Here is a 114603-nt window from a genome sequence, read left to right as displayed (position 1 = left end):
GGGGCGATTAGTGAGCTATCTCACGACAGGTGGATTACACCAGGCAGCTTCCATTGTGGACAGGACAACTTTTTGTTCTATCAGAACAGACACTTGACTCTGGATGTGCATTTGCCTTCCCCTCATGCAGTGCGTTCACCCGAACTCCCATTTGTGAACTTACGGAATGCCTCACTCACCGGCAGTGGCATGCCAGGCAGCATTGCTTGCAATCCAGAAACTCACCACACAGCAAAACAAGTGCAGCCATGGGCCGTGCTCATGGAATTTACCAATTGTTTTCCCACCATCCTAAAGCAGCCGGCACAATAGAAGCATGGAGCCACCCTTTGAGAACTCACGAGAGAACAATACTTTGCCGAGCTGGGACAAGGTTCTCCACGAGGTTGTTCGTGCTCTGAATCAGCGGTGCTGTTTTCTGAAAGTCGGGCTTCACGGGTCCAGGAGTCAAGGGGTGGGGAAGGGAGTGGCACCATTCACTCTAACCTGGGGTGACTCACTTGCAAAATTTGCCCCTTCTGTCTGTGGCCTTTGCTCTGCTGGCCAAGAAATCATGATGCCAAAAGGGAAAATGTTTCTACCGGGAGGCAGAACAATGGTGGCATTGAGCTGGAAGTTCAGACTGCTGCTGGCCATTTTGGAACTCTCATACCTGTGAATTGACAAAAGGGATTACAGGTGGTTAGGGTCACCGGTCCTGTCAAGGAGAAACTGCACTCATCTCTTCTCAATGGTGGGAACACATTCAGCAAATTCAATGAGCAGGGCCCCTGGCTTGGCCCACTTATTTTGCTGTGAGGTGAGTTTCTTGATTGCAAGCAATGCTGTGCATGTGCCGTGGCTGGTGAGTGAGGCGTTCTGTAAGTACACAAAGAAAAACTCCACAGCAGAGGCAAGGAAAGTCTATCTAGAAGACAGGGGATCCTTTAGGCATTCTGTCTCATGAGAAAGGATCCGGGGCTGTAGCTCGCTTGGAAGAGCCCTCGCCTAGAATGCACAAAGTTCAGTCCCCAGCACAACATACATTGGGCACGATGGTGCACACCTCTAACGGCAGCACTTGAGAACTGGAGGCAGCAGAAGGGTCACAAGTTCAAAGCCCTCTTCTGCCACACAGTGAGTTTGAGGCCCAAGGTAGGCTACATGAGACCCTGCCTCAAAATAAAATAAATAAAAACTTTAAAAAGGAAGAAAGAAGAAAACTATGATAGCCCAATCCAGGAAAGCCTATTAATGCAGAAATGCTTCTGGGATGGAGGTCTGGACCACTCCACCAGGTCAGTAACTATGACCAGCAGACATGCTTGCTGAAGGCAAAGGGAATGCAGAAGGGGTACCAGGAAGAGGGAGATATCCACGTCAGGCGTGATCACATGGTCAGTTATGGGCATGAGGGCTGTAATTGTCGCGAGCACTTCCTCCTGCCCGTCACAAATGTGTGCATACATGCCAGTCTTATCAATGAAGGCTTCTATAGCAAAGAACAACAGAGCGGGTGACTTATAAGCAATAAAATGCTGTGGTGGTATTGTGTTCCCCAAAATATTGTGTACCTTAATAAACTTATCTGGGGTCAGAGAACAGAAAAGCCACAAGATACTTAGGCTAGAAAATGTTAGCACACGCCTTTAATCCTAGCATTCCAGAGACAGAAATCCCTCTGGATCTCTGTGAGTTCAAGGCCGCATTGGAAACAGCCAGGCATGGTGACTCATGCCTTTAATCCCAGAAAGCAGCCTTTAATCCCAGGGAGTGGTTGTAGAAAGCAGAAAGGTTTATAAGGCGTGAGGACCAGAAACTGGAAGCATTTGCCTGGTTAAGCATTTGGCTGGTTAAGCATTCAGGCTTTTGAGCAGCAATTCAGCTGAGACCCATTCTGGATGAGGACTCAGAGGCCTCCAGTCTGAGGAGACAAGACCAACTGAGGATCTGGCAAGGTGAGGTAGCTGTGGCTTGTTCTGTCTCTCTAATCTACCAGCATTGACCCCAATAACTGGCCTCAGGTTTGATTTTATTATAAGAACGTTTAAGACTCATGCTACAAAATGCCCTTCTCACCGCTCTGGAGACTGCAAATCCAAGGTCAGAGCACCAATATGGTCAGATTCTGTGGAGTGCCCTTTTCCAGACTGCACTCTGCCAACTTCTCCTTGGTCTCTCCGATGGCAGAAAGAAAACTCTTCGGAGTTTTTCTTATAAAGATGCTAATCCTTTCACGACCCACTTACCTCCTAATGCCTTCATACTCAGGAGTTCGGATTCCATTCAAATTTGGGGGCAGCCACTAAATTAAACTCCTCTCTCTCTCTCTCTCTCTCTCTCTCTCTCTCTCTCTCTCTCTCTCTCTCTCTCTCTCTCTCTCCTCCTCTCCCTCCTCCCCTCTTCCCATTTCTCCCTTTTCTTAGTCCCTTACCTTGTAACAAACACAAAGTTTACACCACAGCCCATACTAATTTTATATCTAGTATTTAAGTCATGGTATGCACCAAGGAGAGTTGATACTACAGGATTCCATTTATATGGCATTCTGGAAAATTCAGGGATAGAAGGAAGAGTGGATAAGAAAGGCTTGACAGAAGAAAGTGGGGACTCCTGTAAACGGCATGTGAGATCCTTAAATGAACCAAGCAGCCCAGAGATTACTCACCCCAACCCTCCTGACAATGTCTGTGGTTTCTTTAATTTACCCACCAAACAGGAAGGGAGAGAAATCTCAGCTTCCCAATGGTTCAGACAAAGGGCTTAACTTTAAAATTAAGTTAAGGTTAGATTCTGTGTTGGAAGAGGAGTCATTTTTTTTTCTAACATATCCTTACAGCACAGATGACTGCTGGCAGCAACCACCAGCTAGATGTCTTGTAGTTCCGTTTGACACCATTTCCTAGAGACAGCATGAGATCCCGCAGCTGAGACTCAGTCCCCAGGATTCTCTCCTTGACTCCCAAATGTCAGTCCTGGGCTCCGGCTGTTTTACCGGTGCTTTTCATTGGCTGGCTGTTGAATGGGTTTCCACACCTGCCCTGTGAGTTAATTTGTGTAAGTTCACAGAACTCGGGGACACATTATTTACCAGTGTAGTATAAAGGACGCCACAAAGGACATAAATGAAATGCCACAGGTATGGGGCTCCCAGACCTCTCTGGGGCCACCACACCCCCGCACCTGCCATGTGTTCAGGTGGCACGAAGCTCCTGTCCTTAGGATTTGCTGGGCATACACGAGGCAGAGGGAACCGCACTGAAATGTGACCGGGGAAGAAGTGTATGGCCTAGCATTAGTGGGTTAGGTTGAAACACAGCAAGGCCTGTCCAGATTCTTTTTGGTCTCTGGGACAGCATTCTTCTCTCCAGGTTGTGGGGAAGCACTGCTCTAAAAAGAATAAGTCTATGACTATCAGACCAAGAGAGTTAGGCGAAATAACATGGCTAACCCAAGACAGAGCGTGTGCTTCCATAACTTAACTTGAGTAAGAGATGTTCTAGCTTGTAGGGCCTGCCTTGGGGAGGGTTAACTCAGAAACCATGTATTAAAACCAAAAACTAAATATATTACCCTCTTAACATAATTTTCTCTCTATACTTCCTAAAACGTTACAGGATAGTAAGAGACCAGTGAAGGAGTATTTATTGTCTGCCTGACCGCATTCTCTTCTAAAGCCAGCCATCGAGTCAAGAGGCCACCAACTAGATTCAACTACGTCCGTGAACTCACAGCTTGCAGACTCTCAGGCTGCAGACTAACTGGCAAAGCTAGACCCACACCTGTTCGTATGACCTCCGAGGGGACTCTGTGTGCACTCTCCACTTACCCCTCTACCTAACAGCAGGATGTCTCAGCTGAGCTGAGTCAGCGTCCTTCTGGTCTACTGTGGGGCTAGTGGCTGGTGCCCACTGAGGTCTACTGTGGGGCTAGTGGCTGGTGCCCACTGAGGTCTACTGTGGGGCTAGTGGCTGGTGCCCACTGAGGTCTACTGTGGGGCTAGTGGCTGGTGCCCACTGAGGTCTACTGTGGGGCTAGTGGCTGGTGCCCACTGAGGTCTACTGTGGGGCTAGTGGCTGGTGCCCACTGAGGTCTACTGTGGGGCTAGTGGCTGGTGCCCACTGAGGTCTACTGTGGGGCTAGTGGCTGGTGCCCACTGAGGTGATCTGAATGAGAAATGTCCCCCAGTCTCAGACATTTGAATACTTGTTTCCAGTTGAGGTACTGTTGGGGGAGGTTTAGATGGTGTGACCTTGCTTGAGTAAGTACGTCACCCGGGGTGGGGGGAGAAGATTTGAGATCATATAACCTCACCCTACTTCCAGTTCTGGTTCATTCTCGTAGTTAGAAATAGGACCTTTTGGCTTCCTGCTTGGGTCACCGTGACTGCCCACCGCCATGACTCCCTGCCATGATGGACTCTTATTCCTCTGGAACCATAAACCCAAATAAACTCTTTTGTCCATGAGTTATTTTTGGTCATCATATTTTATCTCAGTAACAGAAAATAACTAATAACACCTGATTTAAGATTTCACACTCAGAGGTCCCCACATTCCTCAATCTGTAACTTTCTACTTTTTGGACCCTTCTACACCCTCTTAGCAATTTCTCATGGAGATCCTGCCTAATACACATTGAAGTTTGGTGGTTCCACCGAGAACCTGAAAAGCAGCCTTGAGGTGGAAGAGTAGACGCGAAGGCCTGGTGAGCACTGAGACACCGGCATAGGCTGCCGGGAGAGGTGTGTTGTTTCCGTCATGATTTCAAACTATCAAAGGATTACAGCCTCACCCAGCCCTCGCTCTCAGGACGGAATACAAGAGCCACCGCAAGTCAAGGGACACAAATGGATGACTAAGTGGAGGGAAAGAAAACAGGCAGTGTGGCTTGGGAAGCTGGCCCACTCTTCAGGGACGCAGGTCAGTGGTAATGGGGACAGCTGCAGCTTCCTCCTCACATAACGCATTCTAACTTCTGAAGGACACAAGTTTGTAATCCTAGAACTTGACATTGGGGCAATCCCAAGATGTCACCGTTACAAAGTTTAATGAAAGGAGAGACACCCAGAGCCTGGAGAACTCACTTCCCAGACTCAACACTTTTTTTTTTTTTTTTTTCAGAATGCCTTCAAAGGAATTTCTTTGAGCACCAAACACATTTCTTTCGGAGATGGGACTTTTACGTGCTCTTTACAATTTCCCAATGATTTTCAGTTTTTGTATTTCAGTTTCCATCCCTCAGCACGGCCTACATAGCCCGACTTCTAAAAACGTACTTCTTCGCTGCTAAAGTGATTGGAGAGTAAATGCCAGAAATAAATTCAAGCCAGGAAGAAATGAAACTTTTCTGCCAGAAGCAGTGTGCATGCCCTTGTTTGGGTGGTCCTCTGCCTCACAGGCTTTGGATGGGGTCCTTTCCACATGGGTCATCCGTTGTCTTTCTGGCTGACAAAACTAACTGCAAAGACAAGTGATTTCTAACAGAACTGGAACACTTTGCTCTGAATTCCTGTTTAGAAGTTACTTCTCATACAAAGATTTGGAGACACCAGAGAGTTTAGTATGAAGTAACACACGCGCGCGCGCATGCGCATACACACACACACACACACACACACACACACACACACACACACACGCATGCACGTTACAGCATCCATGAAAAGTGCACCATGCCTCTGTTAGGCACAAACAGATCACACACAGTGCCAACTCTCCTCATTTCTGTAAATCTGGGTTTGACCCAGTGTTCTTCATCTGTTTCCTTAAAAAAAATCATTAACAAATTATTTTCTGTGTATGAGTGTTTGTGCATCACGTGCATGCTTGATCTGGTGCCTGCGGAGGCCAGAACACATCAGATCCCCTATAACTGGTGTTAAAGACGATGGGGAGCCACCATGTGGGTGCTGGGAATTGAACCCATTCTCTGGAAGAGCAACCAGTGCTCTTAACCACTGAGCCATCTCTCCAGTCCTGTTTTTCTTTTTTAGCTTTCTCAACAGGGTCTCAAATTGTATCTCAGGCTGGCCTAAAACTCAGGACAATCCTGCCTCAGCCTCCCAAGTGCTTACAGGCATGCCTATCACCATGCCCAGTCATAAAAACTCTATAGAGCAGTGATTCTCAACCTTCCTAATGCTGCTACCCTTTCAGTTCATGTTGTGATGACCCCCAACCATACAATTATTTTTGTTGCTACTTCACAACTGCAATTTTACTACCATTATGAATCATAATGCAGATATTTTTGAAGACAGGTTTGCCAAAGGGGTTGTGACCCAGTGGTGAGAACCATTGCTCTAGAATGAATTTTGTGCATGGTGCTGTAAACCAAGGCCTTGTGCACGCTGCACAAGTACCCTACCTCCAAGCTCTATCTCCAGCCTCAATTTTTACCTTGTGTCCCATCCCCAGCTCTTCCGGCCTAAAAAAGTCCTTGACAACCACCTTGCAACTGTCTCCTCCGTCTGTCTGTCTACAATGCACCTCAGTGGGTCTGACTAGGCCTTGGTGATTTTTTTTCCCACTTACCATGGTCCAAATACACTGCTGGAAGACTTTATGTACTTCAGCTCTCCACGTGGATGCACACCGTGCAAGGGTCTAATGCTACATACACTTCTCTGCTGCCCTACCAGAAGCCGGTCCCAACCCATGCTCCTTCTCGTTAACTTGAGATTAAACTCCTTTGTATGCCCACTTGCCATCTTCTCTCCTGGGTGTCTGGAAAAGTAGACTTTCTTGGCTTTATCTTTAGTTTAGGGGCTAAAGGAGAGCTGAAAGAACCATGCACATCACCAATTTGAAGAGTGTGCGGCTGGACTTGCTTCCCAGCCACTTCGCTATTCTCTCTCCCCTTGAAGCTTACGAGACTCCAAAAGCTATCACTTCTTTACATCCAGCTCTTCCTGGATTATTTCCCGTGCAGATAGTGCTTTGCCAGACTACAAACTCTGACTTGCTTCCTTCCACATACACTTTCTAGTCCTCCAGGCTGTATCAAGGGCCTGTCCTCAGCTCACATTCTAGTCTAGGACAGAATGGAAAGGAGGCTGGTAACAAACAGCTTACTCGGATGTACCCTTGGGGGTAGTAAAAGGGCCATCACTGCCTAGCTCTTGCCCCATACCCATTAATATTAGCATTCAACGTTTAGAAACACACCAATAGACTGTAGCCAATTGATCTACCATCATAGTTTGGGAGAGTATTTCCACTGCTCTTGCCAAGACATTGAAGATGGTCTATGTGGAAACATTCTCATTGAAAGAAACTAATGAGACAGGATAAATACTTTTTTTTTTTTTTTTTTTTTTTTTTTTTTTTTTTTTTTTTTTTTTTTTTAGACAGTTTCTCCCTATATATCCCTGGCTGGTCTGGAACTTACTATGCCTTTTCAGGCTGGCCTCATACTCAGATATACCCCTGCTTCTGACTCTGGAACATGGAACAAAAGGTCAAATATGATTCTTATCCTTGGATGGAAAATAAAGTACCTATAAAGACCACTATCGATACAATTTAGGGAAATTTTAACTCTGCGTATCAGGTAACATGACCATTGTTAAAATCCTTGAGTGTGATTACTGTATAATGTCACCACTGTATAGACTAACCACCCCACACACACCCCGTATAATCCCTCCTCCCTCTCTTCATATTGACTCCAGGGGCTTGGCCCGGTGCTTGGCTGTGACTCTCTGCATCTGCTTCCATCAGTCACGGGATGAAGGCTCTCCATAATAATTAGGATAGTCACCAATCTGATTACAGGAGGCGGCCAGCTCAGGCACCCTCTCCACTATTGCTAGGATTCTTACCTGGGGTCATCCTTGTGGGTTCCTGGGAGTTTGCCTAGCACCCATAATGGCCCCCTCTATCAAGATATCTCTTTCATCACTCTCCCTCTCTGTCCCCAAGATCATGATGGAGAAAGCCACAGAGACAGCTGACCCAAGCTCATGGGAGCTCACGGAGTCTGCATGGGACCGACCTAAGCCCTCTGCATGTGGGTGATAGTTGTGTAGCTTGGTCTGTTGGTGGCCCCTAGCAGTGGGACCAAGATCTGTCCCTGGTGCATGAGCTGGCTTTGTGGAACCTATTCCTCTGGTGGGTTGCCTTGCTCAGCTTGCTCAGCCTGGAAGCAGGGGGGGGAGGAGCTTGGTCCTGCCTCAACTTGGTGTGCCATGCTTTGTTGACTTCCATGGGAGTCCTTCAACTTTCTGAGGAATGGATGGGGGGGGGGGACAGAAAGGAGGTGGGGGGAGGGAATGGAAGGAAAGGAGGGAGAGGAAACTGTGGTTGGTATGTAAAATAAATTTAAGAACTTAAAAATTGCCCCCCATCTCTCTCTCCTCTCTCTCTCTCTCTCTCCTCTCTCTCTCTCTCTCTCTCTCTCTCTCTCTCTCTCTCTCTCTCTCACACACACACACACACAGTGGGACAGGATATGCCATAAGATATGTCTCAGGAACAGGAATATACATGTTTGTTGTATCACACTTGCATTTTTCCTCTGGACTTATAAATTTTTTTAATAGAAAAGGCTGAGAGAAAGCAAATGGATTAAACATTTTTTTTAAAAAAAGTACTTTAAAGCCCCCCTAAAATGGTTTGGGCAGAGAAACCAAGAGGACAAAGAACCCAAACTCAGTTCTGAAACCAAACACAAATATTTGTTTATTGATGGGATATCATTTTACACCAATTCCATTAGAACCTAAACCGGTTTGCTGTGCCCAAGTTAGGTGGCATAACAGTGTTTGAGTTAAGCTGGGGGGTCACAGGACTTGCACACTTTTATGAATGTAATGCAAATACTGACGACACAAGGCATTCACAGTTAGAGGCTGGCTACTGTTCGTGTCACAGCAACGCCCGATAGAAATTAGTTTTATGAAGAAAAAAAAAAAAAAAGCAACCCACATTTTGGTCTCATTTACAGATACCCAACCTATCAGTTGGTCAATGAATTCTATACAATTTTATACAGCATATGGAAGGATAAAGGATAAGGCTTACCAGAGGTATTTTAGCAGTTGTAAAAATAAAAACCATGGCACAAACTAAACTCTTAAAGCTTTCTGTATAGACTTCAAAAGTACGGTTAGGATGGAGACTCAGAGGCAACAGAAATCTGCTCGACCAGAATCTAGAGGTTTGTCTAGTTAGACTCATAAATACTGAACTCAGAGTTCATGCTTCAAAAGAGGCGCGCCTAAGGCTAACCATGGGTACCTGGGAAATCTAGCCAGGTGACTTCTCCTTAGTGCGGCGTAAACGTCGCGTTCCCTAGCGAGAGGGCACTGCAACACACCGGAACACAAGTGAAGGGAGGAAAGGCGGATGGAGCTCCGGTACCGGAGACCCGAGGGCCCCGACTTCTTCCAACGCTGGCCGTAAGTGCTCTTGGTGATCATTCAACTCGCGTAACTTGGCAAGACTTCAAGAAAAGGTGTCTTATGACTTGGTCTGACTCCCCAGAAAAACAGCTCCTCGAAGACGAGAAAACCAAGGGCGAGCAGCAGTCACAGCAGTTTAGTTCTCAAGGCAGTTGAGAGATCATTTGGAGTTCTAAATATTGATTATCCCTCCGGAATGCTGACTCCCATACCGTACGTACATCACGAGGGTTGTTACTTGGGTCTCTATCCTCAAAATGTTCACTGTGGATGGAACGTGATTTCTCACCCTGGTAACAACCCTTTACACCCAGCTTCGCTGTGCTTAGTGTTTAAAACATTCTCCAGATTCTCACACAACACTGAAAATAATTCCATCTAGGATCCATCTTTGCATTTTGAGGCAATCAACAGTTGATCCAAGTCAAGAATGATTCTTGAACCTTGGGTACACCTGAAAAGGAATCATCCTCCACAGGGCCGCGCCTGCCTTTGGCCAGTCCCCACCGTCACGCACCCCCACGCACTGGTACCCCCGTCACATGCAGTCTCAACCGCTGTGGTTTCCCAGGAGACTTACATTGTGTTCAGATATTAATTTGTAAGTGAGACTACAGACAAGGGATGGTTAAGTATGCTACAGCAATATTGAGTTGTTGTTGTTTTTTTTAAACTTCTGGTTTATTTCACAGCAAACCAAACCTCATCATTTGGTAGAATAAGGCAAGTAGTTGTATTCTACCACACCATGATTTTGTATATGCACGCACACGATATATACATACAACATTTCTGTCTTTGGTGGTTCAGTCGGGGAAAAAAAATAATATGAGAGCCGCAACACTTTGAACAGAAACTGTAGAACAGTGCGGTCAAGGGTAGCATGGTCTGTGTGCTTTGCCTATTTCACGCCATTGGAAGGTTCACATTTAATGCAGAAGACTTTTTTTTTTTTTTTGGCCAATCATCTTGACATCTTCCAGTCCTCACCTGCCTGGGCAGGCACAGATCTAACCCCACTACACCATTCACCCGGCAAACAAGCCATGAGCTCTTTACTGGGTTCAATCTTTAGATGTGTTTTCACAAACTTCAGGGACTGCGTGAATCATAGCACCAAATAATTGGGAAAAATCTGTTAACTATACACTTCCTCAAGAGGGGCAAGGCAAACAAATAAGAATTTAAAAAACAAGACATAACCTAGAAACACCAGTGGGTTTGCTCTGGTTTTCTTATCCACATAATGGCTATCACCCTTCTGAACACGTGACTCAGAATGACAAGTGGCCCCTCTGGGAAAGGTCCCCATGTGAACGGGGTTAGCTCAATGCTGGTGGTTTGGGTCCACTGCCTGCAATGGACATGATGCCAGGAAATGCCTAGCACAGAAGAAACAAAGACAGAAAACAAAACAATAAAAACAAAAAACAACCCTGGGAGATTACAGATACCGTGAAAGAGTAACTGAAAAACTCCAGACACAGCTAAAAGTGCTTTGCAGTTATAAACCGCCAGCACACCAGTAGGCTCATGGGCGTGGCAAAGGCCATTTCCCTTACAGCGGCACAGGGAGCTTCAGCAGACCGAACACTGCCAGAGGAACACAAAGGCGAGACAGGGAAAGGTTTATGGAAACTTAAGCTTCAGTTTCAAAGAAGGAGCAATCTTAATTGGTTCACTTGAAACTATGGTCAAGCTACCAACAGTATTAACATTGAGAAAAAAGTAATGAAAAAAACCATAAACCTATACCTTTGTGTTAGGAATGCTTGGTAGCATGTTATATGTCTGTGTGCTCAAAGAGTTATAACTTTTTATCACTTTAGAACACCAAAGTTGTCAAGGAAACCAAGTCATATTTGGCATATGCCACTGTAAGTCATGACTCCTACTTCTTCCAGAAGTTGGCCTCTCTAGCAATGAGGTTAATTCTGGCAATATTTGCTCATGGGGACAGTTATAACATTTTCTAAAATGCTACATTTGAAACCAAATAAAGTATAATTGGTTCATTTGGGGGAAAAAAAGGGACTAGAAATATGCCACAAAATTATTTTTACAATACATTTTTGCAGAAATAATCTCTAGGTGAAGCTTTTCATTTTATACACATATACAAAATTGAAACAGCAATGTACACGTAATCACAGTGAGGACGTTGGCTAATCCACCGAGGATCTGTAGTGTGAAAAGGGACTGCAGAGCAGCCTCCAAGAGAACAATGCTACACAGCAAGCAGAGCCCATTCAATAGCAAACACCAAAACACTCCCGCGGGAGGCAGACAGGGCAAGAAAAGCAGCATGCGCTTCATACAAACAGCAGTTTATGGCTAATGGGTGACGGAACCGTGGTAACAGTGACTCTCTTGCTGCTATGCATAAAGTCCTAGGACATCTGTTTGTCTTTATACCATTCCACAAACTCGTCCAACAAAACTGGCCCTGGAGAGACAGAGAGAACAATGTGAGGGCTGGAGATATTGTAGAGGGACAGCACTCACCGAGCATGCGTGGGGCGCTAGGGTCAATTGGAAGGGAGGGAGGGGAGAGGGAGGATGGGAGGGAGGTGGAGGGGAGAGGAGAGGGGTAAAAGGAAACACGTGACTTGGAGGCTCTTCCCAGGGAGGATGATGTGCAATGTACCAAGTCTGGGAGGGATCACCCAGCACCCAGTACTCACACGCTCCATCTTCATCATAGTTGCTGAGGTCCAGACTAATGGTTCTGCTGAACTCTAGCACATTGCACCATTGATCTTTGTTGATCACTTTATATTTTGATTGCTGACGGGGGAAAGTGATATGGTTAATGACACAAAATGAACATGGGATGGTTTCAGTTTCTCTATGAACCAACCTGAGAAAGCTCAGGTAGGGTTAATGCAGCTGAAGAACCAGGCTAGGAAATGGAGAGACAGAGCAGGAGGAGGACTTAAATGACCATTTTTCATTGCAGTATCATCGGGAGAACACACCTAAACTAGCAGTACCTCCTTCACATGAGACAGAGCAGGAGGAGGACTTAAATGACCATTTTTCATTGCAGTATCATCAGGAGAACACACCTAAACTAACAGTACCTCCTTCACAGCAGCGCTGCAAAGATAAAATGAATGAGAAGACTCCATAGTTTATATAAAGCACTTCCTCCAGTCCTTGGCACAAAGGAAGTGCTCGATGAGTAGGTACCATTAACAACCAACACAACAGCACTGCTCACTGCCAAGCTGCTTGCTTGAAGCGCACACATGCATCAGGCAGGCAGTCACTTGCTGGGAGCTACGTAAATGCTGCCAGTGGCTCAGAGCTGGGAGCTAGCTCCTCGTGACTCTCAGCGGAGGAGAAACTCGGAGTTGCGAAGCGATTGCTTGACCACTCTTGAACAAGAAATCTGCTACAGGGAGATTAACACAGTATCCTAGAGATTTAAATGCAAAACCTAGAGCTAACATTCTAAAAATCCTTATGGAAAAAAAAATAAATCAAAACTAGTAAAATAATATAAATCTTTTGAAAAGGGCAAAGCGTCAAGCCGATGGTATTGAGGATGCAGGCAAGAGACAGGCTGGGATGAAAGGGCTGCTACCGCCTTCTAAAAGGAAAAACACAAACTCAGGTAAGAGCAGAGCACAGACTTCAACTCCCAAAGCACGAAAGTGAAGACCAGTTTCACAACAGCCAGTCAGGTTCCTGGGACTGAGCAATGTCAGACTTACAGCCTCATCTTTTAACCAAAGGACCCTTCACCTGAAGGTCCAAATCCTGTGAGACCCACTGCATACAAGAACCCCTTTCTACTCCTGTCCCGACAGTGAGGGTTTATCTCACATCCCGGACAGAGAAGCTGGAGCAGATCACAGGTAGAGCAGACCATCGAGTCAATGTGTACTTCTGTTAACGAGCAGCTTTTTACTAGCTTTCTTAGAGGGTCCCAGTGAGTAGTTACAAGTGGTTTCTAGCAACAATCTTCACAAATTACATCAAGTGCTCAGATTTCTGGACCACTACTTAAAGCAAGTTGTAAAGAAGGATTATTTCAAGTGGGAGTTGGAATTGGGCAAGACACAGGATTTTCTCAAAGATCCTACACTCATCCTTGAAAGCAAAGAGCTTGAGGAGGAGGAGGAGGAGGAGGAGGAGGACGAAGGCAGATGCCACATGTGAGAGGCAGCCCAAGCAATTCAAACACTTCTTTGCTTCCTCCAGCTTCTGCCAAAGGACATGTCAACAAAACCCATAGCTAATCACTGGCAGCTCAGAATGTGGGAGCACTGTGAGAGCAAACAGCAGTCATGTAAGGAAATGCTGGCTGTTTCTGCCACCTGGCTAAGCACATTTAAAGGAGACACTGCCTGCTGGCCTAACCCAGTGCTCACGGCTATCCACGCACTCAGCAAGGTACTTGGAGATGAAAGTGGTTAAGAACAAATCATAAACTCATTTTAGTGAGAGGCAGGTGGCTGATATTTAATGTTGGCTTAAAACTGGAAATTCACCTGAAAGAGTAAATCTTGATTTCTACTGTTACCAAGAGCTGGGAATCTAACACCAGTGGAGTCTCTACATGGGGCAGAGAGGGCAGAGGGAGCTCTTGGCTGTTCAGACGCACACACCTTCATGCCTGTATGCACTCACACACGCACCCAGGGACGCACCCCAAGACATGCAGCTGCTGACTGACAGCAATCAGGGAACCATAATTCCTATGATCAGAAAGCTATGACAAAGAAAAAAAAAATCACATAAAATGGTTAGATGAAATATGTGGTAGTTCTAAGCAAGCAAACATACATTACATAAAGGAGTAATTTGGTACCTCTAAGAATTGGTGAAAGACTGGAAAAAGGGGCCAGATTTTTCCTAATAACAGTCCCAACATGCACTTGGCAGTGTTTATGTCTAGGCTGCGCTGGTCCTTTTCCTGTTTAACAAATAAAAACAAGGGTAAGCCAGATGCTTCTCAATCACAAACTCTAATAATCCAAACATGTATTTCACTTCAGCAATAAATTTGTAAACAAACAGCTTGTTTATTACACATCACAAAACCCTGAAGGGGACTAAGAAAGGGAGCCAAACACAAGGGAAAGCCTGACATTTGAGTGTCATATAGAAATTTATTTTGAGAAAGTCTGATGTGAATAAGTTTACCCTAATGCCAAATCCATTAATGTAGTAGCATCTACAATCATTTCCTAGGCAAATAAAATCCATAACCTGCTTGCTTTACATTATGATAATTACCAGAATTATAACAGCTGATCCAAAAGCCCTTAGATGAACTCAGCGGCGTTCAAGTGGTTTGCTTTCCAGTGCTTAGAAATGGGTTTCCTCAGAGACTCATTTTTCCAACAGCTTTATTTCATGTGGTAAATATTTTTCTTCTACCTAAATATATTGGAACTAAATTCAGCTCCTAGAAAGGGTTGGAGCCCTGGAGCATCTCTCCCAATCAGAAGACATGCTCATCCACCTGCCCTAGGGAAACAGGGTCTCTATGTCCGTAGACCTTACCTAGCATGTGTCGCAGGTGACTCCTAGCAGTGGCTAGTGACTATGGGGAACTAGAAAACAGAACGTACGCGCACACACAAAGTAAGCTTATTCCCCTTTTACTTGTAATTAAAGATTCTCCTTCTCATCATATTTTTCTTACACATTTCCATTCTAAAACTTAAGCAGTCAGTTCCAATCTCACACATCTACAGCGCTCCTTCATGTGGCCCATGAACTAGACTGGAAATCTGCAAGGGAACTTTTCTATAAAAGGGAGCTTGGCTATCCCGCTGCAGTAGAACCCCAGTGTTCACCTCACCACATTAAAAGAACCATGCTTCGACACCCCCCCCCCTTGGTCCCGTGCCCCTCCGACAGTGGAGGGCGGGTCAGTACGTGGTGAACTTTCTCCCCGTGCCACTGATCTTCAGAGGACGTAACGTGAAACAGCAATGTGAGGCCCACTCAACAAGCTATCAAGGGAAAAGAAGGCAGAGCAACTTGCCACCTAGGAAAGACACTGAAGAGGGCTCCTGGTCACTGTCGCTAAGGACAACAGCTGCTCGGGAACAAGCTGGGTCAGAGGGCGCGGCACCACCCTTCCCTGTTGACCGCTCTACAGCTCAAGCCTGGTGTGGAGGAAGGCAGCCCGGTTGCACAGTTCTCTGAACCTGGGGGTGGCTGCTCCTTTCCACAGTGTTCTCTGCCTACCCTTTGGCCAAGCAGATGACCCCATCACGTCTCGGCAGGCATTCACTCTGCCCGGAGAAGAAGACAGCAGAGGTGAGCTAACGATTGACAGTCTTTCATCAACCCTGGTAGGCGGGCTGTATTTCTGCTTTTGTGATGCATTGGGGAAAGTGCATATAAAGCATCACTTCACCTGAAAAGTGGGTGTGGCGGACGGCAACACCATGCCGTGAAGCAAGCCACAAGAAAAATAAGTTACTGAGAAACACAGTTGGGATCACAGGATCTAGCCAAAGTCCATTCAGCAAAAGCGTGTTCAGCACTGGCTGACCACACTGGCACTCTAAAACGTCCCCTGTTTATAACCATTCCTTAGCCCCTTATGTCTCATCTGGTCTTGAAATACCTTGTGCCTTCTCTCGTTATCAATAGCCTCGTCGTACTGGACATGTACCACCATGACAAAAACAAACAGGTACAGAAGACCTGGACAGATCCTGCAACACTGCAGCCGTCTGACAAACGGGCGCTCAGGAAAGGTTTCTTTCGCTGCATGTGTTGGGCGGTCATGCCAGAACACGGAGCGAAGGGAGGCGTGAGACTCCCCTGAGCACAGCTGAACAGCTCCTCCCCACCCCTGCTCGGCAGGTGCAGGCCAGCAGCTCCCAATCTCTAACACCAGCTTCTGCCTAGCAAATAAGAGAGAGATGATGGACGCGCTCCCTACTGACAACGTAACAGTGCGCAAGGCGGGCTTGTGGCCAAGGGCAATGACCAAAATGGTAAACACCCAAAAGTTCTGGGAGCACCATGGTGGAGAAGGCCACAGCCTTCTCATGCACTGAAACAAAGAGACATTCCTGGGTCCTCTGACAACAGCGACCCCTGCGGTCACGCTCTGTGAGGGAGCTCCTGATTCAAAGGAAGTGGTTCTGACAGGATGCCACCAGGCAGACAGCAGCATAAACCGGCCTTTTTTATTTTTCTTTTCCTTTTGTAAAATCACCTTTCAGCCGGGCGGTGGTGGCGCACGCCTTTAATCCCAGCACTCGGGAGGCAGAGCCAGGCAGATCTCTGTGAGTTTGAGGCCAGCCTGGTCTCCAAAGCGAGTTCCAGGAAAGGCGCAAAGCTACACAGAGAAACCCTGTCTCGAAAAACCAAAAAAAAAAAAAATAAAATAAAAAAATAAAAAAAAAAATCACCTTTCAGATTCTAGGTACATAGCAGAGACATCCAAGAACTCTTTGCAAGAAATTAAGGTAGTGCAGTACCCACGGGTCTGGGAGCTGCTGCTCCTGAACACAGAGAAGCAGAGGCAGCCCAATAGGTCAGAATAGAAGCTGACATACCCACCACCCCACCCCAGCCCACCCCATCCCCGCCCCGAGATGGCCCGCAATCACACCCCAGGAGGCACAATAGGAGGGCTGAAGAAGGAAACACACTCTTCTCTCTCCCCACCTGCCTCCAGACCCAAAGACTTTGTAAACACTAACTTCCTAATACAAAGAGAATAATTCGGTGTCATTTTTCAAGTAACAGAAAGGCAGCAGCAGGTCTGAATGCCCCTCCACACACCCCCATTCTGACAGGATCCTGTCTTCTTTAGACAATTAACGCAGCAGCAGCACAGCACCAGGCTCTCCAGTAGCCCTCAACCTCAGGACCTTGGTCCAAGATGGTCTGCTGCCTGGAAGGAGCGCCCTCCAGAGGCCAAAGACTGATGACCAATGCTGAGGAGTAATCGGGTTTTGTTGAGGTCAGATTGTTTCAGTGCCTTTGATTATGTTACAGCATCCCTGGGCAGACCCTGTTGTAAGGTGTAATAACTATTTTTTTCTCAAGTGGCACAAAGGATTTAGCAAAAATGGAAACGAACAATCTCAAGGAAGTAAAGTAACTCCAATGTTACAAAAACGAGCCTCGGAAGCTTTCCGGGTCCACACTGCATTGTCGGGGTCCCCTAACTGCTCCAGGCTGCCTTTTACCAGTTTCCATGATTTGATGGCTTGGGATTTACATGGAAAAGAACAACCTTGGGTTATTAAACTTACAATGAAAACATAAAATCTTCAACAACAACAACAAAATGAGTCCACAGTTTTTTAAGAGGCTCATTGGACTCAGAAAACCACAGAAGCAGCCATGACTCCTAAGGTGAGCGGTGGAAACCAGGTTACAAACTGGCATATGAAATCAAAGGCCTGAAGTAGACTAATCCAGTGTGTCCTGGCCTGGGGGGGAGGAGCAGCCCATCTTAGTTCAGCGAAAAAATAATGTAAGCTGAAAACAGGGCTCAGAAGATCTTAAATAAATCTGCAGTGCGGTGGCTCAGTTTATGAAACTTGAAGATATGATAACCCAGTTTTTTTTAAAAAAAAATGGTTTTTTAAGGCATACACACACACACACACACACACACATACACACACACACACACACACACGTCACAAAACCTGAGAAATAGCCTCTCATTGAAAAAAATAAACTAAGAAAAACTATGCTCTTAGAACTGAGCCAACAACATGAAGACTCAGACCAACGTTTGCAAGGTAAGGAAGCTCTACTTGCCTCCAGTAGGCACTGCCCACCTCTCTGCCACTGTGTCTGTCAAACAGATCCTGCCATCGTGAGCACTGCTCTCAGCAAACAAGGACGCTGTCCTGACACCTGTGTCAGAGAAGGGCCCACAGCCACTTCCATTCTGTGAATGAGAACGTGTTCCAACCTTGACATTCGAGCGCATTTAACTCAACAACCTTGATCAGGAGAGAGACCGTTCTCATCTCCGAGCCTCTCGCATAGGAAGCCGAGGGGTGGCTGGTGGCGGGAGAACCTGGAGATCCACACTCAGAGAGAGGTCCACTCCGATCCAGGCCTGAGCGTGTCACTGAGCCTGCACTACTTCCCTGGGCAGCACAAGCAGAGCTTGGAGTACAAAGACATTCACAAGCCAACTGGCTGGACAAGCAACCGCTGAGCAAACTGTGTCCACAGAAGAGTCCACAGCTAAACTAAACCATTCTCGGGGTTACGGATCTGAGAGTGGACCACAGTGTCCTGTTATTCCCCTCCTGTCTCTCATCCAGACCTGGCTTCTGTCTTCACTGCAATTTACAGTGACGTGCGAGGGAAAACTCGGGGGCGGGGGCAGCTGTCGCAGTCTGTGCTGGGGTTGTGCAGGAACTAGGAAAACGCACTGGTTAGTCAGAGTGTAGTGGAGACCAGAGAACAAAATCCCCATGTGCTCGGCTGATTCCGCGTAAGGTGCCGGAAGAATTCTGTCGAGCACAAGACCTGGTGTAGCCCACGGCATCTACAATCACTCCCAGTCTGTCATCCTTGGACAGAGAAGGTAATGCTGGCTGTGTGTAAACTCGTGAACTTCCCAAAGCACGTCCTCAGAGCTGCTGGGCGGCGGGAACTGACGGCTACTGTTGAACAGGAGCAGACACCACGGCCCAGAGGGGTATGATCCGGTATCCAACTAACTCGCTACAACTTTCTCAAACATCTGTGTATCTTCCGCCTCCATAAAAACCCTCCATTCAAATGCTAGGGCCTATTTCAAGGAGGAAAACAAACAAACAAACAAACTACAACTCCCCATGGCCACGTCATCCATCCTTCTGCCAGCTGGCTCCTTTTAGCCTCCCTCATCTTGAAGGCCTACTTCTCTTGGCATACCAGCTCTGCCTGACCACACTCCCTCCCAAGTGCCACCTAAGTTCATCCCCATTGCCCCCAGCAGGCCCCTCTTAACTCCTGGCCCCCATACTCCTCTCTCGAGGCCTTGGCTGGTCTGTGTCAGGGCAGAAGGCCCGGCTGGAGGAAGCCCTGCCTTGGTGGATGGTGGACGCTGGCCACACTGCCAACTCATGGCCTCTGCATGCAGGCAAAACACCAATGCACAAAACCAAAAATGAATGAATTATTAAGACCCCAGAAGATGGTGACAAAATTGAGCGAAGGAAGGCAGCGTGGCTCTATGGAAAGGCCCAGCAGAGTAAAGGTTCTCAGCTGCCCCTCCCGTCCGACACTATTTCATCACCTGGGACTGACAAGACGGGACCAGGTGACCTCTCAAGTGTCACAACTATATGACATCTACAGAACTACAGCAAAGTGAGAATCAGAGGGAAATAATACAGACTTGCAGCTGGATTAATTTCTAATTGGCTACAAATTTTTAATTTAATTTTTAAATATTTTATGTCTACTAGTGTTTGCATGTATCTATGTATGTATGTGCACCACACGTGTGCAAGCGCCCTCAGAGGACAGAAGAGGGCATGAGAACCCATAGAACTAGAGTCACAGGGAGTTGTGAGCTGCCACGTGGGTGCTGGGAACCAAACCCAGGTCCTGAGGAAGAACAAGCGCTCTTAACCCACGAGTCTCTCTTCAGCACCATCTGCTGCCAGTTTTAAGAAAGAGAGACGGTAATTCCCCAGGACTCCAATTTTGGTAAAGAGATGTCACAAGAGCCATTTTATCATTTTATAATATTGTATTATAGCAATGGTTTTTAACCTACAGCCCTTTAATACAGTTCTTCATGTTGTGGTGATCCCCAGCCATAAAATTATTTTGTTGCTACTTCATAACTGTAATTTTGCTACCGTTACGAATCATTATGTAAATACGTGTGTTTTCCAATGGCCTTAGGCGACCCTGTGAAAGGGTCGCTTGACAATCCCAAAGAGGTCGCCACCCACAGGTTGAGAACCACTGTATTATAGTCTCTTCCTAGAACATTAAAGTATCACTCAGAATATTTAACGTACAGTTGTTTTTAAATATTTAAGATATTAACACTGTCAAGTAGTTCAATTTTCATTGAAACTGTAATTTTAAAAAAGAGCTGCGCTGGGCAGTGGTAGCACACGCCTTTAATTCCAGCACTTGGGAGGCAGAGGCAGGCGGATCTCTGTGAGTTCGAGGCCAGCCTGGTCTACAAAGTGAGTTCCAGGAAAGGTGCAAAGCTACACAGAGAAACCCTGTCTCAAAAAACAAAACAAAACAAAACAAAACAACAACAACAAAAAAAAAAGAGCTGCTGTGTTAATTATAACTTATTACTCCTAGGAGCTATTTTTCTAATGGCAAAAGAAGACAGTAGAAGAAAAGTTTGTTGTTATGGGATAGATATTACTTTAACTAGGCAAAAATGTGTTATATTTGTTTATGATGCATTTGTTTAACGATGTAAAGATGTGTTAATTTGTTTATGCTTCATCTGTTTATATAAAGATGTGTTGCTAGTTCACCTTGCCTGCCTAAGGCACCTGATTCGTTTAATAAAAAGCTGAAGAGCCAATAGCTAGGCAATAGAGGAATGGGCGGGGCTGAATAGGTGGGGCTGGATAGGCTGGGCTGGTAGGCAGAGAGAATAAGTAGGAGGAAGAGAGAGAGAATGAGGGGAGAGAGAAAGAGAGGCCAGGCAGGCAGCCGCCAGCCAGCAGACACAGACTAGGACATACAGAGTCAAAGAAAGATTAAGGCAAAACACAGACGAAGAAAAACAGGTCAAAATAAGTTATAAGAGCCAGTGGAACAAGCATAAGCTAAGGCCGAGCACTCATAACTGATAATAAGTATCCGTGTCATGATTTGGGGGTCCAAAGAAAGCTTGGTGGTCCAAGAAAGCTTGCTGCAGTTTGTGTTCTGCTTTCAACCAAGACCAGGTTTTATTTTCACTTGGAAACAACCCTGGTTGTTTTCTGGAACTGGAAGAAGATAGGTAATGCCTGCTCTCCCACTCTGAAAACAGAGTGCAATCTCCCAGGAGGAAACAGGGAAGAAGCCCTACACACACCTTCACCGAGAGGTGGTTTCCAGGCCCCAGCAAAGGAAAGGGAAAGGCAATCAGAGCCCAAGGGGTTTCCGGAGTTGGAGAAAACAGTCTGGAGGCCAAACAGGAAAAAGGAGCTGAGAAGTCTCCAGAACCATCTCCTCCAGTCTATGGCCACATACTTCTCAGTGTGCACATCAGTCTCCAGAAGGATCTACAGGAACTACGAAGTGGAAACTGAGCTGGCAGAGGCCTGAAGATGGTGTGTGCGTGTTTCCACAGCCAGCGTGGGAAGAGCTCTCGCTAGGCACTGAGAAGGCCCAAGTCACTGCCAGGACAATGGCTGCTCTGGACCACCCTTTCAAAGCACACGCTGATTACGAGGAGAGAGGCAAGGAAAGGCACACCCAGCAACCAACACAGAACTCACATCATGCTCCGAGGCAAGTACTGGGGCAGTAGCTAACCTCCATAGCAAGAGCCACAACTAAGAGGACCTTGCCCAACACAGTACCCAGAAACCAAGACACTGGAAGGAACAGATAAAGTTGTCAAGCATTTCTAATAAACATACTCTAGATGTCTGAGAGGGTACTGTCCCAGAGAAGAGAAAAACGGAAGGCATTTTAAAAAAAAAAATGGTACTTCTGAAATTAAAGTCTCTGCAATGAAAGATGTTAACAGGAGATCAGACAATGTAAAAGAAAGGATTAATAATGGAAAACACAGCAATAAAACTTTAAAATGAGCAGAATGTGCTATCTGTGGCCTGTGAAACAGTATCAAGAAATATAACAAACATTTTGTAGTTGAAGAAAGAGACAGAACATAAAACATAAACATCTAAAAAATTTTACTGTTTAATATAAACTATGAACCCACAGATTCAAAAAGCCCAACAAATCCCAATCAGAATAATAACCAGGAGAGTCATGTCGGGAGCAGCATGGTCTACTTGCTAGAAAGCCAAGAAAAGAGAAAAACTATTCCAGTAAACAGACATTATGCTCAAAAAATAAAGATGGGAATGACATCAGATACTACAGAGCTGGAGATGACAGGAAGACATCACAGGGAGGGCAAAGTGTCAGCCCCAGTCTGTACCCAGAGAAGCATCATTGCAAAATTGAAGGCCAAGCCAAACTCTCAACGAAACCAGCAGCAGCAGCAGCAGCAGCAGCTCTATCCTGAAAGGACTGTTAAGGAAGTTTTGTTTGCCAAAAGGAAAATGGTACTAAAGATTGGTCTGCATAAGAGGAAAGAACTCGGAAGCAGCATCGACCTGGGTACCTTTTGAGCAGACATACTTGCCTGTTTAAACAAAATGACAGGAAGACTCGAAGCGTGAGTCAAACGTACAAAGTATGGCAGGTAGCATGAGAGTGCATCTTTGTCAAGGTTCTCACACGTTTACATATGTGTAACACTGAAGACCGCAAACCTTTAAAACACTAAGGCAAGACCTGGGGTGAGCAGCGGAAATAATACAATAGAGATATGGGTAACAAAGCATGGGAGAAGTGAGCCTCACAGCAAACAGAAAACCCCACCTCAGTCCTAAAGGGGGCATGGAAAGAGGACGAGGTAGAACAATGACAATCTTTTTCTTTTGAGGGACAAGTCAGACAGACAGGGGGGTTACTTTAGTAACATTCACATCAGATGCAGCATCAGCATCTTTAAAACATGCCCTGCCACACCACACGCACATCATCTTTCAGAAACCCACTCTCAATATAAAGAAGCCAGCAGGTTAAAGGAAGGGAAAGAACTGGCATTGCCATGTAGATCATAACCAAAGAACGCTGGATGGGCTGCATTCCTCACGAAGGAAGTCGAAACTAACGAACAGGCACACTTTATAAGCCAAGTGATCAGTTCCTGCAGGACGCAGGACATAACAATATGTCTAAACCTAACATCAGAGCTCCAAAATATATGGGTGAGGGAAGACGAGGTGACAGAGTGAGTTAGAAATGAGGAATTCAACATTCTAAACAGAGGGCAGTCAGTGAGGACCTGAACACCAATCAACCAAACTGACCCTGCGGTCACCAGGCAACAGTGACATGTGTGACAAACACTGTCAGAGCAGACCACATACTGGACCACATCCTAAACAGACAATACACTTCTCTACCCAACAGAATTAAACTCGGGATCCATAAGATGAAGATTAGCTGGGAACCCCAAATACTTGAAAAATTATCAACGTATTCAAAAAGAAATCCCAAAGGAGCGGGCTGAGACAGGAGGTTATGAGTTGCTGGGCTACGTAGCAAGAACCCACTAAACAGAACCCAGAAATATCCTAACTGAATGCAGGCGAGATGCAGCTTCCCAAAACTTGTAGGATACAGCTAAACAAAAATAAAGGCTTGTTAACAAGTTCAGCTTAGTGTCTATTCAGGCTGAACTGAACAGCTTTGGTAATTAACTGATAAAATATTTTCTTTTTATTAAAATAGAAAAGGGGAAATATGGTGGTACTTTATTTGTACTGAAATGTGATTTTAATTGTATGTTATAAATAAAGTTGCCCAGGGGTCAGAGCTATTAGAGCCATAGCAAGAGCGTGGCGGTGGTGGCGCACGCCTTTAATCCCAGCACTGGTAGACAGAGCTAGGTAGATCTCTGTGTGTTCAAGGATACAGCCAACATTGGAGACACATGCCTTTAATCTCAATACCATAGAGGACCTGCAGGGCTGTACATATAGGCAGTGACGAGGCAGTCACGTGTTTGGGTTTACAACCAATGAGAAGGCAGAACAGCTAGACTATATAAAGACACACACACAGGAAGTAGGTCCCTTTTGGAGAGCTCTCGGCTGAAAGCAGAAAGGGTAAAGCTCTTAGCTCTGACCTCTTGGCTTTTCTGAATCGGCTCTGTGTTTCTTATTTAATAAGACGGTTGGTTACATCTACAGTTGTTATTCATCATTATATAAAAAGGAAACATTCACCAGTATCTATTGAGATGTTCCTTAAAGGCAAAGAACTCTACTGAACGCACATAAAATTCAGTCCTCAATCTACCGGGAGCATGAAGAGCCTGTACCCAAACCCCAATGTCACACTGGGGCTGTGTAAGCGACTGTGGCACAAATCCTGCAGGACACACTGAGCCAGGAGGCTGCAAGTGGCTGGGTCCATGGCCTGGAGATGGACAGAAATATGGGCATGCAAACAGGGCTCCAGGGAACAGCTCACCATGAGCAGAAGCAGAAAGTGGACAGGTTGAAAGGTCAGGCATCAGGCCAGCAAGCCACAGAGACATCACGAGGTGATGGGGACATGATTATATGGACCTGGAGGAAGCCACAGATTCAAGTCCTCTGTTAAGTCCTCTGTTTCAGTGTGATCTACTGTCTGTTAGCAACATGACAGAGGACAATTTTCTCTACTTCCCTCTGACCCACCTCCTGTATAAGGAGGATAAAACATCTGGCTGCCATGGGGGCAACTGCATCATCCACATCAGGATGCACATGCTAATGTAAATGTGGTGAGAGGTGGACTGGAGGCACCAAGAAAGAGGAGACCCAGGGAGCTCCTGCAAGGTGGGCCACAGTGACGGATCCAGAATGGGTGAAGTCAGGAAAAGCAAATGAGATCTGACTCTACAACAGAGGGCAGCTAAGAGAATTCTGACACCTAAGCAGGAACCAGAAAGAGCTGATCTGGGGGCAGAAAGCTAGGATATGCCAGAAGAGACCTAGACATGTACGATAAAAATCCAGGGGAGTCGGGCAGTGGTGGCGCACACCTTTAATCCCAGCACTCCAGAAGCAGAGGCAGGCGGATCTTTGTGAGTTCAAGGCTAGCCTGGCAGAGCAAGTTCCAGGGCAGTCAAGGCTACATAGAGAAACCCTGTCTCAAAAACCCAAAAGAGCGGGGGAAATTATGTAATGAACTATTTAACCTAGAAACTAGTACCTATTCTGGAAGTACCTAGCCTCTACCTCCAAATAAATTACATGAATGCCATTCCATCAAACATTACATGTGCATCTCATCTCTTCATTTGTACCATCAGTTGATTCCATGCACACAGTGACTTCATTAGATTGCAATCATCAGTATGACATGAATTAAGGCTCCACATAGCACTACTAATGGACCACTGCCCATGAATTATAACTCACCGTGGAATACATTTTTGGTGCTAAACTTATAGAACCAAAGAGTAAAGACAGAGAAGGGAAGAACCATTCCTCCCTCTACATAAATAAATAAATAAATAAATAAATAAATAAATAAATAAATAAATAAGAAATATTAAAAAATGTACCAACCGAAGTCTAGCCACCTGAACCCAACAAACATACAAACACAGAGAAAACACTAATCTGGAATAAAACATAATTACAAGGGCTGTGGCCGGGTCTCCAGGAACACACCATCAACTAGTCCTTTGGAATTCCGCACCTAAGGTGAGCAGGCTTTCAATCACCCCCAGGGAATCCCTGTCACAAACTTGGACTTGAATCGCTAAAGCAACCAACAGGAAATCAGCCTTGGTTTGAGTTCACATTCTTTCCAAATACAGTAGCAGTTTCCAAGTGAGACTGGACTAGGTATGATCAGTACTCCAGTCCCTGGAGGGGTGAAGGTCTCTTGTGTGAGAATGGACATCACGTGGTGCTCCTCTACAACTTACTCCTAAGCCAGTCACAGAGCTGGGGAACGGCAGCCACTGCAGCTTCAGCTAACACACACCTTTGCCCAGAACCAGTTTTTCAAAGCATTAGAAACGCTAGCTCGTGCCCTGGGAGTAACTTTTCAAGGTCTCTGCTCTGGTGTAAAAAGCAAGTCTCCAAAGGCAATAAACGAAGGGTGGAGGGGGGCATCTGGACAGGCTCAGAGAACTCACCCGTGCAAAGTCAAAGGCGTATCTGTAAATGAGCTTAAAGTTTGTTGTGTCGTTTAATAATGATCTTAAGTAATCCAAAGTCGCTCTGAGTTTTTCTGTTGTGTCACATCTAGGAAACAGAATAAAGGTAAATTACAACCTGAGTGGGTGTTGGTTGGTTTGTTTAAACTGGAGCAGTATAAAACCAAAAGAATCAAAAGCCAGAAGCTGGACTGTGTCCATCATGACCAGCCGCTTTCTGCACTTTTTAATAAACGATAAAGGCATACAAAAGCAGATACACAGCAACCAAGCACACACTCACACACACACCCCTACACATCACATTTATGCTCCTCTCACATGCATGTGCCACCTGAAAGCTTCAATGACACTTCCCATCAATCCTCATGCCATCTCGGTGTCCTGCCAATGTTTCTCAGCTAGCAAGCACACAGACCTGTACCATCTCCAGCTGCTCGGCAAAGTGCCTTCGTGGTTGCTTTAGAGACCATTCCAGCTGTCTTGGCAGAGTGTCACTCTGTCAGGTAATTCCCACAGCTGCACATGTTGCTGATGGGAACATGGCATTGTGTCCTCATGTCCTTCAGGGAATAGCACGAGGAGGCTTGCCATATCAAGCTGTTCTCTATTGCTGAAATTTATCTGTATGGCAGGGGGGGTGGGGGGGTGGGGGGGTACACACCAGATTCTCCACTTACTGTTTATTTGTATGTTCATGTACGTGTGTGTGTGCACGTGCAGGCCAGAGGTCAGCTTCAGGCGCCATTTCTCAGTGCTGCCCAGCTTGTTTTTTTGAGACAGGGTCTCTCAATGGCAATCTACTGAGTAAGCTAGAATGGCTGGCCAGTGAGCCCCCAGGGTCTTCATGTCCCCCATGCTGGGATTTACAAGCGCATGTCACTATGCCTGGCTTTTTATATGGGGTCTGAGGATCAAACTCAGACCTTCCTAATGTTATGGGCAGCAAATCAACGGAGCCTTCCCCCAGCCCCAGGGTGTCCATTTAAAAGTACTTCCCTAGCTTTGAAATACAAATGGCCTGTGTGACGACACCTCAAGACTGTCACTACCCAGTTCATCGTCTTTTTCAACTCGCTGTTTCCTGATGCCTCAACATCCCCAGAAGTAGGCTGTAAATCAACCCCCAGATCAGCCGTACCACAGTAGTGACACAGTGACATTCAGGTCCGTCAGTGGCGGGAGCCCTCATGCCTTCCACTGGGGGGAGGGCAGCCACTCCAAGTGCCACCCCTGTGTTCTACCCAGCCTCCGTCATCTCACATGGCTCCCCCAGTGCAGCACATGCCACTCAACACCCCGACTCATCCACGCACAGCAGTTTTTGAGGCGCTCTGGACACCACCACCCTCTCTGTGGACGCAGCGGACTGTTTCTTTTAATTCAGCACGTTCCAGCTGCTGCTGTCTTTATTCTCTGCGACGCACAAACTGTCCCAGTTTGGGCACTGGGTCCTTGAACCTGTCAGCCTCCTTCTGACAGGTCCCCACCAATCTCTGAGCATTTCTTTCCTCGCTCTCCGGCACAGAATGTTCTGGCCCCCACTTTGTTCTTTCTCTGCTCCAGACTTGAAACCAGCTGTTTCTCCAGGGAGCCCTGACGATGACAATGTGGCTTTACCAGTAAGCGACAGTGTTTACTTTTGATAAGGAAGCACCCTAATGAGTTATTTTTACAAATTAACTTTCAGTTTACAACATGTAAGGCTTAACGAGAAGAACCAGGCCAACAAGATGACTGGCGGGGGTGGGGGTGGGGGTGGGGGAGTGGTGGACCACTTGTTGCACAAATCTGGTGACCCAAGTTCTAGCTCTAGAACTCACTTAACAGTACCAAGGATTGACTCCTCTGACCTTGTAACGTGTTACATTGGTGAACTGTCCTGTGCAGTTTGAACTCATTGAGAAGCTGACTCTGGAAGAGGGGCCGACTGTCCTCCAGTCCCAGCTCAGCCCCGACTCAAACACACATGTCAAGTGTCATGCCTGTCAGGGGATGGGCTGCCCACCCCCAAATGTGACAGGGATTAAGGAGAATAACAGAACATCCCAAGTATAAAAACCAAGGTGCCCTTAAAAGCTGCTTGAAGGCAAAGCATTTCCTTCTGACAGGGGTTACCCTATACCGTTTACCCTATAATATAAAGGTATCTAAAGCGAGTGAAAGGAGGTGGTGAGGGAGAGAAGCTAGAAGGGGGAGGGGTGACCCCAGCTGACTGCCTCAACTTCTCCAGTCTGTTTCCAGCAGATCTGATGATGTCTCTATTTGCTCTTTTACTTGGAAGGCCCCCGGAGGGGGACACTGTTCTGCCTGGACCATTAGCTGATGCCTTAGTGGAGCTTCCCAGCCAATCCTGCCAGATTGCTGCAAGACCCAGGGGACTCCTCTGCCTGGGAGTCTGTCTATCAGGAATTCCGCAGACTGCTTTAAAAGGGTTTCCCCAGTCAAGTCCAATGGATGGTTTGCACACTCAATTTGCTGGTGTTTGTTACTTAACTATAAATTTCTTCTTTTACTTTCATTTCCTATGATATACTTAATAAGCTCCCTCATTCTAAACCAAAGGAATGGCGACCACAGCTCATTCTCCTGACCATCCAGAATAGACCTCTGCATGCAGTTAGTTACCCATGTGCCTACACACTCCATCTCACTTTCTCCAGCAACATTAAAGCTGGTCGTGGCTGACTGTGGCTCCTTGTGCTTCTCTGCAGAGCTTTTATTTATTTGCTAGAATAGATAATATATAATCTATTATATCAAACAAGTGCTTATTGTATAAACTAAAATATGGTTCAAAATATAGCACACTACTTTGTTTTTAGTAAAATCTGCAAAAGCTCCTTTTTGGTGGCCAAGTACAAATACAAGCAAGTCCTGTATCTCTCTATTAAAATAAACTGTCTAGAATCCCCAAACTAGAGTATTTATTGTTCAAGAACAGAACCATCTAGAATGCCCTGTACTACTTCTTCTTGATGTTGAAAAATAAAAGATTAAAATTAGATTATTTTAGAAGTGAGAAAAAAGTTTCTTCAAGGGACTAACATGAAAGCTGAGAAATACTCAAGACCTAGACAAGTGTTTTGGAGAAGTAGGAAGGTCCTCCAGATGCCAGGAACAGCATGTGCAAAGGACCAGTGGCAAACAGAACGTGGCAAGTCCTAAAGCTAGAACACACTGTGGCTGAGAAGATAAACAGAGGGAACGTGGGCATGGAGAGAAAGGAGGAGGAGGAGGAGGAGGAGGAGGAGGAGGAGGAGGAGGAAGAGGAGGAGGAGGAGGAGGATCAGACCTTTAAGTCTCCCATGGTCCCCTGGGAAAGGTTTCATATTGCATCCTACAAACAACACAGGTACCTCCCACTAAGGGAGAGATCAGGCTTGCACCCTCGACAGCTCTTGGAATCTCTGAAAAGAGCGTGGGGAAGGAAGAGTCGAGATGCTGAGAGTCTAACTGTAGTCCTAGTGTCGGAACCAAATGAGGTTGGCAAAGACCAGGAAAACACCCAAGACAGCGTGGGGTAGGTATGGCTGGGATGCAGGAGTGGCAGCTGGCTTAGATGGCATTAGGTGTACTACTGCAGAACCAAGAGCCTATTAAAGAAAAAATTAATAGTGTTAATAATGGTGGCGGCTTACAGAGGAGGAAGCCAGCCCATTCAAACACGTGTAAGGCCAAGTTCCTGCTCTTCACTGGAAAGGAAAGCCAAGGGCCAGATTGAGATGAGCTATTTAGTTTAGTCCCAGCCGATTGATAGTTTTCACATATTCAGGCGCAGGAACCAGACAGCGAGAGCTGCTACAAGAAAACGAAGTGACCCTGGGTGCTAGGCAGAGAGCAGCATGTGAGACCCAAACACAGGATCTGTGCCCGGCCTGGCGTGACCTTTGCACCCCTAACGAAAGATGCCCCTGTGCTTGAAAGATACCTGGAACTTCTCCAATTGTGAGAAATGAGCAAATCTCGGATTTTAAATGAGGTCAACTATCAAATGCACATACAAGATTCCACCTCATGGATCCATTAGGGTACATCTGTCACAGGGGCTCTTCCCCACAAACTCAGAACGGGGCCACCAAGGAGACAGGGCTCGCCCGGCTGGGAACAACAGGTTGCCATCTAGTGGCCATTCAACAAGGACCCTTTCAGAGGACAAGGTTACGCAGCTAAGGGACAGTGAAGACACAGGTCTGGAATGCTCAACCCAGCGGGCTCTCTGGAAAGTGGCCGTATTCCCACCTCAACTGTATACACAGGATAAAAGTCACAACATTCAGTGAGTGAAACACACTCCTAAGTACAGATCGCTTTCTCCACAGCCCCTCAAAACCTGCATCCCTTCACTTAGTCCAAGCTATTTTTCCATCATAGTTTTACACAAAACGGCTACCGTTCTGACCCTTCCCTTCCCCAAGCTCAAGGAGCTTCTAGATCTAACACAGCTCCCACAAGGGGTAATAACCTACTCAAGAGCCCGCCCGCCATTTTTACCAAGGTACCCCCTACAGTCCTGGGTCTCCCCCCTCCCTTCCCACTCATACAGGCCACCAATCTGTACCCTGAAATCTTAACTCCCAAAGCAATGGTATTAAAATGTGGGATATCCTGCCTGGTGGATGGCCTCACACCCAGGCACACAGGGGAGAATTAATTAGATTCAGAGGTTATTAGTAACAAAAAAAAAAGTAAAAAGGGAGGATGTGAAGTTAGGAGGGAGGCAGGGTGAGAGGTACCAGGAGATATGATCAAACTATACTGTAAAATGGGTTCGTAAGATTTTGAACAAGCCGGGCGGTGGTGGCGCACGCCTTTAATCCCAGCACTCGGGAGGCAGAGCCAGGCGGATCTCTGTGAGTTCGAGGCCAGCCTGGGCTACCAAGTGAGTCCCAGGAAAGGCGCAAAGCTACACAGAGAAACCCTGTCTCGAAAAACCAAAAAAAAAAAAAAAAAAAAAAAAAAAGATTTTGAACAAGTAAATAAAAATATTATTGGAGGTGACTGAGTCATGAAGGCAAAGCCTTTATGAATGGGACTAATGTTCTTAACAAAGCAGCCTAAAGAAGCCTGTTTGTCCTAACCACCACGTGAGCACACAGCCATGAGGCACCCCCTGACTAGCCAAATCCAAGCTGTCGCCAGGTGCCAAAGCTGCTGGAGCCTCGGCTTCAGGCTTCCCTCCAGAACTGTAAGAAATAACATTCTGTTGTTTATAAGCAACTTGGTCTCCGGTACTTTGCTATAGCAATTTAAATGCAGTAAAATGGGTATCATTGCACATAAATACAGGTTTGTATTTTATATATACATATATATATGTGAGTTCCAACTTGAATCTAAAGCATTTCACGGGATAAATTTAATAAAATGAAAATGACCAGCTGGGCATTTAATCCCAAGTATTCAGGAGGCAGAGGCAGGTGGATTTCTGAGAGTTCGAGACCAGCCTGGTCTACAGAGCTAGTTCTTGGACAGTCAGGGCTGTACAAAGAAATCCTGTCTCAAAAAAACAAACGAAGGAAGGATGGATGAATGGAAGGGAGGAAGGGAAGAAGGGGAGGGAGGGAGGGAGGGAGGGAGGGAGGGAGGGAGGGAGGGAGGGTGGAAATGACCAAAACCAGGGGGAGAAATCTCAAACAGATCTCTAAACAGAACTCTAAAACAGAAGACAAGTAACAGATAAAAAGACAGACCACTTTCCACAAGTAAGTCCTCCTGAGTTTTCCTGGGGACTTGGTAACTGCATCTTCCAAACAGGTCTTAGTTGATTCAGCTAGCAGAGTGACTGTATTAGTTCTGAAGTGTTATTTCTAAGTCCTGCCCCTAATGGACTTTGTCTTGGTGACAGTTACCTTCGCTGTCAACCTGGTTGTATTCAGAATCAACCAGGAAGCATAACTTTCAGTGCCCGTGAAGGTTTCTCCACCAGACTGACTCAGAGACGAACCCCACCCAGCCCACGTGCTGGGGTCCGGAACTGAACCAGAAGGAAGAAGTGCCTGGCAGTGTGGGTCAACGCCTCTGGATGGGTTTATGGAGGAATGTGGAAGAGTTTAAAGCCACAGGTTAGCCAAGTCCTAGAATGTCATAAGCAGACCTTAATGGGCAATGCTGGCCCAAAGTGTAGGAGACCAGAGTGTCAACAGAACGGCATACAGGAAAGTCTGTGCTCGCCAGCTCTTGGGGAGAGGGGCACAGAAAGCTTTGGGAACTGGACTGGAGACAATCATCTTAGATTTGCCAAGGAAATATCCTAAAAACCAGAGTGAGGTTGAATTCAAAAGTGAGGGTCTATTTTGTCTAAGAGAGGAAAACTTCAAGACTAGTGTAATGCTCTGTTGTGGCATAGTTATTGTTCACTGCATTTACCCACATTTACAGTCAAAAGAGCAGGAAGAAAGAGTGTGAATTTGGCTAGAGCTGGAGACAAATGAGCCAGGATGGTCAGACAGGGGCTTGAACTCTGTTAACGCCGGGGTGAACCAGAAGCAAGGCAGGACTATACAATCTCGAAGCTCACCACCCCAGTGACATATTTCCTCCAGCAAGGCCATACCTCCTAAATGTCCCTTAACAGTGCCACCAGCTTGGGGACCAAGTATTCAAATACCCAGGCTGTGGGGTGCATTCTCATTCTCTCGTCAGTTGATAGCAATGACAGAGCCGTGGTCCTCACCCTTCCTGACGCTGTGACCCTTTAATATGGTCCCTCATGTGTGGTGACCCAACCACAGAATTATTTCCATTGCTACTTCATAACTGTAATTTTGCTGCTGTTATGAATCATAGTATAAACAGCTGTGTTTTCCAATGGTCTCAGATGACTCTTGTGAAAGGGGCATTTGACCTGTTCCCCTAAAGGGGCTGTGACCCACAGGTTGAAAACACTGAGACAGGATCTTGATCTTGTTCATGGGTTTTCTTTGCCCAGGATATGGTACTCAGCATATTGTGTCATTCAAATGTTTCCTAATATAGTTAGGCTGCATAGGAAGGTTCTTAAAAACTTGAAATTATAGTAATTCTGTCCTAAATGATTAACTCCATCTTGGATAAGGACACCAGTCTCCAAATTTTACAACACACACACACACACACACACACACACACACACACACACACACACACGAGAGAGAGAGAGAGAGAGAGAGAGAGAGAGAGAGAGAGAGAGAGAGAGAGAGAGAGAGAAGATTCCTCCACTTTTATAGTGGGTCATGCATATCACTGCACCCTGAATTTCTTAATTAGGTCATACCTGCCTTCAAGAACCCACCTGTCGCCACCAACTGCACCACATCACAGAACAGAACTTACAACTAAGACCTTCATGGGCTCTTTGATCCCTTAGAATGGAGACACAAGCCTCTTTCAGAAAGTATAGCATTCAAACACACGGGCAAGGCTTGGCATGAATGAGAAATGTTGTGAAGAGAAAAGTCTGAGAGGCCCCGAGACTACATACCAAAGGGCATCATGCCCTCTAAGTACAAATGAGACTGGACCTGGAGGACGGTGTCTGCCTCTGAAGCCTTGAGTCTTGACATGGCCATGCATTGGTGTCACAAGGACACTTCACTCTTTTCAGGAGGCAGTAAGGAGAAGCCGCAGAGAAAATGATGAGTCAGCAGGCTTCAGACGCCTAAGGCCATGCTCTCCACCACAACAGACACCATCACACAGGGGTTCGGGGCCACCACCCCAAAACTGTAGTGCACACAGACAAGGAAAGTGTGTTTGTAAAGGATGGCAACTTTGGCCTCACAGTTCTCTGCCCGCCACAGACGATGCTCTAGGGAAGAACGTGAGTTAAGAACCCAAGGGCGTGGCGTCTCTTCCCGGCTCTCCTTTCTCAGGTGGCATGCCCTTCTCCTCAGTTTCCCCATCTGTGCCGTGTTCAGAATAAAGCCAGACATGTTGAGATGGGAGAACAGCAGGGAGAGGGCACGAGCCATCACGGCACGGTGTGGAGGGCAGGTCGGTCTCGGCAGGGACAGCGGCAGTGAAAGCTAACAACTCGCCACAGTTTCAACGGAAGCACCAGACCTCTTCAATCACAATTTAATCCAGAAAAGTGAGGTCTATTCTTCCCAGCTAAGGGGAAAAGGAAAGACAAGCATTCCTGGTTCTTAGACCAAAGCCAACTAGTGCTTCATCTTGAAACCGCCTGACTTGTTCCCTCCCCAACCTTCTCCTTCCTTTTTAGTGGAATAACTTGTCTTTTTGAATGAAACTCTAAGCAAGTGTGCACCTGCACACACACATACACACATACACACACACACACACACACACACACACACACACACACACACACGCACACACAAGCATGCACACAAAACAAATACATAAAGCTACTGATTATTTTTTCTTAATCTGGACTAAGGGGTCCAACACAGTTAATAAAACTGACTTGATGGACTGAAAATGTAAAATATACACTAAATTTTGAAAATTTTAAGAGAAAGAAAATAGCTTAATTTTTTTTCAAGCACGGTATATGCTGGAATAATGTTTTGGGTATCTGTGATTAAATAAAACGGATTGAAACTGTCGATTTTTTTAAAATGTGGCTACCATAAAATCTTACGTTACATATGTGATTCATGTGCATGGGGAAGAGAGAACTATTTCTTCCCAGAGCTACTCAAGGAAAATACTAACGCTCTCTTCACCACACCCCCAATATACAAACACTTCAGTCACTAAAACACATCCATCATCATCCTCAGGATGGGTTGTGACTTCCATCTCTAGCCAAAGGGAGGCTTGCCACACTACTAGACTTCTCTTCTCTCCAACTCTACCACGTCCTGAGTCCCCAGGGACGAGATGACCACCAGAAGAGATCGAGAGAGCCCCGTCCTTCATTCTACCCATCTTCTGAACCCTCTACTGACCACCCATGACCCTTGCGGCCCCAGGACTTACTGTAGAGAAGTCATTCCTTTCAGCCATTCCTGCAGAGTAAAATAGCCCATGTTTTGTGCATCCAATTTCCAAGCGAGGACAAGCATGACTACCTGTTGAAATACAGAGATAGAGTGACAAAGTAGACCTCAGCCACTAACCACTCCAACATCCTGCAAGAGCTTCACTCACAGTGGTCCAGGCACCAAGGCATGAAGGGAGGCTTGAAAACTGAGTTAGTCTGGGTTTGACAAACACCCACAAAATGTCAGACAATATAATAAAAAACTAGTGATAAAATTGTTTTTATTTTAAAATATTAAATTAAAAAATAAATAGTGGTTTAAAAAACAAAAGTGATTTACAGATTAGTAGGCTACTAAAAAAACTTCCCCCCCAAAGGGCACTCTGTTCTTCAGATTACCCAAAGATTTTCTCCTCAGCGCAGGTGTCCTGTAATTCTGACATGTTAACATCAATTTCTTCAGGTGAACAAATCCACATTCTTATGTAACTATGCATATTATCAAGCTAGGTCTCCATTTTATTATTATATATTATATTATAAACTAAAGTAAACATGAGCAGAACATGGACAGACAGCACCAGTGGACATGCTAACATGGACAGCGAATGAGCAGAACATGGACGGCACCAATGGACACGCTAGCATGGACAGGAAAGGCCCAGGAGGCCTCAACCCTATACAAAGAACGTCCTGGGGTTGGGGATTTAGCTCAGTGGTAGAGCACTTGCCTAGCAAGTGCAAGGCCCTGGGTTCAGTCCTCATCTCTGAAAAAAAAGAAAAGAAAAGAAAAGAAAAGAAAAGAAAAGAAAAGAAAAGAAAAGAAAAGAAAAGAAAAGAAGAGAACGTCCAGCAACTAAGGAATACCAGTAAGGACCTCAAGAGTGGAAGAAATAGTCTTCTCTGTGGAAGGGTATCTCTGTCTCTGTCTCTCTGTCTCTCTGTCTCTCTCTCTCTCTCTCTCTCTCTCTCTCTCTCTCTCTCTCTCTCACACACACACACACACACACACACAACAGCAATTAATGAAAAAAAAAAAAAAGGCCATGAATTTGAAAGAGCAAGGAGGGGTATATGGACGGGTTTGGAGGAAGGAAAGGGAAGGGGGAAGTGATATAATAATTTGTTTCTAATGTTCTACATAAAAACATGTTTAATAAACAGACGAAGGTGAAGGAACATAAACTCACACTCACACACATGAACACACTCACACACATACACAGGTTTGGCTAAGCAGCCCCAGGGGACATTCACAGGGGGAAACAAACAACCTGGCAGACATCCTTGGTTTAAACCAGTAAGAAGGCTACGTGTTTTTAAAGACCCCCTCCCTCTTAGTAAATGAAGGGAGACTTGAACTTTGCAGGCCTGATAAAACTTCCTAGCTATGACTATTCGGAGGCAGAGTTAAAGGACCTTTAACGTGCTGGCTGGGGGAAGCAAACAGGCTTTACCAACACTGGCCTCAACGCTTGCTTTGTGGGCTGCATCGGACTGACTGACAGCTGTGGGGTTTATCAAACAACACGTCTTCTTCCTTAGGGATGTAAAACACCGCCTCTTCCACTCTGCCGTCTCAGGACCGAAGCACGGTGCACGAGCTTGGAGACAACCCATTCTGAATTTAGTCTTTCGGTCTTCACCAGCAGTTCAGGTATCAAGACTGTCCCTATTCCTGCAGAAACAGAGCTCTCAAGGGTTCCTAACTGCCACCAAGGATGGCAAGAGCTGCGATGACGGGCGAGGAACCTGGAGCACTTTCCTCTGCCAGTCTGAATCACAGACAGACAGGCTTCCTGCCTCAGGTTCCGTGTCCAGCCCATCCCTCAACTCCCGCAGCTTAACCCCGGTCTCCCACCCTCATCTGACCTACGGCCTGTCCCTCGAACCCTTAGCTAACCCCCAGAGAAAACGCCTCCGGAAAGCCCGTGACACCATTTCCCCTGCGCCCACGGACGCCACCAGCTGAAATACTAACGACCTGCTGGTCCCTAAACTTTTACACCAAGGTGAATAATCTATCAAAATATTGGAACTAAGACAACTTAAAACAATTTTTAAAAATTACAAGACCAAAACCCCCATAATGGAACGCATTCCAAAGGTGCTTTGGAACATTTAACTCTTTTCTTGGGGAGACTGTCGGGGGAGAGCAGCCAGGGAGGCACAGGAAAGGCGAAGGTATGAAAGGAAAACTAAGACCAAAGGTGTAAGATCTCAAATCCTAGTTTTCATTAAAAGCACAGCACACCCATGGGCTGCAGGTGTCTCAAGTCTAAACCAGGGAGAGGGAGGGTCCCTCCAGACCCTTTCCAGACCACAGACTCATGGGTCTGCCACCTTGGTTGTGTTGGCAGCTACCGTAAAACTAAGTTGCATCATTTATGAACCAAGGCACATGTGTGAACATAATTTTTCATTTTAGTGTGATGTATTATGTGAGAACAAGAAAGAATATTTAACACTATCATGATGCAAAGAACTAGGCAAAAATAGTTAAGCATATTAAAAAAAAAACCCAAATTCTAAGGGAAATATTTAGCACTTTTACACTAAAAATCAGTCAAGTTTCTGAACTAAGTTCAATTAGAAGTGAAAGACCTGGGGGAAATTTATGGTAATTACCACCTACTCAAACCTTTATGAAGAATTATTTCAAATCTGGAACTCTTTATTAAGTTGAAATAGTTACTGAGGGGGGTAAAGGTACACAGCACACAGGGACTGGTACCCACTGTTCATCTGCCACTGTGGACATGTGTGCCCACATCCTTCTGAAACAGCAAGATTAATCACTTAATGTACCTTTAGATACAAGAAATCCAACCAGCAAATGACCACAATTACACAACACTTAAAAGGGGAAACCGGGCTGGGCAGGGGTGGTGCACTGCTGTGCAGTATTTGTACACTGTGTGAAGACATGTCACAGGGATCGGGTTAATAAAGAGCTGAATGGCCAATAGCTAGGCAGGAAGAGGTTAAGTGGGACCTCCAGGGACAGAGAGGACTCTGGGAAAAAGAAAGGCAGAGTCGCCAGCCAGACACGGAGAGAAAACAGGAGGTATGAGATGGAAAAGAGGTAACGCCACGTGGCAGAATGTAGATTAATATAAATGGGTTCATTTAAGTTTTAACAGTTGAGACAAGCCTAAGCTAAAAGCCAAGCTTTCATAATTAATAAGAAGTCTCCGTGTTGTTGAGAGCTGGTGGTCCAAAAAGAAAAAAATCCAACTACAGTGCACACCTTTTTAATCCCAGTACTCAGGAGGCAGAGACAAGTGGATCTCTGAGTTTGAGGCCAGCCTAGCATTAAAGTACAAGTTCCAGGACAGCCAGGGCTACACAGAGAAACCCTATCTTCAAACAAAAAAAATCAAACAAAAACAGAAAGAAAAAAGAAAAAGAATCATTTACAAACGGAACTCAAACCAGAATGTCTTTCTTAGCTGTAGACAAGCCAACACAGAACTCCTTTTATTATTGCCTTACTAGGAAAAAGACAAAGGCAAGAAAGAGGGAGCATGTCACCACTTCACACGTCCTGGAAGGCAGACTTACATTTTCTGGTTCAACACCAATGTCTTCACAGAATTTCTCCATGCCCTCAGGGCCCACCACATCGTCGGTTCCTGTAGTGAAATGCAGTGTCACGTGAATAAATCTGGCACAGTATCATATACAGCTGATAAGACTCGAAGGCCGTAACTAACTCCTTCAGGAAGAAATCAAGTGCAAATGGGAAAATATTCAGTTAAACACATAAAGATTAATCCTTAAGGATTCTATTTTGTGCTTTCATTTGAATCATCATTGTATCCTTCAACCTTTGGATAAGGCAGTCAGTTCTATCTGAGGACAAGGCTAGCTCAACTTCTTTTTAGAAAACTCTACCTTCTTATTTGGTAATGATAACTATAATAAACACATGTAAAAATTTTTACATAGAAAAAAACAACCAAATATAGTCCCACATCTCTAAATTCAACCAATTCAAAGGTATTTGAAAAAAACATGCCTATACTAAATTCATACTGATTTTTTTCCTTGCCATTAAGTAGGACATAATACCTATTGACACAGTATATACAGTATATTGTATATTTAGTATTATAAATAAAATCTAGAAATGACTTAAAGTAGGCAGGAGATTTTTCACAGGTCATATGACCCAAGTACTAGCTCATTTGACATTAGAGGCTTGAATACTGTGGAAATTGGTCCCCTCCGGTCCTGGAACCAACGCCCAGCATGGATCATGGAACATCTGTCCTTTTGTTCTCTTTCGATGATTTTTTTTCTGTGTGTGTGTGTGTGTGTGTGTGTGTGTGTGTGTGTGTGTGTGTGTCTCCTCAGAGGCCCAAAGAGGAGGGCATAGGATCCCTTTGAGCTGGAGTTACAGGTAGTTAGTTATGAGTAGCACAAATGGACCAAGCTCGGTCCCCTAGAAACTCAGTCCATCTCTCCAGCCAGACTTTGTCCTTGATATATACTGTTGGGGGATATTCGATCACACTGTGAACCCCGAGTCTGCATTTGTGTTAATTAGATAAAATTAACCTTGGGTGAGGAAGCTGCATTAGCAACTAGTTGACAGAACAGAATCATAGAGCACCAGAGGGCATCCAGGAGAGATAGAGAGGCACGGGAAGTAGTAGGGTGGGTTGGGCGTGGCCCAGCCTTTTGTGGTTTGGTGAAGTGAAAGAACAGGTCTTCCCTGGACGCCAGCAAGGAGAGAGGGTGGTCAGCCAGTTGCTACTCAGCCTCTCTGAGCTCACGGGTTTTCACCCCAGCCTTTGAATCTCAAGTCTTTACAACAAGAGAGATTTAAGTAAGGCTACCTTTAGCAGCAGCGACAGGGCCAGTGCCTTCGGGGACAGAATTCTCGCCAGACTGCAGCCTGAGCAGCCAGGACGCTGCTAGAGAAGCAGGCCGGTAAGGTTGTGGTTGAGGGCTGAGTTAGCAGTAGATTATGTGCTGAAGTTAGAACAACACTCTACCACCTCCCCAACCCCCACAGCTAGTTCGGTTTCTTCCTGGGGACTGCCAGGCCTCCACTTCAGCTCATGTTTGGGCTTTAACTACTGAAATTTGCTCTTTCCTACTGAAATTCTTGCCAAGTCACCTCCCTAACTGTCCAATCCAATGGACACTTTCCATCTTTGTTTCATTTGATCTCTGGCAGTTTGAAGCTGTTCTTTTCAAGAAACTCTCCTCCCATGGCTTCCAGAAATAACTTCTCATCTGGTTTTCCTCCTTTTTCTCCTCTTTTGGCTTTTCTGTGGGTTCTTTTGCTCGTTAAAATGGATGTGTAGAGGTCAACCTCAACATCTAGTCTTTAGACCAGTGGTTCTCAACATGTGGGTTGTGACCCTTTGTCAAACCTCTATCTTCAAAAATATTTACATTATGATCTGTAACATTAGCAAAATTACAGCTATGAAGAGGCAATGAAATAATGCTATGGTTGGGGGTGACCACCACATGAGGAACTGTATAAAGGGTCTCAGCATTAGGGAGTTGAGACCCACTGCTGTAGATGCTCATCCAAAATTTCCAACCACTGAAAATTTTCAACCACTCCCCACCTCTCGTCCTGACCATGAGCAGCACCCACATAACCACCCACGCTGGTTCCACAGCTGTAACTAGATAAGTCTTCTCCCCCAAGTTCATCGCTGCTGCATTTTCCTCTCCAGCAACACCTCAGAGACACTTGGCCTACACACGTAGAAACAAGCCTGGTAGTCACCCTCCCTTCCCCCTGACTAGCCTACCTTCTCAGTGTTACTTAAGGGCATCCCTCCTGTACAGCCCTGGTTCAGGATCCATTCTCTGAGATCCCTGACCCCGCCTGCACACAGCCACTAAGAGACCCTCCCCAAGTTCAAATCCTGTGCTGGCTTAGAATTCTCCAGTGGCTCTTCCTTTCCTGGAGTTGAGTCTTTGGCACTTCAGCTAAGGTTCTCTGAGTTAGCAGTCCCCATACACTTTATTTTTCAGCCTTGTCTCTTCCAACTGCAAAGGACACGTCTCAGAAATACATCAAACACTAACTACTGCTGAATAAATGTAAGGGTGCCTGGGTATACAACTTAATGGCAGAATATTTGCCTAGCATGAAAAAGGCCCTGGATTCAATTCCTTGTAATTAACATGCATGCACATGCATGCATACACACAACACACACACACAAGGTCCCATGTATTAGGGCAACATGATGGTCCAAGCCAGTAATCCCAGCACTCAGGAAGTAGTCAGGAAAATTAGGAGCCCAAGGTCAGTTCTTCAGACAAGATGAGGCCAGCATAGGTTCCGTGAGACCTTTTCTCAAAAGCCAAAATGAATAGATGGATGAAATTAGGCTCCAGAAACACCTGCTGATCCGTATGTGGTTTCACTAAGCACTACCTGTGCCAGAAGCCATGATGCACTCTGTGTGCACTCCTCCCTTTCACTCCCTTTCTTCCCTGGGTAACTCATTCAACCATCGGGAGTGAAGCCAAACAATCTCCCCCACCTCCCCCCGCAGGCCACATTAACCATGGCCGTCTTGACTCCATGCGGTCCCATTGTCTCTGTGCGGCCATCTTCTCTTATCCACAAACGGTCTGTGTTTTAAGAACAACAACAGATGCTCTGTTCTCCACAGTAAACTGCCATCTCTTTCTGGGATCTTTTTTCATTCTTTAAATTAAATTTATTCATTTATTTTACATTCAGACCACAGTTTCCTGTCTGTGTATGGAATATATACATACTGACATCACATTTCTACCTTTGTTTAGGAAATTCTCTCCGGGTATCCAGGAATACCATAATGTACCATCATTTCACCTTTGATGAATAATCACTTGCCTTTCCTTTCCAATATTTATATTCATTTCTTTTTCTTATATAAAAGCACTGGTTAGTAACCAATTAATGGCAAATAAGAAGAGTGAGAACGAGCAAGCTTCTGTCACTTGGAACTCAAATGGGAAGACATTAGGAGTTGATGCTGATATACCGGCAGCTCAGGCTTGAGTGCACATGTCCACATGTGTGCACATTAATGCATTTACATGATAAAATATTCAGGTATGAAAAATACAAACTCAAAAAACTGGAAGCTGTGTTTCCCTCTCCTTACCAGTTAGGCCATCCCCCTCGGCTTTTTACTACGAAAGTGCAAATACACAAGGCAGGACGATCGTAAAGCTTTTTCTCCCTTCACCTGTTAACCCAGTTTTCATCCTCGTGACTCTGACATTATTCTTGCTGACAGACACAAGGGTTGGGAGACTGAGGAGGACCTAAGCAAACACCCTTTATCCCCCTTTTGCTACAAAGTTTTCCCTGAAGAACAGATGCCTTTATGGTGTTTACAGACACTCTTGCTAATTGTCCTGTCTGAATTCTTCTCTACTTCCTATTCTACCTGATTTTTAAAAACTCTTTTATCGAAGCCAACCACTGAACTGTGTGTTTCCAAGCTCGCTCTGGTCCGCTGGTACCTCCAATGTGACACTACCATCCACATTCATTACAGAACCTGCTAGCCACACTAGAAATGAACGCTACAGAAATCTATTAACAAGCAGCCAGGTGTGATAGCACATGCTAGGAGAATGGGGAGACAAAGGCAGGTGGATCTATGTGAGTTCAAGGTCACCCTGGGATAGACAGCAAGTTCCAGAACAGAGTCAACATAATAAAATCACCTCCCCCAAAAAAGTTTGCAGTGATGATGTAAATGACTCCCACTCTACATACTCTTTGCATACACTGTCATTGTATTAGTTACAAACACTTGTCTGTATATTATAAAAGAATACGATTTCACCATATAGTTTATAACTCTCTGCTCTCAATATATATATATATTCTAAATATAGTAAAATGCAGCTTCTTAATAAATATTATTTAAAATCTATTCATCACTCTGATATTTAATATTGTTTTCAATCTAATTGTGAGCCGATTGCTCACTGGGAGTGTGCTGGCTAATTCTTATGTCAACTTGACACAAGCTAGGGTCATTTGGGAAGAAGGAATCTTAACTGAGAAAAAAAAAGTCCCATGGGCAAGTCTACAGGACATCTTCTTTAATGAATGAGTAAAAATCTAGCCACTAGGGTAAAGATTAACAACTGAACTGTCATTGTACCTTCAGTGAGAGGGAAAAATCAGTTTTCTTCAATAGAGTGACCCTGGGTGTATCAAATCACTCCAGGAAAGGCCTCATGTTCAGGAGCAACTGACCAACATATAATGGATTCCACAGTTTTTTGCGTTTTGTGAGTTTTTTGGATGTTTTTATTAGGTTACAGTTTGGTGTTTTGTTTCTTTTTGGGTGGGGTTTTATTTTGCTTTCTGGTTTTGGAAGGCTTTATTGTTGTATTGGGCTTTTGTTTTTTGAGAAAGAACTTAAAGTTGGGTGGGCAGGAGGGGAGAGGATCTGGAAGGACATGGGGAGGGGAAGAATATGATCAAAATCTATTTAAATTTAAAAATTGTCTTAAATAAGAAAAATAATAAAATAATTAAACAAAAACTAATATATTGGAACTGTACAAAACAAACAGAAGGAAAAGAGCCCCCCAAAAAACCACATGAAACAGAGACCCAGTCATTTGCAGACTCGGGAATCCCATAAAAACACTCAACCGGAAGCCATAACATATACACAAAGGATGTGGTGCAGACTGTGCAGACCTGGGCATGCTGCTTCAGTCTCTGTGAGTTCACATGAGCTTTGATCCTGCTGATTTAGAGGGCCTGGTTTCTTTGATGTCCTCCATCCCCTCTGGCTCTTACACTCTTTCTGCCTCCTCTTCCTCAGGGTTCCCTGAGCCCCGAGGTGAAAGATTTGATAGAGACCTCCTGTTTAGGGCTGAATGTCCTAGGTTTCTCCCTTTCTGCATATTGTCTGGCTGTAAGTCCCATCTGCCTCAGGAGGAAGCTTCTCTGGTGATGACTGAGCAAGGCACTGATCCATGAGTATAGCAGAATGTCATTGGGAGTTACTTTATTGTTCTTGTTTGTTTTAAACAACAGTGGTACTTGGTTTTACCCTAGGAATCTCGTCTCAAGTTCTGGATCACACTAAGCAGTGTTGGGTATGCATTCCTCCTCACGGAGCGAGCCTTCAGTCAAATCAGATTCCAGCTGGTCACTCCCACAAGCTTTCTGCCACCACTGCCCTAGTTTATCTATTAGGCAGGACATCATGTCAAAGGGTGTGTGGCTGGGGTGGTGCTTACCTCTCTCTTTTGGTAGCGTGCAGAGTACCTTCCTATACCAAAGACGCTAGGATGTGGGGGTGAAGGCTCTATGTGGGCACCAGCTCGACCTCTCCATGTCCAGTGAGATCTGTGGGTGATGTCGTCAGCAGTGGGGTCTTGCTGTCAGTTTGTGGAAAGCATCTTCAAGTCTTGCAACAGCCTGGGTTGTTTGGGGATTTCCATGGGACCCCTTTGGCCAACAATTCAATTAGATGTAATCTAATTACTGGACTGGAAGCTTTATTTGGTGACAAGAGATGGCCAGTTGGGGCTTTGATCCCCCATTATTTGACAACTTCATCTAGAACCCCTTCATATATGAACATATTTTAGGAAGCTTCGACTGTGTTAGGTTTCCATACTACCCCTCAAAGGGCCCTTCACTTTAGTTGTCTCTCTCCGTGTTCCCTCCTAGCTCACTGTGGGAGGTGCCACCCCGGAGAGGTGGTTTTGGGTGCTATAAACAAAGCAAGCTCAGCAAGCTATAGTCCACGGGCTCTACATCAGTTCCTGCTTCCAGGTTCTTGCCTTGAGTGCCTGGCCTGACTTCCCTCCATGAGGGAATGGAAACTCAAAGTTTTAAGTTCCTCCCCAAGTTGCTTCCGTCATAGTGTGTATCAATGCAAGAGAAATCCTAAGAGAGGGATTTGGGACATATTTCAGTGTAAGTCTATGAGTTCATCTCTAGACTAACGTGGTAACTTTTGTCAAGCAAGGTTATGCCAAGAATATGCCACTGGATCATGGAAGTAGAGCTTGGGGAAGACTTAAAACATCAACTGCATCTGTATTTCAAATAATGAGCCATGTGATGCCCTGGCTTACCAGATGCTGGAGGTAAACTGGGAAAGGTAGACTGTGAGAAAAGTCACAATGCTAAGTGATGTCCCCACTTCCTTGCCCCTTAAACAGGGCCTCTAACTAAACATATCTAACTTTTTCCTGATACCCCAAGACCACCACACTGAACTTCTCAGAACCATAGCAGGACACACCACTGCAGCAACAGAGGCTGTCCTTGGGTCTCTTTGGTAGTTTTTGACGTATCTTCCAGAAACAGACTTTAGCATTTTTATAAATGCCCATGTCTTATGTTTCCATCTCTTCTGGTTTCCAATCCCCCTTTCACAGACCAAAAGACAACTACTACAGAATTTAACTCAAAATAGCCTAAGGGCTTACAGTCATGGCCTACAGAAATAACATGACCTACATACGTGAGCTATACTGGAACACTGTTTAAAACAAAACAAAACCCACGTGCGTGAGCTATACTGGAACACTGTTTAAAACAAAACAAAATCCACGTTACTCCCCCACTTCCTATTTTACATTCACTGTAGAAAGTAGAAGGCACCTGATAGACTTTTAATGTAAAATTAACCATTTTCATTCTAATGAGAAGGTAAACATTTCCATTTTCAGATGGAACTGAAACTAAACACTGCCTCTATCCTGGCCAATCCTATTTCAACTAATAGAAAACGGTTCCAAATAGAATGGGAATAAACCTACAACCAGACACCAGGAAGAAGTCCCAGAGACCATGGTTTATTTAGCGAACTTCTGGACTCAGGAACTGAGTTTGCACCGGTTTGGAAAGGTGAGAATCCCCACCTCAGCATATGTTAAACCATGCTGACCTTGGGCTGTGGGTGCCGAGGAACAACAGGAGAATGGGGTTCTGGAAAGGACTAGAGATCCACCCATATGAACCAATCTACCGCCATGCCTGCCTTCATGTCAGGTTAAAAGGCGGGGACGGAGTCAGCATCTGTCCTCAGCTCAAACCAGCACACCTGCTCTTAGGCCAGCCTCCTGGCGCCTCCCAGCCTTTTCCTACAGACATGCCACAGCCACACCAAAGGCCACCGGGTGCCTCTCCCAACCTATGCCTGCCCTGCACTGCCAGTTCATGTGCCTCAGACAGTCAAAGTGAGCGTGGAGCCAACTGGGGCCCTCGGTCTCCCAATCTGAAGCCATTTTTCCAACTGATAAGGCACACAAGAAGCAAAGGCTAAAAATGGGAGAGGGCTCCGGGACTATAAACACACAGATAAACTCACCCACACACTCTGCAAGCATGGGGGACTACAGGGACCCATCAGGGACCCCAAGGAACCCAAACAATGTGGCTTTAATTTTATTTCCAAAGTGTCACCTACAGTCAAGGAAAAGCAAGCAAGAAGGCAATTCCATCTTGCCCTCTTAAAAAACAAAACAACAGACTCTTTCATTTGCTTTTAAAGAAAAGTGTGTGCCTGTGCACGTGCACGCCCCCCGCCCCACATGGTCTTTCTTTTTTCTTTCTTTCTCTCTCTCTCTCTCTCTCTCTCTCTCTCTCTCTCTCTCTCTCTCTCTCTCTCTCTTTCTTTCTTTCTCTCTTTCTTTCTCCCTCTCCCTCTCCCTCTCAATAAAGCTCTAGAAAGGTAACCATGGCTCATGATTCTTCCATCATGATACATCCAGCACTCTCCTCCATTGGCATGGCCACCAACAGCGGCACCACTTAACCAACACTTGTGTTCTAATGAAACTTGAAAACAGATACACTCCAACAGCATCAGGTGTCTGTACCAGTGTCCATGCCCTGCACACCAAATCCAGCTGGAACTGCAAAAGGAGAATTCACTAGAAGTACAGAGGTACTTCACAAGGACTCTACACTCAAGTGAAAACTGAAAGAATCCGGATTGTATCCTTTCAAACCCTCCCAAGCCCCGCACCCACGCCCCAAATAAAGATGCTCTTCTCTCACTGCATTCCTGCGAAGCCCAGGGAGGGAATCTGGTCCCCCTGGGTCAGCCTCTGTGTGAGAGAGACAAGACTCTCATTACAGTAAAGGGTAGAGAAATCCTAAATCTTACACTCAAAGTTGGACGAAACAAGTTATGACCAAAGTCCTGGGGAAGTGAGAAGAAGGCCGGAAGGCTCTTGACATGATTCAGGAGCCCCCAACCGGATTTCATGGTCGGCAAATACCGGTAAGAGGTAAAAAGAACCGTTACTATCAGATGGGAAAGAGGAGAAGAGCATTCCAGCAGAGGGACGGTGGAGCCGTGCTGGCATCCTGGAGGCAACAGAGATCTTTTAAGAGGCAGGCAGGGAGGGATAATGTCAGAGCACAGCATACATGAGCTGCTTCTAAGCAAGACAACCAGAGACACATGGAACTCAGTCTAGAATCAAGACCAGTGACAGGAAAACGGGTGTGAGGGCCGTTGGGACAGTCGACGTGATTGTGCAAAAGTTCAACAGTCAAGTTGAGAAGGCCTAAAATATGGGGAGGAAGAAGAAGGTCAAGAAAGCTGCAGGCAGCGTTGGTCTGACATTCTTCCTCTCCCCGCTCAGCACCAGGCAGCGACCACAAGGCCGAGGCTGCCACCGTGCTGTCCAACCAGTCCCAGTAAACTGCAAAGAGGCGACTCGACGTTAAGACACTTTAAACACCGAGGCAAACCGTTTCTGCCAGATGATCTTTCAAAATAGAGACACTCAGTGTAAGGAAATCCCACTGCACCACGATGAAGTTCAAAACAGCAAAGCTTATTTTAACTTTGATGCTTAAACCAAGTAATTACCCACTATCAGTATTCTAACTAGGTTTCTCAGCAATCCGAAGGGCTGCTCCCAAGTGTTTCATCTTTTCAGTTCCCTTCCAGTGTTCTGAATTCTTGGGCTTAGCTGCTGGCTATAAATAGGGTATTTAGTGATTGGCTCCGACCACATCCCTTTCCCCTGCTCTGCCTCTATGCCCCACCCCCACCTCCACACAGACACACACACACAATTTGAAAAGTCCATGTTTTAAAGTCCTGTGGTCTCCTCTAAGATGCTTCTTCTTTTCCTAAGGATCACATGACAGCAGTCATGACTTACCTGCGTACTCATAAAACCACTCCAGGCACCGCTTACTGGAGAAGGCCTCTTCTTCAGTCTTAATTCTGGTTGACTCGTATTTCCTGTACATACTACAAGTTGAAAAAGCAGTTTCATGTTATTTAAGACACTGAGTTCAGGTAGCAGGTACTTTTCACTTTGGTATAAACCAAACATCTACTCAACCTGTGTTTTAAATATATTTTAAAACTTTATTCCCTACATTTTCAAGCATAAGCAGTTCCATAACTAGTGCTGAAATACACCCATATCTTAATAAAGAATTAAACATTAAGGAATATAACTATCTTATCAACAATCAGTAACATATTAGTTACTTGATAAATTTGCCTCAATATCTAGAATTCACTACAGAAAGATTCCAAGTAAAACATGCCAAGAAATAAGGCATTCATAATGACCCTTAAAAAACACTAATTACTCCTATCTCTCCATTAAATCTTCCTGATTTCTGTGTCATGAAAGTTGGGTTAAGCACAGGCTGAGGAGAAATTTGTCAGTAGTAAGTTATGCCGGAAAACATTAAGCAAATAAAGAGAAACATCAACCCATGTCCAAGCTTCCAGAACAAAATTAATCCAGGTACAAGGCTGGAAGAAGTTTCTTGGGAGAGAGAGGACAGCTCCCTGGCTCCTGGTGCTCCACTGTAAGCCTGCTGGGTGGCCTGAGCTGGAGACAAAGCAGAGCAGCCTCCTGCAACTCAGGAGACCCTCATCTCGTGACAGGCCTGAGCGGGGCTTCCCACATGGAGCAGGCAGGAGCAGGAGCTTCAAATGTGACTTGGCTACAAAATGTGTATATATCTTAACCTATTGCATACATCCAGCTGTATTAATATTCCTGGATATAATTTTATTTATATACTAATATAAAGATCACTGACCATTCCCTGTTTTAGTAAATTTATTCACAAGTGTTTATTCGTGACCTAGACAATGACTGATTACTGGTGTAAACCTCTGATAGAAATTCTGATAACTATCATCATTAGACCATCATGCTGGACGGTTTGAAGTTACTGAACCTACAAACCCCATAATAACCCACACAATAACCTACATAATAACCTACATAAATGCAATCGATACCGGCCACGGGTTCAAAGAGAAAGGGACCGCACATTCCTATCTTAGCCGTAATTCATCTATGAACTTGTAGTTCTCCTGTAAGGCAACACAAGGTAAAAATTCCCTAGAACTAAAACTTGCCCAAGACCAGACAATGGAAAAATAATGCAGCAGCTAAGAGAAAAAAAAGATTGGTGCACATTATCATACAGATGAGCCTCAAAAACACCATGCTAACTATGAAAGCGAAACACAGACGACCATTTGGATAAGATGCCAGAAAGGCGAACCACGGTTGGCATAAACTGAAACAGCGGCTGCCTGGGGCTGAAGTGACCAGCTGGGATGATAGAAATGTTCCGACACTGGATCGTAGTGACAGCTTCTACAACTCAGTTAGCTCAAAAAACAAACTGAGTTATACACTTCAAATCGATCAACTTCGTGGTATGTAAATCAAGTTATTAAAAGGCCAAGAATCAAACTCAAAAACTTCCCCTGAACTGCCAGCTTTTAAGCTGGATTTTTTATAGTCCATTAGCATCATATCAAGTTATAGTGAAAGAAAAAATTTACAGCACAGAATGCTACATGAGTATGCGAATTCACCAGTTCTCTGATACAAGGTACTTAGCTTCAGAAAACTGAAAACCACTGGCCGGAAGACAGCTTGTGGTTATCCTGGAAATCCCTCTCTCCTCCTAGATGACGTTTTCCGCTCAGATATTAACTATGGTGTTACATTCATTTCTGCTGTCTGCCTCTGCTCCTCCAACTGAGTTGTAACAAATGAAGCATCGCAGCAAGAAAGAAACAAAAACCATCTCAGTCCCTCCATTTAAAGATGCTCGGCAGACCACTGATGAAATGAGCCAGAGTAGGATCAGGGAAAGATTGGAAAAAAGGAGAAAAGACAAGACAGGAAATTTGTCATGTGATGAAAGGAAAAGTTACTTATTAAGATCAAGGCAAAAGAGTAAAGCCATCTAAGAAAAACATTTAACAGTCCTTGGCATCACCATAATTAGCATGTGACTTGTCCGTACGTGATTTAAGTAGCCTTGTTTTTCCATTTTCATTAAATTCTCAGCAATATGAGAAGAAATTACGACTGGCTGATACTCTGAAGGGGTAAGGACACTCAAAACAGCTCTCTCACTCTGGTCCTGTGGCTGCAGCTAGTGAGACCCTCTCCAAAGGACAGATAACCACTCCTGACAGGCTTTCCCAGGCTCTACCAGCCAGGCGCCAATGGAAAAAAGTGATGCCACCCCAGTTTTAGAGGATCAATTGATTAATACAAAACTAAAGGCCACGCCTTTAATCCCAGCACTTGGGAGGCAGAGGCAGGTGGATCTCTGTGAGTTCGAGGCTGGCCTGGTCTGCAGTGTGAGTTCCAGGACAGGCACCAGGGCTACACAGAGAAACTCTGTCTCGAAAAAAAACAAAAAGATAAAAACTAATGTCTAAAATCTCAAATTGCCTGTTTTCTTTTTAAGTTCTACAAGCCAAGACATAAAATAAGCATCGTTAAATAATTAAATAATTAAGCACCACCCACAGAAGTAGAGAATATTTCAGCCAGCACCTGCACTCAACAAAGCCCCTCACTGCACGAGGCAGACCGGCACACCTCCACGCTGGCGGGCACATGCCCTTGACCTGGGCCATGGCCTCTGCACTCTACCTGTCATGCCTGCTTTTCTTGGCAGATAAGTCATCTCCAGAGGCAGGTCTTCTCTTTTTCCTTGGTGGCATCACTTTACTAAAGCAGTCTGAAGAGCTGCAGGACCGCAGGCCTCCTAGGAACAAAGGCGGACAACACAAGATTAAGGCTCGGCACACGGACTCCCACCCAGTGTCACCGCTAAATAACCAACCCCGTGGCCTGCCTACCCCGTGAAGTGGTTAGATGGTATCAGTCAACACCATTACAGAGGGAAAATGAGTTTTGGCTCCTCTTTGAGGAAACGCTATATCAAGAAATAAACCTTGCCATTACTCCAGTGAATACTCCCCACTACCCCAAATTGCAACAGAACTAGAAGGGAGCTTTACTGCGGAGGCCACGCTCACGGAAATCACCGAGATGTCCTGCTTCTTACATGTCAACGCTCCTTCCTTCAAGACAAACTGTCTTGCCGTCACATACACAACTTCACGAGGCAAGCGGACTAACCAGTAACGCCACCTAAAGTAAACACAGGCACACCAGTCCTAACACAGGCTTCAAGGGATGCTGCTGGGGTGGGGGCCCGGAGGGTGGGGAGAAATCTGACTTCAGAACACAAGTTTCACAGTAACTGGTCCTTGTTTCTGCCACTTGCAAATGACTGCCACCTTCAGAGAGGGCTTGTGTCAGGAAGTGTAACTGTAACTTAGAAAAGGATATGAAAATCTGACAATATTCAGTAACACGGGCATATATATATACATATATATACGTATATGCATATTTGTGTGCATATATATGTGGTGCTGCAGGTCCTATTTTAACCCTTGCATAAACTCACTCCTAACGAAAAGGACTACAAAGAAAGGCACTCAGCAGAGAAGGAAGGACAGAAATGTTAAACGGGAAAACCAGGATCCAATTCTGGGCAGTCTCTCTGCAGACTGTCTTAAACCATAATTAGAAGACATAAAACACCCCGTTTGGGCATGAGTGACAGCAGTCATGCTGTTTATTCCTCACAGAACCCTGCACATGACAGGCAATGGCAATTCTCTACATTATCAGCTGGGGGAACCACAGCTCAGGCACCGGATGACTTTCCAAGGTCTCTAAGATGAGCACACACCATTCCTCCATCCCCCCTTCCTCAACCCTTAGTGGAAAGGCTGTGGACAGCCATGCCAGAAGCATGCTAGGCTATGTCAATCCGCATCCAATGGACGCTCGGCTCTTCAGCTAACACTGTGGTCTGGGTGACTGCTAACCTACTCCAGGCCTCTTATTCCTTTGTCATTTGAAGAATGGCAAAGGTGTTCTCTCTCTTCTGCCCTCTCACAATTTTCTTGAGAACGAACACCCATTCAACAAACATTCGATGACACACACTGTGTGGCGGTGTGTGCAGCTGAAGGGTAAGGACCTGGTGGTGGTCAGTGGCAAAGCCAGTTCTCAGCCACCATCAGTCTTGAGCTCTAGGTCCCCCAACCCTAGGGTGGACAGCCATTCAGAGGGCTAAGAAAGGAAGGTAACAACCTCTATGCTGTCCCCGAAGTCAGAGAAGGGGTGACTGGGGTGCGGGGAGTGGCTCCATGGCCACACAGAGGCCACTGTGTGAGGCACAAAGTCTCAAGCTACATGTGCTAAAGAGCTGGGATGATGGATGGAGGCCAGACCACAGTTAACTGGGCGCCAGGAGAGATAAGAGTGGTCAGCAGCCAGAGTCACAAGCTGCTGAGAGCAGTGATGAGCTGGGACCAAATCCCAGGTCACTCAGGCTTCTACCATTCTGCTACATTTCCTAGGTGACATGCTTCTAGGCTCTCCCAAATGAACTCATGCCCAGAGCTGGTACCGGACAGTCCCTAGGCGTCAGAGTCTGCTCGCTCCCTCAGCCCAGAAACCTGATATCCAACAGGCTTAGGCGGATGACACCCAGCAACCTGCCTGGAGCCTAACTGTCCAAGAGAGGAAGGTTCCTCAGAGATACAAAGCTCTCTCTACCTCTCACAACAGCAGCTGAGAAGAGGAAAAGAACCAGGGGGAGGGGATGCTGCCTACACACACACACACACACACACACACACACACACACACACACACTCATCCACCTTCCCTACAGAGAAGTGTCCTGTTCACCAAGCATACCACAGTGTACTCAGAGGTTTAAACTCTGCAGTGACCTCAGCTCCTGCAGACAATCAGCACTGAGGAGGATGTTATCCTTGCTCACTGAGGCCTCGTAGGCCCGAAGAAGGAAAATGTTGGTGCTACCTAGTCATAGAGCCTGAAACAGTGTCCAGAAGTGGGGGCATGCCTGCCACTGCAAGCGGGCTTCCGCCACCCTAGATACGGACACACAAGAGGGACGCGCAGTTCCTTCCAAGAGCATCTGGTCTGGCACCAGCCTTTCCCTCCCACAGTATTTACAGAACACAGGAAAATGCACTTATCTCCTCAGTCCATGAGAAAATAAAGTCTCCTCCAATACAACACAATCCACTGGCTCCTTCAGAAACAGCAGCACAAACTCAGCTTTCACTGACCCTACTCACCAACAGTAATGCATCTTGGGTAAGCACACAAACACCTTACTTCAACTAGTTTTCTTACCAAGGAATGCTTCCTTCTGTAAGTTTCACGAATCAGTATCTCATCTGTGTAGACCTTACTCATATCCTCAAGTTTGAAGCCTTACTTTATTCAAAATTTGTATCTCCTAGCGAAGAGACAGACTTCTCTTAGATCTTTCTGCTCTGACTATCGGCACACATAGTAACCGTTACCGGCCATTTTCCACACATAAGCCGCGTCTACTCGTCTCTCTGGTGAGCACAACTCTGCCCCTGCATGGCTGCTTCTCAAGACAGATGGGGAGGACACAGACCCAGAGCGAACTTTCCAGGCTACAGGAAAGCAATGTTTTGCGAGTTTATGTAAAAGAACAACTTCCCAACAAGACCTGAGTCAACACATACACAGGTTCAGCAGCACACCTGCTTCCGGCCTCCTGGGCTTCTCCTCTTGCTTCTCTGGCCTGGCATATCACAACCCAGAGAACCTCCCAGGACCTTTCAAAGTGCACACACACAGGAGGGCATCTCGGGCAGGAGTGGTCGATGCCTACTATCTCAGCCTGTAATACAACACTCAGGAAGCTAAGGCAGAAAGGTTGCAAGTTCAAGACCGGCTACCTAAGTGAGTTCAAGGCCAATCTGAGTTGAAGAATAGACACTGTCTCAAAACGACAAAAACACAGGAAAGGAAAAAGGTACGTCTTTGTGGTTTCCTGTTGGGTTCACTTGTCTATCTAATAATTTATGATAGCAAAAAGATACTTTATTGAGTTCCTTAATATCCTTAAGCAGCATAAATCAGCTGCTTAAAATCAGAACATTTCCATCTACCTGAACCACCTCTGATTAGACAATGCACCATCATTTCTGACTTACCTCCCCACTCGTCAGCAAAGCTGACTTCACGTTTGCTGGCAATACAGTGCTTCTTAAAATACATCCTTAGTTCTAAATGGGTATTCTACACATTTTTATTCATTTATCTCAATAAATTTAGGCTCCAAAGCTTAAATACATATTTCACCTCAATTTAACTCTATCTTTACAGAAAAAGAAATAAAAAGTAGATAACACAATCAAGAACTCCTATGAGCCTGTTTGCCTCAGAAACGAGCTACAGCCCACCTGACATTTTGGGTGGCAGGGATTCAAGGCCACAGCTTTTCCACACTCGGTCACAGAGTACTTCCTTTCCTTACAGCACAGACTCACGAGCTCACACAAGCCGGGCAAATGTTCTACTGCTGACCAGCACACCCCAGCCCTGGAGCTTTCAAAACAGGGTCTTACTATAGGGCTCAGGCTGGCCTTGAACTCTCAGTCCTTCTGCCTCAGGCTCCAGAATGCTGAGACTAGAGACACAAGTTTCTTCTAAATGGTATGGCATTGAAATAATCATTAAAGAGACAATGGAAATAAAATTTTGGGCCAGCAAGATGGTGCATCCAGTTAAAGGATTTGTCATGAAAACCTAGTAACCTGAGTCTGGATTCCCAGAATCCACATAAAGATGGAAGGAAACTTCAAACCTATTCCAGAAAGTTCTCTGTCCTCCACACATACACTTTACACACACACATACATACACTTTACATACACACAACACACCATATCCTACACATACCCCACACACACACAAACACACGCACATACACACACACTTGAAAACCCAATTGTATATAAAGGTTTTTACCTGAAAGTTCACATTGATTTGGGGGGGTTTACTATTTCAAAAGAACAAATTATTTTTTAGCTTTTCAATTAAGTCAATTAATACAGTCTTTCTTCCCCTATTAAACAGTTTAAAATACTGCTGACATTTTTCAATAGGCCTATTTTAGTATTGTCCCAGAAAAGCCAGTTTCAAAGGCAACTGGAGGTCACCTGAACTGTCTACTCACCTTGCTGTTTTCCTAACAGTTTAACTTGGCATGCTATTCTGAACTGATGCCTGAGCAGGTCCCTCTGTCTTCATGCGAGCACCTTACCTGACCAGCCTCAGCAAGAGTCCCTGTTAGAGTTAATCTCTCATAAGATCTGGCAACTCGTGTGCCCAATTACTGCTCATCCCCAAACAGGAGGGAAAGGCTGTTTCTGACTTGTCCAAACTTATCCACACGTTAGACGCACACCTCATCCTGCCTTGTGCACTCTGAGGAGCCTGCTGTCCACGGCGCTGTCTCATCTCGTAACACTTCAGCACACAGCTCATTCTGCCCGCCAAGTGTTTTCACGAAGCTCGCTGCCCTGATCACTCACTCAGAGATTTCATAGCTTCAGCTGATAAATACACAGCATCCTTAGATATCTCACCAGTACCTAGGATTTTATTTCATTTTCTTGACTACATCAGTGAATTAGCTGTTAAACTAATAATTTTTAAAAGAACAAAATTTTCCTACTTATCTCTAAATAACACCAGCTCTGGCATGTATCATCGCTTTCCTGACTTTTCCCCGCTCTGTGTTTTTCTTTTGTTAATTCTCTATTTCAGAGCTGCTTTTCCTCATACTCCTCTCCCTGCCTCCCTTGTGGGAGATCAGAAGCACCAGGCAGTGCATGAGATGCCCCACCCTCTGGCATGGTCCTGGCTCTTCCACACACAATGTTTATGGATGGTGCTCAGGCCCGTGTCGGGCCAGGACAGTCAAAGAAACAACATGCTTGATCACATCTCCAAGCCTCACTCATTTTCCACTGTCTGACTTCTACGGTGTATGCTGTCGAGCGGGAAACACAACAGATGCCACAGCCAGATGTGAAACTGTGCTAACACACGAGCACGCAAGCCCTGGTCCAGGGAGATGGTTCAGTGTGTGCTTGTCCTACAAATATGAGGCCCTGGGTTTGGATCTCCAACTCCCATGTAAAAAGACGAGCATGGTGGCATGTGCCTGTCTTCTTGGCCCCAAGAGAACAGACAAAGACAGGCAGAACTGGGTGCTTGCTGGCCAGTCAAGTCTAGCCAAAACCAGTGAGCTCGAAGTTCACTGAGACACCCTGTTCTAAAAAATAGGGTGGAGAAGCAAGTAAAGACATTTGATATCAACCTCTGGTCCCTCCAAGGTACCCACACAGTGTACATCTGTATACACACACACACACACACACACACACACACACACCATATATACACACATACCATGAGCATACACACACAAGCATACAAACAAACACCTATGAACATACACATACTCGGTGAGTTCGTATACACACGCACTTGAGCACACGAGTGTGCATACACTCTGAGCACACACACATACACACATGAGTACACACACACCATGAGCACCAATCGACACTGTCCAGGCACTCAGACACAGCTGGGGATCAGGGGAACACAGCTGGGGACCAAAGAGCAGACAGGTGGCCAGGGCCAAACACACTGTCCTCCACCGCCTTCCTTAACTGAAACTTAGTTATCATAGTGCCATTTTTTTTAGTTTAACATTTAGATAGGAATTACTATAGTACCAATTACTCATTTAAATCTAAACTCCAAAATTAACTATATAATATTCATAAGTCAGAAATAAAGTGTTGTTACCATAGCTAAGATAATCTTAGAATCTTACTAATACAAAATCCTATTTTAAACACTAAAACGACATCACCAACTGCTAAGTTAAAAAAAGAAAAATCTTCATGACCACCAACAGTTTCAAGTAGAGAGTTGTGTTTTCCTCCTTAATTATTAACTTGACCCTGGAGATATTATTCCAGTATTACTTATCAGAGCTGAGAGTTAAACTCAAGCATACCAATGCACACCAGCAGGCTGGAGAACATGATAAACCCATGAACTGGACAGTCAAGCAGCAATTTAAAAAGAGAACAGATCCTTTTAAAATGTGCTACTGAAAAATGGACCTGTTCGCCACTGACCTCCTCAACACATCTGGCACAGTCCATTCCCCAGTTCCTCCTCCCTGTCTGGTCTAACTGGGGACTCCGAGAGAGGAAGCTGAGCAGAGAGGCCAGCTACTCTGAGATGCCCCCACCCCAGCACAGCAGGAAGCCTTCCTCCATCACAGGGCTGGGGTAGATAGAGCACACAGCAGGTACGTCAGCCTGGACCTGGTGAGTACTGAAAAGCCAGTGCATTCCAACAGACTAGTTCTTCAAACTCCATCTTATGCTTAAATTTCAACTGACTCTGAATCAATCTGGGAAGAAGATGTAGGGGAGGTCTACATGTCAACAATCTACCATTCAATGAAAAATTAAATACCATGGATGTTTCTGAAAACACAAACATATATATATACATATATATATATATATATATATACATACACACACACACACACACACACACACACACACATACACATGCACGAAAACATCTGGGGGAAAAGGCAACATTAAACAGAGTACTAGGGAAAGTGGTAGATTGGGAGATCCAAAGCCAACAAGTTTCACTTCATTCACTTTGGTGCCATTCAAGTTTCTTCAACAAGCTGTGGCCTGACTGTGACCCTCCAAAATTCATATACTGACATCCAATTCTCAAAGTACTGGGATGGAGAGCTGGGGTCTTTAGGATTGATGGGGTCACAGGGGTGAACCCCTGATGACTGAGAATTGAGAATTATGGAAGAATCCTGTGGGTGCCTCCTCTCCTGAACACAGAATGCAGAAAAGGCCACCAGGGAGAACAGGCCCTCCCCAGACATGACTGTAAGTCTAGTTCTAGGGTGTTCTGTCGCAGCAACCGGAATCCACTACCGTAGAACTGTAGTAATTTTTATATTTTACAATACCTCTTAATAATTTTTGCCACAAATTTTGTAGCTGTAGATCAAATGCATGCTCCTGAACTTTAGAAGCATAAATAGCTTAGAGAAGTGATTCTCAGGGTGTGGTCCCCTGCTCAGTTGCATCATGGCCTGGGTGCCGGTCAGGTCAGATGGGCAAACACCGAGACCACATGAGGTTGAAGTAGGGAAATCATAATGCTATTTAAACCATGAGGACCATGGCTCTAGAGCATAACTTTAAGAACCAGGTGTCAACTTTCCCACTCAGGAACCCTCAGGGTTCCGTCTCAAACACAGGACAAAAGGCAAACTGAGGTGCCTATTAACAATCAAAGCTGACACTGGTCACCAGGCTCTCCCAGCATCCCTCAGTTCCTACCTGTTACAGGGTGCTCCTGGCTGTCATACCCCACCCCTACCCTAAACTTCTCCAGCCCTGAGACTGGGCTGGGCTGGGCTGTCCTTCCCTCAGCTGCTCTTTCCTCTATAACTTCCCTCTTTGGGCCTCTTGCCCTCTTGGCTGCTGCTCTGGTTCCCCTCTCTCCCTCTCCCCTCCTTTCTCTCCTGTCACGGCCCAGTTCAGTAGGCTGGTCATGGCCACAGAGATGCACCTGGCTACGCTCTCCTTCTTATCTACAATAAGCCTTCTCCTCCTCCACACCTAGGAGCAGTCATGTCCTCTTTTTATTCCTTTTTTCATTCACTCAGGACCTCCACAGGACACAAACACCTCCCCGCCTTTCAAACCACTCTGCCTTTCGGGATGCGTTCCCAGGGCCTTTCAGCACGAGCTGCGATGCTTCAGTGAGGAAAAGGACTGCTCCTGAAACCTACCAGAGGATCTTCAGGCCCTCGGAGGAAATCAGAGCGCTATCTCAATGCAGAGCTTTGGAACAGATCCCCGGCTGGGAAGGTGCTGTCACATGACTGCCTTTTCACCCGGGGTCCTCAACAGTGACAGCTTGTTCTCTGAGGGATGTTACAGGGTGCGCGTTAGGGTGGTAACTCAAAGCCTCTGTGGCCATGGCTTCCCTTTCACAGTGACACCTCAGCATGCTCACTTAAAAGTCAGTAGTGTTCACATTTACCTGTTTGGTGATCGTCTTGGCCAACGTCTTCTGTCAGATTCTGTAAGAAATATGATCGTTAACACCAAGAAACCGCACACCCTACAGCAAGCGCGCAAGCTCAGTACTTTCGTAAGCAATTGAGAGCCACAGCGTAAACTCTCTTATCAAAAGCAACTGCACAAAGGACTGCTTCAAAGCTGGCAACCGGATCGTTAAAGACTGACTTACTAGCTTGTTAAGGGTATGGTAGATCTTATGAATGTTTGCCAGTGTTGAGAGATGAGAGTTCAGCTGAAAGTCTTCAAAAGAAAAGGGAGAAAAGAAATCAGTGTTAGCTGGTTCGCAGACAGTAAGAAATTTCCAACGCTCAAAAGTAAACGCAAATAGTTGTTTTAGTGCCTCAATTAACCGGATACTTACAAGTAAACAACATGCAACTACTAACTCAGCCCCCAGAAATAAGTTCTGACTGTAAAGTCCAATCTCCAACCAAACGCTAAAAGGCATGGGAGTTCATGTCAACTCTAAGGTAAAAGGAAAATCCTGCAGTAGCTGTGAAATCCTGCCAGCTGCCAACCTGCATCTCCTAGGAAGATATAAATAACGGTAGGAACTCAAACGAGCCATGCGAATAGAAGACGGCTCAGATCTCAGAGGGAATGGGCTCGCTTTCCCATCCCTCCCCAGAATTTTGGTATAACAAGCACACACACCCCCAGCCAGAAAACGACAGAATGGTGTCCCAGTGTTCGGCACTTAATAATCCTACAGTGTATTTCTTCTGGGGTTGATTATACAGTACTGCCACAGGAATCTACCTATAACCCTCCACCTCCCCTTAAACACGCAGATAAAGAACTGTCTCGTGAACTGTTGGTCCCAGAGCCCAGGGTAGTGTGCAGCTACCTGCAGGCCCTGCAACAGTGGAGAATGCCACAGATTCAGAGCCGCACTCCTGAGAAAGCACTCTCCCCGTGCACAGAGGCATCCATGCACCACCTCTAACCTCTTCAGGACTGCACGCTATGTCAGGCATGAGAGAGCCTGGAGGCTGTTCCATGCCAGAACCTTGCACAGTACAACTGCAGTACACTACCAGGCTTTAGAATTTCCCACCTCAAATGCTTTTATAGTCGAGGATATAGCTCAGTGGTAGAGTCCTAACCTAGCATGTATGAAGCCCTAGGTCATTCCTTAGCACCACACACACGCAGACAAGATTTTGAAGCATGTGCACATACTACAAAGACTATACAAAGGAGTGAAAAGGTTATTAATAATTTGATATTTGAAAATGTATCAGTAAGCATTTTTATAAATAGCAGGACTTACATTAATTCCATTTCTTTCCAATCACAAATATTAGACTGAAGGTAATCTAGAAAAGACACTCTCGGAGTCACACCATTCTAAGTCACTTCACCGCGATCCCGGGGACATGCACCAGATGTAGAGAGCACGCCCAGGGGTCAGATGCGACCATGTGAGTTGTCTGCTGGGCTGGACCCACTGGGCTCCTGCTGCTCTCAATCTGTCAGAAAGGCTCACTTGCCCTAGGAATCCACTCGTGGGCAGCCCTGCAGGGCTGGCAGCCAGGCAACAAGATGTCCCTGACAGTCACAGGTGGGCACAGGAACAGACGACACACACGTGCACCTGCACTGCTCTAGCAGACACTACCACCCAGAACCTCTAAACAGGCCTTAGAGATGGACTCCTGGTCAGGCGTGGTGGTGTTCCCCTAAAACCCCAGTGCAAGGGGAGGGGCATGTTCAAGACCCAAACTTAGAAACAAGCATAAGCTAAGACCCCTGTTAATTGTCTGGATCCGAATAATCTGGCCATACTGAAGGTAAATGGCATAGGATCAATCCTGATGACCCACTCAGCACACCTGCACAGGGAAGGCTCAGAATGGTACACAGGATGAGAATGGACACGTGTGCATGTGTGTGCACAGTGTACATACCTCCTCGTGTTTATACTCAATAAAAATGGACAGGGTCTCTAAGCCAGAAACAACAGTGTTTTACCTGCCCTACAAGGGGCTGTGGGGAGCTGCAATACACAACTCTCACGCCCTTCTGCAACTCCCAAACCACAACCATCTCAGTGTTCTGTTTAGAAACAGAACAGGCCAACACATTCCACTATCACTTTGCTCCCCATCCCCACCCCCGAAACCAACGCTGAGACCATGGACTGTCTTGCCACTGAGGATAACAGAAGGGAAGGCAGAAAGGATGTGTCAAAAGGCCAGCACACATGTAGCACGTGTCCCGTGGCCACCATATGTCACTTCACTAGCCTGCTGTTCAGGTCATACCAGACTTTGCATAAGTGTTCCTACACAAATGGAGGTTGTTCAACCATCCCCTTCCCTGTAGGAAAGATGGAAGACACACAAGAGAAGACACACAGTGAGTCCCCACGTTCATGAGCTACTACACCCTGCCCTGGCTTCTGTCTTTCACACCAGTCCACAAATCGTTCTCTTCCTACTCCACACCCATCGTCTCCCCTCCATACTCAACCCAGTCCACAGGGGCACAAGCCAAAAGCATGTACTGTGCTATATATTCTGACCCTGGATTCTAGAAGTTGGTTCAAATCGCCAGTCCACAGGTTTTAGTTCATTTGTAACACGAATCTTACAAGACTCTTATTAATAAAAAACCTGAAGCCAGGTATTGGGGTGAACGCTGAAAGATCAGAAGCAGAACAAGCCACAGTCAGCCTCTCCTCGACAACTCCACAGCTTCCAAAGAGACCTACTCCTGTCTACCCACAGTTCTGTTCTGATTTGCTCTCTCCGCCCAGCTACATCACTTCCTCTTCCTACACAGCTGTCACTTCCTGTCTGTCTATACAGACCTCCAGACCTCCATGGTTAACTAGTTTTGGAATTTAAGGCATGTGCCACCACACCTGGCTCTGTTTCCAGTGTGGCCTTGAACTCACAGGGATGCTGCCTGCCAAGTGCTAACATTGCATGACTTCTGTGTTGTGGTTGACTTTTTCCTCTGATCTCCAGGCAAACTTTATTTATTAAAGCACAAATAAAATATCACCACATTAATTCAACCTAATTTTCAACTCTATCTGTAGAATGAAAAACAAGTTACCCTGTATAGTGCTTTAAGGATGAAACTATGCAAATACCCGCTTACATGATGTCAAGATGGGTCACACCCAACCACAATGCCTAGAATACTCAATTAAAACTATCAACTCCACACCAAGCCACCACAGAAAATAGCTTCTATCTCTGCAGGTCCAAAGACTTATCAAAGTACCAAAGACCCCAAAGTCAGAGCTCCTCTGTGACTGATGCGAGTAGCCTGACATGTCTCCACAACCCATAACAGTGTTGCTACGCATGAAAGTGTGGACATACACACACACACACAGTGATGGGGGCAGGAACTCTCCACGCACTGGGAAAGACACCGGGATGCTCACAATTTACATTCTATGTAAGTGTTTCATTTCACTAACGGCAACAAGAGGGTCCATCTGACAAGTCACATACTATGTCAATTATCTGTTTCCTTACCCAAGTCCTACCACAAGCACCAGGTTGTTGTTGCACTCAAAAAGGCAAAAGGAAAAACAGACGAAACCAATAGCATGAATAGTCCTTTAGTCTCACAGTGTAAGTTAAGAAGACACAAATTTAGCAGGAAAAAATAGCAATAAAAGATAAATTCACAAAGGTTAACAGACACTGGATTTATGGTTCATCTGTTCCATGCTCAGGGCAAGTAATAGACCTTGAAATCTAAAATAGATTTCACATCCTTACGGCAGAGATGTCAGGGTAAAGATCAAACGCTTTACAGGGAATAAATTCAGGAAAGCACTAACAGATTCATAAAAATCTCCGGCTCATCTTTCAATTCTAAAGGATAAATGCAAGGTTAAGTCAACTGTACTTGTGATCCAAAGGCTTTCCACAGTGAGCAGGGGTGGTCTGACTGCAGGGGACAGGCACCCCTCTACAGTCCACATTATGGCCATAATCTGCTCTGCACAGCACAGCCTGACTGGTAAAGACCTCACCTACATTATCTTCTGGGTATTTTCAAAACCACCAACAAACGCTGACCAGGTATGAAAATGTCACTTGATTTCATTACTATCTGCTGTGATCTGTGCCAGATGAAAGGGAAGGAGGGCTCAGATCACCCCACCAAACCACCCCACTAACCCACCGTAGATATAGACCTCTACAACATGACGAGTAGTGGGGATCGATTGACCCGGGGTGAGCTCATACAAGACCGTCAAACAACAATTCACTTTCTAATAGTTTATATATCTGTAAGGATCGGAGACAATTTTAATACACAATAAACAAAATCCTTCCTTTCTACCACAATGCCAATTGTAAGATATAACTGAGAGCGTCCAGTGATAACAGCATCAAAGCAGTAACACACATAGGAATAAACTTCGAAATGTGAAACAGAAATGCAGAAAGAGTCAAGTCTAGTGGAAGACATAATTGCAGAGATGGTTATTTCTGGAAGGAAAAATGCCAACATTATGAAGCAATGGCGTTCCCTTCAGTAAACTACAAATTAAAAGCAATCAAATTCCTATTCTGCCTGTCTTGCAATTTTCACCCACCCCACCCTCCTACCCTGACAGCCATCCCCTACCCCCACAATCACCCCCTACCCCCAGTCACCCTTACCCCCACAGTCAACCCCTATCCCTAGTCACCCCCTACCCCCACCCCCACCCCCTACTCCACAGCCATTTCTACCCCACAGTCACCCCCTACCTGCAGTCACCCTTACCCCCACAGTCACCCCTATTCCTACAGTCAGCCCCTACCCCCAGTCACCCCTACTCCCAGTCAACCCTACCCCACAGTCACCCCCTACCCCAGTCACCCCTATCCCTGGAGAAAAATAACAATAGGCAAAAGGAAGCGAAGACTTAGAACCAATTCTGAGAAACTGCTGAAGTGAACAAGGAAGAACTTTCTCCTTGGGTATCAACACTAAGTCTGGAGCAGAGGCAGAGATACAACTGTTGGGGGGCAGACTGCATGAGTCTGGAGCAGAGGCAGAGATACAACTGTTGGGGGGCAGACTGAATGAGTCTGGAGCAGAGGCAGAGATACTACTGTTGGGGGGCAGACTGCATGTATCTGGGGCTTTGTGGGTACGATGCATCTGTGTTGCAACTACTTGGCCACTGCCGCTCAAGTGCAGATAACTAGTACATAAACAAAGAAGTGGAGCTGTTTTCCAATAAAACATCATTTGTAAAAACTAGATGGTGGGCAAGACTCGGCCCCTGGGCCCCCGGCTGCCCCTGCCTGGTGTAAAGGTGCAGCAGCTACAGCAGTACAGGACTGCAGCAAATGGGAGGGAATGGATAAACACCGGTCTCTCTGGGTAAACACATGCACAGAGTTAACGTGCTAAAAAAGCCTTTCTGTCTGTTAGTGTTAGACACCATCTCTCTACACAGTCCTGCTGGCCTGGAGCTCACTATGTAAACCAGACTGGCCTTGAACTCACTGAGATCCTCCTGCCTCTGCCTCCCAAATGCTGGGATTAAAGGCACACACCAATCAATAGAAAGAGGTTGTCAATCAGGGAGCATGTGGAACAAACTAAAACTGACTCCTACCTCAGCCACAGTAGAAAGGGAAGGTTGTTCAAAGCAGTTTATCACGGGCCCAGAGCGCGGCACGTGCCTTACCTGTATCGCATCAACTTCATTGACTGACGCTCTGTGAGCACACCACACACACATACACCTCAGAGCCTTTGCACATGCTTCCCCCTGCCTTGAGTGTTCTTCCCATTAAGAACAGCACGGTTTCTTCTCACACTTCAGTGTGTCATTTAAATAACCCTCTTGACAGGATCTTGCAGACCAACAGACAGGATGTCTTCTGCATCTGCACTCTGCCACTTGCAACATTCTGCTTTTCTCTGCTGCATTTGTACCACATACCATGCACTATAAACTGTCACACAGCTCTACAGAGGCCAGGATCTTGCCCACTGCTGTATTCCGAATACCCAGAACACTACCTGCTCATATAGAGTGCTCAAGAAAGATTCAAAACAGTGAATGAATGCAGGTACGAGCTAACACACTTTAATAGAGGCAGGGTATTTCAAGTCATCTTCAAGTGTCGTGAGAAAGAGTAAGCAATAAGCCTGTGAACCCTGCTGAAGAGTTTAGACTAAGCATCCTAAGACTATGCTTTCTCAACTTTCCTGCCAGAGGGCACGCACATCGAGCAGATAGAAATGACATATTCAGCCAGCACTAACTACCCAGTGGCAACTGATCTACCACACCTTTACAAGAAAGCAAATCTGAGCACAGCACCAAGCTGCACATGGTGCCACCAGGCTCCTGGTGGCTGGCATGCATGCCTACTGTACTATCTACTGCATTAACTGTGCAGGCCAGCTGCTGCTGAGAGCTAACTCCTTCAGAGAACACATGCACTTAGGAGGCCAAAACGAGCCTTTATTTGCCTTAGTGAGGAAATGACCTGCACATAAATCTTTACTGGAATGCAGGGGGGAAATGGGACAACACCAAGATGGCTTGAGCTGTGGCCCTCCAAGGCCCTTCCTTTTCACTCTCAAACAGGGTCAGATGGCAGCACTGGCCAAGCGGGGAGTAAGTCACACTTTGTGGTGGTTTGAAAGAAAATGGCCCCCAAAGGGGGTGGCACTATTAGGGGGTGTGGCCTTGTTGGAGTGGGTGTGGTCTTGTTGGAGGAAGTGTGTCACTGTAGAGGCCAGCTCTGAGGGCTCATATATGCTCAAGCCATGCTCTTCCTGTTGCCATGCAACACTTCCTGTTGCCTGCAAATCAAGATGTAGGCCACTTGGCTACTTCTCCAGCACCACGTAGACATGCACACCACCATATCACACCATGATGATAGTGGACCAAACCTGAAAAGGTAAGCCAATTAAATGTTTTCCCTTATAAGAGCTGCTGTGGTCATGATGTCTCTTCACAGCAACAGAAACCCTAACTAAGACAGAAGTTGGTACCAGGGCCTGGGGTATTGCTGTGATAGGCCTGACCATGCTTTTATTGGAAAGAATACGGACCTTTGTTGTGGAATATTAGTTGAAGATGTCTTACATTCATTTATGCTATGGAAATATTTGTTAAATGATACAAAGATGTGCTGCATTCTTTTGTGTTGCATTTGTTTAACTCTGTGAAGCTGTGTTTCTTTGCCTGCCTAAAACACCTGATTGGTCTAATAGGGAGCTGAATGGCCAATAACTTGGCAGGAGAGGACTAGGTGGGCTGCCAGGCAGAATAAAAAGAAGCAGGAGAGCAAAGGGAGCAAGAAAAGGAAAAGAAGAAGATGCTAGGGGACAGGCACCCAGCCACACAGACAGCCATGGAGTAAGAAGGAAAGCGAGATATACGGAAATAGAGAAGGGTAAAAGCCCAGAGGCAAAAGGTAGATGGGATCATTTAAGTTAGAAAAGCTGGCTAGACACAAGCCAAGCTAAGGCTGGGCATTCATAAGAAAGATTAAGCCTCCCTGTATTTATTAGGGAACTGGGTGGCAGGACCTCTCCCCAAAAAAAATCCAACAACAGACCTTGGGACTATGGATTAGAAAAGCAGTTGAAGGCTTTAAGTGCTGCTAAATGGGCCATACCAGTTAAAAGCATGGAAGACAGTGTTACTAAGAGTGATTTGAATTGTGGAGAGCTGGCTCAAGAGTTTTCAGAGGAGAAGAATTTCAGCATGTTGCCTAGAGATCATTCTCATGATATTTTGGTGAAGAAAGTGGCTGCCTTTTGCCCTTGTCTGAAATGTTTGCCTGAGGCTAAAGTGAAGGGTTTTGGGTTAATTTCCTTGGCAGAAGAAATCTCAAAAAAGCCTAGTATACACTATGTTGTGTAGTTATTAGTGTTAACTCTAATGAAGATACATAATGAAAAGGGGCGAGCTGAGCAAGAAAAAATATTTGAGAAAAGAAATACCAGAAAATAATAAGCTCTGTATACAAGGAGATAAACAGACTTAAGAAATAGAATAACGAGAGTGACACTATTAGGAGGTGTGGCTTTGTTGGAGTAGGTGTGGCCTTGTTGGAGGAAGTGCATCACTGTAGAGTGGGCTTTGAGGTTTCATATGTGCTCAAGCCACACCCAGAGTCTCAGACCACTTCCTGTTGCCTGCCTATCAAGATGTAGGACTCTCAGCTCCAGCACCATGTCTGCCTACACACCACCAAGTCCCATCATGCTGATAATAGACTAAACCTCTGAACTGTAAGCCAGCCCCAATTAAATGTTTTCCTTTATAAATAGAGTTGCCATGGTCATGGTGTCTCTTCACAGCAATGGAAACCATAACTAAGAAACACTTCCTAACTGCTAGCCCAAATTTACTTTTCCCAGTCCTCCTCCTTATGAGGATAAGATCACATTCCACATGAAATGTACGACCTTAGCTATCAAGTATATGAATTAGTTTAATATTAAAGAAAAAATATTAAAACTGGCTAAATCTTAAAAAATTCTAACAACTTTTCTAAAGGAAAAAAAAGGGCCAGAGCCATAAGAGAACAAAATTAAAAACATACAACAGGGGAGGTGTCCAAGTTATCCACGTGCAGACAAGAGATCTGATTGCTTAATTAATGGAGACAGATAGGTAATACAGATAACTGACTGATACCAAAAGTGGTGAGAACTCATAAATTCAGAATTGCTCCATGGTATGAAACATCATGCAAAGATCAATACCTTTGTTAAACACCAAGAACATCACTGTTCAGAGAAAAACAAGAGACCAATACCACTGATGACAGCCATAAAACCCAGAGTACCTACAAGGAAATCAGCCATCATTTATACTAAAAGTTACAAAATCCTGGTAAAACTGAAGAAAACATGAAACAGAAAAATGCCCCATGTTCATGGACTAGAATATTACTAAAATATCCACGCTACCCAAAGTGGCCACAAGATACAAAGCAATTCCTATAAAAAATATTAACATCTTTCACAGAAATAGAAAAATATTTAAAAATCTGTGTGGAATTCACAAAAGACTGAACAATGAAAAAACTCTTGAGCAAAAGAGGGGAACAAAATCTTGAGGCTCCAATACCTGTCTTTAAAACATACTACAAAGTTGAGAGGTAGTAGCAGGTGGATCTCTGAGTTCCAGGCCAGCTTAGTCTACAAAGTGAGTTAGTTCCATGGCAGCCGAGCCAGCCTGGTCTACAAATTAAGTTCCAAGGCAGCCACCAGGGCTACACTGAGAAACCCTGTCTCATCTCAAAACATAAAAACAAACAGTAAACAAGACAGCATGATACTGGTATTCTCCAGAGTCACAGAACTTAAGGAATGAACCTGTGTTTGTGCGTGCATGAGTACATATGTATGTACATACATACATATATATGAAGGGGATTGTAGCTAGAGTTTTCCTGCCTGGCCCACAGTCAGGACAAATCTCTGACACCCGCCAATCCCACAGCCGCTCAGACCCAACCAAGTAAACACAGAGACTTATATTGCTTACAAACTGTATGGCCGTACCAGGCTTCTTGCTAACTGTTCTTATATCTTAAATTAATCCATTTCTATAAATCTATACCTTGTCATGTGGCTCGTGGCTTACCAGCATCTTCACATGCTGCTAGTAATGGCGGCAGCTGGCAGTGTCTCCCTCAGCCTTCCGCTTCCCAGAATTCTCCTCTCTCCTTGTCCCGCCTATACTTCCTGCCTGGCCACTGGCCAATCAGTGTTTTATTTATGCAGAACGATATCCACAGCAGGGGTTTTATTGGAATGACTTACAGGCGACAGTCCAACTAATCCAAGGATGGTTAGTTGTGAATGGAAAGTCCAAGAACCTAGAGCTGCTCAGTCCCACGAGGCTGGGTGTCTCAGATGGTCTTCTGTATGTGCTAGAATCCTGAAGAAGTAGGCTCCCACGCCAGTGAAGGGATAGATGTGCTGATGAGGCAAGGGCAAGCAGAAGAACAAACCCTTCCTTCTTCCATGGGCCTTATGCAGATTTACAGCAGGAGGTGTGGCCCGGATTAAAGGTGTACCTCCCTACATCAAGATCGGAATCAAAAGCCTGTGTCTTCCTGCCTCAAGATCCAGATCACAGGTATACTCTCCATTTCGGGATTGTAGTTCATTCCAGATACAGTCAAGTTGACAACCAAGAATAGCCATCACAACAACAAGACACACCGGCCAATGAAACAGACGAAGGAATCCAAGAATAAATCTACATAGCTACAGCCAGATTTTCCATAAATGCAGCAAGAATATACATTGGATAAAGTCTCGTCACTAAATGATGCTGGGAAAAAGAGACACATAATACAAAAGCAGAAAATCTCTCTCTCTCTCTCTCTCTCTCTCTCTCTCTCACACACACACACACACACACACACACACACACACACACACACGGAAAAAAAAAAATCAAAGCCTGTGTGTATGCCTCCAATCCCAGTACTCTAGAGGCTGAGGCAAGTGGATCTCTGTGAGTTAGAGCTCCACGTGGTCTACAGAGTGAGTTCCAGGATCCCAGGGCTATATAAGTAAGACCATACCTCAAAAATAAATAAACAACAACTAAATTAATTAATTAATTAAAAAACAATTCAAAATAGGTCAAAGACTTAAACATTAACCCAAAACTATGCAACTACTATGAAAATGTAGGGGAAGTGCTTCAGGGCGCACGTCTGGAGAAGGATTTTTTTGGATATGACCCAAAAACAAACAAAGCTGCAAAAGCCAAATTTGATATATGGTAAATGAGAAGGTTGTATACAGCAAAGGGAACAGTCAATGGAGGGAGAGACAACCTACAGAGGAGAACAGAGTATCTGCAAGCCTCTTCACTTGCCTGGGGACTTATTAAGACACTAAGCAACAAAGAAACAAGCAAGAAAAATGCTATTTAAAAATGGACAAATGTCCTGCATGGACATGGGCTCAAGAGATTTCTTAAGATATTAGACAAATGAGTAACAAGTGCATGAAAAAAAACAAAAGTTCAGCCGGGCGGTGGTGGCGCACGCCTTTAATCCCAGCACTCGGGAGGCAGAGCCAGGCGGATCTCTGTGAGTTCAAGGCCAGCCTGGGCTACCAAGTGAGTTCCAGGAAAGGCGCAAAGCTACACAGAGAAACCCTGTCTCGAAAAACCAAAAAAAAAAAAAAAAACCAAAAGTTCAACATTAGTAACCAAGGCAATGCCATTCAAAGTCATAATGGGACGTCATCTCACCAGGTTAAAATGGCATTATCCAAAAGACAGAAAGCATTGCTACATGGGATGTGGAGGGAAAAAAAAAAAAAACATGTTGCTGGTAGAAGTAAATTAGTACAGCCATTAAGAAACAGCATGGGCTGGAGAGATGGCTCAGTGGTTGAGAGCATGACTACTCTTCCAAAGGTCCTGAGTTCAATTCCCAGCAACCACGTGGTGGCTCACAACCACCTATAATGAGACTTGGTGCCCTCTTCTGGCCTGCAGGGAATACTGTTTACATAATAAATAAATCTTAAATCAAAGTACTGGCCATATCTGAGCAATAATCACTCTTTAGATTTTATCATAGAGAGGCATAACTAAGAGCAATTGACTCAAAGTCTGATAATTAGTATTGTTTTATGAAATTAAAACTGATATTCTGATTATTTCTTTTGTCAATTCCTTATCATTGACTATTGACAACAATTATTCATCACTACTGATGTATGATAAGGAGTGTCAGTAATCAGAATCCTCATGGTCAAAAAAAAAAAGAAAGAAAGAAACAGCGTGAGACTCCTCAAAATCTAGGAAATGGAGCCCTCCTAAGATGCACCCCCTCACTGCTGGGTATACATCCAGAGGGGCTGAAGTGAGGACAGAGGAGGTCTCGGCATATTTACTGAGACATTGCTGACAAAGACAAGCAGTCAGCCTCAGCACGCACCAACAGATAAATGCAGAAGCTGTGGTGTGCCGGGTGGTGGTGGTGCACGCCTTTAATCCCAGCACTCGGGAGGCCGAGGCAGGCGGATCTCTGTGAGTTCAAGGCCAGCCTGGGCTACAGAGTGAGTTCCAGGAAAGGTGCAAAGCTACACAGAGAAACCCTGTCTCAAAAAAAAAAAAAAAAAGCTGTGGTGTATGTACACAGTGAAACGCTCGACAGCCATGACAGAATGGAGCCCTGTCGTCTGCAGCAACACAGACGGAACCAAAGGGCACTGAAAGCGAAATAAGGCACAAAGAGACAATACTGCATAGTTTCGTTTGGTTTTAATTGATACATAGTCATCGTACATATTTTGGAGGTACAATGTGACATCACAGAACATATATGTGTGGTGATCAGATCAGGGTGACTGGCATGTCTGGCACCTTAGAATATTTCCGTGGGAATATTCATAATCTGCTTAAAAGCTAAGAAATTCTTCTCAAAGTACAGACAAGGCATGCTGGTGTGCACCTACACTACCAGGACTTGAGAGGCAGAGGCAGGAGGATTGGTGGCCAGCCTATCCTCCAGAGCAAGCTCCAGGCTAGTTTAGTAAGCTACAGTGTGAGCACTAGACCAGCCTGGGCTACAGAATAAGATCCTGTCCCAAAAAGGACAGAGTATTGGTTAGCAGCGCCTACCAAGGGTCTGAGGGAGGAATGAAGAGGAGATGGTTCCAGAGTCCGGGATAGAGCCGCACAGGAGGAATCCATCCTCGTGTTACATAGGACACGAGGCTCCATATGCTTGACAACAATTACTTGCATATTTCAAATTACCTAGTCGAGAGGACAGTGAATAGGCCCATGGGAATGGTATGACATGCCAATCACTCTGATCTGATCACCACACATGACACACGTGCACTAAGATGTCATGCTGTACCCCCAAAACATGTACAATTACTGTGTGAATTAAATTAAAAATACATTTTTTAAAACTTAAGGCTTATAAATAATGCATATTCTGTCTCCTGCTCTTTGAGAATGCTGTCCGTTTATTATTCTATGCTAAGCTAGTCCAACTGTCTAACAGTTATTTATGGCATTTCACAGGAGGGAGAGCGGTAACTGGAGAGGCACACGACACTGTCACTCACGTCTCAAGTGCACCGTGTTCTCCTGGCCAAAGACTCACAAAGGTATTTGATTATTATCTAAACTCCGGCCTGCTCAACAGTGAGCAGCGTCCTCAGGTACAAACATTTAAAATATGCCACCGTGCTCGTAATAAATGCCTTTTCTGTCACAATGAAACTCATGAGATAACCCTGCAAGGGCAGGGGGACGGGGTAAGGGCAGAATACCAGCCACACTACTGCCAGAAAAGCCAAACCAAACACAAGGAACCAAGTCTCTGTATCCCAGGGACCAAGCAGTGCAGGGCTGTGCCTCTCCCGTGGGTTCAATGCACCATGCAGAAGGACCTAAGTGTAATGGACAAAGGAAGTCTGTAGGTAAAGCGAGAGTACGCTGGAGTGACAGCCACAGGTACAGTGTCTGGCTTCCTTCCCTCTGGAAAGGCAAGTCCACGCAAGGCCCCATCTGCCTGTCCCATGGCCTCCTGGCTCATTCCACTGCTCCAAACCACACTCTCCCCTGAGTACTCAAGTCATGTCCCACTGCAGGACCTTGGAATTTACTCTGCCCTCCCCCTCCCTGACACCTGGGATTCACAGGCCCAACGGCGGTCTTCACTAACTACTGGAGTAGGCCCTTCTAGGATCTGACTTCCCCAGGGGATTCAGATGTCCTCACAGGCCTTGCCACTTGCTGCTATGGGATTCCGAACAGCTTTGTTGACACGCAATTCACATTCCACATCAGCCACCATCTGAAGTATACAATGCAGAGGCCTTAGTACAGTCAGGGAGGTATCTGATTGTCATCGCAATCGAATTCCAGGCCATTTATACCACACTCACCACCAGTCCTGACTTGTCCCCTCCCCCCCCCCTTCAATAGGAGGCCACTGTGTGTATTGTATAGACTTCCACTCAGAGTCCAAGCTTCAGGGCAAAGGACTGCTCACCCTGTCCCAACACTTCCGAGGGCACAAGCCTGGCACACAGCAGGGATGGATATGCAACAGAGGTTCATGGTCCGAAAACAGCCAACAGCCTCAGCGATGTGGGGGTCACTCACAAAGACCTCAGTGAGGACAGGAATGAGAGTGCAGAGGCCAGGACACCGCAGGCTGAGGAAACACGAACAAAGCGTTCGAGACGCGCGGCTCTGAAGGAAGAGTAGATGTGTATACGGCTGAGGGTGAGGCTTGAACTTGTTTAAAATGCTGCTACCTCTCAGAACTTAGGAGGAAGAGGCAGGATCTCAAGATCAAGGCCAGTCCGGGCTGTCTCAAAACAAAAACACTGATGTTAGGCTGGCAGAATCATAAACGATTACAGACTGGAACTTAAGCTCAGACATACATGGGGCTCAGGATTTGAAAAGTACAATATATGATTTTTTTTAGAAACTACAGTAAAATACTCACTTCAAAATGACTTGGGATACAGCATCTTTCAAAAAATGAAGCCAATACTCTGTGAAAACTAAAACTGAAACTTACAACTTCACGTACAAATTAAGTTATTGGCTGTATGAGATGGCACAGGTCTTCTGTGTGTGTAATCAAATTTTTACTTTTAAGGCAAAATTATTAAAACAGAGTGATGTGGGGCTGGAGAGATGGCTCAGAGGTTAAGAGCACTGGCTGCTCCTCCAGAGGACCTGGGTTCAATTCCTAGCACCCACATGGCAGCTCACAACTGTCTCTAACTCTGGTTCCACAGGATCTGGCACCCTCACACAGATCTACATGTAGGCAAAACACCAATGCATATAAAATAAAAAAAAATAAATTATTAAAAAAACAGTGATGTGAAAAGGCTTTTTCACACTGTAAGATGAGGTAGGAGACCCCAAAAGCTAGGTTTACAGTCAGTTCCACACCACATGGCCTTCACTGCCAAAAGTAGACATTTCCTTTTCTACCAAATGGCTAGAGGTGCCCACCTCACAAGGCTGGTGCAAGAATTAAGAGAGGTCAGTGCCTGGGGCATGGTAGGTGACAACTAGGTGCTGGTTACAAGTCAGAGGGAGGGTGGCATCTTTTAAACCTTCTCCCATCACAGCCAAACCAACCCCAGCTTGCCACCCAGGTCAGCAACACCAAAGCAGCTTATATGTCCAGAGAAGCAGGGTCTGACCCAATCAACTACTGAAACTGGGAGAATGGATTCGAACACACAGCACCTCAACTCAGCCATCACCCGCCAGCAGCCAAAGCCACTCCAACAACCAAGGCACTGCCTGACAAGACTAATCCAGCGCCCTGCAGCATGGGAACGAAGGGCAGGAACAAGGGAGGAAAGTGTTAACTTCATTTATTTTCTACGGGAACAAAAAGCCAAAGGAGAGGGTCTACAGAAAAGCACAGACGAGTGGGTCACTGTGTGATGGGATGCACATTTGCATAGAGTACAAGATCCAAACTTAAATCCATCTAGGCGTCCGGCGGTGGGTGCTTTCACCTCACTCTCACAAAAACCAGGGAAGAGGCTGGTAGAAGAAATCAGCCACCCAAGAGGAGGCATGCCATCCAGGACACAGCATCTGTGCCCGCCACTGTCATCTCAAAGGATCCAGTCACTTCAGGACGCACAAGCTGGCTGCGTTCCCAATGTGACAAGGTACAAAGGACTGCTGATTCCGTCTCCTCACCCTGCCTACCATTGAGTACACAGCTCCATGGGGTCAGTCAGAGACAAAATAGCCTTCAATCTCGATGTTTCAGGAGCCAGGTTTAGAGGAAAGAATGTCAGGTCAGGCACGCTCTAGGCCAGAGTCCCAGCTCTGCTGTGTCCCAGCTGAGACACCTCATACATCACCAATCTAACTCACGGTACCTCGGTGCCCCCATCTGTTGAGCCAGAATGACAAGATCCTCTTCAGAGGCTCCGGGGCATCAGAGAGCTGGTACACAAAGCACACTGACAGAGCCCAGCCCACACCACACACCGGTTCCACCTCTCACTATTATGATCCAGAAGAGACCAGGCCTGGACCTGGAACAGCGAGACAGAAAGACAAGTCAGAGGGCTAACAAGGAGCTGTGTCTCTGAGGCCATTAGTACACTATCCCCTGGACTGACCGACAACTACCCTGTCCCATTTCATTGCTCGGGACAAGAAGTCTGGAATAGTTTGGGGAATGGCATCTTTAAAAAAGAGATGTTAAAGATAAATACCTAACCATGACCTAAGACAAAAAATGGGGTGCCGTGGGGCTAACTACATTATAAAAGCTACTGAGCCGGGCGGTGGTGGCGCACGCCTTTAATCCCAGCACTCGGGAGGCAGAGCCAGGCGGATATCTGGGAGTTTGAGGCCAGCCTGGTCTCCAAAGCAAGTTCCAGGAAAGGCGCAAAGCTACACAGAGGAACCCTGTCTCGAAAAACAAACAAACAAACAAACAAACAAATAAATAAAAGCTACTGAGTGGCTCTGAGGCAAGCCTCATGTTCTGACATTTTTCTAAAATGTTCTTAGACATCAACTATATTTTAAAACTTGCAAGAGTATTTCCACGTAACACCTATCTAAGATAAAACCTCAGCAGCTGAAACTCTTTCCACAGCAAATAAGAAAGTGCAGAGCACTTTTCCGGGCCACAGTTCTCCAGCGCGGTTGAGTTCCCGTTGTCACTTCAGGTGGCCCTGCCAAGCGAGGAGGGCTGTAGAGCCGGCTGCAGACCTCAGGCAGTCTACCGGCCACACCATTCCAAGAGGAGGAGTCTAAGGCACAGGACAGGACAGTGCCAGCGGGCTCTGACCTGCCACTCACAGGCCAGGACAACATGCTCCCCCAGAGAAGTAAATGAAAAGCCCGCGTGCGAAGTTGAGACCCGTCCACTTGTAGCGTGGAGCACCCCAACTCTGGTGTCAGAACGCCCAGTTCAACCTCAAGCCACTGTGCAAAGGCTTCATGACCTTGAGGCTACCCTTCCTGTATTCTAGCTTCCTCACCTGTGAAATGGGGATGCAGCAGATCTACTTGGGGCGGGGTGGAGAACACAGGGGTAAGAGAAGAGGCCTTAGCCCAGCCATGTCCCTTTACCTCTCTCCCAGTGTCCCATCTCCCCTTCCCCCCTGTGCTTCCTGTCCACTCAGGCGTTCTGCAGGTACTCTGTACCTCACCTCCCCCTGCACTCGGCTCCCCACACGCCCACCTGGCGGCCACAGGTCTGCCCACCCCCTTTGTCCTCTCAAGGCCACCCACCCCTGAGCCCAGTTTTATCCGTCCCCAGTGAAACACCAAAAGTAGCTAAGCTGACAAGGTATAACTACTGAGCCTTCTGGGAAGTCTGGCTGTGTGCCTCCTCCTGGGTCCAAACACATTGCACAGCCATGAACCCAGCAGCCACCTTTCACCCCTCACCTGCACGCTCCCTGTTCCCTCCACACTCTCTGAAAAGCAGGCTCCGAGGGACCTGAGTAGCACACCTGTCGCCCAAATAACAGAATGTCTCTTTTCCTTGATGGTTCCTGCGAGGCCACGCCAAGCAAGGAGGCCATCCTTACAAATGAGCAGCAGCAGAAGCGCCTCGGGGGGCTCAGCTCATGGGTTCCTTGGGAACATCTCTCAACTCTCCTCCCTCATCCCAGGCTCTTTGCTGTCCCTCAAATCAGGCCTGCCCACCCCACACCGAAAGCCTGGATGCTGGTATCCACCCCCCCCATGCAACCGCGCGCGCGCGCGCGCGCGCGCGCGCACGCACACACACACACACACACACACACACACACACACACACGTCCTCTGCTTTATTTTTCTCATCACCACAAAACACACCTGGTTATTATCTGCCCCTCACCCATACCAGAATGAAAATCTTCAGAAAATGAAGAGCTGGGCCTTGTACACGGTACGTACTCAATACACCTGGTGACTGTCAGCTCCATGCCCCAGAGATGGCAAGGGTTTTTTTTAGTTTTTTTTAAGACAAGGTTTCTCTGTGGACAGCCTTGGCTGTCCTGGGACTCACTCTGTAGACCAAGCTGGCCTTGAATTCACAGAGATCCACCTGCCTCTCCCTCCCAAGTGCTGGGATTAAAGGTGTGCGCCACCACCGCCGCCTGAATGAGAAGGCAGTTTTTATACATGAGATCTCTGAGCACGAAATAGCTGAGTAACTCACCTACAATCTTACAAATAATGAACGGCAGAGCAAGGATGTGAAGCCAGACATTCTGACTCAAGGGGCTACACCTACCAAGCCCTTTCCTACTTCCCAAACTGCCTTCCATGAAGCATGAAGCAATGGGAAGACACCAGGGCATCCATGAGCAAACAGTGGTGGGCCATGTCTGCGGGCCGAGAAAAGAAACCCACTGGACAATGGCTGGGGTAACCATTCCCTGTGGTGAAAGCACCAATCGTGAGATGCATGGTTCATACAGCGTGGACAGTTTCCTTCCACCCAGTGTATGTGATGCTGTAATAGCCTCATGAAAAGAAAAATAGCCAAGCATTAACATGAAGGAGACCACAGACACATCGGAAGAGCCAAGTGTCTGGAAGTGGGGTCTAGGGGAAGTGCTGACTGGTGGGCAGGACATGGGGAGGTTCTTGGAATATGTTCTACATCTTGGCTTACAAGTTGCTCTGCCCGGGTATTTATTTACCAGTCTATCCAACTATACACTTAAGTGTCTATAATTTCACAACATGTAAATTATAACCTCAATAAACTTGACCAGGAAAGCTTTAGAACTATCATATTATCATATCTAACATATCATATTCTGGCTAAAAAAAATACCCCACCCCACCCCCCAAAAAAACACAAATAGTTAGAATTCTCGAATCAGAACATGCACAGGGAGTTAGGGGCCAGCTTCTGATCATTCCACCTCCTGAAGCGGGTTTCTCAGAGAAGTAAGAGGCTGGCCATGAGTAGGGACAGGAGTACACAGCTCCAGGTGACAACCAGAGTCCTGAGCCCCCGCCATGCTGGCTCCCACCAGTGACATCACATGTGACATTACATGCACCCTTCGACCGATCACCTCTAAGTGGAGCTGCACTGAGAGGATACAGCTGCTCTTCTCCACAGAGCCTCTGCCAGGCTACCGGACCAGTGACGGGGCTATGCCTGAGCTCTTAGTTGGCAGCATTGGAAACCAACTGTGGCGAGCCTCAACGGAAAAGCGTTGGTTTTGTTTGGGTTTTCGTTTTAAATACAGCACTAGACTCACTAGGAAGACTAGAAAGCCCGGCCTGCCGAGCGCACAACTGCAAGAGTCCCCACAGGCACATGGCGACATTCCTCCTGGACGGCCAGGACTGCACCCAGCCTCTGAAACCAACAGAGCCGCCTTGGATGAGCACCACAATGGTTCTCGGCAGGCTACAGCTTTCTTGCCTTTGCTGGCCTCGGCCTTCAGGTTGTACAGAGGAGGAAGGGTGCTTCCGATCAGCTCGCTGCTAAGGTAAGGATCCCTCACCAGGCTGAGCCTGAACCCTCAAGGAGAGACAGCTGTCCCTGTCAGGATGCTTCGCTCCCCGCTCTGCAAGCCTTGCTGATACAAGCAGCAGGTAGGAAAAGAAACCACCAACACTCCCCCCTCCATCCCCCAAAAAACCCGAGAGGTGGTGCTACCCAGGGGGAGGGGTCTTTTTCCTATCATCTAGTGTTTTATTCCATATAGTCACTAGTTTCAAAATGACAGTCTGACTTTCTAAAGTGAAAATAACTCATTTAACATTTTTTTTTTAATTAAAAGAAAAGCAAATCAAACCTCAGGTACCAGGCACTCTGCAGAATCATGGACACTCCAGGAGGGGGAAAAAAAAAGCACACAATCCTATTTAAAAATGCATTTTAGTGTTGTTCTTCCTAAGACACCATCCTATTTAAAATGCATTTCAGTGTTGTTCTTCTAAGACACATTTTTTTAAAAGTGTGTTCTTAAAATAATAATTCTCAAGAGGTACTTGTAACCTGAATTTCACAGTAAGAACAAACTGCAGGAAGCAATTAATACCAGCTTGGGCTCCCAACCAGAGTTCTCTCCTGTCAACTAAGCTTGAACGTACACACTGTAACACAGTAAGTGGAAGAACACTGACAATCTCACTGTACTGCTTTCTGTGTTTATGTGCATGAGTACTCTACCTGCATGTATGTCTGTGCATGTGTGTGCCTGAGGCCCTCAGAGGCCAAAGAAGGTGTCAGATGCCCTGGAACTGGAGTTAGGGACTGTGGTTAGCCACTACGTAGGTGCTGGGAACCAAACCCAGGTCCTCTGCAAGAGCAGCCAGTGCTCTTAACCATTGAGCCCTCTCTCCAGCCCATATCTCACTTCATGAAATAAAGCCTTAAGACCAGGATATGGTCCTAAAACAGAAAAAAAGAAAATCAAAATAATGTCAACCTATCTCCCAAACAAACCCAGTGACAGCTCTTACCTTCTGCCCCAAACAGACTCTTCCTAGTCCCTTACACATACCAGCATTTCAATCTCTCTAGACTAGACATTCTTCAATCAAAATTAAAGGTTACATATAGCTGTATTATGGTTTGAGTATGAAATGCCCCAAAAGGTTCATATCTCAGATGCTTGGTACCCAGGTAGTGGTGCTGTTTGTAGGTTAAAAACTATGGGACCTCTGGAGGAAGTGGGTCACTGGCAATGGGTCTTGGGGAGTGTAATATTGTCCTGGCCCCTTACTGTCATGAGCTCTGAGGGCAGGTAGGAAGGAGGGAACCTTCCAAGGAGAGAAACTAGACCTCAACTACAGAAGCCATTCCACACCACTAGGTTCCTATGTGTTTGGTTTGTTTTGTTTTGTAGACAGGGTTTCTCTGTGTAGCCCCAGCTGTCCTGGATCTCGCTCTGTAGACCAGACTGGCCTTGAACACAGAGATCTGCTTGCCTCTGCCTCCTGAGTTCTTGTTCTGAGGAGGCCATACTTAACTGAGGACCTGGAAGCCCTGGAGGTTTTTAAGTAGGAAGGAAATATTAAAAGCAAAGATTTTTTCGATTGCTGAAAGACCAACACAGCACAGGCTAAGCCTCTCACAGGATCGCTGGTTATCAGAAAGAAGGCGGGGTCAGACCCACGATGGCAGTAATGAGTTGGGGAGAGAGGATAATTGTAGAGGCTGGAAACAGATACTGCCTGTGGTCCTTTATCTTGTCACTATCGTCCCTGGATTGGCGTCACCTAAGAGGCACACTGTGCATCTCTGTGAGGGTCTTTTTCAGAGGGCTTAATAGTGGAAAGAAGACCCACCGTGAACGTGGGCATCACCTTCTCATGGGCTGGGTCCATGAATGAACTGCAAAAAAGAGGAAAGTGGTGGAGAGCCAGAATCCTCGCTCCTTGCTGTAGATACAATGTAACCAGCCACCTCACACTCCTGCAACATGCTATAGATACGATTTGACCAGCCACCTCACACTCCTGCCACATGCTATAGATACAATGTAACCAGCCACCTCACACTCCTGCCACATGCTATAGATACAATGTAACCAGCCACCTCACACTCCTGCCACATGCTATAGATACAATGTAACCAGCCACCTCACACTCCTGCCACATGCTATAGATACAATGTAACCAGCCACCTCACACTCCTGCGCTACAGCCACAGCGTGAGCGAGAACAAACCCTTCTTTCCTCAAGGTGCTTTTGTTAAAAATTTGGTCACAGCAACAAGGTTAAGTATTGAAAACACAGCCGCTCCCTTCCGCTACCAAATAGAGGAAAAGATGGGAAATATCTAGGCTCCAGGCTCCAAAAGAGGGTGACTAAAATTACTGCGGTCTAACCAAACGCACAAAATCAACTGGTGTCGGTTCCCTCTTGCCTCGTCTAACCACAAAGCTGGGGCCAAATAAACAGCCTACTTCCGATATATGGAAGTACCTGGATACAACCTGAAGTCTAGACGGCCCTGGGAGTCAGTACTTATCAAAGACGCGCTGACAAGCCACGAAGTACCAGGTTTCTGACAGACTGGGTTCTGCTGCTGTGTCAGCGGGATTACTGGCTATTAATTATTAGCTACAATTACATGGATGACCACGACGGTGATTAAGAGGAGAACGATGCAAACATAAAAACAAGAAGGAAGGAAGTTATAACAGCTCAAGATAAAAACAAAGGAGATAATGGTAAAGTTTGAAGTAAAAAAAAAAAAAATACCATCAAGCACCAAGTAGGGGCCTTCTATGAGCCAGGAATAGAAAATGAAGAAAGTCAATGTATACAAAGATACGGGGAGCTTTCTTCTTTGGTACAGTTATGGACAAGTCTACTGTGATGGCCATCCTTGGTTGTCAACTTGACTACACCTGGAATTAACTAAAACCCAAAATAGAGGGGCACACCTACGAGGGCTTTTTGCTTAATTTGTGAGGGATTTTGCTTACTTTGAAGTGGAAAGATCCACTTCTCATCTGGATCTTTCAGGTGGGAAGATACGCCTCTAATCTGGGCCACGCCTTCTGCCGGAAGCCTCTAAGGACATGGAAGAAGGAAGCTTTCTGCTCTTGGCCTGCTTGTTCTTGACTCACTGGCAAGTCCATTCCTTCACTGGCATTAGTGCCTACTTCTTTGGGATTCCAGTATATACTGAAGACCAGCTGAGACTTCCAGCCTCAGGGACTGAACAATTACTGGATTCTTGGACCTTCTGTACATAGGCAGCCATTGTTGGATTAACTGGACCACAGCCTGTAAATCACTCTAATAAATGCCCTTGAGATTAATTCTATAAATTCTGTTATTCTAGAACCCTGACTAATACAACTACCTCTCCCAAAAAAAAAAAAATCCTTTCTGATACCAGAGTCAAAAATCTTTGATAAAATATTTTTTAAAAAACTGTTCAAGCCGGGCGGTGGTGGCGCACGCCTTTAATCCCAGCACTCGGGAGGCCAGGCGGATCTCTGTGAGTTCGAGGCCAGCCTGGGCTACCAAGTGAGTTCCAGGAAAGGCGCAAAGCTACACAGAGAAACCCTGTCTCGAAAAACTAAAAAAAAAAATAAATAAATAAATTAAAAAAAAAAATAAAAAACTGTTCAAATGCATAGTTAAATCCAGAAGAAAATTAAGGACCAAAAAGCAAAGGTCCCCAAAAACTAGAGAAGAAAGAGCAGGCTTGATACTACCTAGGGCTTTGGGGGCTTACAAACTGGATGGAGAATCTGTGTGGAAAGAGCATTTGTCCTTCAGAATATGATGGGAACAAACGAAAATAAAAGAAATGTAGACTAATACTTGTAGATGTAATTCTGAAGGTCTTCTTAAATAAGAAACACAGAGCCAAATGCAGAGTTAAAAGCCCAGAGGTCAGAGAGCAGTAGTCAAGAGCTGAGACCACCTTCTTACCACCCGATGCCACTGCCATCCTTCCCCTGAGAAAGAGACCTACTTCCTGTGTGCCTGTATTTTTATTGACTTTCTGTTCTGCCTTCTCATTGGTTCTAAACCCAACCACATGACCTCCTCATCACTGCCTGTCCATACAGACCTCCAGGTCTCTATGGTTGATATTGAGATTAAAGGTGTGTGTCTCCATGCTGGCTGTGTCCTTGAACACACAGACTCTGCCTGCCAAGTGATTGGATTAAGGGCATGTGCTACCACTGCCAGACTTCTGTTAAATGGCTTGCTATTAGCTCTGACCCCCAGGCAACTTTATTTATTAACATACAAATAAAATCACGTTTCAGCACAAATATCACCATAAATACTTTCTTTAAATCTTGAAGATAGTTACAGATCTCATGCATTTTTTTAGCCTTATCATTTGGCAAGAGCAAATCCCAGCATTAAATATTTCTTTGAAAATTTTCCATAATATATATATTACAAGAAGTTCCTTAGAGATTTTGCAGCAGATGTTAAGTCGAAATGGGATAGACATAAATCGTTTCCTCCAAACAGCACACACTAGCCAGTCTCTCAGACCTTATTTTAAAAGTCATCCTGTAATGGATAGAGAGATTGGCTCAAGTTAGAGTGCTTAGTGCTCATGCAGAGGCTCTGAGTTCCATTCCCAGCACTCATGCTGAACAGCTCACAACCACCTATAACTCCAGTTCCAAGGGATCCAATGCCCTCTTCTGATCCCCAATGCATCTGCACACATGTGCACATACTCACACATATACGTAGTTGAAAATAATAAAAATAAAATTTAAAAAAAAACATTGTGAAATACATATGCAAGTTCAGTACTGTCTTAACTGTGTGGAGTGATTTCTAAATCTTAAAACTTGTCTGCAAGATGTTTACCATCCAGTCACTAAAACACCCCTCTGGTGACTATTATCAATAGTTTCATAGTACCTGATACACCACACAAAAATAATCAATCACCTCTGAGCCAATCTTATAGCCCCTACATTAGATTTGGGGGTCATCCACTAAAAAGAACTAGGCAAGGATGTGGTGGCTGTAAATCCACAAACTCAGGAAGACCTGTTATAGTCAAGAGGACTTTGCAGCCTGGCAGCTACAGGGCCAACAATAGCCTCATTTGCTCTGCACTTACATAAAAGCTGAAGACATCACTTTCCCTTTGTTCACCTTTGGAGTTTCATTTCAGGTTCGGGCATGAGACTATTTCAACCCCAAATTCCATTTAGCTGCTCTTCTCAATTCACTTAAAAAAAAAAAAAAAAATCCCCTAGTTCTTGGGCAAACCAAACAGCCCACAAAATACCAGCGCAGTTATCTGTATTTTCTTCTGCAGGGACAGACGTGTCTCTACTTAGTTCCCATACTTATGTAAGGCTGTACACTTCACCCTTAGGCTTCCATACGCTGGATCCTCTCTAAAGGCTCCACGCTAAACGTTGCTTCAGTGTGTGTGTGCAGGATGGTTCACGACTAAGCATTCGCTCCGCAAGGCTACCCAGATGCAGGGGAAAATAATTAACTCAGAGAAAGGCCAGGGCTTGGCCTGGGCTCTCCCTCTGCGACGGACACTGTCCCAAGGAACCCGGGAGAGGAAGCATTGGATCTCCGCGGCATAAAGCACGAGTTGGCCAAGCAGGGAGGCTCTAAGGGGCGCGCTGCATTCTGGGACTCGTTTCCACAGTTACCCACGTGCACCCAACCCAACCGCGGCCCGGCGCGGCAGGGACTACAAGTCCCAGAATTCCGCGAGCCTGCCTTTCCCTTCACACCGGCTCCAGGAGCCAGACCCTAAAGGAAACCCCTCAAGCGCCCTCCCGGTGCTTCGGGCCGAGGTCGCTTCCCCGCACGCGCGGTGCTGTGCCTCCGAAGCGGCCCTTCGTACAGGGCTGCGGGTCCTGACGCATCAGCCTCCACACCTGATGGCCAGAAATTAAGACAACTGCGTCACATACTGCCAAACCTACAGAGCGCCGGGGACCCCGACACCCCCTTATGCTAGTCCCCTCACCCCGCCTCCAGGACCCCACCGGGCCGGGTCAGCTTGCAGATGGCGGCCCTGCCCCACCTCCTGGTCCTGCAACCCCGGCCCGCGCTGACCTCGGTCCCTGCTGCTCGCCCAGCGCGGCGGCCACGGCCAGCCTTGGGACACCTCCCGGGTACCCGGCCCCGCCCCCTCCCCTCCGCGCACCCCGAGGCTCAGGGCGGTCCCCTCCTAGGCAGGACCTGGCCCCTCCCGGGAGGAAGCACCTCCCCCAATGCACAGTCCAACGCCCCCCACTCCGCCCCGAAAGCACCTAACCCGGAATGACAGCCCTCCTAGTCCCCGCTACCCCCACCACCACCACCTCCTCTTCCTCCAAACTCACTCCACACACCACCCCGCCCCCTATTCCAGCCCCTAAGCTGCATCACAGCCCTATCCGCCATCCTCTTCTCCAGGGACCCCACCGTCCCAACACCTGCCCCCCAACCAAGCCTTCTCGCCACCCCGTCCGCCGGCCCGCATACGGGACTCCTCAACTATCCCATCCCACCGCGGTGCCTCCCACTCCGTGCCCCCTCCCACCCCCCCACCCCCCCACCCCCCCACCCCCGTTACATCAGCTTGCAGCCCTTCACCGGCCTGGCCGCGGCCCCCGCTCCCCACCCATTGTTCCCGCCCCCGCCCCCAGCCCTCCTTCCCATTGTCCCCGCCCCCGCTCCCCTCGCACTCCCCCCGCCAACCCCCCCCCCCCCCGCTTCCCCGGCCGACCGCGCCGCTCCAGCCCTGCAAGCCTCACCCTGCACCCAGACCATAGGCCCGCTCCCTGCCCGCCCGTGCCACCCCCGGCCCCAGCTGCCAGCGCCCGCCGCCGTCTCCACCTTCCATGCACCACAGACTCTCGGCCCCTCGGCCTTCAGAACAGGTCCCCCCCCTTCCCCCACCGCGGAAAGCCAGCCAATCCCCACCCCCTCCCCGCCGTCCCTGCCCCCGCCCCAGCCGCCCGCGGCGTCACGGCCCTCGGGCTCCAGGAGGGGATCAGCCCCGCTCCCGGGCCAGGGACTCCAGCGCGATCGGGACCCGAGAAGCGGAGAGGAGAGCACGGGAACGGACGGGGGCTGCGGGCCCGCATCCAGCCCGCTGGCTCTGCGCTACTCACTGACAGCTGCAGCATCCGAGTGCATTTTCGGGCAGCTCACACCCGCTCGCCGCCCGGGCTCCCGCGCTCCACTCGCGGTCCCCCCACCGACTCTCCAAACCTTAGCTCGCAGCAGAGGACCGGCGGCTGCCACTCCGGCCCGCCCATCCCGCCCTCCTCATTGGCTGGACCCCAACCGGGGGACCGCCCCCTCTTCGGCTCTCATTTGACCGAAGGAGGGCTGGTTGCGCCCGCCCGGAGCTGGCAAGGAGGCCCCGCCCCCTAGCCTGCAACGCGATTGGCCCCGGCGCCTCGCCTCCGACCGCCCCTTGGCGGAGGCCACTCTTTGGAGCCGCGCCGTTGGACCCAGCGGCTGTCAGTCATCCCGGGGGTCCGAAAGCGCGTGGAGGGGCGAGGCTGGGGAATTGGCCCACCTTGACCCTGAAGCCCCGCCCAGTGGCGGGCGGATCCTTGGAGCGGGAGACCAACCGAGAACCCGGTTAAGAGTCCGAAACAAAGCAGGCGGAGTGACCTGAAACCACGCTCGGGACCACGGGGACCTGTCCTCCCTCGGAGATCCGCCAGATCCTGCTACTGCCCGCGTCCGGCTCGCGACAGTTCTCACCAATCGTTATCCATTGCAGAAAATTAGAAAGAAAAAAAAAAAAATCTCCGCTTCTTCATTTCGAACTCAACCCTCCTTTTACCCCACCAGCCTTCTGTCCCCAACTTTGGGAATCAGCTTCTTTTTTAGTCACGCGTTGCTTGCGCCAAAGGTTTCGCATGCTGCAGACATTGTCCGTCAGACACCTCTGCGGTCCCCAGACAGCGAGGAAAAAAAAAACAAAAAACAGTACCACATTAGGCTCTGGGGTCAGCCTGGCACCCGGGCAAGCCTTGTCCCCAGACTGTTAGTCTAAGAAACCTAAGTCCATCCTAGCCGGACAGTGAACCGCTGTTGTTTGACAGAAGGAAGCGTTAATGGGGTTCTGATCCTTAAGAGTCCTAAATCAAAATTCTGCATTTTTTTTAAAGTTCCTCTCTGCGTTTTTCAGTACTTGAAAATCAGTTCTTCTCAATCACTATGGTAATGTAATAACGCTTAGAGATGTTCACGGAGGGCCGCCCCGCCCCCATCCCAAACACACACTCCACTTCCGCACCTCCTATAGCCCTTGCCTCAACCACAGCCTGGACGTTCTGTAGATCCAGCCACAGAGACTGGATGACACGACCAAAGATAACAAAGGGGACAGACGTTAGGATTCGGAATTCTGCAGCCTAGGCTTTTGAGTTGCAGAGTTCTGAAATCAGGACAAACCTTACAAGAGCAAGTTAGCTGAGAGTCCTTGTCATCCACGTCACTCTAGTTGTGATATGCTCCACCTCATCATCCCCAATGTCTTTGTAAAAAATTGCATCCCTATAATTTTATCTCTCACATTTATCACTCAATTGCAGATTCACTTCATCGAATTGCAGAACAACTTCAGAACTGTACCTGAAGACATGAATCCTTCATAGAGCATCCTTTTGGATGCCATTAACAGGACAGCCTTATAGACAAAGGAAGGTATCTGGGGACCCCTAGGTAAGGGGCTCGGGTAATAAAAAAGTGCTTTCTCTGAGCAAGCCAAATGTTCCTATGTTATGTTATTCCATTTTTGATTTCAGCCTAATCTAGAAAACCAAGAATTACAGTTTACTCATGTTTCTGAGGTTTTGTGTGTATAATTGTGTGTGTTTGAGTTTTGTTTCTCATATTGTTTTGCACAGAAAAGGGCTTGCTTCTTGATACTTCCAAGTTATAATAAGCCCGTGATTTATATTAGCTATTAATTTGCCATATTGATTTATCTGCAGCAAGCTTTATTGTTGTGTGATCATTAAGTCTAAAAGACCTTCCAGTCTCCTTTCTCCCTCACACTCAGCACTTCCTTGACTCATACATACTATCCAGAAAGAAAAAAAATGTATAGAATTCGCAGCCTTTGCTGCTTTTCAGCTTACATTCCAGTAGTGTCAGTCTGATTATTTTCAAGTAAAATGCAGATCTAATTTACCCAGATGACGGTAGTGGGTCAGCTAGAGCCTGAGAACTGAGAGGCAACACTCTTTCTTCGTCAGCTGAGCTTCACTACTCCGTAAGTCTCATGAATAATAAAACGACTACATGATGCTCTGTGAATATGCCCCAGACATTTCAACCGTCCACCAAATCATAAATCACCACAGTCAGGGAAGTTGTTATAGTTACGTTTTCAGTTCTCCAGTGACTTCCAATGGTGGACACTGTCTCACTGTTCTTATGAGTAAACTGGATGATGACGAATGGGGAATTTTATATCTGAAAGGAACTGTGGTGATTACCAAATCCAACTTCCTCGTTATAAGAATATGAGGCTGGCTAGTGGAAACTCACGAACTGTGGACCAATAGCTGTGGAGCCCTCATGGGACTGGACTAGGCCCTCTGGATAGGCAAGACAGTTGTTGGGGGGGGGGGGCGCGGGCCTCCAGGCAGTGGGATTGAGATCCATCCCTGGTTTATGAGCAGACTTTTTGGAGCCCAGTGCCTATGGTGGGACACCTTGTGCAGTCTTGGTGCAAGGAGAGGGATTTGGACCTGCCTCAGCTGAATGTAGCAGGCTCTGCTGACTGACTCCCCATGGGAGACCTTACCTTGGAGGAAGTGAGAATGGGGGTTTTGGGGGAAGAAGGCTGGGGGTGGGGAGGAAGGAGGAGAGGGGGATCTGTGGTTGGTATGTAAAATGAATAGAAAATTTCTTAATAATACAATGTTTTTTTAAAAAAATGAATATGAGACTGGAAATTGAAAGGGGTTAAATATCTAATTCAAGTCATCAGGCTGGACAAGAACAAAGCAGTTTAAAAACACAAGTTTCCAGCTCCTTGTCTACATCTCCCCATCACCACACTGGTCCAAGGAGAACACCTCAGATTCCCAAGAGGATGCTCTCCCTTCCTACTTGAAAGTTTGCAGGCTAATACAAATTCTATTCTTCATAGTTGGAATATGGCCTTCTCGTGATATCCAGTGGGGAATCTCTCAATGTATTATATGTTATTTTAATTTTTCCTCATTCAGTAACATTCCCAAATAACAAGGTCCCTGTAGAGATGTTTACTGAAATACTATCTTTTCAATTCAGATCCCAGGGGAAAATAATTGAGTGTCTTGGGACTGGGATAGGCAGGTTTGGGGGTGCAGCATGTCACTTCATTGCCCTTGGTTACCGATTTAAAACACTAAGTAAAATACGGACAAGTTACTGAGCGCTTAATCAGTAATTCCCTATTTTGTTAGGAAATACAGTATTTATTTCCATAACATACATTTTGAACTTAAGCCCAGATGAGACTTTGACATGGAAGTCTAGTGAAAGAAATCACAAGTTTTTGGCTTTAATATCACAAATCCCAGTAAATATGCTTGTCCCCCCGTGTGTGCTAGGTTTGGGATATGGAATGGAAAAACTGCAGAGCCCTAGAGACTGGAATGGAATTGGACCTGCTTTCATTAGTAGATAAATGTGTCCCTGGTAAGGTTTGGAGTAAGAAAGGAAACATAGTACGGAGGAATTAATGTAACCTTTGATTTCAGAGAAAGTATGTGGAACTCCTCAAGCTATCAAAAGTCAGGCTAAGTGAGTATTCAGGATGTGGAAATGAAAATGAATAAAAATTTAGATGTATTCACAGAGAACAGGATAGTTAATTTCCTCAAAGTCATAAACAGGTAACTCACGGAATTGATGTTAGTGGAATGCAAGCTTAAAATACACTTTAATGATGCTTCCATTTTCTTAGGAGCCACCATTCTATCTATAATATATCCTCAAAATGGGAAGCTGGAGAGGTGGCTCAGTGGTTAAGAGAGAGTATTGCTTTTGCAAAGAACTGGAGTTCAGTGCCTAGCACCCATGTCAGGCAGGTCATAGCAGCCTCTTAACTCAGGTCTGGGGACCCTCTGCCTGACCCTACATTCACATGAATACACACAGGCACACACACACAGAATAGAAATAAAAGATAAGTCTTTATGACATGTTTCCCAAAGATTTTTTTTTTTTAATTAACACACAGAATTGTTAGGACCCTTCTTGAATCAGCTCCTCACTAGACATTTTAGCCTAGGGATCACTTTTGTCATTTTCTCAAAATAGTGAAAATAATAGGCTCTATAATTGGTTATAATACTTGGCATGGCATGGTTCAATCTTGTAATAATGGTGAACACTTTAGACTCTGGATTCTGGAACACGTCCAGTGGACGTCCCCTAAGCAATGGTGAGGTTGTTGATATGGCTGGAGCACCATTCTGTCACATGCTGATTCTCACACCACCTCTTTCTTTTCCCATAAGCTAGTCCCTCTCTGGATAGTCACTATATTTAATTACTTGCTGTGGTGGTTAGGTTTTGCCAATGTGACACACACTAGAATTACTTGGGGAATGGAGAACATCTTTGAGGGATTGTCCCTATCAGATTGGCCTGTGGGCATGTCTGCAGGACATCTTCTTGATGATCAATGAAGCAGAACCCAGCCCACTGTGGGTGAGGCCATCCCTGGGTCCATATTTTTGGGTTGTATAAGAAAGCAAGCTAACCATGCAGAGCAAGCCAGTGATCAGCATGACTCCAAGATACCTGCTTCAGAGCCTGCCTTGAGTCCCTGCCTTGAGTTCCTGCTTTGGCTTTCCTCGATGATGGACTGAAATCTGGAAGCCAAATAAACCCTTTTCTCCCCAAGTTGATTTTGGTCAGTGCTTTGTGACAGCAACAGAAACTTAACCTGGATGCTTGCATTCTTTCTTCTCTAGCTTCTGAAATCTACAGCAAAGGTAGAGACAGGGGATGCAAGAGCACGCTCACAGGAACAAGTCGCCAATGCAGCCTACTGTGACACAAAATGCAAACATTGCCTAACAAAGAAAGAGTGGTGTTCATGTTGGGAATTCACACAGACAGCAGTCCTGTGAGTACAGAAAGTTGATATCCAAAAAATAAGCCAATTGTAGTACGTTCTAGAAGATTTTCTATGAATAGAGACTCATACTGTGTTCCCATAATTACTCAATTTCTCTTCTTTGTACTTTGAAGTAATTATTCTTCCCTGAGAGGCACAGTTACTAACATAACTTGGTGTGTGTGTGTGTGTGTGTGTGTGTGTGTGTGTATGTGTGTGTGTGTGTGTAAAAGCATGCACTTGAGTGCACATGTGTAGAGACGAGCAAGTGATATCAAATGCCTTCCTCAAGCGTTCTCCACAATATTTTTTTTGAGACAGGATCTCTCACTGAACCTGTTGGTAACCTAGAATGGCTAACTAGCAAGCCACAGGGACTCACCTGACTCCACCTTCCCAATGCTAAGATTACAGGCACACACTAAAGCACCTAGCTTTTTACCGGACTCCTGTATCCTTAGCATGCACTTCACAACCAAAGCACCTTCCCAGTCCTGCTGAAGACCCCTTTCATCTCGTTCACATGAGCCAAGCTGAATTAGGACAGATCCTAACATTTACAACCACCAACTGATCACATTAAACTTAACTGAGAGCCAAATATGATGATAGTCAGAATGCTGAGGCAGGAGGATGACAAGGTCAAGGCCAGCCTAGGCTACATAGCAAGGGCTTGTCTGAAAGAAAAATCAATAAGCCAGTTTGGCTGGGTTTCAGTTCCTTCATCTATAAGTCAGGAATAATTTCATCAGTGGGTAATTAGGGGTAGCAGGGTCAAGTGTACAGAATCACTTCTAGGACTAGGAGAATGAAGCAAGAAGGAACATCTGAGCTCCCGCTGTTTGGGACCTCTATGTTTCCCGGTGACCTGAAAGTATGCCTATAAGGTATCATCAGCTACTTCCCAGCTCAGGGATAATTTCAACTCAAAATGATTCTTTCTAGATGAAGTAGTCATCTCCAATGACACTAAACATCCATGTTCCATTTTGGTTTCATTCAGCAATGAATTTGTTTTGCCTATAGTAGCGATAAAGGAATTTTCATTTATTCTTTAAAAAATATTTCTAGCCGGGCAGTGGTGGCGCATGCCTTTAATCCCAGCACTCGGGAGGCAGAGGCAGAGGCAGGTGGATCTTTGTGAGTTCGAAGCCAGCCTGGTCTACAGAGCGAGATCCAGGAAAGGTGCAAAGCTACACAGAGAAACCCTGTCTCGAAAAACCAAAATATATATATACTTCTAACTTCCTTCCAAGATTTCTTGTCACACAGCTATCAGGTCGCATTCATAGACCTTTTAACTAACCGGTTTTTTCTAGAGCAAATATGGGATGCTAAAGCTGGCTGTTTCCTTTCTACCCAGGGCCTTTCACTTTGTGGGGATTACACCTGCCTAGGGAATTAACAGGGTTTGAATAAAAATGTATTCATTCCTTACCACACAGTCTCTGAAGTGGATTTTCTCTCCTTATTCCACACTGAGCTAATCAAGTCCTAATGATGTTGCATTTAATTCAATCTCAGAAGGAATAATTTTCCAATTCAGTCTAAACAATGCCTGACCTTTGTGGTGACTTCCCTGAATCTAGCATTTCTTCAATTACTGCAGCTAGCAGGAGATGGACAGAAAGAATAACCATTTTCCTTGGACAATGGCTTCTGTGTGTTGTCGGGCTCTTCATCTTTCTGCCTCCTCCAGCCCGCTTTCATGAATACAATGTCTTTTTAACATCCCTTTCAGGGCGGTACAGGAGACCCCATCCATCTCCAGATCTCAGTGGCTGCACGGCAGCCGAGCATCTCATTATGGCAGAGTGAAGCATTCTGGGAGAGTGGATGGAGAAGGCAGACTGCAGTAGGAAAGGGGAGAAGGGGGAGAGGACAGCAGGAGCTGTGGAAAATATATGCCCACTTTCTTGGCGATACTACACTATGGGGGTAAGAAGTTCCTGTTCTAGAAAGCCCTAGCATGCAGGATGCCCAAACCCCTGACTCAGCAGATTCCAGCCTCACCTACAGCCAGGTTGAAGCTGCCTTGGTGTCTTAGCACCTCCAACCACACACTCCCCCATGACAGATGCTACCTACAAACCACCATGGGGGCCATGTTCTGGGAGGAAAGCAGATTATCATGTACACACTCAAGAACAATCAGTGGTTCCAAACTTGGAATAGAACACACAAACATCCATGTGCTCATGTACAACAGAACTCACATTTATCTCCCTAAAAGCTATTTTCTTCAACTAACACAGATATTTACCTGCTACTTTCTTTTCCTGCCTTAGCCAAGATAGGTCAGGGCAATGTCCTTAGCATTTGGGGGGCTCAGACCCTTTTCAAAGTCACTAGTAATTCTCTAGCAACGGTCTGAAACCTAGCCATAATCGGCCCCATCACCCTCCTCCATGAAGAATGCCTCGATTAAGCAAGGCCTAGTGGTGCACACTTTCAACCCCAGCACTTGAGATGCAGGGGTGAGTGGATCTCCTTGAGTTCAAGGCCAGCTTGGTGTGCATAATGAATTCCAGGACAGCCAGAGAGCTACATAGTGAGAAGAAAAAGAATGAATGCCTAGATTAGCCATTTTTCCCGGGCTGACAGGTATTGCCTTCTTGAAGTCCAGGGGCTTCGGGCAACAGTTAGTGGCTCTCTGTAATTTTGTCAGGGTGGGGTTAGTTCCCTTCTGTTAGCTTTCCTCCTAAGCACTGCTGACACTTTGAGCTCCAATAACGAGAATTTTGTTAGGGAGTTAGTAGGTAAAGGCAGCAGATTGAGGACTGGGGACCAAGGCTGGGGGGGGGGGACCAAGGCTGGGGACAAGGCTGGGGGGCAAGATGGAGGCAAGGCTGGGGAGTTCTCGCCAGCACCTTCCATGTGAAGATCCTGGGTACCGGACAAGAGGAGACTTGCTCTTTGGGACAGAAATGCCAAGAATAGACTTCATCTCATTCCAGATTTTTCTTCCAACTCCAGCTTGGGCCCCAGCCAGTGTTCCTTTTTCTGAGGCCACCTTACCCAGGCTCTGTGCCCTCCATCTACAATCCTCTTTGCTTTCTCGGTCATCTGAAGGCTTCTTTTCCTCGGCCCACTGGCTTGGGGACCCCAGATCCACCTACTCCTTGCCCCTCCCCCCAAAGAGAGTAAGTAGCACAAGGGCTCTCGGGGGGCCTGTCCCTGTCCTGCAGTTACAGCCAATCACCCTGAGTCCGGCCCATGTTGTCGTCTGCATCCCTCCAGACTCGTCCCTTTTTCTGGCTCCGAAGCTCCTACCACCACAACCTCCAGCTATCTACATTCCATAACTTCGGCCTCGCAAAGCCTTCCAAGATACCACAGATAACAGATTTCAGAACAGCAACACTACTAAACAACTCACTGCTCACTTGGTGCCAGGTACTGTTCCCAACCCCAAGTTAACTCATTCACCCCCACAAACAATCCTGAGAAGTTAAGCACTTTTGTATAAAACCATTTCACGGGGGAGGAGACTAAAACCCAGGGAGGTAAAGTGACTTGCCCGAAGTCACACAGCTCCTTTGGGTGGTGCTGGGGGAAATCAAACCCAGCAGGCCTGTCTCTGATCTTCTTTATTCATCGCTATTGCGCTATTATTTCTCTCCACAATATTTTAGGTAGGACTCCTGTTCATCCTTAAACCATACTCGGAGCCCTTGAACATGGATGGGTCTGAGTCTGTTCTTCTAGACCTAGCAGACAGGCATACTGAGCACAGTCCTTGGGGGGGAAGACCTGTTCTCCATCACCATGAAGTGTTGACAAGAACCACAGATCTCCGGTGCAGGACAGCGCCCTTTCCTCCCTTCCTTGTTAAGCAGCTGAGCAGATCTAAAGCAGCACCATTGTCTCAGGAGGGCCATGGGCAGACCTCTGCCCCTATCCTCCTACCGCCCCACCCCTTTCGGTCTTTCCTAGCTTCCTTTCCAGGTATCTGGCAAATGGCTTGCCCAACATGACCCGCATTGCTGACCACCCTCAGTGGGTGAAGGCAAGCCTCAGGGTTCCCTATCTGTGTTGAAGAAGATTACAATGAACTTGAAAGACAGCCCTGAGGGAAGTCACAGCGGAGGAGCCTGGAGGATTGGAACATGAACCGACAAGATCCAAGACAATCCAACCTTACGATCCTAGGAAGATGTTGGGGTTGATTACAGGGGCAGGGACCCTCTTACAGCTTACAAGATAGAGATTTACTTCCTGTCCGCTGCCCTAGTCTCCCTGCTATCCTTTGAATCTGGAACGCCTCCCTCCCCCAAAAGTCCATGATTTAAAGGCTAACTCCTTAGCCAGGCACAAAGCTTGGGTCATGGGGGACTGGCGTGGCCTTGAAAGGGGCTGTGGGACACCAATCCCTCCTTTGCCTATTTTGTTCCCCGAAATGTGAGTGTTTGCGGCTAGCCAGGAGCTCCTGTCATGGGGTACTGCCTCACCACAGGTCCAAAACAACAGCCAACCAATCACAGACCAGAACCGGTCCACCAGGAGCCAAAACAAAACCAACAAAAAAATCTTGACTCTTCATTATCTCTGGTATTTCGCTTCCAATTAGAAGGCTTCCTCACACAGGCCCTGGGTTCGGGCTATTTTAGCGCCATCAAACTCTACTCCCAGAAACGTACAGACAGACCTAAAGGGAGCCAATGATTGAGCACCAAAGGGGCAATTGATGGATGTTCTGACCGACTTGCTCCCATCAAAACTTACCTTTCCAATGTCTCATTTCCTCAGACCCTTGTGGACGACAGGCGTGCTGTTCTTGGGTAAACTGAGTTGAGGGAAAACAGAGATCAGGGAAGAAATCAGTGGGGGGAGACCCCAGCCTACTTCCTCCAGCACCGCCCCCTCCACACACACCCTTTTAGTCCTTTTCTCCCGGCTCTCACCTCCATCAAGTCCCCCTTGGCCCAGGCCACCCACTGTCATGACAGGTCGCCTCTAACACCGGAACAGAATTTTTCCTCAGAACAGAACCAGGACAAAGGGGATGGAATGAGGGGGGCTGAGCTATGTTGGAGGTGAGCTCAAAGAGCTCCCCCCACCACCTGCGTATGGAAAGGAGGACCCAGAAGCTTCCAGCGCCGCCTGCAGCGGCCTAGCTGTTGGGCATATTTGTTGAGGCAGAGCTGTTGAGCTGAAGGGGCCGAGCTGTTGGGGACACCAACAGCTGCTGTTTAGCACACCCCGTCTTTTACTCGGAAGGACACCCCTCTTCTTGGCAGGAACTGCAGCGCCCCAACATTTACCATGAGGCGGCCAGACAAGAAGCCCCACCCCTACTCCAGGAAGCATGTGACCTGAGCTGGGCCAATCAACTTCCTTCCCTGGAATTTTAAACACAAGGGAAAGCCTGGGTGGGCTCTGTAGGCTCACAGCAGCCAGCCAGCAGAACTACTACAGCCTTAGGGAAAGGCCAACCTTCTCTGAGTGCTGGGGTTAAAGGTGTGAGCCACCATGTCTGGCAAATTCTTCTTCTTCTTTTTTTTTAATCTGGACATTTGGTCTAGAAAAGCAATTATGAATCTCCTCTTTTTTTTGTTAACGTATGCATTCCAAACAGGTTCCCATGAGCAACTTGTTCCCTGGTTTTACTAGGATTAAGAAGGAGGTCATTACATCTATAGGTTTTCATACATTCATGGCTGGCCCTAGCCAGTTCGTCCACCAGAATATGCAGCTATATGATCAGAATACATTGTACACGTGTATGAAATTCTCAAAGAATAGATGGATACCGTCAAATTTAACGAAGAATATCAGAATGCAATAGGGTGAGATTGTTGGTAGAATAAGGATGATTGTAAATCTATCTAAAATAATTAGAAAGACTCACAGAATGAAAGTATTTACAGATCATATCTGACGAAGGCCTGGCATCCAGACTATGTAAAGAACTCTCACACCAGATGTGGTCCAAAATGTGTAATCAGGCTACTGGGTAGGCGGAGGCAGGAGGAACACAAGTTCAAGGCCAGCCTGGACAACTTAGTGAGATCCTACCTCAAAATTAAAAGGAGAGAGAGAGAGAGAATGTACTCTGCTTCAATCCCCAGTAAAACACATACATACACACACACACACACACACACACATACACCACAACTTTTACAATATAACCACAACAAAAAAACACCTACAAATTTTAAAATGGACAAAAGTCTCAAATAAATATTTCCCCAAATAACAAATTATCCACAAGCAAATAAAATACTGGCCGTTAGCTTTTAGGTAGAGGTAAATCAGAACCACAAGGGACTACACACTCCTGTGAGGATGGCCTTAGCTAAAAGCTAATAAATAACCATTTTCAGTGATGGTGTGAGGAAATTTAAATCTTTATCTACTTCCAGTTCAACATAAAATGTTTCAACCACTCTGGGAAATAATTTAGCAATTCCTTTAAAAAAAAAATTATACACAGACTTGTCATCTGACCCATCAACTCTTGTCTGAGGTATATCCAAAAGAATTGAAAAAAAAATACTCAACAAGTACCTGCACACAAACAATGCACAGTTCAAAATAGCCAAAAAGTCCCAAATATAAATTAAAAATAAATTGAATATATATATATATATATATATATATATATATATATATATATATTTTAAGGTCTATCCATAAGCAGAATATCACCAGCATGAAAGGGAATGATTTGTGCATGGATCCATACTGGGCTGGGGCAAACCTCTGAAACACCAATAAGCCGGACAGACAAGGTCATGGTCTGATTGACCTCTCAGGAGATATTCAAAACAGGAATCCTACCGAGGCAGCAGTGGCTGGCAGGAACTGCAGTACTGGAAGTACTGGAAGGAACTGCTTAGAGGGAAGGTTTTCATCGAGGTGTTGAAATCTTTTTGAGCTAGAAATTGGTGGTAATTGCACAATCTCGGGGAACACCTAATGTTTGTTTTAAAACAGATAGTTTAGTGCTATGGGAATTTCACCTCAATAAAAATACTTAATAAAGCAGTCCAATTTAGGCATGCACATATGGGCAAAAATAACATACAGCATTCACTGTGACCAGACACTGTGGTGGTATTGTGTTCCCTGAAATATTGTGCACCCTAATAAACTTATCTGGGGTCAGAGAACAGAGCAGCCACAACATTAAACATAGAGGATAGGCAGTGGTAGCACACGCCTTCAATCCTAGCATTCCAGAGGCAGAGATCTACCTGGATCTCTGTGTGTTCAAGGATACAGCCAAGCATGGTGACTCATGCCTTTAATCCCACAAAGTGAGCCTTTAATCCCAGGAAGTGATGGCAGAAAACAGAAAGGTATATAAGGCGTGAGGACCAGGAACTAGGCTGGTTAAGCTTTTAGGCTTTTGAGCAGCACAGTTCAGCTGAGATTCATTCTGGATGAGGACTCAGAGGCTTCCAGTCTGAGGAAACAGGATCAGCTGAGGAATTGTCAAGGTGAGGTGGCTGTGGCTTGTTCTGCTTCTCTGATCTTCCAGCATTCACCCCAATACCTGGCCATGGGTTTGATTTTATTAATAAGACCTTTTAAGATTCCTGCTACAAGACACTGCAATCACAAGTGTCTTCCTGTGACAATATTGCTTCAATTCCTCCTTCCCTTAATTCTCACCTTTTCCCTCACACACTCACTGCTGTGCTCTGTGTGCAGGTGCATGGGTTGTTAAGTGGTCATGCATTCTGAGACACATAGTTCATCTGCTTTCTTCTTCATCAGCCAGCTTGATGTAAAGGAGATGCCACTATTAGATTACCTGGGGTCATTTACCAATCCTGTCTCTCCAAGTGTTATAAGACAGCTCTTGAGGTCTTATCTTTTTCCTCATATTAACCCTGAAAGTCTTGGGAGGGGGGTGTTTGACACAGGGTTTCTTAGTGTAGCTCTGTCTGGAACTCATTCTGTAGACCAGGCTGGCCTCGAACTTAGAGATCTACCTGCCTCTGCCTCCTGAGTGCTGAGATTAAAAGTGCGTGCCACCACCACCCAGCAATATTGGAAGTCCATTCTGCACCTCACCATACAACTCTACTAGTATTCCTCAACAGTGAAATCCCTGGACCACCTGCCCCTAACCCAGACTTATCAAAACAAACTGTATGGGGGTAGCCTTAGGAATCTGTATTTTCAGCAAGCCCCACAGCCATATGCCCGCATGTGAAGGCACGTGAGACTTCTTGTTTCTCTTTAATAACTAACTTACTAACTCAGTCAAATGTCTATCGAGTACCTACACAAACACTGTGCTACATGCTATAATGAGAAGGTAAGTGGAAATGATAATTTGTAAACAAAGTTTGCAAAACAGACAAATCCCATCAGGCCATGGTCGGCAATATGAACTGCCTACACTTACATAATTTTAATAACAGCTCATTCAAACCCATCTATTCTAGGACAAAACCTTCTTGAACTGGAGACGTAGCTCAGCTGGTAGAATGAACGAGAGTGCGTGCCTAGCATGCATGAGGCTTTGGGTTTGATGCATAGAGCCCCATAAACCAGGCATGGTGGTGTACACTTAGAAGGAACAGAAATTCAAGGTCATGGATGAGCTACGTGGGGAAGTTCCAGGCCAGTCTGGCTAAAGATTGTGTACAAAAACCAAACAATGAAACAAAAACATTAGTTTCCTAACATTTTCCTAACACTAATTGTCTATGTGTCGAAAAGCAGAAACATCTCCAGCCATTTTTCAGATTTACAAATCCTGCCGATCTTTGCCCTCAAACTACCCTCTGACTGTCTCTAACCCTTCAAGCCCCACGAGTGCCCCTTTCCTAGCTTCCTCCTTGGGGATGTTAGTAGATCCTGTCAAGGTCAGAGTTCTCCTTAGTAAGAGTTCCACCGAGTCAGCTTGCATAAGCAGCAGGCTTCCCGGTCCCCTTCCTGTGGGACACAGATACAAAACAGCTATTTCCTCCATGAATTATTATTTACCCCACTTGCTATTATTTTGTATTCTGTTACGCCTGATGCTACGCCTCGAATCTAAATGTGTTATTTTTGTGAGTATTTCCCTCTTGAGGCACATCAATCAAGATGCAATCATTGGCTACTTGAGTGTAGGAATAGCTCTTTCAGGCATTCAGGTGCTGAAGCAATAACTCACAAACCCATAATCCTAAGCAACCTGAACTCTCTCTGGATCCTGTGACAAGAAGAGCTGTGATTTCTAAGATGCCTCCAGGGTGTCTGTCTCACAGAGTAGATTTTGCTGCCTTCATCCTGTTCAGGGTTGGAAAGTGTCTTTCCCCTAATGTTATTATTTTTAGTGGGTATGTGTCTGGGTGAGTGTATGGCACATGTGTACAGTGCATGTGGAGGCCAGAGGAGGGCATCAGATCTCCACAGACTGGAGCTACAGGGAGTTGTGGGTCAAGTGATGTAGGTACTTGGAACCAAAGTAGGGTCTTCTGGAAGAGCAGCCAGAGCTTTTACACTGAACCACCATCCCTCCAGGCTCATTTGCTCCTGCTCCTGCTTCTCCACCTTCTTTATTTGCTTCTACCCAAATGTGGAAATTCTGAATCATCCACCACTCATCTTAACTTTATTTCTCTCCTTCACTGGTTTTGTTTCACTTCTACTAACCCCTAGGTAAACGTCTTGGTTTGCTCTTCTAACACATTTATGAAATCTTCGGCTTACATGCTATTTAAAGTAACACTCTTTGAGGCATTTCCCCTTTGTTGAATGAATATGCTGTCCGAAGATCCCCCGAGGCAGGGTGGGCAGGCCCTGATGACTTATTACACCCATGATGTTTATAACACCCTCCACCTCTGCTGTTGATGCCCCCCCAATTCATATGTTGAATTCCTAACTCTCAATATGATGACATAATGAAATGGATTCTCTGAGAGGTGATTATGTCAACTTTTCCTCATGAGTGGATATGTCAAGACAGAAAGGAACAACAGAGTCATGGGACAAGTATCAATCTGTGCTCCAATCGGGATCTTAACTGAGTGTTGTGTTGTCTGGAAATCCACTAGTGATAAATGTGCAAGCATACTAAGAAACTATTTTAGAAACACACATAAACTCAAGGCCATCCCTGTGTTCACATTTATTCTCTCTCCCTCACATTCCAGTTAAGTTTTCAGTGAGAGGCGGTATTAAACAGTAGAGGACCGAGTCAAACCCACTGACAAATCTTATCTACGATTCAGTATGCAGTGAACTGCTGTTCATACTGCGGATGATTATTTTACAGTTCTTTCTGAGTCTTGTCGTTTTGCCAAAGCTAAGTATGTTAGTGAGAAAGTGCCATGGGTCTAGCTTAATGGCAATCATCTTGACTCTTAAGAAGAGGGGAGAAAAAAAAAAAGGTTAAGGTATCTTACACAGAATGAGCTCCAAAGGGGTTATCAGTTCTAAAATGTGCACAGTCGGGGGGCAGAGAAATTCTTTTGTGTGTGTGACCACTTGCAGAGTGCTCGACTCACTTGGAACATTTGATAACAATGAAAAGCTGGAGGCCCGTTTTCTACCGAGAATCAAGATCTCTGGGGGTGATTCTTCTGTGCAGCAAAGGTTAAGAGCACTTTCCTGGGGGTCTTCAGTGAAAAGCTTTGGTCGTACTTGTCCTCATCATACATGAGCTGACCCAGCTGTGTCCAGCTGTGAGGTTGAAGCATTCCCTGCAGAAGTCAGTACCTGTTCTTCAGGGTAACCATCTCTGCAGCGTTGCTGGCTGTCTCTTGCAATGACACGATGTTGGCCTGCCGCAGTTGGCGGCAGCTGGGTTTACTGATATTTCTTGCAGCTTGCACTTTCGACGGGAAATCACATGTGACTTTCAAATACATGTTTAATCCACCTTGTTCACTGCCCTCCCCATCAGCCTGTCACACTGTCCAGGCTTCCGAACAGGTAGTAAATATAGCAGGTAGCCTTTTGCCTTCCATATATCAAATATTCCAATGAGCTTGGGGACTAATTATCTTCCCCAGCAGGCTGAAGAATATAAACCACTGCTACTGTGGGGTCCCCCAGCTACACAGGCAAAGAAGGGTTGATCATCGGCTTTGTGCTCAAGCTCACCACATGCTTTGAGGGGACACCGGCTCACTTAGTTCTCACAATGGCAGTGACTTGGTGACATCTCGCTGTAGGGAGTAGAGGAAGCCCTGAGTGAATGAAGTCCTGGGTGACTGTGTGCTGTTTTTGTGTTCGCTGTCATGTCAAGGGCCCTACCTCCAGAGCCATGAAAAAAAGAGCCAAGTCTTTTTCCTGGGGTGAGACTCAGGGCGATGGCTAAGCCTTCCTCAGAGGTCCAAGTGTAAAAAATGTTCAGCTTTCTCCCCTCCTTATATTTATGACCTGAAGACTGCTCCCTAATAGAGACAACTACTGAGATTAGCTAAACCTGTCCCCTTGATGCAGCTGTATACCATGAGCCTGCCTCCTTGTTTATCTGTATGTAATAACCCTGCCTCCATGTTTATCTGTATGTAATAACCCTGCCTCCATGTTTATCTGTATGTAATAACCCTGCCTCCATGTTTATCTGTATGTAATAACCTGGTCTCCATGTTTATCTGTATTAATAACCCTGCCTCCATATTTATCTGTATGTAATAACCCTGCCTCCATGTTTATCTGTATGTAATAACCTGGTCTCCATGTTTATCTGTATTTATAACCCTGCCTCCATATTTATCTTATGTAATAACGCTGCCTCCATGTTTATCTGTATGTAATAACCCTGCCTCCATGTTTATCTGTATGTAATAACCTGGTCTCCATGTTTATCTGTATGTAATAACCCTGCCTCCATGTTTATCTGTATGTAATAACCCTGTCTCCTTGTTTATCTGTATATAATAATCCTGCTTCCTTGTTTATTTGTATGTAATAACAGATAAATGCTGACTTGCTGTGGGATATCTTTCTGTACATTGTGAATATGTATTGCTATGGTTGGTTAATAAAGAAGCTGCTGTGGCCTATGACAAATCAGGTTATAGCCAGGCAGGAAATCCAAGAGAGAGACAGGAAGGAGAGTAAGGAGAGTAAGGAGGGATACCAACCACTGCCCAAGGAGCAGCAAGATGCCAGCAGACCACCACACGTGGCAACTTACAGATCAATAAAAATGGGTTAAGTTATAAGAGCTAGCTAGCAAGAAGCTTGAGCCACAGTCTATACTTGTAATTAATATCAAGTCTGAGTGGTTATTTTATAAGCGGCTGCAGGACTGTAGGTGAGAGAGATTTGTCCTGACAGCAGGCCAGGCAGGACACAGGAAATCTTTCAACTATACTGACTCCTTGTCCAGCTGTACACAATAACTCCTCCTTTCTGTTCGACTGTATATAACCAACAACACTGAGCCCCCAGGATGCTTTAGCTTCTCCACCAGAGAGCCCAGTTCACCCGACCCCAGCTCTTCTGTGTGTATTTTGTCTTTTCTTCATTCTCTCACTGCCCCAGGCAGGTCAAATCCCCTTATCCCTTCAAAGATGTGGCATCCCACATTCTTCTTCTTCTCCAGAAGAGTTAAATAATTCAACTAAGTTCACCCAGGAAGTGAAAGAGTCAGAATGACACCCTCCCCCATCCCAGGGTCATCTGTCAAGATTAGGAAATAAGAGGGTTCGACAAAAATCTACAAGAGTCAGAAAGAACTGTGAAATAATCATCCACTATATGAACAGCAGTTCACTGGAGACAGAAGCAGAGATAAGATTTGTCAGTGGGTTTTACTCAGTTCTCTTTTTTTTTTTTTTTTTTTTTTTTTGGTTTTTCAAGACAGGGTTTCTCTGTGTAGCTTTGCGCCTTTCCTGGAACTCACTCTGTAGACCAGGCTGGCCTCGAACTCACAGAGATCCACCTGGCTCTGCCTCCCGAGTGCTGGGATTAAAGGCATGCGCCACCACCACCCGGCTTTGCCCTTGCTTCTTGTCTCACCATGTGATCTGTCCCCTCACACCTTCTCTCATCATGATGCCAAGAGGCTCTGCCTCCCCAGTGCTGGGATTAAAGGCATGCGCCGCCACCGCCGCCACCACCACCACCACCGCCACCACCTGGCAGTTCTCTACTTTTTAATTTAATACCACCTCTCATATGTGACTTCCACTATAGCATCATCTCCAGACAAAATTGTTTTGGTGATTCTCCCGTTGGTGGGCTCTCCAGTACACCTCATACATGTCCACTTATGTATATGCATATTCTGGACATTGGAAACCCATTTGCTCTGCAAACTGTTGGAGATACCAGGATCATGTGAAGTTGGTCAAAGCACAGATCTCCCAGAATTTCCAACCTGGAGTAAGTAGGACTGAGATGGGACCCAAGAATTTGCATTTTTAACAGGTCTCCAGGAAATACTAACTCTACCTGTGAGACTCTTGTTTCTATGTCTGTTTAGCAGCCACACTTGAATCTACTGACATTTTAACTACCATCTGCACCCCACAGTCGGTACCCGCTGCTCAGACCACCACCTGGTGGGATTTCCAGTCCCATGGCGCCTGTGGCAGAGGCCAACAAATATGGGTTTAAACTAAGTCTCTATCAGTCTATTTACCAATTAAGACTTGGGAGTCAGATGTTGGGGTGAAAACTTGCTAGATCAGAGAAGATGAGAAGTAACCAGCTGACCTTCCTAGTTGGCCAGAGACCCAGCAAGAGAAATGTCTCTCCACTCATCCCAAACCAAAATGACTTCGAATCTTTAAGTCCCTCCCTACTCTTTCCTGTGTGTCTCTCTATCCATATTCCTGGGTCCTCCGTCCTCTCTATGGCTAATTCTTGTTAATTAGTTGCTGGCTCCACCCCCTGACCCAAGGTTAATTTTATTAACACAGTCTCAGAGTTTCACAGTCTGATTAACTCTACCACCACAGATCTCCTTTGAAGCACCCCTACAAACATGACCTAAAAGTGAAAATTCAAAATATTAGAATACAGTGAGATACAATGAGGAGATGGCTCACTTGGTTCAATGCTTGCCAGACAAGCACAAGAACTTGAGTTTGATCCCCAGCAACCATGAAAGAAAGCTGCACACAAGCCTAGAAATCCAAGTTCTGGGAATGTGGAGGCAGGATCTTTGGGATTTGCTGGTCGGTCAGTTTGGCTGAATCAGTGAGCTCAAGGTTCAATGAGAGACTGCCCCAAAAACCAAGGTGGATGGCAATGGAGGAAGACCCCTGACTTGATCCCTGACCTGCATATGCGCATAAATGAACATGATGAACATGATGAACATGATGAACATGATGAACACGTTCTCTCTCTCTCTCTCTCTCTCTCTCTCTCTCTCTCTCTCTCTCTCTCTCTCAATAAAATCAAATCATAACTCCAACGAATGGTTTTCCTGAACTCCAGGGAATTGTCTCAGGCGGATCAGAAGTAAGATTGTTGGAGGAGACTTTGCACTAACCTGAGGCACGTGGCTTTCCTGAGCTGGCCAGAAGTAAACCCACAGGAATTGTCCAGGCCTCCCACACTGCCAATGAAGGAGAAGAGGCTGAAACCAGGCAGAGCTCACGTTCCCACCGAGACTCCCCCACGGTGCCCAGGCACCTGCTTTTCTTTTCCACCTGACTCTGCTCCTGTAATCTTTCCTTTGCCTTCCTTTCCCCCCCTTTCTGAGAACAGCTCCCGCCTGTCACTTTTAAGCAACGCAATCTGTAGCCTGCTGTTCCTTTCATGAAAATTCTAGCTGCTGCAAGTCCACAGGCTACTTGATAGCCACAAAGCAAAATGTTCTGTGTGAATGGTGCTTTGATTGAACTGGAATTTGTTGTACCTTTGAAGTCCGGGCTCTGCGTCAGTGATGTGCTATGCAGCACAGACACAGCCAGCAGCGCCTGGAGGGGCATCCCGCACCCCCTCTGTAATGATCCAGTTTTCCCAGATCCTCTTCAGCACTTTCGTCATTTGGTGAAGAATGAGGAAGGTCTCCAGGCAGTCGGTAAGGCAAATCCTGGAGCTTTGAAGGAGGGACGGGACGTGTTTGCAAAGATTTAGAGAAGGTACTTAAACCTCCAGGATGGTCTGTCTGAAAGAGACTCCACTTTAACATACGGAAGGGTTGCTGTTTGTCTCTGCTTCAGCCAAAGACAGGAAGTTTCTTCTGATAGAGATACAGGGGAGTGGAAACAGCTTATCAGTAAAGACAAAGAGTCTTCTGTCAGATTAACTACAGGACTTCCTACAGCTGAGCAAACCAGCAAATGGCCGGCGCCAAAAGCCATTGGGTCCAGTGTGGTGGCTCCCTGTATTCCCTGCACTGGAGGCAGGAGGATTTTGGTGAATTCAAAGTCAACCTGAGCTGCATAAATGAGCTCCTAGCCAGACTGTGAAACCCTGCCTCCAGAGAAAAGAAAACAGTCATTTGTATCAGGCAAGAAAGTTGCAGCAAAAACACGCTCTTTTTTCTGAGGACGGTGTCTCAGTCCAAGGACCAGATTCCAAAGGACTAATTAGTACTGTCAACCCAAGGCTCCGCTCTCAGTTATTCACCCACAGTCATGTAGCTCCTACAACCCCACCCCCACTCATCTAGATCAACAGCACTTTTAGTCACGGACCAAGAGGACCCTCAGTTACTCGGAAGGCCAGACAATCTGAACACAGTAGCAGACACTAAAGGCAGAATCCACCCCCATTGTCCCAACCTCTTCCTCTTAATGGAAAATGGCCCCGTGCTGCCCTTCTCAGTCCCACCTCAGAAAGGCCTGAGATGGACGGGAAGAGAGAAGCCCTGGGCAGACACCAGCAGAGATATAGACAAGCATCCTCAAAGGTCCTTGACGCTATCCCCAGGAACTTACTTCAAAAGAGGACAGCAATAAGAGAGCACTAGCAATATGTCATGTTGTTCTTTGTGGGCAGCTACGTGTCCAGCCATATATGCATACCTGTAGGGCAAAGAACTGACTGGCCTTGGACTCAGTGTCCGCTTCCCCATTTACACAATGTGCCGTGTGGCCAAGTCACTCAGTCAATCAAGCCATAATTTTCTCCTCTAGAGAATGCCAGGACTACCTCCTGAAACCTAGTCACAACCTGTTAAGGTTACCACACATCTTAGGAAAGAGTTCAGGAGACCCAAACTCCTGACAAGACTATGTTCCATAAATCTATTCATAATGTGAAGGTTTGAAACTCCAAATGCATTTCCCCAATGGAACCATGTCACTTGGTAAGATTCCAAGAAACCAAGTCAACAGATTCCAAACATGCTCTGATTTTGTACCACGTTACATTTTAAGATGAGAAAAAAAAATCACAACCAATGTCATGCAGTCACTTAAAAAAAATCATAAAATATATTCACCCAGATAAATCAGCATAATCAGATCTAGGGAATACACAGGGTATCAGAGGCTGGAAAAAGGTTTAATGTGGCTCTTTCCTTTAATGTGTCGGTACAGAGCTTAACACAAGGACACTCAGCAAATGTTTGCTGTCCAGCCCTGAAGAAGTATGACTCACTCCATGGTTGACACATGTTCTGGGTCAGAGGGACTCAGTTTGACTGCCCTTTCTCTTATCAGAGGTAGTGTGGGCAAATCTCAGCCTCAGTTTCTTCAATGATAAAATGATGTTGTGGGATATTTGATTGAGCTGTGAAACTCTTGGATCAGGTGTCAGAGCCAGCAACTAGTTGACAAGAGTTAGCCCTAGAGAGTGCAGAGGACCCAGCAACATGGATAGAGACACAGGAAGGAGTAGGAAAGGACTCAGAGATTCTCTGAATTTTTGGTTTGGGAAGATGTGCAGAGGCTCTCTCTCTTACTGGGTCTCTGGCCAAAAAGGAAGGTCAGCTGGTTGCTCCTCAGCTTCTCTGAGCTAGCAGGTTTTCACCCCAACGTCTGACTCCTGAGCCTTTATTGGCAAATAGAACAACTTCAATAAAAACAACATTTGGTGGCCACGGCCAAGCCAGTGCCATTGGGACAGAAATCCTGTCAGGCTGCAGTCTGGGCAGCAGGGTGCTGACTTCAAGCCACAGGGCACAGATGGTAGTTAAAATATCAGTAGCTTCAGGTGCTGCCGCTAAGCTGACAGAAAAACAACAGAATGATAACCTCAGTGTCTATCACATGGAGTGCCTGTGGAGATTGGATGGATTTTGTATTTTATGGCAAGGTCTGCTCTACAGTAAGAAATCTAAATGTAGCAGCAGTCATGACGTCATGATGTCACTGCACTCAGACCTGTCCCAGGTGTGGCTTCCACTCATGTACCTTGCCTCATTCAGCAGGCAACAGCAGGTAGAGAGAGGAAAGTACAAGGAGAAACTACTGCAATTTCTCTTTCTTTTTTACACAAAAATATCATAGAAAAAATAAACTCTATATAACACAGATTTATAATAATGCTAATGGTGAGAGTGTCTGCTCATTTAAAAAAAAAAAAACCAATAAGAGTTTCACACATCAAAATGTTTTGAAGAGCATTGATTTCTTCTTTTAGAGAAATCACTAGAACTGAAAAGCAAGAACAGAGTTGGACTTTGGCCCAGGTGGTCCCTCAAAAGGCACAACAAGCCACTGTCCTCAGCCATGAAGGAAACCTTGCACCTGTCCTTTTAGAATGTAACAGAAGCAAAGTCCTACTCTCTAAAGGAGGTCACAAAGTTGGAGGAAGACAAGGAGAGCGGGAGAGAAATGGACTGTGGTCGCCAGCCAGTCCGGTAAGCACACTGCCCGTGACCATGGAGCCAGCGAGCAGGCTGCTTCTGGGGGTCTCTTAGACAAGGGAGGTAGATTTTCCATAGACTGTCAACACTAGGACTCACAGAATAAAAGAAAAATAAAGTCAAAGAGGCTGCTGGGAGATGAGTCCTCCTGAGTTTAACATATGGGCTTGTGTGGGCGCCTGGGGCAAGAAAGAAGGAATAAGACACCTGCTCTAGGTAGAGGGCAAGCCTCTGTCCCTGCAGGATGGAAAGCTTAGGGGCAGATACAATCTATGTGTATGACACACGCAAGAGCCACACCCAACCCAACCACTAACCTCTTCTCATACGGGGGACAATGGATAGCAGCTAAATGGGTGCTTAGAAATGTCACCTTTCATGGTGTACAAGTCTGAACTATGTTCAATCTTCAAGATTATCCCGAAAACATTTTCCCTGTTAGCTTTGTAGGAGACAATGTTATGTGGAGGATGGAATGCTAGGCCGGATGTCCAGCAGCTGTTATTCTCAGTCTAATTTCTGTTGTCAGCCTTGTCTTTGCACAAGCTGCCTCAGGCCTCAAAATTCTGTTTTCTCACCTGAAAAAAAAAAAAAAGAAAAAGAAAAGAAAAGAAAAGAAAAGAAAAAAGAGCGGCATTCTCAGGCTTGAGTTTCTGTTCCAGCCCTGTGGAAGGACTGATGTGGGAATATTCTCTAATGATTTGCCTCTTACACCTAGAAATTGAGTACAAAGGAAGGGCATTAAGTATGTCTGGTTATTTGTACCATCAGTCAATGCTTGACTAAATGCCTCCCATTCTTTCTTAATTATTTTATTTTCTATATGGATGGTTATTCTGAGACTGCATTTCACTACCTAGACCAAGATGGAGGCTGACCTGGAACCTACTCTGTAACCCACGCTAACCCCAAATTCCAAATTCTCTTGCCTCGGACTCTCCAGTACCAGGTTTCAGGTATAGTCCCCACAGCTGGCTCCCCTTCTCCTTCAATGTCTTTATTTTGCCATTACTTGATTATTTGGCAGCTCAAATACTGAAGGGAACTCAAGGCATTCACTCTTCAAAAGCTCCTTAATACAGACTAGTTTTGTAAGAGAGAGAATGAGCACATAAAATTGCATCGATATTTAACTGCAGGAAGCTGGAGTCATAGTAATCAAATGCTCTTCTAATCCATGAGAATCAAAACAGGTATCATGGCTTCTGCTTTCTCCCTTCTTTGTAAGGGATCTATCCCAAGACCTTCAGCAGATGCTGAAACCCCAGATAGGGTCTATCTCTGTCTGTTTGCTATCATCTATTTATCATATATATATGTATATATATATATATATGTATATATATATATATGTATATATATATATATACATATATATATGATATTCTTATTCTATACCCACATACCTATTATAAAGATTAATTTCTAAGTCAGGCATAGTGATTTCATGAAAACAACCAAAACTAAAACAGAGTAATTGTTACAGTACAATATAACAAATTAAATATATTCCGTCTCTTTGAAAATGTCTTATGGTACTTTCCCTTTTTTCCTTAGGGGAAGCACTTCACGGCCTCTCTTTAGTATATTTAAATTGCCAGCAACCCTACATTGGTAACATTATGAAAACAGAATCGAGATCACTTAGGCACGTGAGATGGTTCAGTGGGTAGATGTTCTTATCACCAAATCTGATGACCTGACCTTGATTCCCAGGATCTACATAGTAGAAGATGAGAACTGACTCCCACAAATTGTCCTTGACCACCACAGGTGAGCCATGGCATGTGTGTGTCCCCCACACAAAAATAAATGATTTTTTTTTCATTTTTATTATTTTATTTATTTATTTGTATATTTATTATTCTATTTCATTAAATTCTTTTTCAGGTAGAGATTACTCAAACACACCATGTCTCTATAACAGTGGATCTGATAATCAAGACAACTGCTGACTAGTGGGTGAGTACATACACAGTGTGGATATTACTAGACAGATGTATCTGCACGGTTCCACCGCACTACTCAGAACACTATCCAATTTTAAACCTATATTTAATTCTGGAGTTTTCCATTGAATATTTCCAGACATAGTTAAACTAAGGAACTGAAGTCACATTAAAAAAAAAATCCAAACCGATGGACAAGGAAGGCTATTGAACTGGCCCACATGATTAAAATAAGGTAAATTCGCTACCCCAATATATTGCAGGTAAGTTCCTTCCCTTTTTAACTGTCTCTTTCTTTGTCCTCAGATTCTATGCGATCATCTAAAAGGCATCCCACATTTAAAAATACATGAAAAATGGGAAGCAAGCTAGCAGTATCCGTTGAATTGCCAGATTCACTAGATATCCCATTGAAGAGGAAGTAGGAAGGAGTCAAGAGCCTGAGAAAGGCAGAGGCAGCAGCTGGCAGGAGTATATATCCAGCACAAACTGGATTTGTATGTACCCATTTTCTACCTTAGGATTCTGTCTTCCACAGCCTACCCGCCATTCCCAGCCCAGGTTGGGAGTCCCCAGCTTATCAGACTTATCTCCCAAAGGGCACACTTATGGAAAATGAAAAGGTCAGCCTGAAGTTATGTACACTTCCCAGGTTCAAGGACAAGCCAAGCTTGAACATTTTGGCAAGAAACTAAAAGTGTAAAGACTGACCTAAGAGAGGATGAAAAAGGAGAGAGAGATAAAGCCTAGAACTCTAAAGATAATTCCAACTGAAATTTAAAAATCATTGTTATGATTTAACATCATACCCCAAGGTCACAGAGATGGCCCTGGTAAAACTAAATGTGTCCCAAAACAAAACCAATAGTCATGGGTCTCAGAAAGGGACAGTGTGGGGAGTGGGTAGGCATAAGAAGAGAGAGTTGGGGGAGGAGAGTAACCAGAGTGCATTATGTCCATGTAGGAATTGTCAAAGGACTAATTAAATAAAAATTGTGAAGTCAATCATACAGAAGGATGTAGCAAAGCAGTCGTCACCAGAGCCTGGGAGATGGGAGGGGAGCAGGAAGTAGGGTGTGAAGTATGTGCAAGTCTAGTTCCTACAGCACAGCTTTGTGGCTATCAGTTCAAGCACGCTATGATCATTTCCAAATGACTGCCCTATAAAAAACTCCTGGCCCATAAAGATGATTGACATCCAAGGTGATAGACATGCCTTTCACTCTGGCTAGTTTGCCATACACTGCAGTCCTATATCAAGTTATGAGAACACACTCCGTGAAGATATACCAGAGTTGTATTTCAATAGAAAAATGGGAAAAAACAGAAGTTTAAAAAGTAGCACATCCAAAATAAGTGGGAAGAGAAAAAAAGAAACAAGTGTTCTTCTCATCTTCAATATAAGAAGAATCTGGGGGCTGGGGATTTAGCTCAGTAGTAGAGCACTTGCCTAGCAAGCACAAGGCCCTGGGTTCAGTCCTCAGCTCCAGAACAAAAAAAAAAGAAAAAGAAAAAGAAAAAAGAAAGAAAAAGAAAAAGAGGAATCTGAAAACTCTGAAACCAACTGCAACATCTTGTCATCCAGCTGCACTTTATAAGAAAAAAAAACGGATAAGTGCCAAAAATATTAGAAACTGTTTACAGAGATATTATTAGGAAGTTTCTGTTATGGAAAAAAAATACTGGAAAAATATTTATATAGTGCTTTACTCTGCTAATAAGCAGAAAGAAGAGGAATGATCTGCATACTGTCTTTTCTACAAAGGGAAGGAATCAAGCCCCAGAACAACTCAGGGTCCTGGATTCAACCATAGAACATTGGCTCTGGTGTTATCATTAGCAAGAAGTCTAGATTTTCATAGAAATTATTTAATCTCTGTAGATTCCCTCCAAAACTGTAAGAGGACTGCTGAGACCTTATGACATTGACCTGAGCACACAGACCACTAATGATGTCCGTCACTGCCCCATTGTCTCCAAAGCAGTCATCATCAGTTCCCAGGATGGTAGCCACACAACTCACCACAAGACTGGAATCTCCATCTCCACAGCAATGCAATACCAGTGCTACAAAGGGCCTGCAACCAGAGAAATGGGTCAGCTGCACCTCTCCCCCACCACCAGGGCCATTGTTTTATCCTGGAATCCAACAGCAGCCAGCATCCGTGAGGCCAGGGTGGCTAGAGGCACTGGAACAATGGACATGCATTAAAAGAGGTTATATAACACCAGCCTTACACACTTTGTGTAGCTAGAGATGTATGCTTGACTTGAGCAGAGCACACTGCTCCATAAGGGTGTCAGTGGCATAGTTAATATGTGTAGTTGGAGAGACAACAAGGATATTGTCTTTGTAGATATTAAACAGTGCATTTGAGTTTTGTCCTATGTCTTTCCACCTCCAGATCAGTGGATTTTTGTTTTGTTTTTGTTTTCTGATCTATCTTCCAGTTCACAAATTTCCTTCAACTATTTGTTTATTCTGATGTTAAATCATTTCAGTGAATTTTTCCATTTCAGTTGGCTTTTTTTTTTTTTTTTTTGAGTTCCGGAATTTATTTTTCTCTGTTTTCCAATCTGTTAGGTCAGTTTTTACACTTCTAGTTTCTTGACAAAATGCTCAAGCATGGATTGTTCTTGAACCTGGGAATTACAGTTGCTTTATAGTTTGGACCTGATAAATCCCATATTGCAAGCTTCAGCAGGTCTGCTTTTCTTGTCTGTTATTTCTGTTGATGATGGTTTATGCTCAGTCATCTTTCACTGTGTGCTGGACAGTGTACCTGAAAACACTGTAGAAATAATTTGACACATACTGTCTTTCCCCTGATACTATTGATAGGAATAAAATTATTTTATCTATAGCAGTAGGATGTGTGTGTGTATGGTGTGTATGTGTGTGTGTGTGTGTGTAGTGTATGTGTGTGTGTATGGTATGTGTGTGTATGGTATATGTGTTTGTGTGTATGGTATGTGTGTGTATGGTGTGTATGTGTGTGTGTATGGTGTGTGTGTGTGTGTGTGTGTGTATGTGTGTTCTGTACATGTGGAGAACAGATGTTATTATCAGGTGTCTTCTATCGTTCTCCACTTCATTTTTTGAGACGAGGTCTGTCACTAAGCCTGGGACCTGTCTCTGTCACTTCCCAGCACTGGGGTCATGGAGAAGTGCTGCCACACCTTGTATTTTACATGGGTGCTGAGGATCCAAACTCAAGTCTTCATGCTTGCACAGCAGTACTTTAGGCCCTGAGCCATTGTCCCTCAGCCAAGTGTGTTGTGTGATATCTTGTGCTCTGACAAAGCATGCCTGGAGATCACAGGGCGGAGCTGGTCACTAGTTAACCATAGAGGCCAGGCAGTGGTGGCACATACCTTCAATCCCAGCACTTGGGAGGAGGAAGCAGGAAGATCGGATGTTCAAGGCTATTCTGAGCTGCACAAGATTGAACCAGTTGAAAAGAGAAACAGAGCCGGGTGGTTTTGGTGTACACTTTTAATCCCAGCACAATCAGGAAGCAGAGATAGGAATATAAGGCAGGTGGAGACAGGATCTCGGCCCCCATTTGGTCTGAGGATTCATAGAGGTAAGAAGTATCTAGTGGCCGGGCGGTGGTGGCGCACGCCTTTAATCCCAGCACTCGGGAGGCAGAGCCAGGCGGATCTCTGTGAGTTCGAGGCCAGCCTGGGCTACCAAGTGAGTTCCAGGAAAGGCGCAAAGCTACACAGAGAAACCCTGTCTTGAAAAACCAAAAAAAAAAAAAACAAAAAAAAAACAAAAGAAGTATCTAGTGGCAGGCTGCTCTGCTTCTCTGATCTTTCAGCTTTCACTCTAATATCTGACTCTAGGTTTTATTGTTAAGACTAGTTATGATCATGCT

General features: G+C 45.7%; 1 protein-coding gene across 12 annotated transcripts; it reads right to left on the bottom strand.

Moving 5' to 3' along the window:
* Positions 1 to 406: 406 nt before the first annotated feature.
* Dcun1d4 (defective in cullin neddylation 1 domain containing 4) lies at positions 407 to 95924 on the bottom strand. 12 transcript variants are annotated; one of them, XM_059275995.1, is made up of 12 exons: positions 84116 to 84585; positions 81987 to 82302; positions 59740 to 59810; positions 59530 to 59569; positions 51121 to 51235; positions 48346 to 48437; positions 38761 to 38831; positions 35193 to 35284; positions 26244 to 26352; positions 14205 to 14309; positions 12070 to 12172; positions 8638 to 11831 (listed from the first exon to the last, which is right to left on the bottom strand). In XM_059275995.1, the coding sequence occupies exons 5-12, from the start codon at positions 51189 to 51191 to the stop codon at positions 11776 to 11778; spliced, it is 699 nt and encodes a 232-aa protein (XP_059131978.1). In that variant the 5' UTR covers positions 51192 to 51235; positions 59530 to 59569; positions 59740 to 59810; positions 81987 to 82302; positions 84116 to 84585; the 3' UTR covers positions 8638 to 11775. The 12 variants fall into 12 exon arrangements, with proteins under 12 accessions (XP_059131975.1, XP_059131978.1, XP_059131974.1 ...); XM_059275992.1 differs by lacking the exons at positions 8638 to 11831; positions 81987 to 82302; positions 84116 to 84585 and adding exons at positions 407 to 652; positions 86124 to 86256; XM_059275991.1 differs by lacking the exons at positions 81987 to 82302; positions 84116 to 84585 and adding an exon at positions 95819 to 95924.
* Positions 95925 to 114603: the final 18679 nt, after the last annotated feature.

Source organism: Peromyscus eremicus, chromosome 10 (assembly GCF_949786415.1).
Source record: "Peromyscus eremicus chromosome 10, PerEre_H2_v1, whole genome shotgun sequence".
In the NCBI taxonomy this organism is placed as follows: Eukaryota; Metazoa; Chordata; class Mammalia; order Rodentia; family Cricetidae; genus Peromyscus; species Peromyscus eremicus.
Note: the sequence above shows the minus strand (reverse complement) of the source record. Positions and strands in the feature narration are given on the sequence as shown.

Bases quoted from the DNA above. Each gene is read 5' to 3' on its own strand.
- Dcun1d4 (XM_059275990.1), bottom strand. From the start codon at position 86,148: ATGCACTCGGATGCTGCAGCTGTCA. The intron at 59,570-59,739 runs GTAAGTCAGTCT...TATTTCTTACAG, and splicing joins ACCATACCCTTAACAAGCTA to AATCTGACAGAAGACGTTGG. The intron at 51,236-59,529 runs GTAAATGTGAAC...CTTTGTTCCTAG, and splicing joins CCAAGACGATCACCAAACAG to GAGGCCTGCGGTCCTGCAGC.